The sequence below is a fragment of the Hemitrygon akajei genome, chromosome 2 (genome assembly GCF_048418815.1).
Source record: "Hemitrygon akajei chromosome 2, sHemAka1.3, whole genome shotgun sequence".
Classification (NCBI taxonomy): domain Eukaryota; kingdom Metazoa; phylum Chordata; class Chondrichthyes; order Myliobatiformes; family Dasyatidae; genus Hemitrygon; species Hemitrygon akajei.
The window spans coordinates 197,579,062-197,723,240 of record NC_133125.1 but is presented as its reverse complement, the minus strand read 5'-3'; the positions used below and the strand labels follow the sequence as shown (position 1 = coordinate 197,723,240).

At 51.3% G+C, this 144,179-nt stretch overlaps 1 protein-coding gene and 1 long non-coding RNA gene across 2 annotated transcripts; both read right to left on the bottom strand.

Moving 5' to 3' along the window:
- Positions 1–29,462: 29,462 nt before the first annotated feature.
- LOC140719972 (uncharacterized) lies at positions 29,463–57,722 on the bottom strand. Its single transcript, XR_012097066.1, has 5 exons — positions 57,652–57,722; positions 51,176–51,211; positions 42,321–42,365; positions 34,680–34,715; positions 29,463–29,584 (listed from the first exon to the last, which is right to left on the bottom strand). It is a non-coding gene; the product is annotated as an uncharacterized lncRNA (long non-coding RNA).
- A 5,564-nt stretch (positions 57,723–63,286) lies between these two features.
- On the bottom strand, positions 63,287–138,841 carry LOC140738197 (uncharacterized). Its single transcript, XM_073065307.1, has 26 exons — positions 138,788–138,841; positions 112,458–112,526; positions 108,379–108,424; positions 104,735–104,855; positions 102,185–102,306; positions 101,223–101,371; positions 88,502–88,567; positions 88,034–88,075; positions 87,084–87,116; positions 85,711–85,776; positions 85,237–85,278; positions 84,401–84,433; positions 83,037–83,102; positions 82,563–82,604; positions 81,547–81,579; positions 80,172–80,237; positions 79,698–79,739; positions 78,746–78,778; positions 77,373–77,438; positions 76,899–76,940; positions 76,063–76,095; positions 74,699–74,764; positions 74,225–74,266; positions 73,455–73,487; positions 68,835–68,900; positions 63,287–63,343 (listed from the first exon to the last, which is right to left on the bottom strand). Exons 2-26 carry the CDS (start codon positions 112,517–112,519, stop codon positions 63,304–63,306), a joined length of 1,452 nt encoding a protein of 483 aa, XP_072921408.1. The 5' UTR covers positions 112,520–112,526; positions 138,788–138,841; the 3' UTR covers positions 63,287–63,303.
- Between the last annotated feature and the right edge of the window lie 5,338 nt (positions 138,842–144,179).

Sequence of the window (144,179 nt, the reverse complement as noted above, 5' to 3'; positions counted from 1 at the left end):
GGGAAAATCAGATTGCCAGTCTCACAGTAGTCATGGGGAAAATCAGATTGCCATTCTCACAGTAGTCATGGGGAAAATCAGGTTCGCAGTCTCACAGTAGTCATGGGGAAAATCAGATTGCCAGTCTCACAGTAGTCATGGGGAAAATCAGATTGCCATTCTCACAGTAGTCATGGGGAAAATCAGGTTCGCAGTCTCACAGTAGTCATGGGGGAAATCAGATTGCCAGTCTCACAGTAGTCATGGGGCAAATCAGATTACCATTCTCACAGTAGTCATGGGGAAAATCAGATTGCCAGTCTCACAGTAGTCATGGGGCAAATCAGATTACCATTCTCACAGTAGTCATGGGGAAAATCAGATTGCCATTCCCACAGTAGTCATCGGGAAAAGCAGATTGCCAGTCTCACAGTAGTCATGGGGAAAATCAGATTGGCAGTCTCACAGTAGTCATGGGGAAAATCAGATTGCCATTCTCACAGTAGTCATGGGGAAAATCAGGTTCGCAGTCTCACAGTAGTCATGGGGAAAATCAGATTGCCAGTCTCACAGTAGTCATGGGGAAAATCAGATTGCCATTCTCACAGTAGTCATTGGGAAAATCACATTGCCATTCTCACAGTAGTCATGGGGAAAATCAGATTGCCAGTATCACAGTAGTCATGGGGAAAATCAGATTGCCATTCTCACAGTAGTCATGGGGAAAATCAGATTGCCAGTCTCACAGTAGTCATGGGGAAAATCAGATTGCCAGTCTCACAGTAGTCATGGGGAAAATCAGATTGCCAGTCTCACAGTAGTCATGGGGAAAATCAGATTGCCATTCTCACAGTAGTCATGGGGAAAATCAGATTGCCAGTCTCACAGTAGTCATGGGGAAAATCAGATTGCCATTCTCACAGTAGTCATGGGGAAAATCAGATTGCCAGTCTCACAGTAGTCATGGGGAAAATCAGATTGCCAGTCTCACAGTAGTCATGGGGAAAATCAGGTTCGCAGTCTCACAGTAGTCATCGGGAAAATCAGATTGCCAGTCTCACAGTAGTCATGGGGAAAATCAGATTGCCATTCTCACAGTAGTCATGGGGAAAATCAGGTTGCCAGTCTCACAGTAGTCATGGGGAAAATCAGATTGGCAGTCTCACAGTAGTCATGGTGAAAATCAGATTGCCATTCTCACAGTAGTCATGGGGAAAATCAGATTGCCAGTCTCACAGTAGTCATGGGGAAAATCAGATTGCCAGTCTCACAGTAGTCATGGGGAAAATCAGATTGCCATTCTCACAGTAGTCATGGGGAAAATCAGATTGGCAGTCTCACAGTAGTCATGGTGAAAATCAGATTGCCATTCTCACAGTAGTCATGGGGAAAATCAGATTGCCAGTCTCACAGTAGTCATGGGGAAAATCAGATTGCCAGTCTCACAGTAGTCATGGGGAAAATCAGATTGCCATTCTCACAGTAGTCATGGGGAAAATCAGATTGCCAGTCTCACAGTAGTCATGGGGAAAATCAGATTGCCATTCTCACAGTAGTCATGGGGAAAATCAGGTTGCCAGTCTCACAGTAGTCATGGGGAAAATCAGATTGCCAGTCTCACAGCAGTCATGGGGAAAATCAGATTGCCATTCTCACAGTAGTCATGGGGAAAATCAGATTGCCATTCTCACAGTAGTCATGGGGAAAATCAGATTGCCATTCTCACAGTAGTCATGGGGAAAATCAGGTTCGCAGTCTCACAGTAGTCATCGGGAAAATCAGATTGCCAGTCTCACTGTAGTCATGGGGAAAATCAGATTGCCATTCTCACAGTAGTCATGGGGAAAATCAGGTTGCCAGTCTCACAGTAGTCATGGGGAAAATCAGATTGGCAGTCTCACAGTAGTCATGGTGAAAATCAGATTGCCATTCTCACAGTAGTCATGTGGAAAATCAGATTGCCAGTCTCACAGTAGTCATGGGGAAAATCAGATTGCCAGTCTCACAGTAGTCATGGGGAAAATCAGATTGCCAGTCTCACAGTAGTCATGGGGAAAATCCGATTGCCATTCTCACAGTAGTCATGGGGAAAATCAGGTTGCCAGTCTCACAGTAGTCATGGGGAAAATCAGATTGCCAGTCTCACAGTAGTCATGGGGAAAATCAGATTGCCAGTCTCACAGTAGTCATGGGGAAAATCAGATTGCCAGTCTCACAGTAGTCATGGGGAAAATCAGATTGCCAGTCTCACAGTAGTCATGGGGAAAATCAGATTGCCACTCTCACAGTAGTCATGGGGAAAAGCAGATTGCCAGTCTCACAGTAGTCATGGGGAAAATCAGATTGCCAGTCTCACAGTAGTCATGGGGAAAATCAGATTGCCAGTCTCACAGTAGTCATGGGGAAAATCAGATTGCCATTCTCACAGTAGTCATGGGGAAAATCAGATTGCCAGTCTCACAGTAGTCACGGAGAAAATCAGATTGCCAGTCTCACAGTAGTCATGGAGAAAATCAGATTGCCAGTCTCACAGTAGTCATGGGGAAAATCAGATTGCCACCCTCACAGTAGTCATGGGGAAAATCAGATTGCCAGTCTCACAGTAGTCATGGGGAAAATCAGATTGCCAGTCTCACAGTAGTCATGGGGAAAATCAGATTGCCATTCTCACAGTAGTCATGGGGAAAATCAGGTTCGCAGTCTCACAGTAGTCATGGGGAAAATCAGATTGCCAGTCTCACAGTAGTCATGGGGAAAATCAGATTGCCATTCTCACAGTAGTCATGGGGAAAATCAGGTTCGCAGTCTCACAGTAGTCATGGGGGAAATCAGATTGCCAGTCTCACAGTAGTCATGGGGAAAATCAGATTGCCATTCTCACAGTAGTCATTGGGAAAATCAGATTGGCAGTCTCACAGTAGTCCTGGGGAAAATCAGATTGGCAGTCTCACAGTAGTCCTGGGGAAAATCAGATTGCCAGTCTCACAGTAGTCATGGGGAAAATCAGATTGCCACTCTCACAGTAGTCATGGGGAAATTCAGATTGCCATTTTCACAGTAGTGATGGAGAAAATCAGGTTCGCAGTCTCACAGTAGTCATGGGGAAAATGAGATTGCCATTCTCACAGTAGTCATGGGGAAAATCAGATTGGCAGTCTCACAGTAGTCATGGGGAAAATCAGATTGGCAGTCTCACAGTAGTCATGGGGAAAATCAGATTGCCAGTCTCACAGTAGTCATGGGGAAAATCAGATTGCCAGTCTCACAGTAGTCATGGGGAAAATCGGATTGCCAGTCTCACAGTAGTCATGGGGAAAATCAGATTGCCAGTCTCACAGTAGTCATGGGGAAAATCAGATTGCCATTCTCACAGTAGTCATGGGGAAAATCAGATTGCCATTCTCACAGTAGTCATGGGGAAAATCAGATTGGCAGTCTCACAGTAGTCAGGGGGAAAATCAGATTGCCAGTCTCACAGTAGTCATGGGGAAAATCAGATTGCCATTCTCACAGTAGTCATGGGGAAAATCAGATTGGCAGTCTCACAGTAGTCATGGGGAAAATCAGATTGCCATTCTCACAGTAGTCATGGGGAAAATCAGGTTGCCAGTCTCACAGTAGTCATGGGGAAAATCAGATTGGCAATCTCACAGTAGTCATGGGGAAAATCAGATTGGCATTCTCACAGTAGTCATGGGGAAAATCAGGTTGCCAGTCTCACAGTAGTCATGGGGAAAATCAGATTGCCAGTCTCACAGTAGTCATGGGGAAAATCAGATTGCCATTCTCACAGTAGTCATGGGGAAAATCTGATTGGCAGTCTCACAGTAGTCATGGGGAAAATCAGATTGGCAGTCTCACAGTAGTCCTGGGGAAAATCAAATTGCCAGTCTCACAGTAGTCATGGGGAAAATCAGATTGCCAGTCTCACAGTAGTCATGGGGAAAATCAGATTGCCATTCTCACAGTAGTCATGGGGAAAATCTGATTGGCAGTCTCACAGTAGTCATGGGGAAAATCAGATTGGCAGTCTCACAGTAGTCCTGGGGAAAATCAAATTGCCAGTCTCACAGTAGTCATGGGGAAAATCAGATTGGCAGTCTCACAGTAGTCATGGGGAAAATCAGGTTGGCAGTCTCACAGTAGTCATGGGGAAAATCAGATTGCCAGTCTCACAGTAGTCATGGGGAAAATCAGGTTGCCAGTCTCACAGTAGTCATGGGGAAAATCAGGTTGGCAGTCTCACAGTAGTCATGGGGAAAATCAGGTTGGCAGTCTCACAGTAGTCATGGGGCAAATCAGATTGCCAGTCTCACAGTAGTCATGGGGAAAAGCAGATTGCCAGTCTCACAGTAGTCATGGGGCAAATCAGATTGCCAGTCTCACAGTAGTCATGGGGAAAATCAGGTTGGCAGTCTCACAGTAGTCATGGGGAATATCAGATTGCCATTCTCACAGTAGTCATGGGGAAAATCAGATTGCCAGTCTCACAGTAGTCATGGGGAAAATCAGATTGCCATTCTCACAGTAGTCACGTGGAAAATCAGATTGCCAGTCTCACAGTAGTCCTGGGGAAAATCAGGTTGCCATTCTCACAGTAGTCATGGGGAAAATCAGATTGCCATTCTCACAGTAGTCCTGGGGAAAATCAGATTGCCAGTCTCACAGTAGTCATGGGGAAAATCAGGTTGGCAGTCTCACAGTAGTCATGGGGAAAATCAGATTGCCAGTCTCACAGTAGTCATGGGGAAAATCAGATTGCCTGTCTCACAGTAGTCATGGAGAAAATCAGGTTGCCAGTCTCACAGTAGTCATGGGGAAAATCAGATTGCCATTCTCACAGTAGTCATGGGGAAAATCAGGTTGCCAGTCTCACAGTAGTCATGGGGAAAATCAGATTGCCATTCTCACAGTAGTCATGGGGAAAATCAGGTTCGCAGTCTCACAGTAGTCATGGGGAAAATCAGATTGCCAGTCTCACAGTAGTCATTGGGAAAATCAGATTGCCATTCTCACAGTAGTCATGGGGAAAATCAGGTTCGCAGTCTCACAGTAGTCATGGGGGAAATCAGATTGCCAGTCTCACAGTAGTCATGGGGAAAATCAGATTGCCATTCTCACAGTAGTCATTGGGAAAATCAGATTGGCAGTCTCACAGTAGTCATGGGGAAAATCAGATTGCCAGTCTCACAGTAGTTATAAGGAAAATCAGATTGCCAGTCTCACAGTAGTCATGGGGAAAATCAGATTGCCATTCTCACAGTAGTCATGGGGAAAATCAGATTGCCAGTCTCACTGTAGTCATGGGGAAAATCAGATTGCCATTCTCACAGTAGTCATGGGGAAAATCAGGTTGCCAGTCTCACAGTAGTCATGGGGAAAATCAGATTGGCAGTCTCACAGTAGTCATGGTGAAAATCAGATTGCCATTCTCACAGTAGTCATGGGGAAAATCAGATTGCCAGTCTCACAGTAGTCATGGGGAAAATCAGATTGCCAGTCTCACAGTAGTCATGGGGAAAATCAGATTGCCAGTCTCACAGTAGTCATGGGGAAAATCCGATTGCCATTCTCACAGTAGTCATGGGGAAAATCAGGTTGCCAGTCTCACAGTAGTCATGGGGAAAATCAGATTGCCAGTCTCACAGTAGTCATGGGGAAAATCAGATTGCCATTCTCACAGTAGTCATGGGGAAAATCAGATTGCCAGTCTCACAGTAGTCACGGAGAAAATCAGATTGCCAGTCTCACAGTAGTCATGGAGAAAATCAGATTGCCAGTCTCACAGTAGTCATGGGGAAAATCAGATTGCCACCCTCACAGTAGTCATGGGGAAAATCAGATTGCCAGTCTCACAGTAGTCATGGGGAAAATCAGATTGCCAGTCTCACAGTAGTCATGGGGAAAATCAGATTGCCATTCTCACAGTAGTCATGGGGAAAATCAGGCTCGCAGTCTCACAGTAGTCATGGGGAAAATCAGATTGCCAGTCTCACAGTAGTCATGGGGAAAATCAGATTGCCATTCTCACAGTAGTCATGGGGAAAATCAGGTTCGCAGTCTCACAGTAGTCATGGGGGAAATCAGATTGCCAGTCTCACAGTAGTCATGGGGAAAATCAGATTGCCATTCTCACAGTAGTCATTGGGAAAATCAGATTGGCAGTCTCACAGTAGTCATGGGGAAAATCAGATTGCCAGTCTCACAGTAGTTATAGGGAAAATCAGATTGCCAGTCTCACAGTAGTCATGGGGAAAATCAGATTGCCATTCTCACAGTAGTCATGGGGAAAATCAGATTGCCAGTCTCACAGTAGTCATGGGGAAAATCAGATTGCCATTCTCACAGTAGTCATGGGGAAAATCAGGTTGCCAGTCTCAGAGTAGTCATGGGGAAAATCAGATTGGCAGTCTCACAGTAGTCATGGGGAAAATCAGATTGCCAGTCTCACAGTAGTCATGGGGAAAATCAGATTGCCATTCTCACAGTAGTCATGGGGAAAATCAGGTTCGCAGTCTCACAGTAGTCATCGGGAAAATCAGATTGCCAGTCTCACAGTAGTCATGGGGAAAATCAGATTGCCAGTCTCACAGTAGTCATGGGGAAGATCAGGTTGCCAGTCTCACAGTAGTCATGGGGAAAATCAGATTGCCAGTCTCACAGTAGTCATGGGGAAAATCAGATTGCCATTCTCACAGTAGTCATGGGGAAAATCAGGTTGCCAGTCTCACAGTAGTCATGGGGAAAATCAGATTGGCAGTCTCACAGTAGTCATGGTGAAAATCAGATTGCCATTCTCACAGTAGTCATGGGGAAAATCAGATTGCCAGTCTCACAGTAGTCATGGGGAAAATCAGATTGCCAGTCTCACAGTAGTCATGGGGAAAATCAGATTGCCAGTCTCACAGTAGTCATGGGGAAAATCCGATTGCCATTCTCACAGTAGTCATGGGGAAAATCAGGTTGCCAGTCTCACAGTAGTCATGGGGAAAATCAGATTGCCAGTCTCACAGTAGTCATGGGGAAAATCAGATTGCCAGTCTCACAGTAGTCATGGGGAAAATCAGATTGCCAGTCTCACAGTAGTCATGGGGAAAATCAGATTGCCAGTCTCACAGTAGTCATGGGGAAAATCAGATTGCCAGTCTCACAGTAGTCATGGGGAAAATCAGATTGCCAGTCTCACAGTAGTCATGGGGAAAATCAGATTGCCAGTCTCACAGTAGTCATGGGGAAAATCAGATTGCCAGTCTCACAGTAGTCATGGGGAAAATCAGATTGCCATTCTCACAGTAGTCATGGGGAAAATCAGATTGCCAGTCTCACAGTAGTCACGGAGAAAATCAGATTGCCAGTCTCACAGTAGTCATGGAGAAAATCAGATTGCCAGTCTCACAGTAGTCATGGGGAAAATCAGATTGCCACCCTCACAGTAGTCATGGGGAAAATCAGATTGCCAGTCTCACAGTAGTCATGGGGAAAATCAGATTGCCAGTCTCACAGTAGTCATGGGGAAAATCAGATTGCCATTCACACAGTAGTCATGGGGAAAATCAGGTTCGCAGTCTCACAGTAGTCATGGGAAAAATCAGATTGCCAGTCTCACAGTAGTCATTGGGAAAATCAGATTGCCATTCTCACAGTAGTCATGGGGAAAATCAGGTTCGCAGTCTCACAGTAGTCATGGGGGAAATCAGATTGCCAGTCTCACAGTAGTCATGGGGAAAATCAGATTGCCATTCTCACAGTAGTCATTGGGAAAATCAGATTGCCCGTCTCACAGTAGTCATGGGGAAAATCAGATTGGCAGTCTCACAGTAGTCCTGGGGAAAATCAGATTGCCAGTCTCACAGTAGTCATGGGGAAAATCAGATTGCCAGTCTCACAGTAGTCATGGGGAAAATCAGATTGCCACTCTCACAGTAGTCATGGGGAAATTCAGATTGCCATTTTCACAGTAGTGATGGAGAAAATCAGGTTCGCAGTCTCACAGTAGTCATGGGGAAAATGAGATTGCCATTCTCACAGTAGTCATGGGGAAAATCAGATTGGCAGTCTCACAGTAGTCATGGGGAAAATCAGATTGGCAGTCTCACAGTAGTCATGGGGAAAATCAGATTGCCAGTCTCACAGTAGTCATGGGGAAAATCAGATTGCCAGTCTCACAGTAGTCATGGGGAAAATCGGATTGCCAGTCTCACAGTAGTCATGGGGAAAATCAGATTGCCAGTCTCACAGTAGTCATGGGGAAAATCAGATTGCCATTCTCACAGTAGTCATGGGGAAAATCAGATTGCCATTCTCACAGTAGTCATGGGGAAAATCAGATTGGCAGTCTCACAGTAGTCAGGGGGAAAATCAGATTGCCAGTCTCACAGTAGTCATGGGGAAAATCAGATTGCCATTCTCACAGTAGTCATGGGGAAAATCAGATTGGCAGTCTCACAGTAGTCATGGGGAAAATCAGATTGCCATTCTCACAGTAGTCATGGGGAAAATCAGGTTGCCAGTCTCACAGTAGTCATGGGGAAAATCAGATTGGCAATCTCACAGTAGTCATGGGGAAAATCAGATTGGCATTCTCACAGTAGTCATGGGGAAAATCAGGTTGCCAGTCTCACAGTAGTCATGGGGAAAATCAGATTGCCAGTCTCACAGTAGTCATGGGGAAAATCAGATTGCCATTCTCACAGTAGTCATGGGGAAAATCTGATTGGCAGTCTCACAGTAGTCATGGGGAAAATCAGATTGGCAGTCTCACAGTAGTCCTGGGGAAAATCAAATTGCCAGTCTCACAGTAGTCATGGGGAAAATCAGATTGCCAGTCTCACAGTAGTCATGGGGAAAATCAGATTGCCATTCTCACAGTAGTCATGGGGAAAATCTGATTGGCAGTCTCACAGTAGTCATGGGGAAAATCAGATTGGCAGTCTCACAGTAGTCCTGGGGAAAATCAAATTGCCAGTCTCACAGTAGTCATGGGGAAAATCAGATTGGCAGTCTCACAGTAGTCATGGGGAAAATCAGGTTGGCAGTCTCACAGTAGTCATGGGGAAAATCAGATTGCCAGTCTCACAGTAGTCATGGGGAAAATCAGGTTGCCAGTCTCACAGTAGTCATGGGGAAAATCAGGTTGGCAGTCTCACAGTAGTCATGGGGAAAATCAGGTTGGCAGTCTCACAGTAGTCATGGGGCAAATCAGATTGCCAGTCTCACAGTAGTCATGGGGAAAAGCAGATTGCCAGTCTCACAGTAGTCATGGGGCAAATCAGATTGCCAGTCTCACAGTAGTCATGGGGAAAATCAGGTTGGCAGTCTCACAGTAGTCATGGGGAATATCAGATTGCCATTCTCACAGTAGTCATGGGGAAAATCAGATTGCCAGTCTCACAGTAGTCATGGGGAAAATCAGATTGCCATTCTCACAGTAGTCACGGGGAAAATCAGATTGCCAGTCTCACAGTAGTCCTGGGGAAAATCAGGTTGCCATTCTCACAGTAGTCATGGGGAAAATCAGATTGCCATTCTCACAGTAGTCCTGGGGAAAATCAGATTGCCAGTCTCACAGTAGTCATGGGGAAAATCAGGTTGGCAGTCTCACAGTAGTCATGGGGAAAATCAGATTGCCAGTCTCACAGTAGTCATGGGGAAAATCAGATTGCCTGTCTCACAGTAGTCATGGAGAAAATCAGGTTGCCAGTCTCACAGTAGTCATGGGGAAAATCAGATTGCCATTCTCACAGTAGTCATGGGGAAAATCAGGTTGCCAGTCTCACAGTAGTCATGGGGAAAATCAGATTGCCATTCTCACAGTAGTCATGGGGAAAATCAGGTTCGCAGTCTCACAGTAGTCATGGGGAAAATCAGATTGCCAGTCTCACAGTAGTCATTGGGAAAATCAGATTGCCATTCTCACAGTAGTCATGGGGAAAATCAGGTTCGCAGTCTCACAGTAGTCATGGGGGAAATCAGATTGCCAGTCTCACAGTAGTCATGGGGAAAATCAGATTGCCATTCTCACAGTAGTCATTGGGAAAATCAGATTGGCAGTCTCACAGTAGTCATGGGGAAAATCAGATTGCCAGTCTCACAGTAGTTATAGGGAAAATCAGATTGCCAGTCTCACAGTAGTCATGGGGAAAATCAGATTGCCATTCTCACAGTAGTCATGGGGAAAATCAGATTGCCAGTCTCACTGTAGTCATGGGGAAAATCAGATTGCCATTCTCACAGTAGTCATGGGGAAAATCAGGTTGCCAGTCTCACAGTAGTCATGGGGAAAATCAGATTGGCAGTCTCACAGTAGTCATGGTGAAAATCAGATTGCCATTCTCACAGTAGTCATGGGGAAAATCAGATTGCCAGTCTCACAGTAGTCATGGGGAAAATCAGATTGCCAGTCTCACAGTAGTCATGGGGAAAATCAGATTGCCAGTCTCACAGTAGTCATGGGGAAAATCCGATTGCCATTCTCACAGTAGTCATGGGAAAATCAGGTTGCCAGTCTCACAGTAGTCATGGGGAAAATCAGATTGCCAGTCTCACAGTAGTCATGGGGAAAATCAGATTGCCATTCTCACAGTAGTCATGGGGAAAATCAGATTGCCAGTCTCACAGTAGTCACGGAGAAAATCAGATTGCCAGTCTCACAGTAGTCATGGAGAAAATCAGATTGCCAGTCTCACAGTAGTCATGGGGAAAATCAGATTGCCACCCTCACAGTAGTCATGGGGAAAATCAGATTGCCAGTCTCACAGTAGTCATGGGGAAAATCAGATTGCCAGTCTCACAGTAGTCATGGGGAAAATCAGATTGCCATTCTCACAGTAGTCATGGGGAAAATCAGGTTCGCAGTCTCACAGTAGTCATGGGGAAAATCAGATTGCCAGTCTCACAGTAGTCATGGGGAAAATCAGATTGCCATTCTCACAGTAGTCATGGGGAAAATCAGGTTCGCAGTCTCACAGTAGTCATGGGGGAAATCAGATTGCCAGTCTCACAGTAGTCATGGGGAAAATCAGATTGCCATTCTCACAGTAGTCATTGGGAAAATCAGATTGGCAGTCTCACAGTAGTCATGGGGAAAATCAGATTGCCAGTCTCACAGTAGTTATAGGGAAAATCAGATTGCCAGTCTCACAGTAGTCATGGGGAAAATCAGATTGCCATTCTCACAGTAGTCATGGGGAAAATCAGATTGCCAGTCTCACAGTAGTCATGGGGAAAATCAGATTGCCATTCTCACAGTAGTCATGGGGAAAATCAGGTTGCCAGTCTCAGAGTAGTCATGGGGAAAATCAGATTGGCAGTCTCACAGTAGTCATGGGGAAAATCAGATTGCCAGTCTCACAGTAGTCATGGGGAAAATCAGATTGCCATTCTCACAGTAGTCATGGGGAAAATCAGGTTCGCAGTCTCACAGTAGTCATCGGGAAAATCAGATTGCCAGTCTCACAGTAGTCATGGGGAAAATCAGATTGCCAGTCTCACAGTAGTCATGGGGAAGATCAGGTTGCCAGTCTCACAGTAGTCATGGGGAAAATCAGATTGGCAGTCTCACAGTAGTCATGGGGAAAATCAGATTGCCATTCTCACAGTAGTCATGGGGAAAATCAGATTGCCAGTCTCACAGTAGTCATGGGGAAAATCAGATTGCCACTCTCACAGTAGTCATGGGGAAAAGCAGATTGCCAGTCTCACAGTAGTCATGGGGAAAATCAGATTGCCAGTCTCACAGTAGTCATGGGGCAAATCAGATTACCAGTCTCACAGTAGTCATGGGGAAAATCAGGTTGCCATTCTCACAGATGTCATGGAGAAAATCAGATTGCCAGTCTCACAGTAGTCATGGGGAAAATCAGATTGGCAGTCTCACAGTAGTCATGGGGAAAATCAGATTGCCATTCTCACAGTAGTCATGGGGCAAATCAGATTGCCATTCTCACAGTAGTCATGGGGAAAATCAGGTTGGCAGTCTCACAGTAGTCATGGGGAAAATCAGATTGCCAGTCTCACAGTAGTCATGGGGAAAATCAGATTGCCAGTCTCACAGTAGTCATGGGGCAAATCAGATTACCATTCTCACAGTAGTCATGGGGAAAATCAGATTGCCAGTCTCACAGTAGTCATGGGGCAAATCAGATTACCATTCTCACAGTAGTCATGGGGAAAATCAGATTGCCATTCCCACAGTAGTCATCGGGAAAAGCAGATTGCCAGTCTCACAGTAGTCATGGGGAAAATCAGATTGGCAGTCTCACAGTAGTCATGGGGAAAATCAGATTGCCATTCTCACAGTAGTCATGGGGAAAATCAGGTTCGCAGTCTCACAGTAGTCATGGGGAAAATCAGATTGCCAGTCTCACAGTAGTCATGGGGAAAATCAGATTGCCATTCTCACAGTAGTCATTGGGAAAATCACATTGCCATTCTCACAGTAGTCATGGGGAAAATCAGATTGGCAGTCTCACAGTAGTCATGGGGAAAATCAGATTGCCAGTCTCACAGTAGTCATGGGGAAAATCAGATTGCCATTCTCACAGTAGTCATGGGGAAAATCAGGTTCGCAGTCTCACAGTAGTCATCGGGAAAATCAGATTGCCAGTCTCACAGTAGTCATGGGGAAAATCAGATTGCCAGTCTCACAGTAGTCATGGGGAAGATCAGGTTGCCAGTCTCACAGTAGTCATGGGGAAAATCAGATTGGCAGTCTCACAGTAGTCATGGGGAAAATCAGATTGCCATTCTCACAGTAGTCATGGGGAAAATCAGATTGCCAGTCTCACAGTAGTCATGGGGAAAATCAGATTGCCACTCTCACAGTAGTCATGGGGAAAAGCAGATTGCCAGTCTCACAGTAGTCATGGGGAAAATCAGATTGCCAGTCTCACAGTAGTCATGGGGCAAATCAGATTACCAGTCTCACAGTAGTCATGGGGAAAATCAGGTTGCCATTCTCACAGATGTCATGGAGAAAATCAGATTGCCAGTCTCACAGTAGTCATGGGGAAAATCAGATTGGCAGTCTCACAGTAGTCATGGGGAAAATCAGATTGCCATTCTCACAGTAGTCATGGGGAAAATCAGATTGCCATTCTCACAGTAGTCATGGGGAAAATCAGATTGCCATTCTCACAGTAGTCATGGGGAAAATCAGATTGCCATTCTCACAGTAGTCTAGGGGAAAATCAGATTGCCAGTCTCACAGTAGTCATGGGGAAAATCAGATTGCCAGTCTCACAGTAGTCATGGGGAAAATCAGATTGCCATTCTCACAGTAGTCATGGGGAAAATCAGATTGCCATTCTCACAGTAGTCATGGGGAAAATCAGATTGCCAGTCTCACAGTAGTCATGGGGAAAATCAGATTGCCAGTCTCACAGTAGTCATGGGGCAAATCAGATTACCATTCTCACAGTAGTCATGGGGAAAATCAGATTGCCAGTCTCACAGTAGTCATGGGGCAAATCAGATTACCATTCTCACAGTAGTCATGGGGAAAATCAGATTGCCATTCCCACAGTAGTCATCGGGAAAAGCAGATTGCCAGTCTCACAGTAGTCATGGGGAAAATCAGATTGGCAGTCTCACAGTAGTCATGGGGAAAATCAGATTGCCATTCTCACAGTAGTCATGGGGAAAATCAGGTTCGCAGTCTCACAGTAGTCATGGGGAAAATCAGATTGCCAGTCTCACAGTAGTCATGGGGAAAATCAGATTGCCATTCTCACAGTAGTCATTGGGAAAATCACATTGCCATTCTCACAGTAGTCATGGGGAAAATCAGATTGCCAGTATCACAGTAGTCATGGGGAAAATCAGATTGCCATTCTCACAGTAGTCATGGGGAAAATCAGATTGCCAGTCTCACAGTAGTCATGGGGAAAATCAGATTGCCAGTCTCACAGTAGTCATGGGGAAAATCAGATTGCCAGTCTCACAGTAGTCATGGGGAAAATCAGATTGCCATTCTCACAGTAGTCATGGGGAAAATCAGATTGCCAGTCTCACAGTAGTCATGGGGAAGATCAGGTTGCCAGTCTCACAGTAGTCATGGGGAAAATCAGATTGGCAGTCTCACAGTAGTCATGGGGAAAATCAGATTGCCATTCTCACAGTAGTCATGGGGAAAATCAGATTGCCAGTCTCACAGTAGTCATGGGGAAAATCAGATTGCCACTCTCACAGTAGTCATGGGGAAAAGCAGATTGCCAGTCTCACAGTAGTCATGGGGAAAATCAGATTGCCAGTCTCACAGTAGTCATGGGGCAAATCAGATTACCAGTCTCACAGTAGTCATGGGGAAAATCAGGTTGCCATTCTCACAGATGTCATGGAGAAAATCAGATTGCCAGTCTCACAGTAGTCATGGGGAAAATCAGATTGGCAGTCTCACAGTAGTCATGGGGAAAATCAGATTGCCATTCTCACAGTAGTCATGGGGAAAATCAGATTGCCAGTCTCACAGTAGTCATGGGGAAAATCAGATTGCCAGTCTCACAGTAGTCATGGGGAAAATCAGATTGCCAGTCTCACAGTAGTCATGGGGAAAATCAGATTGCCAGTCTCACAGTAGTCATGGGGCAAATCAGATTACCATTCTCACAGTAGTCATGGGGAAAATCAGATTGCCAGTCTCACAGTAGTCATGGGGCAAATCAGATTACCATTCTCACAGTAGTCATGGGGAAAATCAGATTGCCATTCCCACAGTAGTCATCGGGAAAAGCAGATTGCCAGTCTCACAGTAGTCATGGGGAAAATCAGATTGGCAGTCTCACAGTAGTCATGGGGAAAATCAGATTGCCATTCTCACAGTAGTCATGGGGAAAATCAGGTTCGCAGTCTCACAGTAGTCATGGGGAAAATCAGATTGCCAGTCTCACAGTAGTCATGGGGAAAATCAGATTGCCATTCTCACAGTAGTCATTGGGAAAATCACATTGCCATTCTCACAGTAGTCATGGGGAAAATCAGATTGCCAGTATCACAGTAGTCATGGGGAAAATCAGATTGCCATTCTCACAGTAGTCATGGGGAAAATCAGATTGCCAGTCTCACAGTAGTCATGGGGAAAATCAGATTGCCAGTCTCACAGTAGTCATGGGGAAAATCAGATTGCCAGTCTCACAGTAGTCATGGGGAAAATCAGATTGCCATTCTCACAGTAGTCATGGGGAAAATCAGATTGCCAGTCTCACAGTAGTCATGGGGAAAATCAGATTGCCATTCTCACAGTAGTCATGGGGAAAATCAGATTGCCAGTCTCACAGTAGTCATGGGGAAAATCAGATTGCCAGTCTCACAGTAGTCATGGGGAAAATCAGGTTCGCAGTCTCACAGTAGTCATCGGGAAAATCAGATTGCCAGTCTCACAGTAGTCATGGGGAAAATCAGATTGCCATTCTCACAGTAGTCATGGGGAAAATCAGGTTGCCAGTCTCACAGTAGTCATGGGGAAAATCAGATTGGCAGTCTCACAGTAGTCATGGTGAAAATCAGATTGCCATTCTCACAGTAGTCATGGGGAAAATCAGATTGCCAGTCTCACAGTAGTCATGGGGAAAATCAGATTGCCAGTCTCACAGTAGTCATGGGGAAAATCAGATTGCCATTCTCACAGTAGTCATGGGGAAAATCAGATTGGCAGTCTCACAGTAGTCATGGTTAAAATCAGATTGCCATTCTCACAGTAGTCATGGGGAAAATCAGATTGCCAGTCTCACAGTAGTCATGGGGAAAATCAGATTGCCAGTCTCACAGTAGTCATGGGGAAAATCAGATTGCCATTCTCACAGTAGTCATGGGGAAAATCAGATTGCCAGTCTCACAGTAGTCATGGGGAAAATCAGATTGCCATTCTCACAGTAGTCATGGGGAAAATCAGGTTGCCAGTCTCACAGTAGTCATGGGGAAAATCAGGTTCGCAGTCTCACAGTAGTCATCGGGAAAATCAGATTGCCAGTCTCACTGTAGTCATGGGGAAAATCAGATTGCCATTCTCACAGTAGTCATGGGGAAAATCAGGTTGCCAGTCTCACAGTAGTCATGGGGAAAATCAGATTGGCAGTCTCACAGTAGTCATGGTGAAAATCAGATTGCCATTCTCACAGTAGTCATGGGGAAAATCAGATTGCCAGTCTCACAGTAGTCATGGGGAAAATCAGATTGCCAGTCTCACAGTAGTCATGGGGAAAATCAGATTGCCAGTCTCACAGTAGTCATGGGGAAAATCCGATTGCCATTCTCACAGTAGTCATGGGGAAAATCAGGTTGCCAGTCTCACAGTAGTCATGGGGAAAATCAGAATGCCAGTCTCACAGTAGTCATGGGGAAAATCAGATTGCCATTCTCACAGTAGTCATGGGGAAAATCAGATTGCCAGTCTCACAGTAGTCACGGAGAAAATCAGATTGCCAGTCTCACAGTAGTCATGGAGAAAATCAGATTGCCAGTCTCACAGTAGTCATGGGGAAAATCAGATTGCCACCCTCACAGTAGTCATGGGGAAAATCAGATTGCCAGTCTCACAGTAGTCATGGGGAAAATCAGATTGCCAGTCTCACAGTAGTCATGGGGAAAATCAGATTGCCATTCTCACAGTAGTCATGGGGAAAATCAGGTTCGCAGTCTCACAGTAGTCATGGGGAAAATCAGATTGCCAGTCTCACAGTAGTCATGGGGAAAATCAGATTGCCATTCTCACAGTAGTCATGGGGAAAATCAGGTTCGCAGTCTCACAGTAGTCATGGGGGAAATCAGATTGCCAGTCTCACAGTAGTCATGGGGCAAATCAGATTACCATTCTCACAGTAGTCATGGGGAAAATCAGATTGCCAGTCTCACAGTAGTCATGGGGCAAATCAGATTACCATTCTCACAGTAGTCATGGGGAAAATCAGATTGCCATTCCCACAGTAGTCATCGGGAAAAGCAGATTGCCAGTCTCACAGTAGTCATGGGGAAAATCAGATTGGCAGTCTCACAGTAGTCATGGGGAAAATCAGATTGCCATTCTCACAGTAGTCATGGGGAAAATCAGGTTCGCAGTCTCACAGTAGTCATGGGGAAAATCAGATTGCCAGTCTCACAGTAGTCATGGGGAAAATCAGATTGCCATTCTCACAGTAGTCATTGGGAAAATCACATTGCCATTCTCACAGTAGTCATGGGGAAAATCAGATTGCCAGTATCACAGTAGTCATGGGGAAAATCAGATTGCCATTCTCACAGTAGTCATGGGGAAAATCAGATTGCCAGTCTCACAGTAGTCATGGGGAAAATCAGATTGCCAGTCTCACAGTAGTCATGGGGAAAATCAGATTGCCAGTCTCACAGTAGTCATGGGGAAAATCAGATTGCCATTCTCACAGTAGTCATGGGGAAAATCAGATTGCCAGTCTCACAGTAGTCATGGGGAAAATCAGATTGCCATTCTCACAGTAGTCATGGGGAAAATCAGATTGCCAGTCTCACAGTAGTCATGGGGAAAATCAGATTGCCAGTCTCACAGTAGTCATGGGGAAAATCAGGTTCGCAGTCTCACAGTAGTCATCGGGAAAATCAGATTGCCAGTCTCACAGTAGTCATGGGGAAAATCAGATTGCCATTCTCACAGTAGTCATGGGGAAAATCAGGTTGCCAGTCTCACAGTAGTCATGGGGAAAATCAGATTGGCAGTCTCACAGTAGTCATGGTGAAAATCAGATTGCCATTCTCACAGTAGTCATGGGGAAAATCAGATTGCCAGTCTCACAGTAGTCATGGGGAAAATCAGATTGCCAGTCTCACAGTAGTCATGGGGAAAATCAGATTGCCATTCTCACAGTAGTCATGGGGAAAATCAGATTGGCAGTCTCACAGTAGTCATGGTGAAAATCAGATTGCCATTCTCACAGTAGTCATGGGGAAAATCAGATTGCCAGTCTCACAGTAGTCATGGGGAAAATCAGATTGCCAGTCTCACAGTAGTCATGGGGAAAATCAGATTGCCATTCTCACAGTAGTCATGGGGAAAATCAGATTGCCAGTCTCACAGTAGTCATGGGGAAAATCAGATTGCCATTCTCACAGTAGTCATGGGGAAAATCAGGTTGCCAGTCTCACAGTAGTCATGGGGAAAATCAGATTGCCAGTCTCACAGCAGTCATGGGGAAAATCAGATTGCCATTCTCACAGTAGTCATGGGGAAAATCAGATTGCCATTCTCACAGTAGTCATGGGGAAAATCAGATTGCCATTCTCACAGTAGTCATGGGGAAAATCAGGTTCGCAGTCTCACAGTAGTCATCGGGAAAATCAGATTGCCAGTCTCACTGTAGTCATGGGGAAAATCAGATTGCCATTCTCACAGTAGTCATGGGGAAAATCAGGTTGCCAGTCTCACAGTAGTCATGGGGAAAATCAGATTGGCAGTCTCACAGTAGTCATGGTGAAAATCAGATTGCCATTCTCACAGTAGTCATGGGGAAAATCAGATTGCCAGTCTCACAGTAGTCATGGGGAAAATCAGATTGCCAGTCTCACAGTAGTCATGGGGAAAATCAGATTGCCAGTCTCACAGTAGTCATGGGGAAAATCAGATTGCCATTCTCACAGTAGTCATGGGGAAAATCAGGTTGCCAGTCTCACAGTAGTCATGGGGAAAATCAGATTGCCAGTCTCACAGTAGTCATGGGGAAAATCAGATTGCCAGTCTCACAGTAGTCATGGGGAAAATCAGATTGCCAGTCTCACAGTAGTCATGGGGAAAATCAGATTGCCAGTCTCACAGTAGTCATGGGGAAAATCAGATTGCCAGTCTCACAGTAGTCATGGGGAAAATCAGATTGCCAGTCTCACAGTAGTCATGGGGAAAATCAGATTGCCAGTCTCACAGTAGTCATGGGGAAAATCAGATTGCCAGTCTCACAGTAGTCATGGGGAAAATCAGATTGCCATTCTCACAGTAGTCATGGGGAAAATCAGATTGCCAGTCTCACAGTAGTCACGGAGAAAATCAGATTGCCAGTCTCACAGTAGTCATGGAGAAAATCAGATTGCCAGTCTCACAGTAGTCATGGGGAAAATCAGATTGCCACCCTCACAGTAGTCATGGGGAAAATCAGATTGCCAGTCTCACAGTAGTCATGGGGAAAATCAGATTGCCAGTCTCACAGTAGTCATGGGGAAAATCAGATTGCCATTCTCACAGTAGTCATGGGGAAAATCAGGTTCGCAGTCTCACAGTAGTCATGGGAAAAATCAGATTGCCAGTCTCACAGTAGTCATGGGGAAAATCAGATTGCCATTCTCACAGTAGTCATGGGGAAAATCAGGTTCGCAGTCTCACAGTAGTCATGGGGGAAATCAGATTGCCAGTCTCACAGTAGTCATGGGGAAAATCAGATTGCCATTCTCACAGTAGTCATTGGGAAAATCAGATTGCCCGTCTCACAGTAGTCATGGGGAAAATCAGATTGGCAGTCTCACAGTAGTCCTGGGGAAAATCAGATTGCCAGTCTCACAGTAGTCATGGGGAAAATCAGATTGCCAGTCTCACAGTAGTCATGGGGAAAATCAGATTGCCACTCTCACAGTAGTCATGGGGAAATTCAGATTGCCATTTTCACAGTAGTGATGGAGAAAATCAGGTTCGCAGTCTCACAGTAGTCATGGGGAAAATGAGATTGCCATTCTCACAGTAGTCATGGGGAAAATCAGATTGGCAGTCTCACAGTAGTCATGGGGAAAATCAGATTGGCAGTCTCACAGTAGTCATGGGGAAAATCAGATTGCCAGTCTCACAGTAGTCATGGGGAAAATCAGATTGCCAGTCTCACAGTAGTCATGGGGAAAATCGGATTGCCAGTCTCACAGTAGTCATGGGGAAAATCAGATTGCCAGTCTCACAGTAGTCATGGGGAAAATCAGATTGCCATTCTCACAGTAGTCATGGGGAAAATCAGATTGCCATTCTCACAGTAGTCATGGGGAAAATCAGATTGGCAGTCTCACAGTAGTCAGGGGGAAAATCAGATTGCCAGTCTCACAGTAGTCATGGGGAAAATCAGATTGCCATTCTCACAGTAGTCATGGGGAAAATCAGATTGGCAGTCTCACAGTAGTCATGGGGAAAATCAGATTGCCATTCTCACAGTAGTCATGGGGAAAATCAGGTTGCCAGTCTCACAGTAGTCATGGGGAAAATCAGATTGGCAATCTCACAGTAGTCATGGGGAAAATCAGATTGGCATTCTCACAGTAGTCATGGGGAAAATCAGGTTGCCAGTCTCACAGTAGTCATGGGGAAAATCAGATTGCCAGTCTCACAGTAGTCATGGGGAAAATCAGATTGCCATTCTCACAGTAGTCATGGGGAAAATCTGATTGGCAGTCTCACAGTAGTCATGGGGAAAATCAGATTGGCAGTCTCACAGTAGTCCTGGGGAAAATCAAATTGCCAGTCTCACAGTAGTCATGGGGAAAATCAGATTGCCAGTCTCACAGTAGTCATGGGGAAAATCAGATTGCCATTCTCACAGTAGTCATGGGGAAAATCTGATTGGCAGTCTCACAGTAGTCATGGGGAAAATCAGATTGGCAGTCTCACAGTAGTCCTGGGGAAAATCAAATTGCCAGTCTCACAGTAGTCATGGGGAAAATCAGATTGGCAGTCTCACAGTAGTCATGGGGAAAATCAGGTTGGCAGTCTCACAGTAGTCATGGGGAAAATCAGATTGCCAGTCTCACAGTAGTCATGGGGAAAATCAGGTTGCCAGTCTCACAGTAGTCATGGGGAAAATCAGGTTGGCAGTCTCACAGTAGTCATGGGGAAAATCAGGTTGGCAGTCTCACCGTAGTCATGGGGCAAATCAGATTGCCAGTCTCACAGTAGTCATGGGGAAAAGCAGATTGCCAGTCTCACAGTAGTCATGGGGCAAATCAGATTGCCAGTCTCACAGTAGTCATGGGGAAAATCAGGTTGGCAGTCTCACAGTAGTCATGGGGAATATCAGATTGCCATTCTCACAGTAGTCATGGGGAAAATCAGATTGCCAGTCTCACAGTAGTCATGGGGAAAATCAGATTGCCATTCTCCCAGTAGTCACGGGGAAAATCAGATTGCCAGTCTCACAGTAGTCCTGGGGAAAATCAGGTTGCCATTCTCACAGTAGTCATGGGGAAAATCAGATTGCCATTCTCACAGTAGTCCTGGGGAAAATCAGATTGCCAGTCTCACAGTAGTCATGGGGAAAATCAGGTTGGCAGTCTCACAGTAGTCATGGGGAAAATCAGATTGCCAGTCTCACAGTAGTCATGGGGAAAATCAGATTGCCTGTCTCACAGTAGTCATGGAGAAAATCAGGTTGCCAGTCTCACAGTAGTCATGGGGAAAATCAGGTTGCCATCTCACAGTAGTCATGGAGAAAATCAGATTGCCAGTCTCACAGTAGTCATGGGGAAAATCAGGTTGCCATCTCACAGTAGTCATGGAGAAAATCAGATTGCCAGTCTCACAGTAGTCATGGGGAAAATCAGATTGCTATTCTCACAGTAGTCATGGGGAAAATCAGATTGCCAGTCTCACAGTAGTCATGGGGAAAATCAGAAATTCCAAGAGATTTCTAGAATGCCACTAAGGTAGCTGCTTGTAGCAGCTTGAAGATGAGCCCACTAGGGGATCCACTATTCTGGATTGGGTGTTGTGCAAATGAACCAGAATTGATCGGAGAACGTAAGGTAAAAGAACCCTTAGTGGAAAGAGATCATAATATGATCAAACTCACTCTGAATTTTGAGACAGAGATGCTAAAGTCAGATGTATCAGTATCACAATAGAGTAAAGGGAATTACCGAGGCAGGAGAGAGGAGTTGGCCAGAATTGACTGGAAAAGTACTCTGGCAGGGGTGGCAGCAGAGCTGGTATTTTGGAAGCAATTTGGAAGTCACAGAATATAAACATTGCAAAGGGGAGGAAGTATTCTAAAGGAAAGATGATACAACCGTGTCTAACAAGAGAAGTCAAAGGCAACATAAAGCCAAAGAGAGGGCATATAATAAAGCAAACATTAGTGGAAGTTAGAGGATCATGAAGCTTTTAAAAACCATCAGAATGCAACTAAAAAGTCATTAAGAATGTAAAGCTGGAATTCAAAAGTACGTTAGCCAATAATACTACAGAGGATACCAAAAGTTTCTTCAGATGCATAAAGTGTAAAAGAGAGACAAGAGTGGATATCGGACCGCTAGAAAACAATGCTGGAGAGGTTATAATAGGAGACAACAAAATGGTGGATGAACTGAATAAGAATTTTGCTTCAGTCTTCACGGTGGAAGAAACTAGCAGTGTGCTGGAACTTCCAGGTGTCAGGGGTCATGTAGTGTGTGACGTAACTGTTACTAGGGAGAAGGTTCTTGAGAAACTGAAAGGTCTGAAGGTAGATAGGTCACCTGGACAAGTTGGTGTACACCCCAGAGTTCACAAAGAGGTGGCTGAGAAATCGAGTAATGATCTTTCAAGAATCTGTAGATCCGGGAAGGTTTCAGAAAACTAGGAAATTGCAAGAAGGGAGAGAGGCAGAAGAAAGGAATTTGCAGACCAGTTAGTTGACCTCTGTGGTTGGGAAGATAAAATAGGCCGTTGCCAGCATGGTCTCCTCAAGGAAACATCTTGCCTGACAAATCTGTCGGAATTCTTTGAAGAAATAACAAGCAACATAAACTATGGAAACTCAGTTAATGCTGGGTATAGGAATGTCAGAAGCCCTTTGACAAGCTGCCACAGATGAGGCTGCTTAACAAGCAATAAGCCCATGGCAGTACAGGAAAATGGATGGCTTTGTTGCAAAGTTTGCAGATAATATGAAGATGGAGGGGCAGGTCATTTTGTAGAAGTAGAAAGTAATCTAATCACTTAGATTAGAAGAACAGGCAAAGGAGAAGCAGATGGAATACAGTGTTGGGAAGTGTATGGTCATGCACTTTGGTAGAAGAACTGAAAGGGTGGACTGTTTTCTAAATGGAGAGGTGCGAAAGGACTTGAGAGTGTTTGTGCAGGATTCCCTAAAGGTTAATTTGCAGGTCAAGACTGTGGTGAGGAAGGCAAATGCAATATTTGCATTCATTTCAAGAAGATTAGAATATAAAAACAAGGAAGTAGTGTTGATACTTTATAAAACACTGGTGAGGGCACACTTGGAGTATTGTGAGCAAGTTTGGGCCTCTCATCTCAGAAAGGATGTGTTGAAACTGGAGAGGATTCAAAGGAGATTCGCGAAAATGATTCCAGGAGTGAACGTTCCTCATATGAAGAGCATTTGATGGCTCTGGGCTTGTATGCACTGGAATTCAGAAGAATGAGGGATAATCTTATTGAAGCCCATTGAATGCTGAAAAGCCTTGAAAGAGTGAAATTGGAGAGGACGTTTCCTATGGAGGGAGAGTCTAAGACCAGAGGACACAGCCTCAGAATAGACGGGTGTCATTTTAGAACAGAGATTAGGAGGAATTTCTTCAGCCTGAGAGTGGTGAATCTGTGGAATTCTTTGCCACGGGCAGCTGTGGAGGCCGAGTCTTTATGTATGTTTAAGGCAGAGGTTGATGGATTCTTAATTAGTCAGGGAATGAAGGGATACAGGGAGAAGGCAGGAGATTGGGGCTGAGAGGAAAATCGGATCAGTCATGATGAAATGGTGGAGCAGACTTGATGGGCCAAATGGCCTAATTCCGCTCCTGTATCTTATGGTCTTATGGTCTAAAGTTGCTGGTGTAGTGGATAGCCGAGGAAGGCTGTCAAGGCTTGAAGTGAGATCTGGATCAACTGTAAAATATGGGCTGAAAAATGGTGAATAGAGTTTAATGCAGACAAGTTCAAAGTGTTGCACTTTGGTAGGACCAGCCAGGGCAGGTCTTACACAGTGAACGGTCGGGCTCTGAGGAGTGCGGTAGAACAAATGGATCTGGGAATGCATTTACAGTCACAGAAAGATGGAATCATAAAGAAAGTTTCTGGTGCATTGGCCTTCAGAAATCAAAGTATTGAGTGCAGAAGTGGGATATTAATTTGAAGTCAAATAAAACAATAATGATGTCTAATTTGAAGTATTCTGTGTACTTTTAGTCTCCTACCCACAGGAAAGATGTAAATAAGGTTGAAAGAATACAGAGAAAATTTGCAGGACCTTATCAGGTCCAGAGGATCTAAGCTAGAAGTAAAGATTGACTTTATTCCCCGGAATGTATCCACTTACTTTTTCTTTAATACGTCGTATTCATGCTGTGAAAATGATGATTTTACCTAGATTTTTATATATTTTCCAAAATATACCTATCTTTTTAACTAAAAAATGTTTCGATCAAATTGACTCTCTTATTTCTTCTTTTATTTGGAACAATAAGAGACTTAGAATTAATAAGTATCATTTACAAAAATTTAAAAAAGATGGTGGACTTGCACTTCCTAATTTAAGACTGTATTATTGGGCTGTGAATATTAGACAATTATGTTTTTGGTTGAATTGGCTTGATAAGAGTCAAAAACCATTATGGGTTGATTTGGAATTAAAAGCTGTTAAACAATTTCATTTAACTTCAATTTTAGGAGCTCCATTACCTTTCCAGCTCCCTAAAATTCCAAATTTAAATCTCTATCTGGTTATTAAACAATCCCTATGGATTTGGGTTCAGTTTCATAATTCTTTTAATCTTAAACATTTTAAGTTATCTAGATTTTTATATCGAAATTTTTTATTTAAACCTTCAACAACTGACCCCATTTTTCTTTTATGGAAAAATAAAGGAATTTATTCTTCTACAGATTTATTTTGTGATGGTCGATTGATGACTTTTGAGGAGTTAATTAATAAATTTTCTCTCGCTCATACACATTTTTTGCAATATGTTCAGGTTGGACATTTTTTACAACAATATTTACCTAAGTTTCCATATTTACAAGAATCTGATTTGTTGGATACCATTTTGAAATTGAATCCCTTAGTGAAAGGTTCCATTAGCAGAATTTATAATTTACTTTTGTTACAAAAAGAGAACCTATCACTAAAGATTAAACAAGATTGGGAGAGAGAACTTAATATAATTTGTTAATGAAGATCGGCTTCGAGTTTTGAAAAACGTAAATTCTTCTTCTATATGTGCCAGCCATTGTTTAATTCAATTTAAAATTGTACACCGTTATTACTTAACAAAGGGGAGACTATCTAAAATATTTCCTAGTGTAGATAACTATTGTGATAGATGTAAAACTGATGTAGCTACTTTGTCACATATGTTCTGGTCATGTTCTTCATTAAAATCGTTTTGGAAATCTTTATTTTCTACAATTTCTAAAGCTTTGAAAATTAATTTACAACCTAGTAGACTGACTGTTCTATTTAGAATAGGTCCACATCATATTCATCTCATCTTCAGATCAACATGTAATTGCATTTGTTACATTATTGGCAAGAAGGGCTATTTTATTAAAATGGAAAGATATTTCTTCCCCTACATTAATTGAATGGTTTTCTCAAGTGATGTTATGTCTTAGTTTGGAAAAAATCAGTAGAACTTTTGATCCTCGATTCGATTTTGAGAGAAGATGGGGTTCTTTTGCCAAATATTATCATTTAATTTGAATTAAGTCATATGGTTTCCTTCCAATTTTATTTTAATTTTTTTTAATGACGGTTGATGACTTTTTTTATATATATTTAGATGATGGTCAAACGTGTTGCTCTGGGGGGTTGATTCCTAATGGGGTTTTTTTGTAGTTAGTGGGTTTTTTCCTCAGTTAGATGGGGTTCTTTTTTTTTTCCTTTTTTCTATATATAAATTTTTTTTTCCATTTTTATATTTCAAGATCAGTTTTTTTCTTCTCTTCAGCTTTATTAATTGCATATATATTAACCTGTTAAAGTTTTGTATCATTTTATAGCTGTTGATGATTAGGTACCAATAAAAAGATTCTAAAAATGGAATGTAGAAGATTGACAGGAGATATAATAGAGGTATACAAGATTATGAAGGGTATAGATAGGGTAAGTGAAGCAAGCATTTTCCACTGAGGTTCAGTAGGACTACAACCAAAGGTCATGGGTTAAGAGTGAATGGTGAAAAGTTGAAGGGGAACATGAGGGGAAACCTCTTCATTCAGAGAGTTGTGAGAGAGTGTGGGATGAGCTGCCAGCACATGGTGCATGTGAGCTCGATTTCAACAGTGAAGAGAGTATGGATAGGTACATGGATAGCAGGGGTGTGGAGAGTTATGGTCCCAGTGCAGAGCAATGGGAGTTGGCAGTTTAAATGTTTTCAGTACTGACTAGATGGACTGAATTGCCTGTTTATGGGCTGTACTTTTCTATGTCTGTACCTCTGTTTCGAACCCTAGTGACTTCTCTACCTTCAAACCTTTCAGCTGCCCAAGCACCATTCCCTTGGAATAGCAACTGCACTCACCTCTGCCCCCTGGCACCCTCAGCCTGGTACTACACCCTCACCATACAACAATCCAGAGCTCATCCTTCCTCGCACTTCTTGCTACTCTGGTAATTTGGGGAATAGAGTCGGAGGTGAGGGCTGTCCAACACAGATCCAGGCCTAGGTCGGGAGTCTCCCAACCGGCTGTTTGTCCCTGTCACTGTGCACCTCAGAGTCTTCGAGTGGGGTCACTCTTCCCGCCTGCTTGGCCATCCAGGAATTCAATGGACTCGGGAAATTATCTAGAGACAATTTTGGTGGCCATCTCTCTCCCAGGACGTCCACAACTTCGTCTCTGCCTGTGCCACTTGCGCCCAGTACAAGACGTCACGCCAGCTCCCTGCGGGTCTGTTGTGTTCGTTGTCTGTGCCTCTGGTCACTCACTGGTCTGAGGAAAACGCTACCAAGCTGGCCGTTGCTCTCCCTAGGCTCCCGTCTGCTCCTGAGACTGTCACCCTTATTGTTCAACGTGCACGGCTTCCCTCAGTTCCTAGTCTCATCGAGGACCACAGTTCACACCCGTTTCTGAAAGGTCTGTTTTCTGTGGAAGCCACAACCGACCTTCCGTCTGGTTTTCACCCCGATCTAATGGCCAGACATCAGGACGTGGAGACAGCCCTGCGCTGCCTAGTCTATTCCAGGTCCTGGAGCTCGCAGTTGGTTTGGACAGAAATTATCGACAGCAACCCCACCGGGGATGTACCCCCTTTGAAAGCCAGATGAGACTCCAGCCACTGCTCTTCCCTGACCAGGATGGGAAAGGTTTAGACCATACATCGGGAAATGGGACCAGCTTGAACGGCACCTGGTGTTCAGCCACCTCCCCCCCCACCCCCCCCCCCCCCCCTCACCCGTGGGACTTTGTAGTTGTGAGAATGCCTCAGTTTTGCTGGTGGGAGGTTTCAATTTCCCGGCATCGAAATCAGGAGGGCAGAAAGAGTATGTGATGAATTTAGTGGCAGAGTTGAAGAGATGGGCAGTTACATTAACAGTAAAAGGGTGCTAAGGGAGAGACTAGCTCCTCTTTGAGACCATCAGGGCCGCCTATGTGTGGAGCCACAGGAGATGGTGATAATACAGAGGGAGTTCTTGAATCATATGAGTATCATAAGCAAGGGGATATTTGCATCATTGAAGGTGGGCAGATGAGCAAGCGCAGCCCTGGACCTTATGGGAAATGGCCGTGGCTCTTGTACAGATTGTTCCTTCGCAGTTATCTACTGGTTCCAGAAGACGAGAAGGCGGTTAATGTCGTTCTGTTGTTCAAAAAGTGTAACAAACTCAGGCCAGGGAACTCCTGCCGGTGAGCTGGATTTAGTTGCCGGAAAGGTCTGAGACACACGACCTGGATAGTCAATACCTGATCAGAAAGAGTCAGTGTGAGGTCCTGTCTGATGTATCTTTAGGTAACTAAAATTAAAGTGGACAGTGGATGTTTTGTATATGAACTTTAGCCCCAGGTGGCAGGCTGCTCGGGAAGGTTCTGCGGCATGGAATTCGGGCGGTGTAGCGAGGCGGATTCACAGTTGACTTGTTGATAGGAAGCAGAGAGGCTTTCTCTGACCGGAGCCTGGGGTGCCCCAGGAATCACCGCTAGGGCCTCTGTAATTCATTATATTAAAACGGTCTGGATATGAATGCACGTGACTTGATTAGCAAGTTTGCTAATTATGCTTGATAGTAAATCAGATTACAAGGAATTGCAAAGAGATTTTGATCAGATCGGGGGATGAGCTGAGGAATAGCGAATGGATTTCAATGGCGATACGTGTCACGTGATCAGTTTGCCCATTCAAACAGGGGGAGGGCCTATACCAGTGCAGGGCGCTGACCAGTGTTGTGGGACAGTGCGACCTGGGAGCACAAGTCCGAGGTTCACTGAAAGTGGTCACATGGGTAGACAAGACGAGTAACTTGCTCACCTTCATCCGTCAGGGATCGTTTATCTTTCAGTTGTACTCTGTCTGCACTTGGGGTACCGTGTAAAGCTGAAGACAGTGAGGGGCATCTGTGGAAAGAATGCACTGTCTTTTTCTGGGGGCTGGGAAATCGAGACCTAGAGGGCACAGGTTTCAGGTGAGGGGTGAAGATTTCAGACGGACTGGACGGGCACCTTTCTACAGTAAGGGCGAATGGCTGCCACAGGAAGTGTTTGAGGCAGACGCAACAAACATTTTAAAACGCAGTTAGACGGGTGCGGGGATTGGAAAGGTTTCGAACTCTATGGACCATTAATCGGTAAGTGGACATGGCGCAGCTGGTTTCCCTGCTGTGTGACTGAGCTACTATGAGACACCCCGGGTCGGGGGAGGAAACCTGAGCTGAGCTTGGAACCGGACAGGCCCGTTTACGTTTTTCCAAGTCTGTTTATTCCAGTTTTTAAAGAGATACGAGAACAGGAGCTGTCGGACGGAGGGGAACCACGGCTCTGACGTCACTAGATGGAGACCCGGATACTGTAAGGAGCGTTAGCTTTATTGGAAAAGTTGTACAATTAGATGAGCACACACATAAAGCGGCGGGACAGCAGTCGGAAAGGGGGTGCGGTCAGTACCGAGCCCAGATCAGGAACCGTGGGCAATGCAGTACAAGAACGCCTTCCCATCACCAGAGCCCAGGAGAGTTAGTCCACCGGCGGTGCGCCGGTTCCAGCATCCGCTGGTTCTGCCCGGTGTGTGCAGCGCGCCTGGTAAGAACCAGAGTCTTCGGGCACAAGTACACTCCGAGGATCCGCGTCACCGTGGCTGGCCGGTGCTTGTTGACGGGGTTCCCAATCGCACTACTACACCAGGACGTACAAGGGTCTCCCTGCACCGTGGGCCAGGAGCCCCAGGCCCACATGCAATGTGTCATCTCAAGATCACTTCTGTCGACAACGCCGTTGGACCACGGTCGGCGGAGATCCCAGGACCCTGTTGTGGCAGTGCGGTCACGATAAGATTCACTGGTTGGACACGGAGGGCCGATGCCAGGTTGGGTGAGCAGGCCGGTGCTGTGATTACTGAGAGCTGGTGACGGGAGGGCATTAATAGCGGAGAGAGTGCAGAAAGCGATGTTTAACCTGAAGCAAGGCGGGGAATCAGCGCGCCTTGGTCGGCCTCACGGGATGGGGCAGCTGAACCCGTCAGTGACAACGAACCAGATCTCCTTCCTGGAAGGTATAACAGAGAAAGGTGAGGGGAGTATTCCCGAGAGCGGAAGAGCAGTCCCTTTACTGGAGGGGCCGTTCTGAGGTTCTGCAGTGAAACCGGCTGCGTTTGACCGGGAGAGTGTGGAGATGCGCTGGGTTACGCGTTCCCAGAGTTAGAGAGGACAGGGACATGGACGAGAGGGGTACACAGTACTGCGGTGCAGCTGCAGGTCGAAGGCACTAGGCGGAGTAATATTTCGGTGTGGCCGACCTGGGCGAGGGGTCTGTTTCTGGGCTGTAGTATTCAATGTCTCTTAGGCACTCCCGTGTGGGTTACTGGGGAAGATCAAGCAACACGCACAAAATGCTGGAGGAACTCAGCAGGCCAGGCAGCGTCTATGGGAAAGAGCACAGTCGACGTGTCGGGCCGAGACCCTTCGGCAAGACTGGAGATAAAAAAAAAGATGAGCCAGAATTAAGAAGGGGGGGGGAGAGAAACACAAGGTGATAGGTGAAACTGGGAGGGGAAGTGAAGAGCTGGGAAGTTGATTCGTGAAATACATACAGGGTTGGAGAATGGGAATCAGGCCGCGAAGAAAGAAAAGGGGGAGGAGCAGCAGAGGGAGGTGATAGGCAGGTGAGGTGAGAGAGGGAAATGGGAATGGTGAGGGGGGGGGGGGGGCATTACCGGAAGTTTGAGACGTCAATGTTCAAGCACCAGGCTGGAGATCCCCAGACGGAATACAAAGTGTTGCTCCTCCGGCCTGACAGTGGAGGAGGCCGTGGATGGACATAGCGGAATGGGAGTGGGAAGAGGCTGTGGATGGACATAGCGGAATGGGAGTGGGAGGAGGCCGTGGATGGACATAGCGGAATGGGAGTGGGAAGAGGCCGTGGATGGACATAGTGGAATGGGAGTGGGAGGAGGCCGTGGATGGACATAGCGGAATGGGAGTGGGAAGAGGCTGTGGATGGACATAGTGGAATGGGAGTGGGAGGAGGCCGTGGATGGACATAGCGGAATGGGAGTGGGAAGAGGCCGTGGATGGACATAGCGGAATGGGAGTGGGAGGAGGCTGTGGATGGACATAGCGGAATGGGAGTGGGAGGAGGCCGTGGATGGACATAGCGGAATGGGAGTGGGAAGAGGCCGTGGATGGACATAGCGGAATGGGATTGGGAAGAGGCTGTGGATGGACATAGCGGAATGGGAGTGGGAGGAGGCCGTGGATGGACATAGCGGAATGGGAGCGGGAGGAGGCCTTGGATGGACATAGCGGAATGGGAGCGGGAGGAGGCCTTGGATGGACATAGCGGAATGGGAGCGGGAGGAGGCCGTGGATGGACATAGCGGAATGGGAGCGGGAGGAGGCCGTGGATGGACATAGCGGAATGGGAGCGGGAGGAGGCCTTGGATGGACATAGCGGAATGGGAGCGGGAGGAGGCCTTGGATGGACATAGCGGAATGGGAGCGGGAGGAGGCCGTGGATGGACATAGCGGAAAAGGAGCGGGAGGAGGCCGTGGATGGACATAGCGGAATGGGAGTGGGAGGAGGCCGTGGATGGACATAGCGGAATGGGAGCGGGAGGAGGCCGTGGATGGACATAGCGGAATGGGAGTGGGAAGAGACCGTGGATGGACATAGCGGAATGGGAGTGGGAAGAGGCCGTGGATGGACATAGCGGAATGGGAGTGGGAAGAGACCGTGGATGGACATAGCGGAATGGGAGTGGGAAGAGACCGTGGATGGACATAGCGGAATGGGAGTGGGAAGAGGCCGTGGATGGACATAGCGGAATGGGAGTGGGAAGAGGCCGTGGATGGACATAGCGGAATGGGATTGGGAAGAGGCTGTGGATGGACATAGCGGAATGGGAGTGGGAGGAGGCCGTGGATGGACATAGCGGAATGGGAGCGGGAGGAGGCCTTGGATGGACATAGCGGAATGGGAGCGGGAGGAGGCCTTGGATGGACATAGCGGAATGGGAGCGGGAGGAGGCCGTGGATGGACATAGCGGAATGGGAGCGGGAGGAGGCCGTGGATGGACATAGCGGAATGGGAGTGGGAAGAGACCGTGGATGGACATAGCGGAATGGGAGTGGGAAGAGGCCGTGGATGGACATAGCGGAATGGGAGTGGGAAGAGACCGTGGATGGACATAACGGAATGGGAGTGGGAAGAGGCCGTGGATGGACATAGCGGAATGGGAGCGGGAAGAGACCGTGGATGGACATAGCGGAATGGGAGTGGGAAGAGGCCGTGGATGGACATAGCGGAATGGGAGCGGGAAGAGACCGTGGATGGACATAGCGGAATGGGAGCGGGAAGAGGCCGTGGATGGACATAGCGGAATGGGAGCGGGAAGAGGCCGTGGATGGACATAGCGGAATGGGAGTGGGAAGAGACCGTGGATGGACATAGCGGAATGGGAGTGGGAAGAGACCGTGGATGGACATAGCGGAATGGGAGTGGGAAGAGACCGTGGATGGACATAGCGGAATGGGAGTGGGAAGAGACCGTGGATGGACATAGCGGAATGGGAGTGGGAGGAGGCCGTGGATGGACATAGCGGAATGGGAGTGGGAGGAGGCCGTGGATGGACATAGCGGAATGGGAGCGGGAGGAGGCCGTGGATGTACATAGCGGAATGGGAGCGGGAGGAGGCCGTGGATGGACATAGCGGAATGGGAGCGGGAGGAGGCCGTGGATGGACATAGCGGAATGGGAGCGGGAGGAGGCCGTGGATGGACATAGCGGAATGGGAGCGGGAGGAGGCCGTGGATGGACATAGCGGAATGGGAGTGGGAAGAGGCCGTGGATGGACATAGCGGATTGGGAGTGGGAAGTGGATTAAAATGGGTGACTACTGGGAGATCCTGTTTTTCCTGGTGGATGGAGTAAATGCTCGGCGAAGTGGTCTCCCAGTCTCCCAGTCTACATCGGGTCTCATAGATATACACGAGGCCACACAGAGAGCATTGGACACAGTGTATGACCCCAACAGACTCAGAGGTAAAGTGTTGCAAGGACTGTTTGTGACCCTGAATGGTAGTGAGGGAGGAGGTGTAGGGGCAGGTGTAGCACATGTTCCACTTGCAAGGACAAGTGCCAGGAGGGAAATCAGTGGTGAGGGACGAATGGACGAGGGAGTTGTGAAGAGAGCGATCCCTGTGGAAAGCAGAAAGTGTGTGTGTGTGTGGGGGGCGGGGGGGGGTGTGCTTGGTGGTGGGATCCTGATGGAGTTGTGGAAGTTATGGAGAATTATGTCCTGACGAAGGATCTCAGCCCAAAACGTCGACAGTACTTCTCCCTATAGATGCTGCCTAGCCTGCTGCGTTCCACCAGCATTTTGTGTGTGTTGCTTGAATTTCCAGCATCTGCAGATTTCCGTGTGTTTACGTGGAGACTTATGTACTGGAGGTGGAAGCTGCTGGGGTGCTAGGTGAGGACAAGAGGAACCCTATCCCTGGTAGGATGCTGGGAGGATGGGGGGAGGGCAGACTCGTGTGAAATGGAAGAGACGCGGTTGAGGGCAGTGTTGATGATGGAGGGAGGGAAGTCCCTTTCTTTGAAGGAGGACATATCTTTAGTCCTGGAATGGAAAGCCTCATCCTGAGAGCAGATGCGGCAGAGACAGAGGAATTGGACGGATGACAAGTAACAGGGTGGGACGAGGTATAGTCCAGGTAGCTGTGAGAGTCTGTGGGTTTGTGTAGACATCGGTGGATAAGCTGTCCCTGGAGTTAGATATAGTGAGATCAAGAAAGGGGAGAGAGGTATCGGAATGGCCCAGGTAAATTTGAGGGCAGGGTGGAAGTTAGAGGCAAAGTTGATTAAGTCGAGCTCTGCATGAATGCAGGAAGCAGCATCAATGCAGTTATCGATGAAGTGTAGGAAAAGTGGGGGAGTGACACCAGTGTAGGCTTGCAAAATAGACTGTTCAATGTAGTGGACAAAAAGGCAAGCATAGCTGGGACGCATGTGAGTGCCCCTGGCTACACCTTTTGTTTGAAGGAAGTGGGAGGACCCTAAGGAGAATTTATTGAGAGTGAGGGCTAGTTCGGCCAGATGGAGGAGAGTGGTGATGGAAAGGAACTGAATGGGTCTAGTATACAGAAAGAGCCAGCGAGCTTTGAGGCCTTCCTGGTGGAGGATAGAGTTGTATAGGTCCATGGTGAAAATTAGTTGATCGGGGCCAGGGAGCTTGAAATCATTGTAGAGATCAAGAGCATGTGGTGTCACGGATGTCGGTAGGAATGGATTGAGCCAGGGATAAATCAGTCGAGGTACGCAGATGTAAGTTCAGTGGGGCAGGAACAAGCAGAAACAATGGGTCTTTCTGGACAAGCAGGTTTGTGGGTCTTGGGTAGGAGGTAGAAACAGGAGGTGTGGGTGAGGGAATTATGAGATTGGTGGAGAGCGGATGGGAGATCCCCAGAGTTAATTCGGTCAGTGATGGTGTGGGAGACAATGTCCTGGTGTTCCTTAGTGGGATCCTGTTCAAAGGGTAAGTAAGAGGAGGTGTCTGACAGTTGTTCCCTCAGTGAGGTAGTTCACCAGACTACTACAGCAACCTCCTTCTGTGGGAGACCGATGACTCTGACCCCGGCAGTCGGTACCTCAGGACAGAACCGGTAATGCCTCTGATTTCGTTAATGAATGGTTCTGCTCTGCGTATTCCGATGGCCACTGAGGTAATCAACTCACATAGCAGGGTAATCCATCACCGGTTGTACCATTGTTCTGGACAACCACGTCTGCCTGCACACTGACCCAAGAAAACAATGCGGGTCGACGCTAACTCTGTCGCTCTGGCTTGGACACAAAAGCATCCCCAGCCTCCAATTCATTTCCCTGTGCTGGGGATGTACGTTACTTCAGCAAAAGCACAGAAGTCCGCTCCCGTCACACGCAGGGCTTAATAAAGTAAAGCTCTTCACTTGTACAACAGAACCTTGTTGCCCACAGAGAAGCAGTGTGATGAGAGGGGCTTTTGTCCCTCACCGAAGGAGATCTCTCAATCCTCCATCAACATGAGCACTGAAGCAATACTGCAGCTCCTCTGCTTCATCCACTGGCCCGCTCACAGATGCAGAGTTCTACGTCCACTTACCAGCCAATTCCGTCCCTTATTCCCTCAAACGGATTCCTGTTGAAAAACGCGGAGAAGGTAAAGAATTAGAGCATCTCCACTGCAGGGAGGGAGACAGGGTGCAGCGTTGGTGTCGCAATACATGTACCTAATGCCCCCTCCCACAGCGTGTTGCCTTTGGATGGGACGGTGGAGAGTTCACGTTACTCACCAGTGAAGTGAGTCTGGGTGGCTGCCGGATGGGAGAGAACAAGTGGGCTCTGAGGAGTGAGTGCAGAGGATACAAATAAGTATGTTGCGTTGGTCTCCACAGCGGAAGAGACCAGTGATATGAAGAGAGTCAGAGGGCAGAGGTGAGTGTCATGTGCTGGGGAAACTCAACTGTCGGGAGGTGAATAAATCTCCTGGATCTGAAAGAGGCAGATGAAGACACTGTGGAGGCATTAGAAGTGACCTTCCAAAAGTCACTTGGTTCAGGGAGCTGTGGAGGCGTTAGTAGTTCTTTTAATTTTTTTAGCGTGTCGCACCAGACAGTCAGCCATTCTTGTCTGGCGCGTGGTGTCAGGATTGGTCTCCTTCCGGATTAACTGGAACGTTCCTGACTCGACCCTTGTATTTTTACAAGGACGAGTGGATAGCTCGACAATGGAAAGCGTGCTCGGGGATGGCCCGACCTGGATTCGAACTTGGGAGCCTTCGCACCGGAGTCCGGCGCTGATGCCATTGCGCCGCCAGCCGGCATTCGTAGCAAGCTTCCAAAAGTCACTTGGTTCAGGGAATATCTCAGAAGACGGGAAAATCACACATTTGACAGTTTTGTTTAATGAGGTGGTGGGGCAGCAACCGACAGCATGCACAGGTCAGTTACCCTTCCTTGGTGGTGGTAAGCTGCTAGGGAACACTTCGGAAGAGTCCATATTATCATTGTACAATAGTATTAAGACAGGATAATATGAGCATTTGGAGACGCATAGCCCAATTAAGGATAGTCAGCGTTGCTTTGTCAGCAGCAAATCACAAGGTGGAGTGCATTCTTTCAGGATGTCACACAGGCCTTTGATGAAGGTAGAGGTGGTGTATATTGACCTCAGTGAGGGGCATCATAAGGTTCCACACAGCAAGCTCCTTCAGAGAGCTGGGAGGCATCAGTTCCAGGGAAACGTGACTGTGGATTCAAAACTGGCTTGCTCATGGAAGAGAGTGTGTGGTACAGGATCTACCTGGAGTCTGGTGACCAATGGTGTTCTGAGGAATTGGTTCTGGGATCCCTGCTCCTTGTGATTATTATAAATGATGGATGAGGAAGCAGAATGGTGGGTTAGTAAGGTTTCAGATGACAGATACGGATGGTGTAGAAGGTTGCAACTGAATGTGGATGGCAAGCAGTGTGGGGCAGAAATGGTGAAGGGATGGGTATTGAAAGTAAAATTCAGCAAGTCAGGCAGCATCTATGGAAATGAATAAACGACATTTTGGGGAAAGACCCTTCTTCAGGACTGGAAAGCAAGAGGGAAAATGTCTGAAAGAAAAAGGGAATGGATGATGAACAAGGAATAACAATAGAACTGGGGGGGGGTGATTACGGGAAGACAAAATTGCTGTTCACTCGTTAGATTGGAGGCGGCTCACATGGAATATGAAGTGATGCTCATCCACCCTGGGAGTAGCCTCATCATGGCAAAAGGTGAAGACATGGACCAATATTTGGAACAGGAATGGGTACGTGAATTAAAATGGATAGATAATTCATTGATTCCAAAAGAAATTACAGTGGCACAATAGCATTACAAGTTCACAGATTTACAAATTTTAGAAGAGAAGTGAGAAGAATAAATAAAAACAAGTTACTTTAAACAATCTAAGAGGAGCGGTCATCACTTCCCTGGCTATATGTTGACTCATTATAGAGCCTAATGGCCGAAGGTAAGAATGACCTCATACAGCGCTCTTGGAGCAGCGCAGTTGTCTTAGTCCGTTACTGAAAGTGCTCCTCTGTTCAGCCAAGATGGCACGCAGAGGGTGAGAAACGTTGTCCAGAATTTCAAGGATTTTCCGTAGGGTCCTTTGTTCTACCACAGCCTCCCGTGTGTCCAGTCTTGACTCCAATAACAGAGCCAGCCTTTCTAATCAGTTCATTGAGCCTGTTGGCATCGCCCATGTTGATGCCATTGCCCCAGCACACCACTGCATTGAAGATTGTACTGGCAACAACAGACTGGTAGAACTTGTAAAGGAGAGGCCTGCATACTCCAAAGGACCTCAGTCTCCTCAGGAAGTAGAGGCGACTCTGGCCCTTCTTGTACACAGTGCTCCACTCAAGTCTGTTGTCCAGATGCCCCCCCACCCCCAGATACATGTAGGCCCTCACCACATCCACGTCCTCACCATCGACAGTAACAGGTAACAGAGAGCAGTCTTAGTCCTCCTAAAGTCCACCACTGTCTCCTTTGCCTTACTGATGTTGAGCTGCACATGATTCAGCCTGCACCATTTGACAAAGTCCTCCACCAGGGCCCTGTATTCATCCTCCTGTCCACCCTTCATACATCCAGCTATTACTGAGTCATCAGAGAATTTCCGCAGACGACATGACTCAGTGATGTATCTAAAGTCAAAGGTGTGCAGAGTAAACAGGAAGGCAGCCGATACAGTCCAGTGCTGCTTATAGCCATGTCTGACACACAGCTCTGAAGCTGCACAAACTGTGGTCTGTCAGTCAGGTCGTCCATTATCCAGGATATAGTGGAAGTGTTAATCTGCATTGAATGGAACCTTTCCCCCAGCAGTGAGGGCTGTGTGGTATTGAAGGCACTTGAGAAATCAAAGTACGTGATCCTCACAGAGCTGCCCTGCTTATCCAATGGGAGCAGGCTCTGCTCAGCAGGTAGATGACAGCATTGTCGACTCCAACATGCTCCTGGTAGGCAAACTGCAGAGGAACGAGGGCTGATCTGACCCGGGGGTAGATGACAGCATCGTCAACTCCAACATGCTCCTGGTAGGCAAACTGCAGAGGAACGAGGGCTGATCTGACCCGGGGGTAGATGACAGCATCGTCGACTCCAACGTGCTCCTGGTAGGCAAACTGCAGAGGATCAAGGGCTGATCTGACCCGGGGGTAGATGACAGCATCGTCGACTCCAACGTGCTCCTGGTAGGCAAACTGCAGAGGATCGAGGGCTGATCTGACCCGGGGGTAGATGACAGCATCGTCGACTCCAACGTGCTCCTGATAGGCAAACTGCGGAGGACCGAGGGCTGATCTGACCAGGGTCAGAGGTGAGCCAGGACCAGCCACTCCAGGGTCAGGGACACTGGGCAGTGAGGCGGCTCATGGGTGGCAGGACAAGGAACCTCCAACCATGTGAAGGCTGCAGGAAGTTGGGGTGAACATGGATGTACAGAAATCGAGGAGAGCGAGTGAGGGCGACATCAGTAGTGGGGGATGGGAAACTCCGTTCTTTGAAGAAAGATGATTTCTCTGGAGTTCCAGAAAGGAATACCTGAATCTGGGGAAAAGATGTCACGGAGTCAAAGGAACTGAGAAAAGAGAACAGCATTTTTACAAGAACGAGCAGGGGAAGGTGGCTGTGGGAAGGGCGGGTTTCCAGAGAGATGGAGACTGAGAGATCGAGAGGAGAGAGAGGGGTCAGAAATGGACCAAGTGAATTCAGGGAAGGGTGGAGGTTGGAGACAAAGTTGATAAAATTGACGAGCTCTGCATCGGTGCATGAAACAGCACCAATGCATTTGGCATTGTGGCAGAGGATGAGTCAGGGAGCTTCCCCATTACCAGGGAAGGCTTGGAACAAAAAAACAGGCATAGTTGGAGACATTGCTACCCCTTGAGTCTGGAAAGAGTGTGAGGAACTGAAGGAAAAACTCTTGAGAGCAAGAGAGAGTTCTGCCAGACAGTGGAGGGTGGTGGAGGAGGGGGGTAGTGGAAGAGGGTGGTAGTGGAGGGTGGTGATGGAGGGGGGTAGTGGAGGAGGGTGGTGATGGTAGGGGGTAGTGGAGGAGGGTGGTAGTGGAAGGTAGTGGCGGAGGTTGGTGGAGGAGGGAAACGGTTGGGTCTTATGCTGAGAAAGAAGCAGAGAGCTTTAAGGCCTCCTTGACGGGGGATAGAAGTGTATCGGGACTGAGCATTCGTGGTGAAAATGAGGCTGTCAGGACTAAGTGATTGACACCACTTGAAGAGATTGAGAGTATGCGGTGTCAGATATAGGTGGGTAGGGACTGCAATGGGGGGGTAGAGTTGAGTAGATTGATGCAGACACAAGTTCAGTGTGCAGAGGGGCAGGGGCAGGAGCAGGCAGAAACTATGAAGTACACTTACAAACAAGCTGGATGAACTCAGCAGGTCAGGCAGCATCCATTGAACGTTTCGGGCCATTGACTGCTCGTTTCAACGGATGCTGCCCGACCTGCTGAGTTCCTCCGGCTTGTTTGTACGTGTTGATTTGACCACAGCATCTACATTGTACTTTGTGTAGAAACTATGAAGGTTGTTAAGGAGGCAGAATGTGTCTTAGCCTTCACTAGTGGGGGAATGAGTTCAAGAGTCGTCAGGTAATGTTGCAGCTCTTCAAGTCCTGGTTAGACCACATTTGGAATATTGCTTCAGGTCTGGTCATCTGATTATAGGAAGGATGTTGGTGGAGGCAGGTACATAGGGGCATTGAAGGGACTCTTGCATATAAAATACCTACCAGGATACTGAGTGGATCAGAAAGCCTGGTTTGTGAGATTTTTCTCCCTGGAGTGAAGGAGGGTGAGAGGTGAGTTGAAAGAGGAGTACAAGATGATACTGAGTGGATCAGAAAGCCTGGTTTGTGAGATTTTTCTCCCTGGAGTGAAGGAGGGTGAGAGGTGAGTTGAAAGAGGAGTACAAGATGATACTGAGTGGATCAGAAAGCCTGGTTTGTGAGATTTTTCTCCCTGGAGTGAAGGAGGGTGAGAGGTGAGTTGAAAGAGGAGTACAAGATGATACTGAGTGGATCAGAAAGCCTGGTTTGTGAGATTTTCTCCCTGGAGTGAAGGAGGGTGAGAGGTGAGTTGAAAGAGGAGTACAAGATGATACTGAGTGGATCAGAAAGCCTGGTTTGTGAGATTTTCTCCCTGGAGTGAAGGAGGGTGAGAAGTGAGTTGAAAGAGGAGTACAAGATGATACTGAGTGGATCAGAAAGCCTGGTTTGTGAGATTTTTCTCCCTGGAGTGAAGGAGGGTGAGAGGTGAGTTGAAAGAGGAGTACAAGATGATACTGAGTGGATCAGAAAGCCTGGTTTGTGAGATTTTTCTCCCTGGAGTGAAGGAGGGTGAGAGGTGAGTTGAAAGAGGAGTACAAGATGATACTGAGTGGATCAGAAAGCCTGGTTTGTGAGATTTTTCTCCCTGGAGTGAAGGAGGGTGAGAGGTGAGTTGAAAGAGGAGTACAAGATGATACTGAGTGGATCAGAAAGCCTGGTTTGTGAGATTTTCTCCCTGGAGTGAAGGAGGGTGAGAGGTGAGTTGAAAGAGGAGTACAAGATGATACTGACTGGATAGTAACAGACTTCTTCCTGGAGTGAAAATGACAGACTTGAGGAAGCAGAATTTTAATGTGAGTGGAGAAAGGTGGAGCAGGACGACAGATAGAGAGAGTGGTGATTGCCTGGTAGACACTGGGGTGGTGTGGGTAGAGGCAGATACATTAGGACCTTCAGGGGACTCTTACATTGGCACGTGGACGATGGAGAAATGGAGCGCTATGTAGATGGAAAGGGTTAGAATGTCCTCAGAGTAAGTTAAATAGATGGCAGAGCTTCGTGGGCTGATAGCCCTGTACTTACTGCAAATTTCTATTGCATGTACAGTATATCATAAAATAAGACGAAATCTGCGTGTTTTACCTCAGGGATTTCATATTGGCTGTTAGGAATGTTTGAGGAGCACAAGGACGGGGTACAGGGGTCCATAACCACACCCACGGTTGGCACTGGAGCTCAGGGCAGCCGTTTTCACTGTTCCTTCCCCTTGGAGGAGCAGAGTGAGGAGAGGGGCTTCTGTCTCTTACCACTGGACTGCTGCCACCTGTCTGTCAGCAGGAGCACTGCAGGGCCTCTGGTTAATTTACCAGCCTGCTCACAGACTCAGTGATCCAGTTCCACTCACCATGCCGACTTCCTACCGAAGTTATCCGGGACCCTGTTCCGGATGGTGGAGATATAAAGAATTAAATCAAGTAGCATCGACAGAGTGGGAATAAAGGAAGAACATTTCTGCTTGGCTACTGGTGGCCAGAGTGTGCCACAGGGGTTGATGTTGGGGCAGTTTCTTTTTACACTGTATATGAAAGAATTGATGACTTTGTGGCCACGTTTGTGGACAAGAGAGGGGCAGGTAGTGTTAACGACACAGGGTGTCTGCAGAGAAACAGACAGATTGGGAGACTGGGCAGATGGAGTACAGTGTAGGGAAGTGCCTGACGTGCACTTTTGTAGAAGGAATAAAGGCACGGACCACCTTCCAAAGGTGGAGAAAATTCAAACTTCAGAAAAGAGATGTGAGAGTTCCCCAGTGGTGAACTTGCAGGCTGGTAAGGGAGGCAAATGCAACGTTAGCCTTCATTTTGAGAAGCCCAGAATACAAAAGCAAGAACGTAATGCTGAAGCTTTATGAGACATTGGTCAGACTGTGCTTGGAATATGGTGAGTGGTTTTGGGGTCCCTTATTGGAGAGAGGTTGTGCTGGCGTTGCAGATGGTCCAGAAGGGCTTCACAGGAATGAAAGAGTTAAAATATGAGGAACTTTTGATGGCTCTGAACGTATACTGGCTTGGTTTAAAAGAATGAGGGGGTTATCATTAAAAACTATTGAATATTGAAAGTGGATGAGGCGGATGTGGAGAGGCTGAATCCTACAATAGGTAGTTTGGGACCAGAGGGCACAGCTTCAGTGTATCCCTTTCGGACAAAGATGAGGGAAAATATCTTCAGCCGAAGTGTGGTAACCCTGTGGAATTCATTGCTCTGCAGGCCAAGTCATTGGGTATGTTTAAGGGAGAGGGTGATAGGTTCTAGATTAATCAGAGCATCAAAGGTTCCAGGGAGAAGGCAGGAGAATGGGGTTGATAAAGCATAATAAAACAGCCATGATGGAACGCGGAGCAGACTCGATGAGCCGAATGGCCTTATCTGCTCCAACATATTATGGTCTAATTAGTAACTCCATATCCAGCACCTACCTGTCGCTCTCTTCCTTCCCCCTCTCTCTCCATCTCACTCCCACCAGAACTCTTCCAGAGCTGCTCAGTGGAAGCCTTGAACCCACCAGCCCACCTTCAGCCTGCAGCACCGAGCGTCAGGTTCAACAGTACTCTTTCTTCTGTTTCTGCCAGAACCCAGACAACCCAGCTGCACAGTTCCCTGGAACATTGACACAACCTCGCTCTCCGAACACACCAACAACCTGCTACTCTGGGCATTTGCCCCATTCTCACTTTGGTGCTAGGTCTCCTTGACGCTCTGACCTGCATTTCACAGACTTGCCGTGCCCTGCTGTTCCGTTAATCCCCTCTCTGTCTAACTGCACTCATTAACACATCAAACAGATCCTCTTTCAGCAGGTTACAGCCTTTGATTCTACTCCGGCCGGTCACAGGCACAGTGTGCCACTGTCACTTACTCTCTGGCAGAACCTTCAGTCTTGTCACTTGGTAAAACGAAGGGCCTGTGGAATGTGAAGAAGACAAGGAATTAGATATTCTGTGTACAGAGCAGGACATGGATGAGAGACGGAGACAGGACAGAGACCTGGGTTAGATCTCCCGTGCGTTATTGAACAGAGCACCGAGTGACCACATTTCCCATATTGAATCTGCAAGAGATACACTTTGCTGTATGTGAGATCTCAGCTCTGATTCCTGTGCGGTTCTGGTGGACAACAGAAGACCAGGAAACATTTAGAAGCTGACAGGATAATTGAGAGGCCAGAAAGCATGTTGTATTGTAACTTGCTGAGGGATGATCTTACAAGATCATGAGGGGCATAGATAAAGTGGACAGAGTGTATTTCTTTCCCAGGGTTGAAATGTCGAATACCAGAGGGCACGCATTGAAGGTGAGAGGGGGTAGGTTCAAGGAGGATTGAGGGGCAGGTTCTTCTGCACAGAGAGTCATGGATGCCCGGAATGCACGGCCTGCTATGGCGGTAGAGGCAAATACATTAGAGGCTTTTAAGAGATGTTTTGACAGGCTCATGGATGTGAGGAAGATGGATGGATATGGGCATGGTGTAGGTAGGAGGGATTAGTGTTTGGCTGTTTTTGATTTGCTTTTAAACTGGTTCATCACAACATTATGGGCTGAACTCTTCGATATACATTGGAAATGATGCTGGAGAGGTTGGAATGGGGAACAGGGAAGTGGCAGAGGGGAAGATGCCAGCAATATAACCAGAATTCAGGAGGATCGGGGCTGAAGTGAATGTAGTTGTCATTATTAACGGGAAGCTGAAGGCAGGTAAGTCACATAGACACCCCAGGGTTCTGAAAGAGGTGGCTCAAGAGATTGTGGAGGCATTAGTAATTCAGAATGGTGATCCATGCATGCGCCAAATAGATGGTGGAGATCTTAAATGTTTTTCTTTGCATCTGTATTTACTGGTGAGACAGTCTGTAGAGTGAAGCAAAGCAGCAGCGAGCCCATACCCATTACAGAGCTGGAGACGTAAATCCCTCAGGCCTGAGAATGTGTTCCTTCAGATCTGTGGGAGGCAAGGGCAGGTACTGCAGGACCCTAGCAGAGATCATCCTTATTGATAGGTGAGGGACCGGAGGATTGGAGGATGGCCAATATTTTTCCGCTGTTTAAGAAAGCCTCTGAATATAAACCAGGAAATGATAGGCCAATGAGCCTAACATCAGTAGAAGGAAAGTTATTGAAAAGTATTCTTAGAGACCAGATATATGAATATTTGGATAGTCAGGGACTGATTAGGGATACTCAGCTTGGCTTTGTGTGTGCTAGATAGTGTCTAACCAATCTTGCAGAATTTTTTTAAGTTACCAGGAAAGTTGTTGAAGGCAAGAAGTGGATGTTGTCTACATGGACTTTAGCAAGGCATTTGACAAGGTCCCACAAGGGAGATTGGTCAAGAAGGTTGAGTCACTTGGCATTCAGGGTAAGGTAGTAAATTGGATTAGACATTGGCTTTGTGGGAGAAGCCAGAGAGTGGCAGTAGATGGTTGCCTGTGACTAGTGGTGTGCCACAGGGATTGGTGTTGGGTTATATTGTTGTTTGTCATCTATATCAATGATTTTGATGATAATGTGGGTAACTTTGCGGATGACACCAAGATTGTGGGTATAGTGGACAGCGAGGAAGACTATCATGGCTTGCAGTGGGATCTGGACAAGCTGGAAAAATGGGCTGAGAAACGGCAGATGGAATTTAATGCAGACAAGTGTAAGGTAGGGCTTTGGTAGGACAACCAGGGCAGGTCTTTCACAGTGAACAGTAGGGCTCTGAGGAGTGCGGTAGAACAAAGAGATCTTAGAATACAGGTCCATAAGGCATTGCAAATGGAATCACAGGTAGACAGGGCCGTAAAGAAAGCTTTTGCCACATTAGCCTTCATAATTCGACGTACTGAATACAGGAAATGAGAGGTTCTGTTGAAGTTGCATAAGACATTGGTGAGGCCTAATTTGCAGTGTTGTGTGCAGCCCTGGTCACCTACCTACAGGGAAGATTGAAAGAGTACAGAGAAAATTTACAAGGATATTGCCGGATCTAGAGGACCTGAGGTGTAAGGAAAGTATGAATAGGTTCGGATTTTATTCCACGGAATGCATAAAACTAAGGGAACATTTGATAGAGGTATACAAAATTATGAGGTGTGTAGATAGGGTAAATGCAAGCTGGCTTTTTCCATTGAGGCTGTGTGGGATTACAACCTGAGGTCATGGGTTAAGGGTGAAAGGTGAAGAGTTTAAGGGGAACATGGTGGGGGGGGGGTGGTGTCACTTCTTCACTCAGAAGGTTGTGAGAGTGTGGAACGAGCCACCAGCACAAGTGCAATGTGCAAGCTCGATTTCAAAGTTTCAGAGAAGTTTGAATAGAGACATGGATAGTAGAGATATGGAGGACTGGGGTCCACAGGACTAGGCAGTTTAAATGATTCCACATAGACTAGATGGGTTTGAGGGCCTGTTTCTATGCTGTACTTTTCTATTACTCTATGACCCAAAGAACACTTAGATGCTAAAATAGTTCCAGAACTATAACTGTCACTCCACTTTTTAAGAGGGAGGGAAGCAAAAGACAAGAAATTATAGACCAGTTAGCCAGACTTCAGTGTTTGGGAAGATGTTGGTATTCAGTATTAAGGATGAGGTTTCGAGGTACTTGGAGGCACACAATAAGAGAGGCCTTTTCTACGTCGGCTGCCAGGGACTAGTGATGTTCATCAGCAGCCAGTGTTGGGGCCGCTTCTCAATGTTAGATCTCAAGGATTTAGATAACAAAATTAATGGCTCTATGCCTATTTTTGCAGACAGTACAAAGGTAGAGGGGCAGATAGTGTTGAGAAAGCAGGAAATCTGAAAAAGTACTGAGAGTTTAGGAGAATGGGCAAAGACGTGTCAGGTGAAATATCGTGTAGCAAAGTGTACGGTCATACATTTTGGTAGAAGGAAGAATGGCACAGATTATTTTCTAAACAGAGAGAAAATTCGAAAATCGGAGTTGCACAGGGACTTGGGAGGTCAATTTGCAGTTGAGTCGGTGATGAGGAAGATAAATGCAATGTTAGCATTCATTTCAAGAGGACTAGGATGTAATGCTGAGGCTTCATAAGAAAGCACTTGGAGTATTGTGAGCAGTTTTGAAACACTTTTCAAAGAAATGATGTGCTGACATTGGAGAAAGTCCAGGCGATGTTCACGAGAATTATTCTGGGAATGTAACGGTTAATGTATGAGGTGCATTTGAAGCCATAGAGCCATTAATTTTGTTATCTAAATCCTTGAGATCTAACACTAAGAGAAGCTGCCCCAACACTGGCTGCTGAGTTTAAAAGAATGAGGGGTGACCTTATTGAAACCTGTCAAACATTGAATGGCCTAGTTAGAGTGCATGTGGAGAGGATGTTTCCTATAGTGGGGGAGTCTAGGACCAGAGGACACAGATAGAGTGGATGTGGAGAGGATGTTTCCTATAGTGGGGGAGTCTAGGACCAGGGGACACAGATAGAGTGGATGTGGAGAGGATGTTTCCTATAGTGGGTGAGTCTAGGACCAGAGGACACAGATAGAGTGGATGTGGAGAGGATGTTTCCTATAGTGGGGGAGTCTAGGACCAGGGGACACAGATAGAGTGGATGTGGAGAGGATGTTTCCTATAGTGGGTGAGTCTAGGACCAGAGGACACAGATACAGTGGATGTGGAGAGGATGTTTCCTATAGTGGGGGAGTCTAGGACCAGAGGACACAGATAGAGTGGATGTGGAGAGGATGTTTCCTATAGTGGGGGAGTCTAGGACCAGGGGACACAGATAGAGTGGATGTGGAGAGGATGTTTCCTATAGTGGGTGAGTCTAGGACCAGAGGACACAGATACAGTGGATGTGGAGAGGATGTTTCCTATGGTGGGGGAGTCTAGGACCAGAGGACACAGATACAGTGGATGTGGAGAGGATGTTTCCTATAGTGGGGGAGTCTAGGACCAGAGGACACAGATAGAGTGGATGTGGAGAGGATGTTTCCTACAGTGGGGGAGTCTAGGACCAGAGGGTACAGATAGAGTGGATGTGGAGAGGATGTTTCCTATAGTGAGGGAGTCTAGGACCAGAGGACACAGATAGAGTGGATGTGGAGAGGATGTTTCCTATAGTGGGGGAGTCTAGGACCAGAGGACACAGATAGAGTGGAAGTGGAGAGGATGTTTCCTATAGTGGGGGAGTCTAGGACCAGAGGACACAGATAGAGTGGATGTGCAGAGGATGTTTCCTATAGTGGGGGAGTCTAGGACCAGAGGACACAGATAGAGTGGATGTGGAGAGGATGTTTCCTATAGTGAGGGAGTCTAGGACCAGAGGACACAGATAGAGTGGATGTGGAGAGGATGTTTCCTATGGTGGGGGAGTCTAGGACCAGAGGACACAGATAGAGTGGATGTGGAGAGGATGTTTCCTATAGTGGGTGAGTCTAGGACCAGAGGACACAGATAGAGTGGATGTGGAGAGGATGTTTCCTATAGTGGGTGAGTCTAGGACCAGAGGACACAGATAGAGTGGATGTGGAGAGGATGTTTCCTATAGTGGGGGAGTCTAGGACCAGAGGACACAGATAGAGTGGATGTGGAGAGGATGTTTCCTATAGTGGGGGAGTCTAGGACCAGAGGACACAGATAGAGTGGATGTGGAGAGGATGTTTCCTATAGTGGGGGAGTCTAGGACCAGGGGACACAGATAGAGTGGATGTGGAGAGGATGTTTCCTATAGTGGGGGAGTCTAGGACCAGAGGACACAGATAGAGTGGATGTGGAGAGGATGTTTCCTATGGTGGGGGAGTCTAGGACCAGAGGACACAGATAGAGTGGATGTGGAGAGGATGTTTCCTACAGTGGGGGAGTCTAGGACCAGAGGGTACAGATAGAGTGGATGTGGAGAGGATGTTTCCTATAGTGAGGGAGTCTAGGACCAGAGGACACAGATAGAGTGGATGTGGAGAGGATGTTTCCTATAGTGGGGGAGTCTAGGACCAGAGGACACAGATAGAGTGGATGTGGAGAGGATGTTTCCTATAGTGGGGGAGTCTAGGACCAGAGGACACAGATAGAGTGGATGTGGAGAGGATGTTTCCTATAGTGGGGGAGTCTAGGACCAGAGGACACAGATAGAGTGGATGTGGAGAGGATGTTTCCTATAGTGAGGGAGTCTAGGACCAGAGGACACAGATAGAGTGGATGTGGAGAGGATGTTTCCTATGGTGGGGGAGTCTAGGACCAGAGGACACAGATAGAGTGGATGTGGAGAGGATGTTTCCTACAGTGGGGGAGTCTAGGACCAGAGGGTACAGATAGAGTGGATGTGGAGAGGATGTTTCCTATAGTGAGGGAGTCTAGGACCAGAGGACACAGATAGAGTGGATGTGGAGAGGATGTTTCCTATAGTGGGGGAGTCTAGGACCAGAGGACACAGATAGAGTGGATGTGGAGAGGATGTTTCCTATAGTGGGGGAGTCTAGGACCAGAGGACACAGATAGAGTGGATGTGGAGAGGATGTTTCCTATAGTGAGGGAGTCTAGGACCAGAGGACACAGATAGAGTGGATGTGGAGAGGATGTTTCCTATGGTGGGGGAGTCTAGGACCAGAGGACACAGATAGAGTGGATGTGGAGAGGATGTTTCCTATAGTGGGTGAGTCTAGGACCAGAGGACACAGATAGAGTGGATGTGGAGAGGATGTTTCCTATAGTGGGGGAGTCTAGGACCAGAGGACACAGATAGAGTGGATGTGGAGAGGATGTTTCCTATAGTGGGGGAGTCTAGGACCAGAGGACACAGATAGAGTGGATGTGGAGAGGATGTTTCCTATAGTGGGGGAGTCTAGGACCAGGGGACACAGATAGAGTGGATGTGGAGAGGATGTTTCCTATAGTGGGTGAGTCTAGGACCAGAGGACACAGATAGAGTGGATGTGGAGAGGATGTTTCCTATGGTGGGGGAGTCTAGGACCAGAGGACACAGATAGAGTGGATGTGGAGAGGATGTTTCCTATGGTGGGGGAGTCTAGGACCAGAGGACACAGATAGAGTGGATGTGGAGAGGATGTTTCCTATGGTGGGGGAGTCTAGGACCAGAGGACACAGATAGAGTGGATGTGGAGAGGATGTTTCCTACAGTGGGGGAGTCTAGGACCAGAGGGTACCGATAGAGTGGATGTGGAGAGGATGTTTCCTATAGTGAGGGAGTCTAGGACCAGAGGACACAGATAGAGTGGATGTGGAGAGGATGTTTCCTATAGTGGGGGAGTCTAGGACCAGAGGACACAGATAGAGTGGATGTGGAGAGGATGTTTCCTATAGTGGGGGAGTCTAGGACCAGAGGACACAGATAGAGTGGATGTGGAGAGGATGTTTCCTATAGTGGGGGAGTCTAGGACCAGAGGACACAGATAGAGTGGATGTGGAGAGGATGTTTCCTATATTGAGGGAGTCTAGGACCAGAGGACACAGATAGAGTGGATGTGGAGAGGATGTTTCCTATGGTGGGGGAGTCTAGGACCAGAGGACACAGATAGAGTGGATGTGGAGAGGATGTTTCCTATAGTGGGTGAGTCTAGGACCAGAGGACACAGATAGAGTGGATGTGGAGAGGATGTTTCCTATAGTGGGGGAGTCTAGGACCAGAGGACACAGATAGAGTGGATGTGGAGAGGATGTTTCCTATGGTGGGGGAGTCTAGGACCAGAGGACACAGATAGAGTGGATGTGGAGAGGATGTTTCCTATGGTGGGGGAGTCTAGGACCAGAGGACACAGATAGAGTGGATGTGGAGAGGATGTTTCCTATGGTGGGGGAGTCTAGGACCAGAGGACACAGATAGAGTGGATGTGGAGAGGATGTTTCCTACAGTGGGGGAGTCTAGGACCAGAGGGTACAGATAGAGTGGATGTGGAGAGGATGTTTCCTATAGTGAGGGAGTCTAGGACCAGAGGACACAGATAGAGTGGATGTGGAGAGGATGTTTCCTATAGTGGGGGAGTCTAGGACCAGAGGACACAGATAGAGTGGATGTGGAGAGGATGTTTCCTATAGTGGGGGAGTCTAGGACCAGAGGACACAGATAGAGTGGATGTGGAGAGGATGTTTCCTATAGTGGGGGAGTCTAGGACCAGAGGACACAGATAGAGTGGATGTGGAGAGGATGTTTCCTATAGTGAGGGAGTCTAGGACCAGAGGACACAGATAGAGTGGATGTGGAGAGGATGTTTCCTATGGTGGGGGAGTCTAGGACCAGAGGACACAGATAGAGTGGATGTGGAGAGGATGTTTCCTACAGTGGGGGAGTCTAGGACCAGAGGGTACAGATAGAGTGGATGTGGAGAGGATGTTTCCTGTAGTGGGGGAGTCTAGGACCAGAGGACACAGATAGAGTGTATGCAGAGAGGATGTTTCCTGTAGTGGGGGAGTCTAGGACCAAAGGACACAGATAGAGTCGATGTGGAGAGGATGTTTCCCATTTTGGAGAGGGTCTCAGAATGCTGGGACTTCCCTCCAGATCTGGAACCGAGACAAGAGGAATTTAGCCAAGGGTGGTGAATCTGTGGAACTCATTGTCGCAGACAGCTGTGTAGTCCAGAACGTTGGGTATATTTAAAACAGATGTTGATAGCTCTGTAATTACTAAAGGTGTCAAAGGTCACAGGGAGAAGGCAGGAGAATGGAATTGAGAGGGATAATAAATCAGCCATGATAGAATGGCAAAGTCTTATGGACAGTTGGCTAGAGGGTATTTACCCTACCCATGGTAAGTTTTTACAGTCGTTAAGGATAAAAATTTCCCAGTACTTGGATGAAATAGGATGAAATTAGCAGAGATCAAGGGAGACTTTACTTGAGAACTCTGGGGAGCTCGGAGATCTGAGACAAACTGTTCACACCATTCATTCCCCTTACCACTGGAGCCCCTCCGTCAGCCCGAGCACCCATCCAGATCTGTGACCACCCGCTTCGGGCATTCACCACCAGAGCTGAGACAAACTGTTCACACCATTCATTCCCCTTACCACTGGAGCCCCTCCGTCAGCCCGAGCACCCATCCAGATCTGTGACCACCCGCTTCGGGCATTCACCACCAGAGCTGAGACAAACTGTTCACACCATTCATTCCCCTTACCACTGGAGCCCCTCCGTCAGCCCGAGCACCCATCCAGATCTGTGACCACCCGCTTCGGGCATTCACCACCAGAGCTGAGACAAACTGTTCACACCATTCATTCCCCTTACCACTGGAGCCCCTCCGTCAGCCCGAGCACCCATCCAGATCTGTGACCACCCGCTTCGGGCATTCACCACCAGAGCTGAGACAAACTGTTCACACCATTCATTCCCCTTACCACTGGAGCCCCTCCGTCAGCCCGAGCACCCATCCAGATCTGTGACCACCCGCTTCGGGCATTCACCACCAGAGCTGAGACAAACTGTTCACACCATTCATTCCCCTTACCACTGGAGCCCCTCCGTCAGCCCGAGCACCCATCCAGATCTGTGACCACCCGCTTCGGGCATTCACCACCAGAGCTGAGACAAACTGTTCACACCATTCATTCCCCTTACCACTGGAGCCCCTCCGTCAGCCCGAGCACCCATCCAGATCTGTGACCACCCGCTTCGGGCATTCACCACCAGAGCTGAGACAAACTGTTCACACCATTCATTCCCCTTACCACTGGAGCCCCTCCGTCAGCCCGAGCACCCATCCAGATCTGCAGCACCTTTCATTCAATTACCGTTGTGCTCACAGAAGCACTTACCCATCAGCTCCACCCGAATATCCCTCAGTTGGATTCCTGTTCAAGAAGGAAAAGAATGAAAATCTCTGTGCTGTAGGGAGGGACGCTCGGAGACACGGAGCAGTGGCCACTCAGCGATACACAGACAATGCCTCCTCCCATAACACCGACAGCCGCGGAGTGAGAGGGTGAGGCGCTGCCTTTCGATGAGAGAGTGCAGAGGATCCACATACATCAGACACTCAGCTGAGAAGTGGGATTGGGAGATGTGTGAGAACAAAGAGGCTGTTGGGAGTGGGTGCCTTGGGAATCGGTTCCACAAACCAGCCGAGGTGCATGAGATTTGGGCAGAGAGGAATATTTCACAGGTACAGTCGTGCGAATCGGTTCCACAAATCAGCCGAGGTGCATAGGATTTGGGCAGAGAGGAATATTTCACAGGTACAGTCGTGCGAATCGGTTCCACAAACCAGCCGAGGTGCATGGGATTTGGGCAGAGAGGAATATTTCACAGGTACAGTCGTGGGGAACAGTTCCACAAACCAGCTGAGTTGCATGGGATTTGGGCAGAGAGGAATATTTCACAGGTACAGTCGTGCGAATCGGTTCCACAAACCAGCCGAGGTGCATGGGATTTGGGCAGAGAGGAATATTTCACAGGTACAGTCCTGGGGAACAGTTCCACAAACCAGCCGAGGTGCATGGGATTTGGGCAGAGAGGAATATTTCACTGGTACAGTCGTGGGAATCGGTTCCACAAACCAGCCGAGGTGCATGGGATTTGGGCAGAGAGGAATATTTCACAGGTACAGTCGTGGGGAACAGTTCCACAAACCAGCCGAGGTGCATGCGATTTGGGCAGAGAGGAATATTTCACAGGTACAGTCGTGGGGAACAGTTCCACAAACCAGCCGAGGTGCATGGGATTTGGGCAGAGAGGAATATTTCACAGGTACAGTCGTGGGGAACAGTTCCACAAACCAGCCGAGGTGCATGCGATTTAGGCAGAGAGGAATATTTCACAGGTACAGTCGTGCGAATCGGTTCCACAAACCAGCCGAGGTGCATGGGATTTGGGCAGAGAGGAATATTTCACTGGTACAGTCGTGGGAATCGGTTCCACAAACCAGCCGAGGTGCATGGGATTTGGGCAGATAGGAATATTTCACAGGTACAGTCGTGGGGAACAGTTCCACAAACCAGCCGAGGTGCATGCGATTTGGGCAGAGAGGAATATTTCACAGGTACAGTCGTGGGGAACAGTTCCACAAACCAGCCGAGGTGCATGGGATTTGGGCAGAGAGGAATATTTCACAGGTACAGTCGTGGGGAACAGTTCCACAAACCAGCCGAGGTGCATGGGATTTGGGCAGAGAGGAATATTTCACTGGTACAGTCGTGGGAATCGGTTCCACAAACCAGCCGAGGTGCATGGGATTTGGGCAGAGAGGAATATTTCACTGGTACAGTCGTGGGGAACAGTTCCACAAACCAGCCAAGGTGCATGCGATTTGGGCAGAGAGGAATATTTCACAGGTACAGTCGTGCGAATCGGTTCCACAAACCAGCCGAGGTGCATGGGATTTGGGCAGAGAGGAATATTTCACAGGTACAGTCGTGGGGAACAGTTCCACAAACCAGCTGAGTTGCATGGGATTTGGGCAGAGAGGAATATTTCACAGGTATAGTCGTGCGAATCGGTTCCACAAACCAGCCGAGGTGCATGGGATTTGGGCAGAGAGGAATATTTCACAGGTACAGTCCTGGGGAACAGTTCCACAAACCAGCCGAGGTGCATGGGATTTGGGCAGAGAGGAATATTTCACTGGTACAGTCGTGGGAATCGGTTCCACAAACCAGCCGAGGTGCATGGGATTTGGGCAGAGAGGAATATTTCACAGGTACAGTCGTGGGGAACAGTTCCACAAACCAGCCGAGGTGCATGCGATTTAGGCAGAGAGGAATATTTCACAGGTACAGTCGTGCGAATCGGTTCCACAAACCAGCCGAGGTGCATGGGATTTGGGCAGATAGGAATATTTCACAGGTACAGTCGTGGGGAACAGTTCCACAAACCAGCCGAGGTGCATGCGATTTGGGCAGAGAGGAATATTTCACAGGTACAGTCGTGGGGAACAGTTCCACAAACCAGCCGAGGTGCATGGGATTTGGGCAGAGAGGAATATTTCACAGGTACAGTCGTGGGGAACAGTTCCACAAACCAGCCGAGGTGCATGGGATTTGGGCAGAGAGGAATATTTCACTGGTACAGTCGTGGGAATCGGTTCCACAAACCAGCCGAGGTGCATGGGATTTGGGCAGAGAGGAATATTTCACTGGTACAGTCGTGGGGAACAGTTCCACAAACCAGCCAAGGTGCATGCGATTTGGGCAGAGAGGAATATTTCACAGGTACAGTCGTGCGAATCGGTTCCACAAACCAGCCGAGGTGCATGGGATTTGGGCAGAGAGGAATATTTCACAGGTACAGTCGTGGGGAACAGTTCCACAAACCAGCTGAGTTGCATGGGATTTGGGCAGAGAGGAATATTTCACAGGTATAGTCGTGCGAATCGGTTCCACAAACCAGCCGAGGTGCATGGGATTTGGGCAGAGAGGAATATTTCACAGGTACAGTCCTGGGGAACAGTTCCACAAACCAGCCGAGGTGCATGGGATTTGGGCAGAGAGGAATATTTCACTGGTACAGTCGTGGGAATCGGTTCCACAAACCAGCCGAGGTGCATGGGATTTGGGCAGAGAGGAATATTTCACAGGTACAGTCGTGGGGAACAGTTCCACAAACCAGCCGAGGTGCATGCGATTTGGGCAGAGAGGAATATTTCACAGGTACAGTCGTGGGGAACAGTTCCACAAACCAGCCGAGGTGCATGGGATTTGGGCAGAGAGGAATATTTCACAGGTACAGTCGTGGGGAACAGTTCCACAAACCAGCCGAGGTGCATGCGATTTAGGCAGAGAGGAATATTTCACAGGTACAGTCGTGCGAATCGGTTCCACAAACCAGCCGAGGTGCATGGGATTTGGGCAGATAGGAATATTTCACAGGTACAGTCGTGGGGAACAGTTCCACAAACCAGCCGAGGTGCATGCGATTTGGGCAGAGAGGAATATTTCACAGGTACAGTCGTGGGGAACAGTTCCACAAACCAGCCGAGGTGCATGGGATTTGGGCAGAGAGGAATATTTCACAGGTACAGTCGTGGGGAACAGTTCCACAAACCAGCCGAGGTGCATGGGATTTGGGCAGAGAGGAATATTTCACTGGTACAGTCGTGGGAATCGGTTCCACAAACCAGCCGAGGTGCATGGGATTTGGGCAGAGAGGAATATTTCACTGGTACAGTCGTGGGGAACAGTTCCACAAACCAGCCAAGGTGCATGCGATTTGGGCAGAGAGGAATATTTCACAGGTACAGTCGTGGGGAACAGTTCCACAAACCAGCCGAGGTGCATGGGATTTGGGCAGAGAGGAATATTTCACAGGTACAGTCGTGGGGAACAGTTCCACAAACCAGCCGAGGTGCATGGGATTTGGGCAGAGAGGAATATTTCACTGGTACAGTCGTGGGAATCGGTTCCACAAACCAGCCGAGGTGCATGGGATTTGGGCAGAGAGGAATATTTCACAGGTACAGTCGTGGGGAACAGTTCCACAAACCAGCCGAGGTGCATGGGATTTGGGCAGAGAGGAATATTTCACAGGTACAGTCGTGGGGAACAGTTCCACAAACCAGCCGAGGTGCATGGGATTTGGGCAGAGAGGAATATTTCACTGGTACAGTCGTGGGGAACAGTTCCACAAACCAGCCGAGGTGCATGGGATTTGGGCAGAGAGGAATATTTCACAGGTACAGTCGTGGGGAACAGTTCCACAAACCAGCCGAGGTGCATGGGATTTGGGCAGAGAGGAATATTTCACAGGTACAGTCGTGGGGAACAGTTCCACAAACCAGCCGAGGTGCATGGGATTTGGGCAGAGAGGAATATTTCACTGGTACAGTCGTGGGAATCGGTTCCACAAACCAGCCGAGGTGCATGGGATTTGGGCAGAGAGGAATATTTCACAGGTACAGTCGTGGGGAACAGTTCCACAAACCAGCCGAGGTGCATGGGATTTGGGCAGAGAGGAATATTTCACAGGTACAGTCGTGGGAATCGGTTCCACAAACCAGCCGAGGTGCATGGGATTTGGGCAGAGAGGAATATTTCACTGGTACAGTCGTGGGGAACAGTTCCACAAACCAGCCGAGGTGCATGGGATTTGGGCAGAGAGGAATATTTCACAGGTACAGTCGTGGGGAACAGTTCCACAAACCAGCCGAGGTGCATGGGATTTGGGCAGAGAGGAATATTTCACAGGTACAGTCGTGGGGAACAGTTCCACAAACCAGCCGAGGTGCATGGGATTTGGGCAGAGAGGAATATTTCACTGGTACAGTCGTGGGGAACAGTTCCACAAACCAGCCGAGGTGCATGGGATTTGGGCAGAGAGGAATATTTCACAGGTACAGTCGTGGGGAACAGTTCCACAAACCAGCCGAGGTGCATGGGATTTGGGCAGAGAGGAATATTTCACTGGTACAGTCGTGGGAATCGGTTCCACAAACCAGCCGAGGTGCATGGGATTTGGGCAGAGAGGAATATTTCACAGGTACAGTCGTGGGGAACAGTTCCACAAACCAGCCGAGGTGCATGCGATTTGGGCAGAGAGGAATATTTCACAGGTACAGTCGTGGGGAACAGTTCCACAAACCAGCCGAGGTGCATGGGATTTGGGCAGAGAGGAATATTTCACAGGTACAGTCGTGGGAATCGGTTCCACAAACCAGCCGAGGTGCATGGGATTTGGGCAGAGAGGAATATTTCACTGGTACAGTCGTGGGGAACAGTTCCACAAACCAGCCGAGGTGCATGGGATTTGGGCAGAGAGGAATATTTCACAGGTACAGTCGTGGGGAACAGTTCCACAAACCAGCCGAGGTGCATGGGATTTGGGCAGAGAGGAATATTTCACAGGTACAGTCGTGGGGAACAGTTCCACAAACCAGCCGAGGTGCATGGGATTTGGGCAGAGAGGAATATTTCACTGGTACAGTCGTGGGAATCGGTTCCACAAACCAGCCGAGGTGCATGGGATTTGGGCAGAGAGGAATATTTCACAGGTACAGTCGTGGGGAACAGTTCCACAAACCAGCCGAGGTGCATGCGATTTGGGCAGAGAGGAATATTTCACAGGTACAGTCGTGGGGAACAGTTCCACAAACCAGCCGAGGTGCATGGGATTTGGGCAGAGAGGAATATTTCACAGGTACAGTCGTGGGGAACAGTTCCACAAACCAGCCGAGGTGCATGGGATTTGGGCAGAGAGGAATATTTCACAGGTACAGTCGTGGGGAACAGTTCCACAAACCAGCCGAGGTGCATGGGATTTGGGCAGATAGGAATATTTCACAGGTACAGTCGTGGGGAACAGTTCCACAAACCAGCCGAGGTGCATGGGATTTGGGCAGAGAGGAATATTTCTCTGGTACAGTCGTGGGGAACAGTTCCACAAACCAGCCGAGGTGCATGGGATTTGGGCAGAGAGGAATATTTCACAGGTACGGTCGTGGGGAACAGTTCCACAAACCAGCCGAGGTGCATGGTATTTGGGCAGAGAGGAATATTTCACAGGTACAGTCGTGGGGAACAGTTCCACAAACCAGCCGAGGTGCATGGGATTTGGGCAGAGAGGAATATTTCACAGGTACAGTCGTGGGAATCGGTTCCACAAACCAGCCGAGGTGCATGCGATTTGGGCAGAGAGGAATATTTCACAGGTACAGTCGTGGGAATCGGTTCCGCAAACCAGCCGAGGTGCATGGGATTTGGGCAGAGAGGAATATTTCACAGGTACAGTCGTGGGAATCGGTTCCGCAAACCAGCCGAGGTGCATGGGATTTGGGCAGAGAGGAATATTTCACGGGTACAGTCATGGGGAACAGTTCCACAAACCAGCCGAGGTGCATGGGTTTTGGGCAGAGAGGAATATTTCACAGGTACAGTCGTGGGAATCGGTTCCACAAACCAGCCGAGGTGCATGCGATTTGGGCAGAGAGGAATATTTCACAGGTACAGTCGTGGGAATCGGTTCCGCAAACCAGCCGAGGTGCATGGGATTTGGGCAGAGAGGAATATTTCACAGGTACAGTCGTGGGAATCGGTTCCGCAAACGAGCCGAGGTGCATGGGATTTGGGCAGAGAGAAATATTTCACGGGTACAGTCATGGGGAACAGTTCCACAAACTAGCCGAGGTGCATGGGATTTGGGCAGAGAGCAATATTTCACAGGTACAGTCGTACGAATCGGTTCCACAAACCACTCGAGGGCTGTAGGTTCACTGCAGAGAGGAATATTTCACAGGCATGGTCACGGGGAACTGGCCAGTGATCCTGGTCAGCAGGTCAGCGTGTGAAATCACATTCCCACTTACACGTCATCATCTGCCTGCCATTCAGCAGATCGACTGCTGCGGCCACCGTCTGCTGAGCTGGCGTTCCTGTGGAGGGCAAAGAGAGAATTAGATCTCCATCGCCTGAGAATGTGTTCCTTCAGATCTGTGGGAGGCAAGGGCAGGTACTGCAGGACCCTAGCAGAGATCATCCTTATTGATAGGTGAGGGACCGGAGGATTGGAGGATGGCCAATATTTTTCCGCTGTTTAAGAAAGCCTCTGAATATAAACCAGGAAATGATAGGCCAATGAGCCTAACATCAGTAGAAGGAAAGTTATTGAAAAGTATTCTTAGAGACCAGATATATGAATATTTGGATAGTCAGGGACTGATTAGGGATACTCAGCTTGGCTTTGTGTGTGCTAGATAGTGTCTAACCAATCTTGCAGAATTTTTTTAAGTTACCAGGAAAGTTGTTGAAGGCAAGAAGTGGATGTTGTCTACATGGACTTTAGCAAGGCATTTGACAAGGTCCCACAAGGGAGGTTGGTCAAGAAGGTTGAGTCACTTGGCATTCAGGGTGAGGTAGTAAATTGGATTAGACATTGGCTTTGTGGGAGAAGCCAGAGAGTGGCAGTAGATGGTTGCCTGTGACTAGTGGTGTGCCACAGGGATTGGTGTTGGGTTATATTGTTGTTTGTCATCTATATCAATGATTTTGATGATAATGTGGGTAACTTTGCGGATGACACCAAGATTGTGGGTATAGTGGACAGCGAGGAAGACTATCATGGCTTGCAGTGGGATCTGGACAAGCTGGAAAAATGGGCTGAGAAACGGCAGATGGAATTTAATGCAGACAAGTGTAAGGTAGGGCTTTGGTAGGACAACCAGGGCAGGTCTTTCACAGTGAACAGTAGGGCTCTGAGGAGTGCGGTAGAACAAAGAGATCTTAGAATACAGGTCCATAAGGCATTGCAAATGGAATCACAGGTAGACAGGGCCGTAAAGAAAGCTTTTGCCACATTAGCCTTCATAATTCGACGTACTGAATACAGGAAATGAGAGGTTCTGTTGAAGTTGCATAAGACATTGGTGAGGCCTAATTTGCAGTGTTGTGTGCAGCCCTGGTCACCTACCTACAGGGAAGATTGAAAGAGTACAGAGAAAATTTACAAGGATATTGCCGGATCTAGAGGACCTGAGGTGTAAGGAAAGTATGAATAGGTTCGGATTTTATTCCATGGAATGCATAAAACTAAGGGAACATTTGATAGAGGTATACAAAATTATGAGGTGTGTAGATAGGGTAAATGCAAGCTGGCTTTTTCCATTGAGGCTGTGTGGGATTACAACCTGAGGTCATGGGTTAAGGGTGAAAGGTGAAGAGTTTAAGGGGAACATGGTGGGGGGGGGGTGGTGTCACTTCTTCACTCAGAAGGTTGTGAGAGTGTGGAACGAGCCACCAGCACAAGTGCAATGTGCAAGCTCGATTTCAAAGTTTCAGAGAAGTTTGAATAGAGACATGGATAGTAGAGATATGGAGGACTGGGGTCCACAGGACTAGGCAGTTTAAATGATTCCACATAGACTAGATGGGTTTGAGGGCCTGTTTCTATGCTGTACTTTTCTATTACTCTATGACCCAAAGAACACTTAGATGCTAAAATAGTTCCAGAACTATAACTGTCACTCCACTTTTTAAGAGGGAGGGAAGCAAAAGACAAGAAATTATAGACCAGTTAGCCAGACTTCAGTGTTTGGGAAGATGTTGGTATTCAGTATTAAGGATGAGGTTTCGAGGTACTTGGAGGCACACAATAAGAGAGGCCTTTTCTACGTCGGCTGCCAGGGACTAGTGATGTTCATCAGCAGCCAGTGTTGGGGCCGCTTCTCAATGTTAGATCTCAAGGATTTAGATAACAAAATTAATGGCTCTATGCCTATTTTTGCAGACAGTACAAAGGTAGAGGGGCAGATAGTGTTGAGAAAGCAGGAAATCTGAAAAAGTACTGAGAGTTTAGGAGAATGGGCAAAGACGTGTCAGGTGAAATATCGTGTAGCAAAGTGTACGGTCATACATTTTGGTAGAAGGAAGAATGGCACAGATTATTTTCTAAACAGAGAGAAAATTCGAAAATCGGAGTTGCACAGGGACTTGGGAGGTCAATTTGCAGTTGAGTCGGTGATGAGGAAGATAAATGCAATGTTAGCATTCATTTCAAGAGGACTAGGATGTAATGCTGAGGCTTCATAAGAAAGCACTTGGAGTATTGTGAGCAGTTTTGAAACACTTTTCAAAGAAATGATGTGCTGACATTGGAGAAAGTCCAGGCGATGTTCACGAGAATTATTCTGGGAATGTAACGGTTAATGTATGAGGTGCATTTGAAGCCATAGAGCCATTAATTTTGTTATCTAAATCCTTGAGATCTAACACTAAGAGAAGCTGCCCCAACACTGGCTGCTGAGTTTAAAAGAATGAGGGGTGACCTTATTGAAACCTGTCAAACATTGAATGGCCTAGTTAGAGTGCATGTGGAGAGGATGTTTCCTATAGTGGGGGAGTCTAGGACCAGAGGACACAGATAGAGTGGATGTGGAGAGGATGTTTCCTATAGTGGGGGAGTCTAGGACCAGGGGACACAGATAGAGTGGATGTGGAGAGGATGTTTCCTATAGTGGGTGAGTCTAGGACCAGAGGACACAGATAGAGTGGATGTGGAGAGGATGTTTCCTATAGTGGGGGAGTCTAGGACCAGGGGACACAGATAGAGTGGATGTGGAGAGGATGTTTCCTATAGTGGGTGAGTCTAGGACCAGAGGACACAGATACAGTGGATGTGGAGAGGATGTTTCCTATAGTGGGGGAGTCTAGGACCAGAGGACACAGATAGAGTGGATGTGGAGAGGATGTTTCCTATAGTGGGGGAGTCTAGGACCAGGGGACACAGATAGAGTGGATGTGGAGAGGATGTTTCCTATAGTGGGTGAGTCTAGGACCAGAGGACACAGATACAGTGGATGTGGAGAGGATGTTTCCTATGGTGGGGGAGTCTAGGACCAGAGGACACAGATAGAGTGGATGTGGAGAGGATGTTTCCTATAGTGGGGGAGTCTAGGACCAGAGGACACAGATAGAGTGGATGTGGAGAGGATGTTTCCTACAGTGGGGGAGTCTAGGACCAGAGGGTACAGATAGAGTGGATGTGGAGAGGATGTTTCCTATAGTGAGGGAGTCTAGGACCAGAGGACACAGATAGAGTGGATGTGGAGAGGATGTTTCCTATAGTGGGGGAGTCTAGGACCAGAGGACACAGATAGAGTGGAAGTGGAGAGGATGTTTCCTATAGTGGGGGAGTCTAGGACCAGAGGACACAGATAGAGTGGATGTGCAGAGGATGTTTCCTATAGTGGGGGAGTCTAGGACCAGAGGACACAGATAGAGTGGATGTGGAGAGGATGTTTCCTATAGTGAGGGAGTCTAGGACCAGAGGACACAGATAGAGTGGATGTGGAGAGGATGTTTCCTATGGTGGGGGAGTCTAGGACCAGAGGACACAGATAGAGTGGATGTGGAGAGGATGTTTCCTATAGTGGGTGAGTCTAGGACCAGAGGACACAGATAGAGTGGATGTGGAGAGGATGTTTCCTATAGTGGGTGAGTCTAGGACCAGAGGACACAGATAGAGTGGATGTGGAGAGGATGTTTCCTATAGTGGGGGAGTCTAGGACCAGAGGACACAGATAGAGTGGATGTGGAGAGGATGTTTCCTATAGTGGGGGAGTCTAGGACCAGAGGACACAGATAGAGTGGATGTGGAGAGGATGTTTCCTATAGTGGGGGAGTCTAGGACCAGGGGACACAGATAGAGTGGATGTGGAGAGGATGTTTCCTATAGTGGGGGAGTCTAGGACCAGAGGACACAGATAGAGTGGATGTGGAGAGGATGTTTCCTATGGTGGGGGAGTCTAGGACCAGAGGACACAGATAGAGTGGATGTGGAGAGGATGTTTCCTACAGTGGGGGAGTCTAGGACCAGAGGGTACAGATAGAGTGGATGTGGAGAGGATGTTTCCTATAGTGAGGGAGTCTAGGACCAGAGGACACAGATAGAGTGGATGTGGAGAGGATGTTTCCTATAGTGGGGGAGTCTAGGACCAGAGGACACAGATAGAGTGGATGTGGAGAGGATGTTTCCTATAGTGGGGGAGTCTAGGACCAGAGGACACAGATAGAGTGGATGTGGAGAGGATGTTTCCTATAGTGGGGGAGTCTAGGACCAGAGGACACAGATAGAGTGGATGTGGAGAGGATGAATCCTATAGTGGGGAGTCTAGGACCAGAGGACACAGATAGAGTGGATGTGGAGAGGATGTTTCCTATAGTGGGGGAGTCTAGGACCAGAGGACACAGATAGAGTGGATGTGGAGAGGATGTTTCCTATAGTGGGGGAGTCTAGGACCAGAGGACACAGATAGAGTGGATGTGGAGAGGATGTTTCCTATAGTGGGGGAGTCTAGGACCAGAGGACACAGATAGAGTGGATGTGGAGAGGATGTTTCCTATAGTGGGGGAGTCTAGGACCAGAGGACACAGATAGAGTGGATGTGGAGAGGATGAATCCTATAGTGGGGAGTCTAGGACCAGAGAACACAGATAGAGTGGATGTGGAGAGGATGTATCCTATAGTGGGGGAGTCTAGGACCAGAGAACACAGATAGAGTGGATGTGGAGAGGATGTTTCCTATAGTGGGGGAGTCTAGGACCAGAGGACACAGATAGAGTGGATGTGGAGAGGATGTTTCCTATAGTGGGGGAGTCTAGGACCAGAGGACACAGATAGAGTGGATGTGGAGAGGATGTTTCCTATAGTGGGGGAGTCTGGGACCAGAGGACACAGATAGAGTGGGTGTGGAGAGGATGTTTCCTATAGTGGGGGAGTCTAGGACCAGAGGACACAGATAGAGTGGATGTGGAGAGGATGTTCCCTATAGTGGGGGAGTCTAGGACCAGAGGACACAGATAGAGTGGATGTGGAGAGGATGTTTCCCATTGTGGAGAGGGTCTCAGAATGCTGGGACTTCCCTCCAGATCTGGAACCGAGACAAGAGGAATTTAGCCAAGGGTGGTGAATCTGTGGAACTCATTGTCTCAGACAGCTGTGTCGTCCAGATCGTTGGGTATATTTAAAACAGATGTTGATAGCTCTGTAATTACTAAAGGTGTCAAAGGTCACAGGGAGAAGGCAGGAGAATGGAATTGAGGGGGATAATAAATCAGCCATGATAGAATGGCAAAGTCTTATGGACAGTTGGCTAGAGGGTATTTACCCTACCCATTGTAAGTTTTTACAGTCGTTAAGGATAAAAATTTCCCAGTACTTGGATGAAATAGGATGAAATCAGCAGAGTTTTGATCAAGGGAGACTTTACTTGAGAACTCTGGGGAGCTCGGAGATCTGAGACAAACTGTTCACACCATTCATTCCCCTTACCACTGGAGCCCCTCCGTCAGCCCGAGCACCCATCCAGATCTGTGACCACCCGCTTCGGGCATTCACCACCAGAGCTGAGACAAACTGTTCACACCATTCATTCCCCTTACCACTGGAGCCCCTCCGTCAGCCCGAGCACCCATCCAGATCTGCAGCACCTTTCATTCAATTACCGTTGTGCTCACAGAAGCACTTACCCATCAGCTCCACCCGAATATCCCTCAGTTGGATTCCTGTTCAAGAAGGAAAAGAATGAAAATATCTGTGCTGTAGGGAGGGACGCTCGGACACACGGAGCAGTGGCCACTCAGCGATACACAGACAATGCCTCCTCCCATAACACCGACAGCCACGGAGTGAGAGGGTGAGGCGCTGCCTTTCGATGAGAGAGTGCAGAGGATCCACATACATCAGACACTCAGCTGAGAAGTGGGATTGGGAGATGTGTGAGAACAAAGAGGCTGTTGGGAGTGGGTGCCTTGGGAATCAGTTCCACAAACCAGCCGAGGTGCATGGGATTTGGGCAGAGAGGAATATTTCACTGGTACAGTCGTTGGAATCGGTTCCACAAACCAGCCGAGGTGCATAGGATTTGGGCAGAGAGGAATATTTCACAGGTACAGTCGTGGGGAACAGTTCCACAAACCAGCCGAGGTGCATGGGATTTGGGCAGAGAGGAATATTTCACAGGTACAGTCGTGGGGAACAGTTCCACAAACCAGCCGAGGTGCATGGGATTTGGGCAGAGAGGAATATTTCACTGGTACAGTCGTGGGGAACAGTTCCACAAACCAGCCGAGGTGCATGGGATTTGGGCAGAGAGGAATATTTCACTGGTACAGTCGTGGGAATCGGTTCCACAAACCAGCCGAGGTGCATGAGATTTGGGCAGAGAGGAATATTTCACAGGTACAGTCGTGGGGAACAGTTCCACAAACCAGCCGAGGTGCATGAGATTTGGGCAGAGAGGAATATTTCACAGGTACAGTCGTGGGGAACAGTTCCACAAACCAGCCGAGGTGCATGGGATTTGGGCAGAGAGGAATATTTCACAGGTACAGTCGTTGGAATCGGTTCCACAAACCAGCCGAGGTGCATGAGATTTGGGCAGAGAGGAATATTTCACAGGTACAGTCGTGGGGAACAGTTCCACAAACCAGCCGAGGTGCATGGGATTTGGGCAGAGAGGAATATTTCACAGGTACAGTCATGGGGAACAGTTCCACAAACCAGCCGAGGTGCATGGGATTTGGGCAGAGAGGAATATTTCACTGGTACAGTCGTGGGAATCGGTTCCACAAACCAGCCGAGGTGCATGGGATTTGGGCAGAGAGGAATATTTCACAGGTACAGTCGTGGGGAACAGTTCCACAAACCAGCCGAGGTGCATGGGATTTGGGCAGAGAGGAATATTTCACAGGTACAGTCGTGGGGAACAGTTCCACAAACCAGCCGAGGTGCATGGGATTTGGGCAGAGAGGAATATTTCACAGGTACGGTCGTGGGGAACAGTTCCACAAACCAGCCGAGGTGCATGGGATTTGGGCAGAGAGGAATATTTCACAGGTACAGTCGTGCGAATCGGTTCCACAAACCAGCCGAGGTGCATGCGATTTGGGCAGAGAGGAATATTTCACAGGTACAGTCCTGGGGAACAGTTCCACAAACCAGCCGAGGTGCATGGGATTTGGGCAGAGAGGAATATTTCACTGGTACAGTCGTGGGAATCGGTTCCACAAACCAGCCGAGGTGCATGGGATTTGGGCAGAGAGGAATATTTCACAGGTACAGTCGTGGGGAACAGTTCCACAAACCAGCCGAGGTGCATGGGATTTGGGCAGAGAGGAATATTTCACAGGTACAGTCGTGGGGAACAGTTCCACAAACCAGCCGAGGTGCATGGGATTTGGGCAGAGAGGAATATTTCACAGGTACGGTCGTGGGGAACAGTTCCACAAACCAGCCGAGGTGCATGGGATTTGGGCAGAGAGGAATATTTCACAGGTACAGTCGTGCGAATCGGTTCCACAAACCAGCCGAGGTGCATGCGATTTGGGCAGAGAGGAATATTTCACAGGTACAGTCCTGGGGAACAGTTCCACAAACCAGCCGAGGTGCATGGGATTTGGGCAGAGAGGAATATTTCACTGGTACAGTCGTGGGAATCGGTTCCACAAACCAGCCGAGGTGCATGGGATTTGGGCAGAGAGGAATATTTCACAGGTACAGTCGTGGGGAACAGTTCCACAAACCAGCCGAGGTGCATGCGATTTGGGCAGAGAGGAATATTTCACAGGTACAGTCGTGGGGAACAGTTCCACAAACCAGCCGAGGTGCATGGGATTTGGGCAGAGAGGAATATTTCACAGGTACAGTCGTGCGAATCGGTTCCACAAACCAGCCGAGGTGCATGGGATTTGGGCAGAGAGGAATATTTCACAGGTACAGTCGTGGGGAACAGTTCCACAAACCAGCCGAGGTGCATGGGATTTGGGCAGAGAGGAATATTTCACAGGTACAGTCGTGGGGAACAGTTCCACAAACCAGCCGAGGTGCATGGGATTTGGGCAGAGAGGAATATTTCACAGGTACAGTCGTGGGAATCGGTTCCACAAACCAGCCGAGGTGCATGCGATTTGGGCAGAGAGGAATATTTCACAGGTACAGTCCTGGGGAACAGTTCCACAAACCAGCCGAGGTGCATGGGATTTGGGCAGAGAGGAATATTTCACTGGTACAGTCGTGGGAATCGGTTCCACAAACCAGCCGAGGTGCATGGGATTTGGGCAGAGAGGAATATTTCACAGGTACAGTCGTGGGGAACAGTTCCACAAACCAGCCGAGGTGCATGCGATTTGGGCAGAGAGGAATATTTCACAGGTACAGTCGTGGGGAACAGTTCCACAAACCAGCCGAGGTGCATGGGATTTGGGCAGAGAGGAATATTTCACAGGTACAGTCGTGCGAATCGGTTCCACAAACCAGCCGAGGTGCATGGGATTTGGGCAGAGAGGAATATTTCACAGGTACAGTCGTGGGGAACAGTTCCACAAACCAGCCGAGGTGCATGGGATTTGGGCAGAGAGGAATATTTCACAGGTACAGTCGTGGGGAACAGTTCCACAAACCAGCCGAGGTGCATGGGATTTGGGCAGAGAGGAATATTTCACAGGTACAGTCGTTGGAATCGGTTCCACAAACCAGCCGAGGTGCATGAGATTTGGGCAGAGAGGAATATTTCACAGGTACAGTCGTGGGGAACAGTTCCACAAACCAGCCGAGGTGCATGGGATTTGGGCAGAGAGGAATATTTCACAGGTACAGTCATGGGGAACAGTTCCACAAACCAGCGGAGGTGCATGGGATTTGGGCAGAGAGGAATATTTCACTGGTACAGTCGTGGGAATCGGTTCCACAAACCAGCCGAGGTGCATGGGATTTGGGCAGAGAGGAATATTTCACAGGTACAGTCGTGGGGAACAGTTCCACAAACCAGCCGAGGTGCATGCGATTTGGGCAGAGAGGAATATTTCACAGGTACAGTCGTGGGGAACAGTTCCACAAACCAGCCGAGGTGCATGGGATTTGGGCAGAGAGGAATATTTCACAGGTACAGTCGTGGGAATCGGTTCCACAAACCAGCCGAGGTGCATGGGATTTGGGCAGAGAGGAATATTTCACTGGTACAGTCGTGGGGAACAGTTCCACAAACCAGCCGAGGTGCATGGGATTTGGGCAGAGAGGAATATTTCACAGGTACAGTCGTGGGGAACAGTTCCACAAACCAGCCGAGGTGCATGGGATTTGGGCAGAGAGGAATATTTCACAGGTACAGTCGTGGGGAACAGTTCCACAAACCAGCCGAGGTGCATGGGATTTGGGCAGAGAGGAATATTTCACTGGTACAGTCGTGGGAATCGGTTCCACAAACCAGCCGAGGTGCATGGGATTTGGGCAGAGAGGAATATTTCACAGGTACAGTCGTGGGGAACAGTTCCACAAACCAGCCGAGGTGCATGCGATTTGGGCAGAGAGGAATATTTCACAGGTACAGTCGTGGGGAACAGTTCCACAAACCAGCCGAGGTGCATGGGATTTGGGCAGAGAGGAATATTTCACTGGTACAGTCGTGGGAATCGGTTCCACAAACCAGCCGAGGTGCATGGGATTTGGGCAGAGAGGAATATTTCACAGGTACAGTCGTGGGGAACAGTTCCACAAACCAGCCGAGGTGCATGGGATTTGGGCAGAGAGGAATATTTCACAGGTACAGTCGTGGGGAACAGTTCCACAAACCAGCCGAGGTGCATGGGATTTGGGCAGAGAGGAATATTTCACAGGTACAGTCGTGGGGAACAGTTCCACAAACCAGCCGAGGTGCATGGGATTTGGGCAGATAGGAATATTTCACAGGTACAGTCGTGGGGAACAGTTCCACAAACCAGCCGAGGTGCATGGGATTTGGGCAGAGAGGAATATTTCTCTGGTACAGTCGTGGGGAACAGTTCCACAAACCAGCCGAGGTGCATGGGATTTGGGCAGAGAGGAATATTTCACAGGTACGGTCGTGGGGAACAGTTCCACAAACCAGCCGAGGTGCATGGTATTTGGGCAGAGAGGAATATTTCACAGGTACAGTCGTGGGGAACAGTTCCACAAACCAGCCGAGGTGCATGGGATTTGGGCAGATAGGAATATTTCACAGGTACAGTCGTGGGGAACAGTTCCACAAACCAGCCGAGGTGCATGGGATTTGGGCAGAGAGGAATATTTCTCTGGTACAGTCGTGGGGAACAGTTCCACAAACCAGCCGAGGTGCATGGGATTTGGGCAGAGAGGAATATTTCACAGGTACGGTCGTGGGGAACAGTTCCACAAACCAGCCGAGGTGCATGGTATTTGGGCAGAGAGGAATATTTCACAGGTACAGTCGTGGGGAACAGTTCCACAAACCAGCCGAGGTGCATGGGATTTGGGCAGAGAGGAATATTTCACAGGTACAGTCGTGGGAATCGGTTCCACAAACCAGCCGAGGTGCATGCGATTTGGGCAGAGAGGAATATTTCACAGGTACAGTCGTGGGAATCGTTTCCGCAAACCAGCCGAGGTGCATGGGATTTGGGCAGAGAGGAATATTTCACAGGTACAGTCGTGGGAATCGGTTCCGCAAACCAGCCGAGGTGCATGGGATTTGGGCAGAGAGGAATATTTCACGGGTACAGTCATGGGGAACAGTTCCACAAACCAGCCGAGGTGCATGGGTTTTGGGCAGAGAGGAATATTTCACAGGTACAGTCGTGGGAATCGGTTCCACAAACCAGCCGAGGTGCATGCGATTTGGGCAGAGAGGAATATTTCACAGGTACAGTCGTGGGAATCGGTTCCGCAAACCAGCCGAGGTGCATGGGATTTGGGCAGAGAGGAATATTTCACAGGTACAGTCGTGGGAATCGGTTCCGCAAACGAGCCGAGGTGCATGGGATTTGGGCAGAGAGAAATATTTCACGGGTACAGTCATGGGGAACAGTTCCACAAACTAGCCGAGGTGCATGGGATTTGGGCAGAGAGCAATATTTCACAGGTACAGTCGTACGAATCGGTTCCACAAACCACTCGAGGGCTGTAGGTTCACTGCAGAGAGGAATATTTCACAGGCATGGTCACGGGGAACTGGCCAGTGATCCTGGTCAGCAGGTCAGCGTGTGAAATCACATTCCCACTTACACGTCATCATCTGCCTGCCATTCAGCAGATCGACTGCTGCGGCCACCGTCTGCTGAGCTGGCGTTCCTGTGGAGGGCAAAGAGAGAATTAGATCTCCATCGCCAGCAGCCATGCGCATCCACCCTGAGCTCAAATGCATGCCTGGTCCTGTAATCCCATCCCCGGCACCCCAGGCACAGAGGCCAGGGGTCCATCACCACACCTGGGACAAGAGAAAGAAGCTGTAAAGGTGAAACTTGAGGAGTAAATGAGCCAATAATATCAACACATATTCCAGCAGCTTCTCTGGAAACACACAGTCAGACAGACTGGCGTGGAGGTTGGACCGCTTCCGTCTGATGCTGCGGAAACTAGTGGGGATCCAGGAAATTGCAGAGCAGTCGGAATGAGCTGGGACTTTATTCTCGGCAGTTCAGTGAAACCAGGGAATATTTGATAGAGGCATACTACATCTCATGGGTAGCTGGATCTGCTGACAGGAGAAGGGAACAGGCAGGTTACTGACATCGTAAATCCAGTCACTTCAGGCAGATGGGTCTCGCCAGCCATGGTTGGCAGCTCATCCCGGAGAAAAAACTCTGATCTGAAACCTCGGCTCTGCCCACTCATGTGGACGGCTTTGGGAGTAAACCCTGAGGAAAACTCCTGCGCTGGAGCCCCAGAGGCAGTTCTACGTTGAGTTCAACGCTGACTGGCAACTCCTGCAAAGCTTCTGGTACCGAACCGTATCGGGCTCTGCTGTTCCTGTGGGTTCATCAGATGCGTGGAGAGGGGGAGCCTGCTCCACGGGCAACAGCTCGCCCTCCATATCGTACTGCCCAGGCCTGCGTATCCAGACAGCTCGGATACAATATCCGTGGTCAATTCTGAATGACGGAGGCCCTCGCCAGATAAGGTAAGTGTAAGGCGGCTTTTCCACTGAGGTTAGAGGTCACATTTTTCTTTCACACTTCCAGCTCTTCACACTTTCCCCAAACTCGAGGCGTAGCCATGGGCACTCCTGTGGCCTGCCTGTTTGTTGGCTATGTGAAGAGCCTGTGTTTGAAACCTACTTTGGTTTCACTCCCTAACTCTTCCTCCACTACACTGATGACTGAATTGCTGCAGCTTCATGCACTCATGCTAAGCTCATCAGTTTTAGCAACTTGGCCTCCAATTTCCACCCTGCCCTTAAATTCACTTGGCCCATCTCTTTCCCATTTCTAATTCTCTCTGTCTGCATCTCTGGAGACAAACTGTGCATCAATATAAACCTACCAATTCCCACAGTCATCTCGATAAGTCCTCCTCCCACCCTGTCCCCTGTCCCACCCAGTCCCACCTACCAATTCCCACAGTCATCTCGATAGGTCCTCCTCCCACCCTGTCCCCTGTCCCACCCTGTCCCACCTACCAATTCCCACAGTCATCTCGATGTCCTCCTCCCACCCTGTCCCCTGTCCCACCTACCAATTCCCACAGTCATCTCGATAGGTCCTCCTCCCACCCTGTCCCCTGTCCCACCCTGTCCCACCTACCAATTCCCACAGTCATCTCGATAAGTCCTCCTCCCACCCTGTCCCCTGTCCCACCCTGTCCCACCTACCAATTCCCACAGTCATCTCGATGTCCTCCTCCCACCCTGTCCCCTGTCCCACCCTGTCCCACCTACCAATTCCCACAGTCATCTCGATGTCCTCCTCCCACCCTGTCCCACCTACCAATTCCCACAGTCATCTCGATAAGTCCTCCTCCCACCCTGTCCCCTGTCCCACCCAGTCCCACCTACCAATTCCCACAGTCATCTCGATAGGTCCTCCTCCCACCCTGTCCCCTGTCCCACCCTGTCCCGCCTACCAATTCCCACAGTCATCTCGATAAGTCCTCCTCCCACCCTGTCCCCTGTCCCACCCTGTCCCACCTACCAATTCCCACAGTCATCTCGATGTCCTCCTCCCACCCTGTCCCCTGTCCCACCCTGTCCCGCCTACCAATTCCCACAGTCATCTCGATAGGTCCTCCTCCCACCCTGTCCCCTGTCCCACCCTGTCCCACCTACCAATTCCCACAGTCATCTCGATGTCCTCCTCCCACCCTGTCCCCTGTCCCACCCTGTCCCACCTACCAATTCCCACAGTCATCTCGATGTCCTCCTCCCACCCTGTCCCCTGTCCCACCCTGTCCCACCTACCAATTCCCACAGTCATCTCGATAAGTCCTCCTCCCACCCTGTCCCCTGTCCCACCCTGTCCCACCTACCAATTCCCACAGTCATCTCGATGTCCTCCTCCCACCCTGTCCCCTGTCCCACCCTGTCCCACCTACCAATTCCCACAGTCATCTCGATGTCCTCCTCCCACCCTGTCCCACCTACCAATTCCCACAGTCATCTCGATAAGTCCTCCTCCCACCCTGTCCCCTGTCCCACCCAGTCCCACCTACCAATTCCCACAGTCATCTCGATAGGTCCTCCTCCCACCCTGTCCCCTGTCCCACCCTGTCCCGCCTACCAATTCCCACAGTCATCTCGATAAGTCCTCCTCCCACCCTGTCCCCTGTCCCACCCTGTCCCACCTACCAATTCCCACAGTCATCTCGATGTCCTCCTCCCACCCTGTCCCCTGTCCCACCCTGTCCCGCCTACCAATTCCCACAGTCATCTCGATAGGTCCTCCTCCCACCCTGTCCCCTGTCCCACCCTGTCCCACCTACCAATTCCCACAGTCATCTCGATGTCCTCCTCCCACCCTGTCCCCTGTCCCACCCAGTCCCACCTACCAATTCCCACAGTCATCTCGATAAGTGCTCCTCCCACCCTGTCCCCTGTCCCACCCAGTCCCGCCTACCAATTCCCACAGTCATCTCGATAAGTGCACCTCCCACCCTGTCCCCTGTCCCACCCTGTCCCACCTACCAATTCCCACAGTCATCTCGATAAGTGCTCCTCCCACCCTGTCCCCTGTCCCACCCTGTCCCACCTACCAATTCCCACAGTCATCTCCATAAGTGCTCCTCCCACCCTGTCCCCTGTCCCACCCTGTCCCACCTACCAATTCCCACAGTCATCTCGATGTCCTCCTCCCACCCTGTCCCCTGTCCCCTGTCCCACCTACCAATTCCCACAGTCATCTCGATAAGTCCTCCTCCCACCCTGTCCCCTGTCCCACCCTGTCCCGCCTACCAATTCCCACAGTCATCTCGATAGGTCCTCCTCCCACCCTGTCCCCTGTCCCACCCTGTCCCACCTACCAATTCCCACAGTCATCTCGATAAGTCCTCCTCCCACCCTGTCCCCTGTCCCACCCTGTCCCACCTACCAATTCCCACAGTCATCTCGATGTCCTCCTCCCACCCTGTCCCCTGTCCCACCCAGTCCCACCTACCAATTCCCACAGTCATCTCGATAGGTCCTCCTCCCACCCTGTCCCCTGTCCCACCCTGTCCCACCTACCAATTCCCACAGTCATCTCGATAAGTCCTCCTCCCACCCTGTCCCCTGTCCCACCCTGTCCCGCCTACCAATTCCCACAGTCATCTCGATAAGTCCTCCTCCCACCCTGTCCCCTGTCCCACCCAGTCCCACCTACCAATTCCCACAGTCATCTCGATGTCCTCCTCCCACCCTGTCCCCTGTCCCACCCAGTCCCACCTACCAATTCCCACAGTCATCTCGATAGGTCCTCCTCCCACCCTGTCCCCTGTCCCACCCTGTCCCACCTACCAATTCCCACAGTCATCTCGATAAGTCCTCCTCCCACCCTGTCCCCTGTCCCACCCAGTCCCACCTACCAATTCCCACAGTCATCTCGATGTCCTCCACCCACCCTGTCCCCTGTCCCACCCAGTCCCACCTACCAATTCCCACAGTCATCTCGATAAGTCCTCCTCCCACCCTGTCCCCTGTCCCACCCAGTCCCACCTACCAATTCCCACAGTCATCTCGATAGGTCCTCCTCCCACCCTGTCCCCTGTCCCACCCTGTCCCACCTACCAATTCCCACAGTCATCTCGATAAGTGCTCCTCCCACCCTGTCCCCTGTCCCACCCTGTCCCACCTACCAATTCCCACAGTCATCTCGATGTCCTCCTCCCACCCTGTCCCCTGTCCCACCCTGTCCCACCTACCAATTCCCACAGTCATCTCGATGTCCTCCTCCCACCCTGTCCCCTGTCCCACCCAGTCCCACCTACCAATTCCCACAGTCATCTCGATAAGTGCTCCTCCCACCCTGTCCCCACAGGAAATACAGTCTCTCTCACCTTCATGGCTGTTGAGATTTTACAATTATTGTGCAGGGTGAAATTTCAGACTATTATTCTATTAGTAACAGGACAGGGTGAAATCAGAACAGTTTGTATACGGGGAGACCGTGACTGAAAACTCCGTTGGGATCTCTGAGCAACCCCATGTTAAATCCCAGAGCTCCGTGATCAGACCAGGCTCGGGAATTTACTACAAAAGAAGAGAGCAGACATTCACACCGTTCCTTCCCCTTGGTCGAGCAGTGTGGTGGGGGGCTTGTGTCTCTCACACCCAGAACGTTCCCCACCCATCTGTCACAAGAGCACCCAACCGATACCGCAGTGTCTCCGGTTCAGACACCGCCCGTCTCACTGACACACAGTTCCACATCTACTTACCCTGCCGACATCCCACTCATATCATCTGAGGACCTGTTTAGAATTGTGGAGAAAATAAAGAATTAGTGACCCCTCATCCTCCGATGACCCATCACTCTCAGCCCACACACCACAATCTCACTCCCAGCCAACTTCTGAACTCTTCCAGAGCTGCTCAGTGGAAACCCAAGGAACACCAGCCCACTTTCCGTCTGGGCAGCTTGCAGCCTTCCAGACTCAATGTCAAACTCCACACTTCCAGTTTCCATTGTCCCGGGCAGAACTTGACAGTCCATCTGTGGACTTCCCGGGGACACTGACCCCGTTTCTCTGTGCCCGAAGCACACTGCCTGACCTGCTGAATATTTCCACATCCCTCAATTTTTGTTGGGTCTCTGGAAAATTTACTCCTGCATTTCACAAACTTTTCATCCCCCATTCCTCTCCTAATACTCTCCCTCTACATTTCCCTCTCCATCTCGTTCACCCTCTCCCTTTCCTTCTCCCTCACCCTCTGCCTCCTCCTCTCCCACACCCTCCCTATCTCCAACTTCATCTCCCTCTCTCCCTCCATCTCCCTCTATCTTCCCTTGTCCCTCTCAATGTCCCCTTTATCCTCTCTCTCTCTCTCTCTCTCTCCCTCCCTCTCTCCCTCTCTCACTCCCTCTCTCTCTTTCTCTCTCTGTCTCTAAGTGCCCTCATTAACCATTAACCAGACTCTCCTTCCGCAGGCGATGCCTTTGGTTCATTTTCCGAGCCGGTCACAGACACGTCTTCCCAAAGTCACTTACTCGCTGTCAGAGCGTCTTTCCCTGCCGCCTCCGATTGCGCCCCTACGTCAGAATGTGAAGGGAAAGAATTAGAGTCTGTGTGCTGTGGGAGGGGCGGTCAGAGACACGGTCAGTGTAGGTACACACCGCCCCTCCCACAACTCTGAGATTCACCGTGTGTGGGAGTGAAATGCCGTCTTTAGATGGGAACGTCCAGAGACTCCGTATGTGACAGACACTCAGCTCCACACTGAACGATGTGTAAGAACAAATGTGTTGTTGGGAGTCAACGTGGCGACAATCAAACCCACGAGACACCCAATGTCCACGGGTTATAGGCAGAGAGGAATATTCACTGTCAGGTCTCGGGGGGACCGGCCGGTGCTGGGATTCACAGTGATCTGGGGAGCTCGATCTCACGGTGCTTGACGTAACCCTGCAGGGAGATGGGACGAGGAGGGGACAAGGGACAACACAGTCACATTTCACACTTACCAGTGATCGTTTATATTCCATTCGGCAGATCGACGGTCTCGGCTACTGTCAGCTGAGCTCCAGTTCCTGTGTGGGACAGAATAGAGAATTAGATCTCCGTCATCAGGGACCTGACACTGCCCTGCTCGTCCACCCTGAGACCAAATACATCACCGGCAATGTCAGCCCAACATCGGGGACACCAGCACAGAGACAAAGGGCCCATCAGCACACCCCAGACAAAAGAAAAACCAGTCAGAGAGGCGACATGAAATACAAGGGTGAAAAAGCCAATAATATCAATGAAAATTCCAAGAGATTTAACAGTAATTTCGTACTATTATTAAATTAGTTAACACTACGATGGCAAGACTGTTGGCTGTGTGTAGGATCACAGAGATATTGGGGTCCGTCTCCCCAGCTGCTGTGCAGGTGGAGAGTCCTGTTACGAAGCCGAACGCTCTGTTGGCCTTTATCAACTGTGGGGTTGAGTTCAAGAGCCGTGAGGTAATGTTACAGCTACGTAAGACCCTGGACAGACCCCACTTGGGATAACGTGTTCATTTCTGATCACCTCACCACAGGAAGAATATGGATACTTTCAAGAGAGTGCAGAGGAGATTTGCAAGCATGTTTCTTGGATTAGGGAGCATGCCTTATGAGAATTGGTTGAGTGAAATTGGTCTTATCTCCAGGGAGCAGCAGAGGATGAGAGGTGACCTGACAGAAGTGTACAAGATGATGAGAGGCATTGATCATGTGGATAGTCAGAGGCTTTGTCCCAGGGCTGAAATGGCTAACATGAGGCGGCATAGTTTTAAGCAGCTTGGTACCCGGTACAAGAAGGATGTCAGAGGTAAGTTTTCACCCAGAGACTGGTGTGTGTGTGGAATACACTGCCAGTGAAGGTGCCAGTGGTGCATATAATTGGCCTTTTAAGAGCCTCTTAAATAGGTATATGGAACTTAGCAAAATAGGGGGCCACGTGGTAGGGAAATTCTGGGCAGTTTCTAGAGGACGTTACATGGTTAGCACAACATTGTGTCTGAAGAACCTGTAGTGTGCTGTAGATTTCCATGTTCAATGTTCAGAACAGGTTGTATACGGGGAGACCGTGACTGAAAACTCCTTTGGGATCTCTGAGCAACCCCATGATAGATCCCAGAGCTCCGTGATCACACCAGGCTCGGGAATTTACTACAAAAGAAGAGAGCAGACATTCACACCGTTCCTTCCCCTTGGTCGAGCAGTGTGGTGGGGGGCTTGTGTCTCTCACACCCAGAACGTTCCCCACCCATCTGTCACAAGAGCACCCAACCGATACCGCAGTGTCTCCGGTTCAGACACCGCCCGTCTCACTGACACAGAGTTCCACATCTACTTACCCTGTCGACATCCCACTATTATCATTTGAGGACCTGTTTGGGATTGTGGAGAAAATAAAGAATTAGTGACCCCTCATCCTCCGATGACCCATCACTCTCAGCCCACACACCACAATCTCACTCCCACCCAACTTCTGAACTCTTCCAGAGCTGTTAAGTGGAAACCCAAGGAACACCAGCCCACCTTCCGTCTGGGCAGCTTGCAGCCTTCCAGACTCAATGTCAAACTCCACACTTCCAGTTTCAATTGTCCCGGGCAGAACTTGACAGTCCATCTGTAGACTTCCCGGGGACACTGATCCCGTTTCTCTGTGCCCGAAGCACACTGCCTGACCCACTCAATATTTCCACCCCCTTCGCATTGCTGGTGGGTGCCCGGTCACTTCCCACCTCCATTTCACAAACTTCTCATCCCCCATTCCCTTTCTAATACTCTCCCTCTACATTTCCCTCTCCATCTCGTTCACCCTCTCCCTCTCCTTCTCCCTCACCCTCTGCCTCCTCCTCTCCCACTCCCTCCCTATCTCCAACTTCATCTCCCTCTCTCCCTCCATCTCCCTCTATCTCGCCTTGTCCCTCTCCATGCCCCCTTTCTCTTCCTCTCTCACTCTCACTTCCTCTCTCACTCACTCCCTCTCTCCCTCTCTCACTCCCTCTCTCACTCTCTCCCTCTCTCCCTCTCTCTCTTTCTCTCTCCCTCTCTCACTCCCTCTCTCTCTTTCTCTCTCTGTCTCTAAGTGCCCTCATTAACCATTAACCAGACTCTCCTTCCGCAGGCGATGCCTTTGGTTCATTTTCCGAGCCGGTCACAGACACGTCTTCCCAAAGTCACTTACTCGCTGTCAGAGCGTCTTTCCCTGCCGCCTCCGATTGCGCCCCTACGTCAGAATGTGAAGGGAAAGAATTAGAGTCTGTGTGCTGTGGGAGGGGCGGTCAGAGACAAGGTCAGTGTAGGTACACACCGCCCCTCCCACAACTCTGAGATTCACCGTGTGTGGGAGTGAAATGCCGTCTTTAGATGGGAACGTCCAGAGACTCCGTATGTGACAGACACTCAGCTCCACACTGAACGATGTGTAAGAACAACTGTGTTGTTGGGAGTCAACGTGGCGACAATCAAACCCACGAGACACCCAATGTCCACGGGTTATAGGCAGAGAGGAATATTCACTGTCAGGTCTCGGGGGGACCGGCCGGTGCTGGGATTCACAGTGATCTGGGGAGCTCGATCTCACGGTGCTTGACGTAACCCTGCAGGGAGATGGGACGAGGAGGGGACAAGGGACAACACAGTCACATTTCACACTTACCAGTGATCGTTTATATTCCATTCGGCAGATCGACGGTCTCGGCTACTGTCAGCTGAGCTCGAGTTCCTGTGTGGGACAGAATAGAGAATTACATCTCCGTCATCAGGGACCTGACACTGCCCTGCTCGTCCACCCTGAGACCAAATACATCACCAGCAATGTCAGCCCAACATCGGGGACACCAGCACAGAGACAAAGGGCCCATCAGCACACCCCAGACAAAAGAAAAACCAGTCAGAGAGGCGACATGAAATACAAGGGTGAAAAAGCCAATAATATCAATGAAAATTCCAAGAGATTTAACAGTAATTTCGGACTATTATTAAATTAGTTAACACTACGATGGCAAGACTGTTGGCTGTGTGTAGGATCACAGAGATATTGGGGTCCGTCTCCCCAGGACACTCAAAGCTGCTGTGCAGGTGGAGAGTCCTGTTACGAAGCCGAACGCTCTGTTGGCCTTTATCAACCGTGGCTATGAGTTCAAAAAACGAGGTAATATTACAGCTACGTAAGACCCTGGACAGACCCCATTTGGTATAACGTGTTCATTTCTGATCACCTCACTACAGGAAGAATATGGATACTTTCAAGAGAGTGCAGAGGAGATTTGCAAGCATGTTTCTTGGATTGGGGAGCATGCCTTATGAGAATTGGTTGAGTGAAATTGGTCTTATCTCCAGGGAGCAGCAGAGGATGAGAGGTGACCTGACAGAAGTGTACAAGATGATGAGAGGCATTGATCTTTTGGATAGTCAGAGGCTTTGTCCCAGGGTTGAAATGGCTAACATGAGGCGGCATAGTTTTAAGCAGCTTGGTGCCCGGTACAAGAAGGATGTCAGAGGTAAGTTTTCACCCAGAGACTGGTGTGTGTGTGGAATACAATGCCAGTGAAGGTGCCAGTGGTGGATATAATAGGCCTTTTAAGAGCCTCTTAAATAGGTATATGGAACTTAGCAAAATAGGGGGCCACGTGGTAGGGAAATTCTGGGCAGTTTCTAGAGGACGTTACATGGTTAGCACAACATTGTGTCTGAAGAACCTGTAGTGTGCTGTAGATTTCCATGTTCAATGTTCAGAACAGGTTGTATTCGGGGAGACCGTGACTGAAAACTCCGTTGGGATCTCTGAGCAACCCCATGATAGATCCCAGAGCTCCATGATCACACCAGGCTCGGGAATTTACTACAAAAGAAGAGAGCAGACATTCACACCGTTCCTTCCCCTTGGTCGAGCAGTGTGGTGGGGGGCTTGTGTCTCTCACACCCAGAACGTTCCCCACCCATCTGTCACAAGAGCACCCAACCGATACCGCAGTGTCTCCGGTTCAGACACCGCCCATCTCACTGACACACAGTTCCACATCTACTTACCCTGTCGACATCCCACTATTATCATTTGAGGACCTGTTTGGGATTGTGGAGAAAATAAAGAATTAGTGACCCCTCATCCTCCGATGACCCATCACTCTCAGCCCACACACCACAATCTCACTCCCACCCAACTTCTGAACTCTTCCAGAGCTGCTCAGTGGAAACCCAAGGAACACCAGCCCACCTTCCGTCTGGGCAGCTTGCAACCTTCCAGACTCAATGTCAAACTCCACACTTCCAGTTTCCATTGTCCCGGGCAGAACTTGACAGTCCATCTGTAGACTTCCCGGGGACACTGACCCCGTTTCTCTGTGCCCGAAGCACACTGCCTGACCCACTCAATATTTCCACACCCTTCGCATTGCTGGTGGGTGCCCGGTCACTTCCCTCCTCCATTTCACAAACTTCTCATCCCCCATTCCCTTTCTAATACTCTCCCTCTACATTTCCCTCTCCATCTCGTTCACCCTCTCCCTCTCCTTCTCCCTCACCCTCTGCCTCCTCCTCTCCCACTCCCTCCCTATCTCCAACTTCATCTCCCTCTCTCCCTCCATCTCCCTCTATCTCGCCTTGTCCCTCTCCATGCCCCCTTTCTCTTCCTCTCTCCCTCTCACTTCCTCTCTCTCTCTCCCTCTCTCCCTCTCTCACTCTCACTTCCTCTCTCACTCTCTCCCTCTCTCACTCTCCCTCTCTCACTCTCCCTCTCTCGCTCTCACTCTCTCTTTCTCTCCCTCTCTCACTCCCTCTCTCCCTCTCTCACTCCCTCTCTCCCTCTCTCCCTCTCTCCCTCTCTCACTCCCTCTCTCCCTCTCTCCCTCTCACTCCCTCTCTCTCTTTCTCTCTCTGTCTCTAAGTGCCCTCATTAACCATTAACCAGACTCTCCTTCCGCAGGCGATGCCTTTGGTTCATTTTCCGAGCCGGTCACAGACACGTCTTCCCAAAGTCACTTACTCGCTGTCAGAGCGTCTTTCCCTGCCGCCTCCGATTGCGCCCCTACGTCAGAATGTGAAGGGAAAGAATTAGAGTCTGTGTGCTGTGGGAGGGGCGGTCAGAGACACGGTCAGTGTAGGTACACACCGCCCCTCCCACAACTCTGAGATTCACCGTGTGTGGGAGTGAAATGCCGTCTTTAGATGGGAACGTCCAGAGACTCCGTATGTGACAGACACTCAGCTCCACACTGAACGATGTGTAAGAACAACTGTGTTGTTGGGAGTCAACGTGGCGACAATCAAACCCACGAGACACCCAATGTCCACGGGTTATAGGCAGAGAGGAATATTCACTGTCAGGTCTCGGGGGGACCGGCCGGTGCTGGGATTCACAGTGATCTGGGGAGCTCGATCTCACGGTGCTTGACGTAACCCTGCAGGGAGATGGGACGAGGAGGGGACAAGGGACAACACAGTCACATTTCACACTTACCAGTGATCGTTTATATTCCATTCGGCAGATCGACGGTCTCGGCTACTGTCAGCTGAGCTCCAGTTCCTGTGTGGGACAGAATAGAGAATTACATCTCCGTCATCAGGGACCTGACACTGCCCTGCTCGTCCACCCTGAGACCAAATACATCACCAGCAATGTCAGCCCAACATCGGGGACACCAGCACAGAGACAAAGGGCCCATCAGCACACCCCAGACAAAAGAAAAACCAGTCAGAGAGGCGACATGAAATACAAGGGTGAAAAAGCCAATAATATCAATGAAAATTCCAAGAGATTTAACAGTAATTTCGGACTATTATTAAATTAGTTAACACTACGATGGCAAGACTGTTGGCTGTGTGTAGGATCACAGAGATATTGGGGTCCATCTCCCCAGGACACTCAAAGCTGCTGTGCAGGTGGAGAGTCCTGTTACGAAGCCGAACGCTCTGTTGGCCTTTATCAACTGTGGGGTTGAGTTCAAGAGCCATGAGGTAATATTACAGCTACGTAAGACCCTGGACAGACCCCATTGGGGATAACGTGTTCATTTCTGATCACCTCACTACAGGAAGAATATGGATACTTTCAAGAGAGTGCAGAGGAGATTTGCAAGCATGTTTCTTGGATTAGGGAGCATGCCTTATGAGAATTGGTTGAGTGAAATTGGTCTTATCTCCAGGGAGCAGCAGAGGATGAGAGGTGACCTGACAGAAGTGTACAAGATGATGAGAGGCATTGATCATGTGGATAGTCAGAGGCTTTGTCCCAGGGTTGAAATGGCTAACATGAGGCGGCATAGTTTTAAGCAGCTTGGTACCCGGTACAAGAAGGATGTCAGAGGTAAGTTTTCACCCAGAGACTGGTGTGTGTGTGGAATACAATGCCAGTGAAGGTGCCAGTGGTGCATATAATTGGCCTTTTAAGAGCCTCTTAAATAGGTATATGGAACTTAGCAAAATAGGGGGCCACGTGGTAGGGAAATTCTGGGCAGTTTCTAGAGGACGTTACATGGTTAGCACAACATTGTGTCTGAAGAACCTGTAGTGTGCTGTAGATTTCCATGTTCAATGTTCAGAACAGGTTGTATTCGGGGAGACCGTGACTGAAAACTCCGTTGGGATCTCTGAGCAACCCCATGATAGATCCCAGAGCTCCGTGATCACACCAGGCTCGGGAATTTACTACAAAAGAAGAGAGCAGACATTCACACCGTTCCTTCCCCTTGGTCGAGCAGTGTGGTGGGGGGCTTGTGTCTCTCACACCCAGAACGTTCCCCACCCATCTGTCACAAGAGCACCCAACCGATAACGCAGTGTCTCCGGTTCAGACACCGCCCGTCTCACTGACACACAGTTCCACATCTACTTACCCTGTCGACATCCCACTATTATCATTTGAGGACCTGTTTGGGATTGTGGAGAAAATAAAGAATTAGTGACCCCTCATCCTCCGATGACCCATCACTCTCAGCCCACACACCACAATCTCACTCCCAGCCAACTTCTGAACTCTTCCAGAGCTGCTCAGTGGATACCCAAGGAACACCAGCCCACTTTCCGTCTGGGCAGCTTGCAGCCTTCCAGACTCAATGTCAAACTCCACACTTCCAGTTTCCATTGTCCCGGGCAGAACTTGACAGTCCATCTGTAGACTTCCCGGGGACACTGACCCCGTTTCTCTGTGCCCGAAGCACACTGCCTGACCCACTCAATATTTCCACCCCCTTCGCATTGCTGGTGGGTGCCCGGACACTTCCCTCCTCCATTTCACAAACTTCTCATCCCCCATTCCCTTTCTAATACTCTCCCTCTACATTTCCCTCTCCATCTCGTTCACCCTCTCCCTCTCCTTCTCCCTCACCCTCTGCCTCCTCCTCTCCCACTCCCTCCCTATCTCCAACTTCATCTCCCTCTCTCCATCTCCCTCTATCTCGCCTTGTCCCTCTCCATGCCCCCTTTCTCTTCCTCTCTCCCTCTCACTTCCTCTCTCTCTCTCCCTCTCTCCCTCTCTCACTCTCACTTCCTATCTCACTCTCTCCCTCTCTCACTCTCCCTCTCTCACTCTCCCTCTCTCGCTCTCACTCTCCCTCTCTCACTCCCTCTCTCCCTCTCTCACTCCCTCTCTCCCTCTCTCCCTCTCTCTCTCTCACTCTCTCTTTCTCTCCCTCTCTCACTCCCTCTCTCCCTCTCTCACTCCCTCTCTCACTCTCTCACTCTCTCCCTCTCTCCCTCTCTCTCCCTCTCTCTCTCTCTCACTCCCTCTCTCTCTTTCTCTCTCTGTCTCTAAGTGCCCTCATTAACCATTAACCAGACTCTCCTGCCGAAGGCGATGCCTTTGGTTCATTTTCCGAGCCGGTCACAGACACGTCTTCCCAAAGTCACTTACTCGCTGTCAGAGCGTCTTTCCCTGCCGCCTCCGATTGCGCCCCTACGTCAGAATGTGAAGGGAAAGAATTAGAGTCTGTGTGCTGTGGGAGGGGCGGTCAGAGACACGGTCAGTGTAGGTACACACCGCCCCTCCCACAACTCTGAGATTCACCGTGTGTGGGAGTGAAATGCCGTCTTTAGATGGGAACGTCCAGAGACTCCGTATGTGACAGACACTCAGCTCCACACTGAACGATGTGTAAGAACAAATGTGTTGTTGGGAGTCAACGTGGCGACAATCAAACCCACGAGACACCCAATGTCCACGGGTTATAGGCAGAGAGGAATATTCACTGTCAGGTCTCGGGGGGACCGGCCGGTGCTGGGATTCACAGTGATCTGGGGAGCTCGATCTCACGGTGCTTGACGTAACCCTGCAGGGAGATGGGACGAGGAGGGGACAAGGGACAACACAGTCACATTTCACACTTACCAGTGATCGTTTATATTCCATTCGGCAGATCGACGGTCTCGGCTACTGTCAGCTGAGCTCCAGTTCCTGTGTGGGACAGAATAGAGAATTACATCTCCGTCATCAGGGACCTGACACTGCCCTGCTCGTCCACCCTGAGACCAAATACATCACCGGCAATGTCAGCCCAACATCGGGGACACCAGCACAGAGACAAAGGGCCCATCAGCACACCCCAGACAAAAGAAAAACCAGTCAGAGAGGCGACATGAAATACAAGGGTGAAAAAGCCAATAATATCAATGAAAATTCCAAGAGATTTAACAGTAATTTCGTACTATTATTAAATTAGTTAACACTACGATGGCAAGACTGTTGGCTGTGTGTAGGATCACAGAGATATTGGGGTCCGTCTCCCCAGCTGCTGTGCAGGTGGAGAGTCCTGTTACGAAGCCGAACGCTCTGTTGGCCTTTATCAACTGTGGGGTTGAGTTCAAGAGCCGTGAGGTAATGTTACAGCTACGTAAGACCCTGGACAGACCCCACTTGGGATAACGTGTTCATTTCTGATCACCTCACCACAGGAAGAATATGGATACTTTCAAGAGAGTGCAGAGGAGATTTGCAAGCATGTTTCTTGGATTAGGGAGCATGCCTTATGAGAATTGGTTGAGTGAAATTGGTCTTATCTCCAGGGAGCAGCAGAGGATGAGAGGTGACCTGACAGAAGTGTACAAGATGATGAGAGGCATTGATCATGTGGATAGTCAGAGGCTTTGTCCCAGGGCTGAAATGGCTAACATGAGGCGGCATAGTTTTAAGCAGCTTGGTGCCCGGTACAAGAAGGATGTCAGAGGTAAGTTTTCACCCAGAGACTGGTGTGTGTGTGGAATACAATGCCAGTGAAGGTGCCAGTGGTGCATATAATAGGCCTTTTAAGAGCCTCTTAAATAGGTATATGGAACTTAGCAAAATAGGGGGCCACGTGGTAGGGAAATTCTGGGCAGTTTCTAGAGGACGTTACATGGTTAGCACAACATTGTGTCTGAAGAACCTGTAGTGTGCTGTAGATTTCCATGTTCAATGTTCAGAACAGGTTGTATACGGGGAGACCGTGACTGAAAACTCCTTTGGGATCTCTGAGCAACCCCATGATAGATCCCAGAGCTCCGTGATCACACCAGGCTCGGGAATTTACTACAAAAGAAGAGAGCAGACATTCACACCGTTCCTTCCCCTTGGTCGAGCAGTGTGGTGGGGGGCTTGTGTCTCTCACACCCAGAACGTTCCCCACCCATCTGTCACAAGAGCACCCAACCGATACCGCAGTGTCTCCGGTTCAGACACCGCCCGTCTCACTGACACAGAGTTCCACATCTACTTACCCTGTCGACATCCCACTATTATCATTTGAGGACCTGTTTGGGATTGTGGAGAAAATAAAGAATTAGTGACCCCTCATCCTCCGATGACCCATCACTCTCAGCCCACACACCACAATCTCACTCCCACCCAACTTCTGAACTCTTCCAGAGCTGTTAAGTGGAAACCCAAGGAACACCAGCCCACCTTCCGTCTGGGCAGCTTGCAGCCTTCCAGACTCAATGTCAAACTCCACACTTCCAGTTTCAATTGTCCCGGGCAGAACTTGACAGTCCATCTGTAGACTTCCCGGGGACACTGATCCCGTTTCTCTGTGCCCGAAGCACACTGCCTGACCCACTCAATATTTCCACCCCCTTCGCATTGCTGGTGGGTGCCCGGACACTTCCCACCTCCATTTCACAAACTTCTCATCCCCCATTCCCTTTCTAATACTCTCCCTCTACATTTCCCTCTCCATCTCGTTCACCCTCTCCCTCTCCTTCTCCCTCACCCTCTGCCTCCTCCTCTCCCACTCCCTCCCTATCTCCAACTTCATCTCCCTCTCTCCCTCCATCTCCCTCTATCTCGCCTTGTCCCTCTCCATGCCCCCTTTCTCTTCCTCTCTCACTCTCACTTCCTCTCTCACTCACTCCCTCTCTCCCTCTCTCACTCCCTCTCTCACTCTCTCCCTCTCTCCCTCTCTCTCTTTCTCTCTCCCTCTCTCACTCCCTCTCTCTCTTTCTCTCTCTGTCTCTAAGTGCCCTCATTAACCATTAACCAGACTCTCCTTCCGCAGGCGATGCCTTTGGTTCATTTTCCGAGCCGGTCACAGACACGTCTTCCCAAAGTCACTTACTCGCTGTCAGAGCGTCTTTCCCTGCCGCCTCCGATTGCGCCCCTACGTCAGAATGTGAAGGGAAAGAATTAGAGTCTGTGTGCTGTGGGAGGGGCGGTCAGAGACACGGTCAGTGTAGGTACACACCGCCCCTCCCACAACTCTGAGATTCACCGTGTGTGGGAGTGAAATGCCGTCTTTAGATGGGAACGTCCAGAGACTCCGTATGTGACAGACACTCAGCTCCACACTGAACGATGTGTAAGAACAAATGTGTTGTTGGGAGTCAACGTGGCGACAATCAAACCCACGAGACACCCAATGTCCACGGGTTATAGGCAGAGAGGAATATTCACTGTCAGGTCTCGGGGGGACCGGCCGGTGCTGGGATTCACAGTGATCTGGGGAGCTCGATCTCACGGTGCTTGACGTAACCCTGCAGGGAGATGGGACGAGGAGGGGACAAGGGACAACACAGTCACATTTCACACTTACCAGTGATCGTTTATATTCCATTCGGCAGATCGACGGTCTCGGCTACTGTCAGCTGAGCTCGAGTTCCTGTGTGGGACAGAATAGAGAATTACATCTCCGTCATCAGGGACCTGACACTGCCCTGCTCGTCCACCCTGAGACCAAATACATCACCGGCAATGTCAGCCCAACATCGGGGACACCAGCACAGAGACAAAGGGCCCATCAGCACACCCCAGACAAAAGAAAAACCAGTCAGAGAGGCGACATGAAATACAAGGGTGAAAAAGCCAATAATATCAATGAAAATTCCAAAAGATTTAACAGTAATTTCGTACTATTATTAAATTAGTTAACACTACGATGGCAAGACTGTTGGCTGTGTGTAGGATCACAGAGATATTGGGGTCCGTCTCCCCAGGACACTCAAAGCTGCTGTGCAGGTGGATAGTCCTGTTACGAAGCCGAACACTCTGTTGGCCTTTATCAACCGTGGCTATGAGTTCAAAAAACGAGGTAATATTACAGCTACGTAAGACCCTGGACAGTCCCCATTTGGGATAACGTGTTCATTTCTGATCACCTCACTACAGGAAGAATATGGATACTTTCAAGGGAGTGCAGAGGAGATTTGCAAGCATGTTTCTTGGATTGGGGAGCATGCCTTATGAGAATTGGTTGAGTGAAATTGGTCTTATCTCCAGGGAGCAGCAGAGGATGAGAGGTGACCTGACAGAAGTGTACAAGATGATGAGAGGCATTGATCATGTGGATAGTCAGAGGCTTTGTCCCAGGGCTGAAATGGCTAACATGAGGCGGCATAGTTTTAAGCAGCTTGGTGCCCGGTACAAGAAGGATGTCAGAGGTAAGTTTTCACCCAGAGACTGGTGTGTGTGTGGAATACAATGCCAGTGAAGGTGCCAGTGGTGGATATAATAGGCCTTTTAAGAGCCTCTTAAATAGGTATATGGAACTTAGCAAAATAGGGGGCCACGTGGTAGGGAAATTCTGGGCAGTTTCTAGAGTACGTTACATGGTTAGCACAACATTGTGTCTGAAGAACCTGTAGTGTGCTGTAGATTTCCATGTTCAATGTTCAGAACAGGTTGTATTCGGGGAGATCGTGACTGAAAACTCCGTTGGGATCTCTGAGCAACCCCATGATAGATCCCAGAGCTCCATGATCACACCAGGCTCGGGAATTTACTACAAAAGAAGAGAGCAGACATTCACACCGTTCCTTCCCCTTGGTCGAGCAGTGTGGTGGGGGGCTTGTGTCTCTCACACCCAGAACGTTCCCCACCCATCTGTCACAAGAGCACCCAACCGATAACGCAGTGTCTCCGGTTCAGACACCGCCCGTCTCACTGACACACAGTTCCACATCTACTTACCCTGTCGACATCGCACTATTATCATTTGAGGACCTGTTTGGGATTGTGGAGAAAATAAAGAATTAGTGACCCCTCATCCTCCGATGACCCATCACTCTCAGCCCACACACCACAATCTCACTCCCACCCAACTTCTGAACTCTTCCAGAGCTGCTCAGTGGAAACCCAAGGAACACCAGCCCACCTTCCGTCTGGGCAGCTTGCAGCCTTCCAGACTCAATGTCAAACTCCACACTTCCAGTTTCCATTGTCCCGGGCAGAACTTGACAGTCCATCTGTAGACTTCCCGGGGACACTGACCCCGTTTCTCTGTGCCCGAAGCACACTGCCTGACCCACTCAATATTTCCACCCCCTTCGCATTGCTGGTGGGTGCCCGGTCACTTCCCTCCTCCATTTCACAAACTTCTCATCCCCCATTCCCTTTCTAATACTCTCCCTCTACATTTCCCTCTCCATCTCGTTCACCCTCTCCCTCTCCTTCTCCCTCACCCTCGGCCTCCTCCTCTCCCACTCCCTCCCTATCTCCAACTTCATCTCCCTCTCTCCCTCCATCTCCCTCTATCTCGACTTGTCCCTCTCCATGCCCCCTTTCTCTTCCTCTCTCCCTCTCACTTCCTCTCTCTCTCTCCCTCTCTCCCTCTCTCACTCTCACTTCCTCTCTCACTCTCTCCCTCTCTCACTCTCCCTCTCTCACTCTCCCTCTCTCGCTCTCACTCTCTCTTTCTCTCCCTCTCTCACCCTCTCTCCCTCTCTCACTCCCTCTCTCCCTCTCTCACTCTCTCCCTCTCTCCCTCTCTCTCCCTCTCTCCCTCTCTCACTCCCTCTCTCTCTTTCTCTCTCTGTCTCTAAGTGCCCTCATTAACCATTAACCAGACTCTCCTTCCGCAGGCGATGCCTTTGGTTCATTTTCCGAGCCGGTCACAGACACGTCTTCCCAAAGTCACTTACTCGCTGTCAGAGCGTCTTTCCCTGCCGCCTCCGATTGCGCCCCTACGTCAGAATGTGAAGGGAAAGAATTGCTGTGCTGTGGGAGGGGCGGTCAGAGACACGGTCAGTGTAGGTACACACCGCCCCTCCCACAACTCTGAGATTCACCGTGTGTGGGAGTGAAATGCCGTCTTTAGATGGGAACGTCCAGAGACTCCGTATGTGACAGACACTCAGCTCCACACTGAACGATGTGTAAGAACAACTGTGTTGTTGGGAGTCAACGTGGCGACAATCAAACCCACGAGACACCCAATGTCCACGGGTTATAGGCAGAGAGGAATATTCACTGTCAGGTCTCGGGGGGACCGGCCGGTGCTGGGATTCACAGTGATCTGGGGAGCTCGATCTCACGGTGCTTGACGTAACCCTGCAGGGAGATGGGACGAGGAGGGGACAAGGGACAACACAGTCACATTTCACACTTACCAGTGATCGTTTATATTCCATTCGGCAGATCGACGGTCTCGGCTACTGTCAGCTGAGCTCGAGTTCCTGTGTGGGACAGAATAGAGAATTACATCTCCGTCATCAGGGACCTGACACTGCCCTGCTCGTCCACCCTGAGACCAAATACATCACCAGCAATGTCAGCCCAACATCGGGGACACCAGCACAGAGACAAAGGGCCCATCAGCACACCCCAGACAAAAGAAAAACCAGTCAGAGAGGCGACATGAAATACAAGGGTGAAAAAGCCAATAATATCAATGAAAATTCCAACAGACTTCAAGGATGCAGATGGATAAAAGAGAGGCCAGAGAGGACATTGGAGCATGGTGCTGGAGATGTAGTAATGGAGAACGGGGAAATGGTTCAATACACTACATTCCCCGCAGTTTAGTGAAATGAGGAGATATTTGATCGAGGTATACTGCATTATGAAGCGTATAGCAAGATTAAATAGAGCTTTGGCCAGCAGCCAATCCATACACCAGAAGGCTGAGAGGAGTGCAGTTCACTCAGGCCCATTGTCCAAGCAGAAAAAAGACAGCAGCAGATGACAGCAGAGTAACTGATCTCGGATCCACATTCAGGATTGATTAGCAAGAGCAAGCTTAAGGAAGGCTGGGGCAAGTGTAGTGGCCATCGTCAGAGTGGGCAGGGTCTGATTGGCCAACGTCAGAGTGGGCAGGGTCTGAATGGACAGAGTGTGACTGGCCATCGTCAGAGTGGGCAGGGTCTGAATGGACAGAGTGTGATTGGCCATCGTCAGAGTGGGCAGAGTCTGATTGGCCATCGTCAGAGTGGGCAGGGTCTGAATGGACAGAGTCTGATTGGCCATCGTCAGAGTGGGCAGAGTCTGAATGGCCATCATCAGAGTGGGCAGGGTCTGAATGGACAGAGTGTGATTGGCCATCGTCAGAGTGGGCAGGGTCTGAATGGCCATCATCAGAGTGGGCAGGATCTGAATGGGCAGAGTGTGATTGGCCATCGTCAGAGTGGGCAGGATCGGAATGGACAGAGTGTGATTGGCCATCGTCAGAGTGGACAGAATCTGAGTGGCTATGTGTCAGAGTGGGCAGAGTCTGAGTGGCCACGTGTCAGAGTGGGCAGAGTCTGAGTGGCCATCGTCAGAGGGGGCAGAGTCTGATTGGCCATCGTCAGAGGGGGCAGAGTCTGAGTGGCCATGTGTCAAAGTGGGCAGAGTCTGATTGGTCATGTGTCAGAGTGGGCAGAGTCTGAGTGGCCATCGTCAGAGTGGGCAGAGTCTGAGTGGTTATGTGTCAGAGTGGGCAGAGTCTGAGTGGCTATGTGTCAGAGTGGGCAGAGTCTGAGTGGTTATGTGTCAGAGTGGGCAGAGTCTGATTGGTCATGTGTCAGAGTGGGCAGAGTCTGAGTGGTTATGTGTCAGAGTGGGCAGAGTCTGATTGGTCATGTGTCAGAGTGGGCAGAACCTGAGTGGCTATGTGTCAGAGTGGGCAGAGTCTGATTGGTCATGTGTCAGAGTGGGCAGAGTCTGATTGGTCATGTGTCAGAGTGGGCAGAACCTGAGTGGCTATGTGTCAGAGTGGGCAGAGTCTGATTGGTCATGTGGCAGAGTGGGCAGAGTCTGATTGGTCATGTGTCAGAGTGGGCAGAACCTGAGTGGCTATCGTCAGAGTGGGCAGAGTCTGAGTGGCCATCGTCAGAGTGGGCAGAGTCTGAGTGGCTATGTGTCAGAGTGGGCAGAGTCTGAGTGGTTATGTGTCAGAGTGGGCAGAGTCTGATTGGTCATGTGTCAGAGTGGGCAGAACCTGAGTGGCTATGTGTCAGAGTGGGCAGAGTCTGATTGGTCATGTGTCAGAGTGGGCAGAGTCTGAGTGGTTATGTGTCAGAGTGGGCAGAGTCTGATTGGTCATGTGTCAGAGTGGGCAGAACCTGAGTGGCTATGTGTCAGAGTGGGCAGAGTCTGAGTGGCTATGTGTCAGACTGGGCAGAGTCTGATTGGTCATGTGTCAGAGTGGGCAGAACCTGAGTGGCTATGTGTCAGAGTGGGCAGAGTCTGAGTGGCTATGTATCAGAGTGGGCAGAGTCTGATTGGTCATGTGTCAGAGTGGGCAGAGTCTAATTGGCCATGTGACAGAGTGGGCAGAGTCTGATTGGTCATGTGTCAGAGTGGGCAGAGTCTAATTGGCCATGTGTCAGAGTGGGCAGAGTCTGATTGGTCATGTGTCAGAGTGGGCAGAGTCTGATTGGTCATGTGTCAGAGTGGGCAGAGTCTAATTGGCCATGTGTCAGAGTGGGCAGAGTCTGATTGGTCATGTGTCAGAGTGGGCAGAGTCTGAGTGGCCATGTGTCAGAGTGGGCAGAGTCTAATTGGCCATGTGTCAGAGTGGGCAGAGTCTGAATGGCCATGTGTCATAGGGGGCAGAATCTGAGTGGCTATGTGTCAGAGTGGGCAGAGTCTGAGTGGCTATGTGTCAGAGTGGGCAGAGTCTAATTGGCCATGTGTCAGAGTGGGCAGAGTCTGATTGGTCATGTGTCAGAGTGGGCAGAGTCTGAGTGGCCATGTGTCAGAGTGGGCAGAGTCTGAGTGGCTATGTGTCAGAGTGGGCAGAGTCTGAGTGGCTATGTGTCAGAGTGGGCAGAGTCTGAGTGGTCATGTGTCAGAGTGGGCAGAGTCTGATTGGTCATGTGTCAGAGTGGGCAGAGTCTGAGTGGCCATGTGTCAGAGTGGGCAGAGTCTGAGTGGCTATGTGTCAGAGTGGGCAGAGTCTGAGTGGCTATGTGTCAGAGTGGGCAGAGTCTGAGTGGTCATGTGTCAGAGTGGGCAGAGTCTGATTGGTCATGTGTCAGAGTGGGCAGAGTCTGATTGGCCATGTGTCAGAGTGGGCAGAGTCTGAGTGGCTATGTGTCAGAGTGGGCAGAGTCTGATTGGCCATCGTCAGAGTGGGCAGAGTCTGATTGGTCATGTGTCAGAGTGGACAGAATCTGAGTGGCCATGTGTCAGAGTGGGCAGAGTCTGAGTGGCCATGTGTCAGAGTGGGCAGAGTCTGATTGGCCATCATCAGAGTGGGCAGAGTCTGATTGGTCATCATCAGAGTGGGCAGAGTCTGATTGGCCATCGTCAGAGTGGGCAGAGTCTGATTGGCCATGTGTCAGAGTGCTAATCTTGAGGCTTTAACTCTTTGAGGCTTCAGTCAAGGAATGCAAAGAAAAGAAAAGTTGCAGGTTAGTTTTTTCCTTCCCTTCTTTATATCTGCCCAGATATGCCAAACAGGAGAGCTGGATGCTCCTCTAGTGGGATGTGGGAAGGCAAGGAGACCTCCACTGTCTGAGAGAAGTACATCCAGCTGAAACTTCTAACAATCTGCGTTAAGGAGATGGAGCTGGAACTGGGTGAACTCCGGATCATTCGGGAGGCTGAGCGGGTGATAGAGAGGACATATAGAGAGGTGGTTACACCCAATGTGAAGGACACAGGAAACTGGGTGACAGTCGGGAAGGGGAATGGGGCAAAGAAGCCAGTGCGGAGTACCTCTGTGGCCCTCCCCCTCAACAACACGTATATCACTGAGGTACTCTTCGGGGGAGACGGGGTTGACCTAATGGAGGAAAGCCACAGTGGCCGCGTTTCTGGCACTGAGTCTGTCTCTGAGACTCTGAAAGGAAGAGAGGAAGAAGAAGCACACTGTGCTGATAGGGGATTCATTAGTTAGGGGACAGACTGGACATTTTGATAGGGGATAGGGGATTCATTAGTTAGGGGACAGACTGGACATTTTGATAGGGGATAGAGGATTCATTAGTTAGGGGACAGACTGGACATTTTGATAGGGGATAGGGGATTCATTAGTTAGGGGATAAACTGGACATTTTGATAGGGGATAGGGGATTCATTAGTTAGTGGACAGACTGGACATTTTGATAGGGGATAGGGGATTCGTTAGTTAGGGGACAGACTGGACATTTTGATAGGGGATAGAGGATTCATTAGTTAGGGGACAGACTGGACATTTTGATAGGGGATAGAGGATTCATTAGTTAGGGGACAGACTGGACATTTTGATAGGGGATAGAGGATTCATTAGTTAGGGGACAGACTGGACATTTTGATAGGGGATAGGGGATTCATTAGTTAGGGGACAGACTGGACATTTTGATAGGGGATAGGGGATTCATTAGTTAGGGGACAGACTGGACATTTTGATAGGGGATAGGGGATTCATTAGTTAGGGGACAGACTGGACATTTTGATAGGGGATAGGGGATTCATTAGTTAGGGGACAGACTGGACATTTTGATAGGGGATAGGGGATTCATTAGTTAGGGGACAGACTGGACATTTTGATAGGGGATAGAGGATTCATTAGTTAGGGGACAGACTGGACATTTTGATAGGGGATAGGGGATTCATTAGTTAGGGGACAGACTGGACATTTTGATAGGGGATAGGGGATTCATTAGTTAGGGGACAGACTGGACATTTTGATAGGGGATAGGGGATTCATTAGTTAGGGGACAGACTGGACATTTTGATAGGGGATAGGGGATTCATTAGTTAGGGGACAGACTGGACATTTTGATAGGGGATAGGGGATTCATTAGTTAGGGGACAGACTGGACATTTTGATAGGGGATAGAGGATTCATTAGTTAGTGGACAGACTGGACATTTTGATAGGGGATAGGGGATTCGTTAGTTAGGGGACAGACTGGACATTTTGATAGGGGATAGAGGATTCATTAGTTAGGGGACAGACTGGACATTTTGATAGGGGATAGGGGATTCATTAGTTAGGGGACAGACTGGACATTTTGATAGGGGATAGGGGATTCATTAGTTAGGGGATAAACTGGACATTTTGATAGGGGATGGGGGATTCATTAGTTAGGGGACAAACTGGACATTTTGATAGGGGATAGAGGATTCATTAGTTAGTGGACAGACTGGACATTTTGATAGAGGATAGGGGATTCGTTAGTTAGGGGACAGACTGGACATTTTGATAGGGGATAGGGGATTCATTAGTTAGTGGACAGACTGGACATTTTGATAGGGGATAGGGGATTCATTAGTTAGGGGACAGACTGGACATTTTGATAGGGGATAGAGGATTCATTAGTTAGTGGACAGACTGCACATTTTGATAGGGGATAGGGGATTTGTTAGTTAGGGGACAGACTGCACATTTTGATAGGGGATAGGGGATTCATTAGTTAGGGGACAGACTGGACATTTTGATAGGGGATAGGGGATTCATTAGTTAGGGGACAGACTGGACATTTTGATCGGGGATTCATTAGTTAGGGGACAGACTGGACATTTTGATAGGGGATAGAGGATTCATTAGCTAGGGGACAAACTGGACATTTTGATAGGGGATAGGGGATTCGTTAGTTAGGGGACAGACTGGACATTTTGATAGGGGATAGGGGATTCATTAGTTAGGGGACAGACTGGACATTTTGATAGGGGATAGGGGATTCATTAGTTAGGGGACAGACTGGACATTTTGATAGGGGATAGGGGATTCATTAGTTAGTGGACAGACTGGACATTTTGATAGGGGATAGGGGATTCATTAGTTAGGGGACAGACTGGATGTTTTGATAGGGGATAGAGGATTCATTAGTTAGGGGACAGACTGGACATTTTAATAGGGGATAGGGGATTCATTAGTTAGGGGACAGACAGGACATTTTGATAGGGGTTTCATTAGTTAGGGGACAGACTGGACATTTTGATAGGGGATAGGGGATTCATTAGTTAGGGGACAGACTGGACATTTTGATAGGGGATAGAGGATTCATTAGTTAGGGGACAGACTGGACATTTTGATAGGGGATAGGGGATTCATTAGTTAGGGGACAGACTGGACATTTTGATAGGGGATTCATTAGTTAGGGGACAGACTGGACATTTTGTGATCAGGCACGAGTTTCCTAGGTGGTATGTTGCCTCTGGGTCTGGGTATCTTGGGTTGACTCCTCAGCATTCTTAGGTGGGAGGGTAGCAAGTGGTTGTGGTCCATGTGGGTACCAATGACATGGGTAGCAAGAGTGACAAGGTTCTGCAAAGGGGGTTCAGGGAGTGAGATGCTAAGTTAAAGGCAGAATCTCCAGGGTTGTGATCTCAGGACAGTAATCCACACCAGATGCTAGTGCGGCGAGAAATATAGAAAACCTACAGCACAATATAGGCCCTTCAGCCCACAAAGTTGTGCCGAACATGTTCCTGCCTTAGAAATTTCTAGACTTCCCCATAGCACTCTATATTTCTAAGCTCCATGTACCTATCCAAAAGTCTCTTAAAAGACTCTAACGTATCCACCTCCACCACCATTGCTGGCAGCCCATTCCACATACTCACCACTCTCTGAGTAAAAAACTTATCCCTTATATCTCCTCTGTACCTACTCCCCAGCACCTTAAACCTGTGTCCTCTTGTGGCAACCATTTCAGCCCTGGGAAAAAGTCTCTGACTATCCACACGATCAATGCCTCTCATCATCTTATACACCCCTATCAGGTCACCTCTCATCCTCCTTCACTCCAAGGAGAAAAGGCCAAATTCACTCAACCTATCCTCATAAGACATGCTCCCCAATCCAGGCAACATCCTTGTGTATCTCCTCTGTACCCTTTCTATGGCTTCCACATCCTTCCTGTAGTGAGGTGACCAGAACTGAGCACAGTACTCCAAGTGGGGTCTGACCTGGCTTCTATACAGCTGCAACATTACCGCTTGGGTCCTAAATTCAATGCCATGGTTAATAAAGGACAATACACTGTATGCCTTGATAACCACAGCGTCAACCTTTGCAGCTGCTTTGAGCGTCCAATGGACTTGGACCCCAAGATCTCTCTGATCCTCCACATTGCCAAGAGTCTTACCATTAATACTATATTCTACCCATCATATTTGACCTACCAAAATGAACCACATCACAGTTATCTGGGTTGAACTCCATCTGCCACTTCTCAGCCCAGTTTTGCATCCTATCAATGTCCTGCTGTAACTTCTGACAGCCCTCCACACTATCCACAACACCTCCAACTTTTGTGTCATCAGCAAACTTACTAACACATCCCTCCACTTCTTCATTCAGGTGATTTATAAATATCACAAAGAGTAAGGGTCCCAGAAGAGATCCCTGAGGCACCCCACTGGTCACCGACCTCCATGCAGAATATGACCCGTTTACAACCACTCTTTGCTTTCTGTGGGCAAGCCAGTTCTGGATCCACAAAGCAATGTCCCCTTGGGTCCCATGCCTCCTTACTTTCTCAATAAGCCTTGCATGGGGTACCTTATCAAATGCCTTGCTGAAATCCATACACACTACATCTATGGCTCTACCCTCATCAATGTGTTTAGTCACATCCTCAAAAAAATTCAATCAGGCTCGCAAGGCACGACCTGCCCTTGACAAAGCCATGCTGACTATTCCTAACCATATTATACCTCTCCAAATGTTCATAAATCCTGCCTCTCAGGATCTTCTCCATCAACTTATCAATCACTGAAATAAGACTCACTGGTCTATAATTTCCTGGGCTATCTCTACTCCCTTTCTTGAATAAAGAAACAACATTGGCAACTCTCCAATCCTCCGGAACCTCCCCCATCCCCATTGATGATTGAATGATCATCACCAGAGGCTCAACAATCTCCTCCCTTGCTTCCCACTGTAGCCTGGGGTCCATCTCCACCAGTCCCAGTGACTTATTCAACTTGATGCTTTCCAAAAGCACATCCTCTTTCTTAATATCTACATGCTCAAGCTTTTCAATCCACTGCAAGTCATCACTACAATCACCAGGATCCTTTTCCATAGTGAATACTGAAGTAAAGTATTCATTAAGTACCTCCGCTATGTCCTCTGGTTCCATACACACTTTCCCACTGTCACACTTGACAGATCCTATTCTTTCATGTCTTATCTTCTTGCTGTTCATATACTTGTAGAATGCCTTAGGGTTTTCCTTAATCCTGCCCACCAAGGCCTTCTCATGGCCCCTTCTGGCTCTCCTAATTTCATTCTTAAACTCCTTCCTGCTAGCCTTATAATCTTCTAGATCCCTGACATTACCTAGCTCTCTGAACCTTTTGTAAACTTTTCTTCTTGACTAGAAATAGGAAGATTATACAGATTAGTAAAGGAATTGGTGTTAGGAGGGCAGAAGATTTTTGGATCATTGTGCTCTCTTCCAGGGAAGACAGGACCTGTGCAGAAGGGGTGGGCTGACATACCGGTGGGAAGATTTGTTCATGCTGCACGATGAGTTGGCAGGTGGATGGGGACCAGAGTTAGTGGAGAGGTTGAGGTGGCGGATGTTGCTGAGACCTCAGAGAAAATGAGGAATCAAAGACAGTAAAATGTAGCAGCAGAAACAGGCCATTTGGCCCATTGAGTCTGCTCCACCATTTCATCATGGCTGATCTAATTTTCCTCTCAGCCCCAATTTCCTGCCTTCTCCCCGTATCCCTTCATGCCCTCACCAATTAAGAATCTGTCAACATCTGCCTTAAATATACATAAAGACTTGGCCTCCACAGCTGCCTATAGCAAGGAATTCCACAGATTCACCCCTCCCTGACTAAAGAAATTCCTGCTCATCTCCGTTCTACAAGGACACCCCTCAGATCTGATGCTGTGTCCTCTGGTCTTGACTCTCCCACCAGACTAAACATCCTCTCCTCATCTACTCAGTCAAGGCCCTTTCACCATTCGATAGGTTTCAATTAGGTCACCCTTCACTCTTCTGAATTCTACTGAAATAGACCCAAAGCCTTCAAACACTCTTCATATTTCAGACCATTCAACCCTGAAATCATTCTTGTGAACTTCCTTTGAACCCCCTCCAGTTTCAGCACATCCTTTCTAAGATAAGAGGCCCAAACTTGCCTACAGTACTCCTGGTAAGGCCTCACCGGTGATTCTAAAGTTTCAACATTACATCCTTGCTTTTATATTCTAGTCCTCCTGTCTTCCTCACCATGGACTCAGGCTGTAAATTAACCTTTAGGGAACCCTGCACAAGGACTCGCAATACACACAACGCAAAATGCTGGAGGAGCTCAGCAAGCCAGGCAGCACCTAAAGAGTACAGTCGACATTTTGGGCCAAAACCCTTCAGCAGGACTGAAGGGTTGCCAAAGGGTTTTGGTCCGAAACATCGATTGTACTCTTTTCCATAGATGCTGTCTGGCCTGCTGAGCTCCTCCAGCATTTTGTGTGTGTTGCCTGGATTTCCAACATCTGCAGATTTTCTCTTGTTTGCAAGGACTCCCAGGTCCCTTTGTTCCTCAGATTTTTGTATTTTTTCCCCATTTACAAAATAGTCAACTCTTTACCAAAGTGCATGACCATACACTTCCCAACATTGCATTCCATCTGCCACTTCTTTGCCTATTCTCCTAATCTCTTCAAGTCCTTCTTTGGCTCCTGTCAATCAGCCACTGCTTCATCCATGCTAGAATGTTCCCTATAATACCATGGGCTCTTAGCTTGATTAGCAGCCTCATGTGTGGCACCTTGTCAAAAACCTTCTGTAAATCCAAGTACACAACATCAACTGATTCTCCTTTGTCTATCCTGCTTGTTAGTTCCTTAAAGAATTCCAACAGATTCATCAGGCAAGATTTTCACTTGAGAAAATCATGCTGATTACAGCACATATTATCATGTGCCTACAAGTATCCTGAGACCTCATCCTTAATATACGACTCTAACATCTTCCCAACCAATATCCATTCTTGAAGAGTGGAGTGACATTTGCAATTTTTCAGTCCTCTGGAACAATTCCAGAATCTAGTGATTCTTGGAAGATCACAATGTGTCCACAATCTCCTCAGCTACCTCTTTCAGAACTCTGGAGTGTACACCATCTGGTCCAGGTGACTTATCTACCTGCAGACCTTCCAGTTTCCAAAGAACCTTCTCTCTAGTAATGGTAACTTCACACACTTCATGCCCCCAACACCTGGAACTTCCACCATACTGCTAATGTCTTCCACAGTGAAGACTGATACAGAATATTTATCGAGTTCATCTGCTATTTCATTATCACCCATTACTACCTCTCCAGCATCATTTTTCAGTGATCTGATAGCCACCCTCATCTCTCTTTTGCACTTTATGTATCTAAAGACACTTCTGGAATCTTCTTTAATATTATTGGTTAGCTTACAATTGTATTCCATATTTACCTTCCTAATTTTTTTTAGTTGCCTTCTGTTGGTATTTAAAAGCTTCCCAGTCCACTAACTTTCCACTGATTTTTGCTCCATTCTATGCCCTCTCTTTGGCTTTTATGTTGGCTTTGACTTCTCTTGTTAGATAGTTAGATACTTTATTGATTCCAAATGAAATTACAATGACAGAGTAGCATTATAATTCACAAATATTAGAAGAGAAGAAGAAAGAATAAAAAATAAATCAATAATATAGCCACAATCAGTCTAACAGGAGAGGATCATTACTTCCCCGGCTATAGGTTGACTCATCATAGACCCTAATGGCCGAGGGTTAGAATGACCTCCTGTAGCGCTCTGTCTTAGTCTAATACTAAAAGTACTCCTCTGTTCAGCCAAGGTGGCATGCACAGGGTAAGAATCATTGTCCAGAATTTCCAGGATTTTCCGTAGGGTCCTTTGTCCTATCGCAGTCTCCAGTGTGTCCGGTTTGACTCCTATAACAGAGCCAGCCCTTCTAATCAGTTTATTAGCCATGATTGTGTCATCTTTCCTTTAGAATGCTAAAGGAATTCTTTGGGGTGTATATATCCTGTGCCTTCTGAATTGCTTCCAGAAATTCCAGCCATTGCTGCTCTGCCATCATCCCTGCCAGTGTCCCCTTCCAATCAGTTCTGGCCAACTCCTCCCTCATGCCTCTGTAACTCCCTCTACTCCACTGTAATACTGATACATCTGATTTTAGCTTCTCCTTCTCAAATTTTAGGGTGAATTCATATTAAGATCACTTTCCCCTAAAGGTTCTTTTACCTGAAGCTCTCTAATCAATTCCAGTTCCTGGAACAACACCCAGTCGAGAATAACTGATCCCTGAGTGGGCTCAACCATGAGCTGCTCTAAAAGCCATCTTGAGGGCCCTCTAGCAATCCCCCTCCTGGAATCCAGCACCAATCTACCTGCACATTGAAATCCTCCATCACTATTGTAACATTGCCCTTGTGCCATGCATTTTCTATCTCCCTTTTAAAGGTGTTCATCCTTTCTACTGTTTCGGTGTCTGTGTAGAATTCCCATCAGGGTCTCTTTATCCTTGCAGTTCCTTAGCTCTATCCACAATGATTCAACACCTTCTAACCCTATGTCACCTCTTTCTAATGACTTCATTTCATTTTTATCAACAGAACTATGCCGCCCCCCTGCCTTCCTGCCTGTCCTTAATGTTCATATGCAATGTGTATCCTTGGACATTATGCTCCCAGCTATAATCTTCTTTCAGTCATGATTCAGTGATGCCAATACCTGCCAGTCTGTAACTGTGCTACAAGTTCATCTACTGTATTCCACATACCGTATTCCACATACCGTATTCCACATACCGTATTCCACATACTGCACACATGCATTTGTAACACCTTCAGTCCTGTCGATTTTCTCTGCCTCTTACATTGTAACTTGTCCCGTTGACTGCAATTTTTCAATATCAGCAGCCCCTCCTCACTACACATTGCCTCTGTTTGTAAACCAGCCACCTCATCTTCAGCACTGCCATACGCCTTTCCTACGATACTTCCTCACATTGAAATATATGCATCTTAGGACTCTAGTTGCACCGCACTCAACTTATTGATTCCTAACTTTGTCTGAAGTCTTAGCAACATCTGCCTTCACTATCTGTTCTGGCACTCTGGTTCCTGCCCCGCTGCAACTCTAGTTTAAACCCCACCGTGCAGCATTAACAATCCCTGGTCTCCAGCCAAGCCCGGATCGGGAAGTGGTGTCTGGCTTAGCTCTCTGGTGTTATGCCAACCATGGACTCTGGGTTTGGTACCCTGGCATCTCAGTCTCTGACTGACCCCGGACCAGGAAAATGCCCCAGATCGGTTACCCCGGTCTCTGGCTGACCCCGGATCAGGAAAATGCCCCAGATCGGTTACCCCGGTCTCTGGCTGACCCCAGATCAGGAAAATGCCCCAGATCGGTTACCCCGGTCTCTGGCTGACCCCGGATCAGGAAAATGCCCCAGATCGGTTACCCCGGTCTCTGGCTGACCCCGGATCAGGAAAATGCCCCAGATCGGTTACCCCGGTCTCTGGCTGACCCCGGATCAGGAAAATGCTCCAGATCGGTTACCCCGGTCTCTGACTGACCCCGGATCAGGAAAATGCCCCAGATCGGTTACCCCGGTGTCTGACTGACCCCGGATCAGGAAAATGCCCCAGATCAGTTACCCCGGTCTCTGGCTGACCCCGGATCAGGAAAATGCCCCAGATCGGTTACCCCGGTCTATGACTGACCCCGGATCAGGAAAATGCCCCAGATCGGTTACCCCGGTCTCTGGCTGACCCCGGATCAGGAAAATGCCCCAGATCAGTTACCCCGGTCTCTGGCTGACCCCGGATCAGGAAAATGCCCCAGATCAGTTACCCCGGTCTCTGGCTGACCCCAGATCAGGAAAATGCCCCAGATCGGTTACCCCTGTCTCTGACTGACTCCAGATCAGGAGAATGCATCTCAGTATGTGACCTACCCTGTGCAGGCAACTATGAAGAACATGGATTTGTTGAAGTGGGCATTCTGCTCAGTCAGCGTGCGGTTGAAGTCATTTGCCCAGATCGTGACATTCCTACGAATCTTTCTGGCAAACACATCCATCCTCGGGAAACGAGTTATGAACACCTAGAAGTTTGAAAAACCATAGAATTGGGAACAGGGACAGTCCAATCCCCACTTCTACCCACCCCTCAGCAGCAGTACTCTCATCTCTGACTACCCCAGGATTCTCAAGTTACGGAGATTTGACCTTCAGACCCGAACACCAGGATTCCCCTCTGGACAGGACGACTGTTTGGAGACCCTACTCCACTGAACAGCCGTCCTGAGATTCCAGTTGCATTTTAGCCCCTTCCTAATTCCCACACTGACTTGGCCGTCCTCAGCCTTCGCTGCTGTAGTGAGACCAAGAGGAGGTCTGAAGTCTATTGCCTCACATTCCAGTAGTGTGAACATCGAATGTCCAGTACATTTCATCAGGAGTTTCGGAAGATTTGCAGTATCACCAAAGACTGCAGCAAATTTCTCCAGGTGGACCATGGAGAACATTCTGACTGGTTTGATCACCGTCTGATTGGGAGGCACCAACACAGAGGGCTGGGAGACTCAGACACTGTCTCAAGCTTTTTCCATCCATCACCTATCAACGATTGTCTGGCTGCCCTTTATACCAGCCAGCTCTGCTCTCCACTCTCATCCCTGACCGGGGAGGGGTTGTGAACACCATCCATCTCCCTCCCCCACAGCGGCTACCCGACCCACCGAGCCTCCCTGGAGAAATGACTTTGTCTGCAGGTTCAGACTGAACCTCCGTTCCATACCCGACACCCCCTTGTTCGCTCAGTGGGTTAAAATTCTACACCTCTGCCTGAATTCTGAATTCAGCAGCCACTGAGGACAGAGGCAACACAGTGCCCGTCCGGTCCAGCTGGTACTTACTTCTGGGTGTGTTGGTGTTGGAGGGTTTTCCCAAAGCTGTTTGGGAAGCATCAGGTACATTGTCACCTCTCCATCTGCGGTGACTGAGGTTAGAAATTGTCCAGTGCTTTGGATCCCCACACCTGAGGGTGTTAAATATAATAGCTGTAATTATTCACTGGGAACACTAATCTACCCAACATGGAAGTTCTGTTATATCATCAGCTTAAGCTGTACAATCAAGTAAATGCTACAAACAGGTCTGAATCATGAAATGTCTACAGTGTACTCAGGGGATGGCAGAAGTAGGTTTGATACAGATAGTGAGGGGTCTGAGGAATGTGCTTCAAGGCTGCCGGTCGAGACAGATGCATTAGGGACATAACATGGATAGGCAGGCACAAAGATGAAAGAAAGAAAATTTCAGGACTTTGTAGGAGGGAAGGGTTCGATGATCTTTTAATTTTCTATTTCCAGCTGTTTTCTATTGTCTGACCCACCACATGATGCTACACCATATAAACCTTCCCCTCACATCTGTGCTACGTCAGACTGAGTTCATCCAGACAGCAGATCTGTACCCGTTCTGTTCAATCTGGAAGGTACTCTTAGATATCTGCCTCTGTATCTCAACTGATTGATCCCTCCACAGAGCCACGAGTGGGAGGGAATAAAGGACGATGGATGGCATCGCCTTCCACAGAGCCACGGGCAAGATGGATTAAAGGACGATGGGTGGCATCGCCTTCCACAGAGCCACGGGCAAGATGGATTAAAGGACGATGGGTGGCATCGCCCTCCACAGAGCCACGGGCAAGATGGATTAAAGGACGATGGGTGGCATCACCCTCCACAGAGCCACGGGCAAGATGGATTAAAGGACGATGGGTGGCATCGCCCTCCACAGAGCCACGGGCAAGATGGATTAAAGGACGATGGATGGCATCGCCTTCCACAGAGCCACGGGCAAGATGGATTAAAGGACAATGGGTGGCATCGCCCTCCACAGAGCCACGGGCAAGATGGATTAAAGGACGATGGGTGGCATCGCCCTCCACAGAGCCATGGGCAAGATGGATTAAAGGATGATGGGTGGCATCGCCTTCCACAAAGCCACGGGCAAGATGGATTAAAGGACGATGGGTGGCATCGCCTTCCACAAAGCCATGGGTGGGAGGGATGGTATCACCATCTGTCAGGATAGACTGGAGAACTCGTCTACTCAGGCATTACAGGTGGAACTAACAAAGGTACGACCACGATAATCGGGTTATATTACAGACAGCCCAACAGTCCGTGGGATTTAGAGGAACAAATTTGTAGAGAGATCGCAGACTGTTGCAAGGTTGTTAGAGTAGGTGATTTTAACTTTCCACATATAGTCTGGGAATCCCATACTGTAAAAGGACTAGATGGGATAGAGTTTGTCAAATGTGTTCAGGAAAGTTTTCTTAATGAGTACATAATGTCAGTGCGAGATACTAAATCTGCTATTAGGGAATGAGACAGGGTAGGTGACAGAAATTTGTGTAGAACACTTTGCATCTAGTGACCACAATGCCATTAGTTTCAAAGTAAATATGCAAAGAGATAGCTCTGGTCCACGGGTTGAGGTGCTAAATTGGAGAAAGGCCAATTCTGATGGTATCAGAAAGGACCTGGCAACTGTGGATTGGGACAGGCTGCTTCCCAGCAAAGGTGTTTTCGGTAAGTGAGAGGCCAACATTATTACAATTTTGAGAGTACAAGGTTTGTATGTGACAAGCTCCCACACGGGAAGTTGGTCAAGATGGTGCAGTCACTTCACGTACAAGATGAGGTAGGAAATTGGATTAAACACTGGCTTTGTGGGAGAAGCCAGCGAGTGATGGTAGATGATTCCTCTCTGAGTGGGGGCCTGTGCCGCAGGGATCAGTGCTGGGTCCGTTGCTGTTTGTCACCTACATCAATGATCTGGATGATAATGTGATTAACTGAATCGGCAGATTTCCATATAACATTAAGATTGGGAGTGTAGTCGGCAGCGAGGAAAACTATCATGGTTTGCAGGGGGATCTGGTCAAGCTGCGAAAATGGGCAGATGGAATTTAATGCAGACAAGCATGAGGTAGGGCCACCCAGGGAAGCTCTTACACAGTGAGTGGTCGGACACTGAGCTGTGCGGCCATGGCAGGTCCATAATTCACAGGAAGTGGTGCCACAGGTAGGCAGGGGTGTATAGAAAGCTTTCAGCACTTTGCCCTTCATAGATTGAAGTTCTGAGTACTGGAGATGAGATGTTACGTTGAAGTTGGTGAGGCCTAATTTGGAGTATTGTGTGCAGTTTTGGTCACCTACTTACAGGAAAGATGTAAGTAGGGTTGAAAGAGAACAGGATGCTGCTGGATCAGACGGATCAGAGTGACAAGGAAGGATCGAATAGGTTTGTTTATCTTCTGGTAGACTGGGCTGGCCTGCAATAGTGAAGTTACAGTTCATGTTCGAGCATCCAGCAGTTCTTCACTGTCCATTCAGACTATCAGGTCTGCTCTGCCACCTGCCAGCCGTTTCTGCTTCTCTCACGTCCCCTACCTGCAGAGTTTGCCCCTCTGGTGTAGCGGTACAGGAGCTTCCTGTATACTTTACGTCGGTAAACGGTGCTCCACGCGTTCAGACGCGTTCCAACCCAGACCGATTCTCTTACACTGCGAATCTGTTGACAAAGGATTTCATTATTATACACGTGGAACAGGTCTTCCGAGTTGCATCGCCCAGCGGTCTGCAGTTTAATCCTATCCTAATCACAGGTCAATATACAATGACCAATTAACTCACTAGCTAACCGGTACAACTTTGGACTGAAGGTGGAAACCTACATGCAGACGAACTTGCTTTCAGAGGATGGTGGAATCGAATTCCAACACCCTGAACTGTAGTCGTGTCGTGCTAACTGTGGCACCCATTTCTTCTGGGGAAGGTGGGACCTGTACCGATTGGATGGGTTGCACCTGAACTCGAGGGGGAGCAATAACCTTGCAGGTAGGTTTGCTAGCATGGTTCGGAAGGGTTTAAACTAATTTGCAAGGGGGATGGGACCCAGGGCAATAGAGCAGTGAAGGAAGTGCATGGAGTAAAGCCAGATCGAACATATAGAGAGGCTTTGAGGAAAGAGAAGCAGAATAAAGGGTGTAAAGGTAGTAAGGTAGCAGGGCTAAAGTGTGTGTACTTCAATGCAAGAAGCATCAGGAACAAAGGTGATGAACTGAGAGCTTGGATACATACATGGAATTATGATGTAGTGGCCATTACGGAGACTTGGCTGGCACCAGGGCAGGAATGGATTCTCAATATTCCTGGATTTCAGTGCTTTAAAAAGGATGGGGGGCGGAGAAGAGGGGTGGCATTACTGGTCAGGGATACTATTACAGCTACAGAAAGGGTGGGTAGTGTAGCAGGATCCTCTTTTGAGTCAGTATTGGTGGAAGTCAGGAACAGGAAGGGAGCAGTTATTCTACTGGGGGTATTCTATAGGCCCCCTGGTAGCAGCAGAGATACCGAGGAGCAGACTGGGAGGCCGATTTTGGAAAGGTGCAAAAATAACAGGGTTGTTATCATGGGTGACTTTAACTTCCCTAATACTGATTGGCACTTGATTAGTTCCAAGGGTTTAGATTGAGCAGAGTTTGTTTAAGTGTGTCCAGGACGGATTCCTGTCACAGTATGTTGACAGGCCGACTAGGGGGAATGCCATACTAGATCTAGTATTAGGTAACAAACCGGGTCAGGTCACAGATCTGTCAGTGGGTGAGCATCTGGGGGACAGTGACCACCGCTCCCTGGCCTTTAGCATTATCATGGAAAAGGATAGAATCAGAGAGGACAGGAAAATTTTTAATTGGGGAAAGGCAAATTATGAAGCTATAAGACTAGAACTTGCGGGTGTGAATCGGGATGATGATTTTGCAGGGAAATGTACTGTGGACATGTAGTCAATGTTTAGGGATCTCTTGCAGGACATTAGGGATAAATTTGTCCCGATGAGGAAGATAAAGAATGGTAGGGTGTAGGAATCGTGGGTGACAAGTGAGGTGGAAAATCTAGTCAGATGGAAGGCGGCAGCATACATGAGGTTTAGGAAGTAAGGATCAGATGGGTCTATTGAGGAATATAGGATAGCAAGAAAGGAGCTTAAGAAGGGGCTGAGAAGAGCAAGAAGGGGGCATGAGAAGGCCTTGGCGAGTAGGGTAAAGGAAAACCCCAAGGCATTCTTCAATTATGTGAAGAACAAAAGGATGACAGGAGTGAAGGTAGGACCAATTAGAGATAGAAGTGGGAAGATGTGCCTGGAGGCTGTGGAAGTGAGCGAGGTCCTCAATGAATACTTCTCTTCGGTATTCACCAATGAGAGGGAACTTGATGACAGTGAGGACAATATGAGTGAGGTTGATGCTCTGGAGCATGTTGATATTAAGGGAGAGGAGGTGTTGGAGTTGTTAAGTCCCCGGGGCCTGATGGAATATTCCTCAGGCTGCTCCACGAGGTGAGGGAAGAGATTGCTGAACCTCTGGCTGGGGTTCTTATGTCCTTGTTGTCCACGAGAATGGTACCGGAGGATTGGAGGGAGGTGAATGTTGTCCCCTTGTTCAAAAAAGTTAGTAGGGATAGTCCGGGTAATTATAGACCAGTGAGCCTTATGTCTGTGGTGGGAAAGCTGTTGGAAAAGATTCTTAGAGATAGAATCTATGGGCATTTAGAAAATCATGGTGTGATCAGGGACAGTCAGCATGGCTTTGTGAAGGGCAGATCATGTCTAACAAACCTGATAGAGTTCTTTGAGGAGGTGACCAGGTATACAGATGAGGGTAGTGCAGTGGATGTGATCTACATGGATTTTAGTAAGGCATTTGACAAGGTTCCACATGGTAGGTTTATTCAGAAAGTCAGAAGGCATGGGATCCAGGGAAGTTTGGCCAGGTGGATTCAGAATTGGCTTGCCTGCAGAAGGCAGAGGGTCGTGGTGGAGGGAGTACATTCAGATTGGAGGGTTGTGACTAGTGGTGTCCCACAGGGATCTGTTCTGGGACCTCTATTTTTTGTGACTTTTATTAACGACCTGGATGTGGGAGTAGAAGGGTGGGTTGGCAAGTTTGCAGACGACACAAAGGTTGGTGCTGTTGTAGATAGTGTAGAGAATTGTCGAAGATTGCAGAGAGACATTGATAGGATGCAGGAGTGGGTTGAGAAGTAGCAGATGGAGTTCAACACGGAGAAGTGTGAGGTGGTACACTTTGGAAGGGCAAACTCCAAGGCAGAGTACAAAGTAAATGGCAGGATACTTGGGAGTGTGGAGGAGCAGAGGGATCTGGGGGTACATGTCCACAGATCCCTGAAAGTTGCCTCACAGGTAGATAGGGTAGTTAAGAAAGCTTATGGAGTGTTAGCTTTGATAAGTTGAGGGATAGAGTTTAAAAGTCGAAAGGTAATGATGCAGCTCTATAAAACTCTGGTTAGGCCACACTTGGAGTACCGTGTCCAGTTCTGGTCGCCTCACTATAGGAAGGATGTGGAAGCATTGGAAAGGGTACAGAGGAGATTTACCAGGATGCTGCCTGGTTTAGAGAGTATGGATTATGATCAGAGATTAAGGGAGCTAGGGCTTTACTCTTTGAAGAGGAGGAGGATGAGAGGAGACATGATAGAGGTGTACAAGATATTAAGAGGAATAGACAGAGTGGACAGCCAGCGCCTCTTCCCCAGGGCACCACTGCTCAGTACAAGAGGACATGGCTTTAAGGTAAGGGGAGGGAAGTTCAAGGGGTATATTAGAGGAAGGTTTTTCACTCAGAGAGTGATTGGTACGTGGAATGCACTGCCTGAGTCAGTGGTGGAGGCAGATACACTAGTGAAGTTTAAGACACTACTAGACAGGTATATGGAGGAATTTAAGGTGGGGGGGGGGTTATATGGGAGGCAGGGTTTAAGGGTCGGCACAACATTGTGGGCTGAAGGGCCTGTACTGTGCTGCACTATTCGATGTTCTATGAGGGGGGGGGGGGCTGAGCTGTGACTCCTGGGGCAAGGACTGGAGGTGAAGGAGTAGGGTATTTCTTTTACTGTGGGTGGTGTGTGCACAGTCTCCCTCTCAGCAAGCGGTGGAAAGGCTCAGGGTATCACTTTGACTGACAGTGGTACCCAGGACCGACAGTGCCAAAGGACGGAAGGAGGGAGGCACCAACCTGATAATCCGCAGTGGTACACAAGACATCGGATCTCAGAGAGCAGCTAAAGGCAGAAACAGAGAGAGAAAAATTAACAGCTCAGTCCCAACACTGTAACCAGGCATCCCACACATTCCATAGAGCTGTTTGAATTGAACCATCACAGAACATACTCTGGGAGAGCGAGGTGAGGCTGGGGAAGGGAGGCAGAGGGGGGGAGGGAGGCAGAGTTCTGTCAGATAGGCAGTGCTGCCTGGGAGAAAGGCAGAGTTCCTGGTTGGCGGGGCTGGGGAAGGGAGGTAGGATTGGGAAGGAGACATGGCGGGGCTGGGGAAGGGAGGTAGGATTGGGAAGGAGACGTGGCGGGGCTGGGGAAGGGAGGTAGGATTGGGAAGCAGGCGTGGCGGGGCTGGGGAAGGGAGGTAGGATTGGGAAGCAGGCGTGACGGGGCTGGGGAAGGGAGGTAGGATTGGGAAGCAGGCGTGGCGGGGCTGGGGAAGGGAGGTAGAATTGGGAAGGAGGCGTGGCGGGGCTGGGGAAGGGAGGTAGGATTGGGAAGCAGGCGTGGCGGGGCTGGGGAAGGGAGGTAGGATTGGGAAGCAGGCGTGGCGGGGCTGGGGAAGGGAGGTAGGATTGGGAAGCAGGCGTGTTGGGGCTGGGGAAGGGAGGTAGGATTGGGAAGCAGGCGTAGCGGGGCTGGGGAAGGGAGGTAGGATTGAAAAGGAGATGTGGCGGGACTGGGGAAGGGAGGTAGGATTGGGAAGGAGACGTGGCGGGACTGGGGAAGGGAGGTAGGATTGGGAAGGAGACGTGGCGGGGCTGGGGAAGGGAGGTAGGATTGGGAAGCAGGCATGGCGGGGCTGGGGAAGGGAGGTAGGATTGGGAAGGAGACGTGGCGGGGCTGGGGAAGGGAGGTAGGATTGGGAAGGAGACGTGTCGGGGCTGGGGAAGGGAGGGAGGATTGGGAAGGAGACGTGGAGGGGCTGGGGAAGGGAGGTAGGATTGGGAAGCAGGCGTGGCGGGGCTGGGGAAGGGAGGTAGGATTGGGAAGGAGACGTGGCGGGGCTGGGGAAGCGAGTTAGGATTGGGAAGCAGGCGTGATGGGGCTGGGGAAGGGAGGTAGGATTGGGAAGCAGGCGTGGCGGGGCTGGGGAAGGGAGGGAGGATTGGGAAGCAGGCGTGGCGGGGCTGGGGAAGGGAGGGAGGATTGGGAAGCAGGCGTGGTGGGGCTGGGGAAGGGAGGGAGGATTGGGAAGCAGGCGTGGCGGGGCTGGGGAAGGGAGGTAGGATTGGGAAGCAGGTGTGGCGGGGCTGGGGAAGGGAGGGAGGATTGGGAAGGAGACGTGGCGGGACTGGGGAAGGGAGGTAGGATTGGGAAGGAGACGTGGCGGGGCTGGGGAAGGGAGGTAGGATTGGGAAGCAGGCGTGGCGGGGCTGGGGAAGGGAGGTAGGATTGGGAAGGAGACGTGGCGGGGCTGGGGAAGCGAGTTAGGATTGGGAAGCAGGCGTGACGGGGCTGGGGAAGGGAGGTAGGATTGGGAAGCAGGCGTGGCGGGGCTGGGGAAGGGAGGGAGGATTGGGAAGGAGACGTGGCGGGACTGGGGAAGGGAGGTAGGATTGGGAAGGAGACGTGGCGGGGCTGGGGAAGGGAGGTAGGATTGGGAAGCAGGCATGGCGGGGCTGGGGAAGGGAGGTAGGATTGGGAAGCAGGCGTGGCGGGGCTGGGGAAGGGAGGGAGGATTGGGAAGCAGGCGTGGTGGGGCTGGGGAAGGGAGGGAGGATTGGGAAGCAGGCGTGGCGGGGCTGGGGAAGGGAGGTAGGATTGGGAAGCAGGTGTGGCGGGGCTGGGGAAGGGAGGGAGGATTGGGAAGGAGACGTGGCGGGACTGGGGAAGGGAGGTAGGATTGGGAAGGAGACGTGGCGGGGCTGGGGAAGGGAGGTAGGATTGGGAAGCAGGCATGGCGGGGCTGGGGAAGGGAGGTAGGATTGGGAAGGAGACGTGTCGGGGCTGGGGAAGGGAGGGAGGATTGGGAAGGAGACGTGGAGGGGCTGGGGAAGGGAGGTAGGATTGGGAAGCAGGCGTGGCGGGGCTGGGGAAGGGAGGTAGGATTGGGAAGGAGACGTGGCGGGGCTGGGGAAGCGAGTTAGGATTGGGAAGCAGGCGTGGCGGGGCTGGGGAAGGGAGGTAGGATTGGGAAGCAGGTGTGGCGGGGCTGGGGAAGGGAGGGAGGATTGGGAAGCAGGCGTGGTGGGGCTGGGGAAGGGAGGGAGGATTGGGAAGCAGGTGTGGCGGGGCTGGGGAAGGGAGGGAGGATTGGGAAGCAGACGTGGTGGGGCTGGGGAAGGGAGGGAGGATTGGGAAGCAGGCGTGGCGGGGCTGGGGAAGGGAGGGAGGATTGGGAAGCAGGCGTGGCGGGGCTGGGGAAGGGAGGGAGGATTGGGAAGCAGGCGTGGCGGGGCTGGGGAAGGGAGGGAGGATTGGGAAGCAGGCGTGGCGGGGCTGGGGAAGGGAGGGAGGATTGGGAAGCAGGCGTGGCGGGGCTGGGGAAGGGAGGGAGGATTGGGAAGCAGGCATGGCGGGGCTGGGGAAGGGAGGGAGGATTGGGAAGCAGGCGTGGCGGGGCTGGGGAAGGGAGGTAGGATTGGGAAGGAGACGTGGCGGGACTGGGGAAGGGAGGGAGGATTGGGAAGCAGACGTGGCGGGGCTGGGGAAGGGCTGCGGGGTGGGAAGCAGGCGTGGCGGGGCTGGGGAAGGGAGGAGGGATTGGGAAGGAGACGTGGTGGGGCTGGGGAAGGGAGGGACGATTGGGAAGGAGACGTGGTGGGGCTGGGGAAGGGAGGTAGGATTGGGAAGGAGACGTGGCGGGGCTGGGGAAGGGAGGGAGGATTGGGAAGGAGACGTGGCGGGACTGGGGAAGGGAGGTAGGATTGGGAAGCAGGCATGGCGGGGCTGGGGAAGGGAGGGACGATTGGGAAGGAGACGTGGTGGGGCTGGGGAAGGGAGGGAGGTTTGGGAAGCAGACGTGGTGGGGCTGGGGAAGGGAGGGAGGATTGGGAAGCAGGCGTGGCGGGGCTGGGGAAGGGAGGGAGGATTGGGAAGCAGGCGTGGCGGGGCTGGGGAAGGGAGGGAGGATTGGGAAGCAGGCGTGGCGGGGCTGGGGAAGGGACGTAGGATTGGGAAGGAGACGTGGCGGGGCTGGGGAAGGGAGGTAGGATTGGGAAGCAGGCATGGCGGGGCTGGGGAAGGGAGGGACGATTGGGAAGGAGACGTGGTGGGGCTGGGGAAGGGAGGGAGGTTTGGGAAGCAGACGTGGTGGGGCTGGGGAAGGGAGGGAGGATTGGGAAGCAGGCGTGGCGGGGCTGGGGAAGGGAGGGAGGATTGGGAAGCAGGCGTGGCGGGGCTGGGGAAGGGAGGGAGGATTGGGAAGCAGGCGTGGCGGGGCTGGGGAAGGGAGGGAGGATTGGGAAGAAGGCGTGGCGGGGCTGGGGAAGGGAGGGAGGATTGGGAAGTAGGCGTGGCGGGGCTGGGGAAGGGAGGTAGGATTGGGAAGGAGACGTGGCGGGACTGGGGAAGGGAGGGAGGATTGGGAAGCAGACGTGGCGGGGCTGGGGAAGGGAGGTAGGATTGGGAAGCAGGCATGGCGGGGCTGGGGAAGGGAGGGACGATTGGGAAGGAGACGTGGTGGGGCTGGGGAAGGGATGTAGGATTGGGAAGGAGACGTGTCGGGGCTGGGGAAGGGAGGGAGGATTGGGAAGGAGACGTGGCGGGGCTGGGGAAGGGAGGGAGGATTGGGAAGCAGACGTGGTGGGACTGGGGAAGGGCTGCGGGGTGGGAAGCAGGCGTGGCGGGGCTGGGGAAGGGAGGGAGGATTGGGAAGGAGACGTGGCGGGGCTGGGGAAGGGAGGGAGGATTGGGAAGCAGACGTGGTGGGGCTGGGGAAGGGCTGCGGGGTGGGAAGCAGGCGTGGCTTGAGTCAGGAAGCAGGGGTGGGGAGCAAGACGGGATGGGGAAGGAGATGAAGCCAGATGAGGAGCAGAAAGAACACGGAAGAATCATCCCGCAGACCACACAGGCCTGACTCGTACATGTATCTTACCTTTGGCTCCGGCTGCCCTCGATGACCAGTGAAGAAAGCAACAGAAACAACACAGGCACCATGGTCACCCTGTGGGAGACGGCATCAGTCATTACTCAGTATCCGTCATGGGCACAGGGACAATCACACAGTGTGGCAGCAAAGCAGCCATTTGGCCCACCGAGCTCATGCTAGCCACCTATACCCATCGCAGTGACCAACTCCTAATCCGTAGGCTTTCTTGCTGCCGTTTCAGTGTGGAAAGACTTGAAGAGTCTCTTCACCCCCTCCCACCAAATTCCAGCACCCCCCAGATGAACCTCTTACCCCACCCCTTAAACGGATCCAGTCACCCAACAGAGAAAACACGAGGAAATCTGCAGATGCTGGAAATTCAAACAACAACACACACAAAATGCTGATGGAACACAGCAGGCCAGGCCCCATCTATAGGGAGAAGCGATGTTGACGTTTCGGGCCGAGACCCTTCGTCAGGACAAACCGAAAGGAAAGATAGTAAGAGATTTGAAAGTGGTGGGGAGAGGGGGAAATGCAAAATGATAGGAGAAGACCAGAGGGGGTGGGATGAAGCTAAGAGCTGGAAAGGTGATTGGTGAAAGTGATACAGAGCTGGAGAAGGGAAAGGATCATTGGACGGGAGGCCTCGGGAGAAAGAAAGGGTGGGGGAGCACTAGAGGGAGATGGAGAACAGGCAAACAACTAAATATGTCAGGGATGGGGTAAGAAATTGCACCATCTCGGATCGCAAGACCCTGCAGCGGATAGTGAGGTCAGCTGAGAAGATCATCGGGGTCTCTCTTCCCACCATCACGGACATTTACACTACACGCTGCATCCGCAAAGGAAACAGTATTACGAAGGACCCCATGCACCCCTCATACAATCTCTTCTCCCTTCTGCCATCTGGGAAAAGGCTCCAAAGCATTCAGGCTCTTACGACCAGACTATGTAACAGTTTCTTCCCCCCAAGCTATCAGACTCCTCGATACCCAGAGCCTGGACTGACACCTTGCCCTACTGTCCTGTTTATTATTTATTGTAATGCCTGCACTGTTTTTGTGCATTTTATGCAGTCCTGTGTAGGTCTGTAGTCTAGTGTAGCTTTCTCTGTGTTTTTTTTATTGCGTAGTTCAGTCTAGTTTTTTTGTACTGTGTCATGTGAACCATGATCCTGAAAAACGTTGTCTCATTTTTACTATGCACTGTACCAGCAGTTATGGTCAAAATGACAATAAAAGTTGACTTGACTTGACTTGAAGAAGGGGAGGAGGGGCATTAATGGAAGTTAGAGAAGTCAATGTTCATGCCATCAGGTTGGAGGCTACCCAGCCGGTATATAAGGTGTTGTTCCTCCAACCTGAGTTTGGATTCATCTTGACAGTAGAGGAGGCCATGGATAGACATATCAGAATGGGAATGGGACGTGGAATTAAACTGTGTGGCCACTGGGAGATCCTGCTTTCTCTGGCAGACCGAGCGTAGGTGTTCAGCGAAACGGTCTCCCAGTCTGCGTCGGGTCTCACCAATATATAAAAGGCCACACCGGGAGCACCGGACGCAGTATACCACACCAGCCGACTCACAGGTGAAGTGTCGCCTCACCTGGAAGGACTGTCTGGGGCCCTGAATGGTGGTGAGGGAGGAAGTGTAAGGGCAGGTGTAGCACTTGTTCCGCGTACAAGGATAAGTGCCAAGAGGGAGATCGGTGGGAAGGGATGGGGGGGACGAGTGGACAAGGGAGTCGCGTAGGGAGTGATCCCTACGGAAAGCAGAAAGAGGCGGGGAGGGAAAGATGTGCTTGGTAGTGGGATCCCGTTGGAGGTGGCGGAAGTTACGGAGAATTATACGTTGGACCTGGAGGCTGGTGGGGTGGTAGGTGAGGACAAGGGGAACCCTATCCCGAGTGGGGTGGCGGGCGGATGGGGTGAAGGCAGACGTGCGGGAAATGGGAGAGATGCATTTGAGAGCAGAGTTGATGGTGGAAGAAGGGAAGCCCCTTTGTTTAAAAAAGGAAGACATCTCCTTCGTCCTGGAATGAAAAGCCTCATCCTGAGAGCAGATGCGGCAGAGGCGGAGGAATTGTAAGAAGGGGATTGCATTTTTGCAAGAGACAGGGTGGGAAGAGGAATAGTCCAGGTAGCTGTGAGAGTCTGTGGGTTTATAGTAGATATCAGCAGATAAGCCGTCTCCAGAGATGGAGACAGAAAGATCAAGAAAGAGGAGGGAGGTGTCGGAAATGGACAAGGTAAATTTGAGGGCAGGGTGAAAGTTAATGAAGTCAACAAGCTCAGCATGCGTGCAGGAGGCAGTGCCAATGCAGTCGTTGATGTAGCGAAGGAAAAGAGGGGGATGGATACCCGTATGGACTTGGAACATGGACTGTTCCACAAAGCCAACAAAAAGACAGGCTCCTTTTGTTCCTCCACCTATGTACATTATGCAAAACAATCCTTTCACTGTATCTCCCTGTGAGTTACCATCCAATTTACCTGCACCATCAGGTGATCCAGTTTCATCACAATGGAGAAATTCCTTTCCTTCCGCATTCTCTGCTGCCCAGACCAACTCTCTCTCCTCAGTTCCAGTGAAGATTACTGGACATAAAATGTCACCCCTTCCTCTCCCCACGGATGCTGCCTGGCCTGCTGAGTATTTCCAGGATCTTTATTTATTTCAGATTCCCAACAATGTCATCTCAATGATCCTGAGCCTAGACACCTGAGATAGGGCGATCATCCTCCCTGTCGAGAGCAGTTCGATGAAATCTCCTCCCATCATTCCACAGCCCTTCAACCCATCGACGGTATCTGACTATGAACACGAGAGATTCTGCAGATCTGGAAAGCCAGAGGAACACAACGCAAGATGCTGGAGCAACTCAGCATGTCAGTCAGCATCTACAGAAATGATAAACCTTTTGGGCTGAGACACTTCATCAAGACTGGAAAGGAAAGGGAAGGAAAAAATCAAGGGAGGGAAGTTTAGGGGAGACATCGGGGGTAAGTTTTTTACACAGAGGGTTGTGAGTGCCTGGAATGACTTGCTAGGGATGGTGGTGGGGGCTAAAACATTAGGGGTATTTAAGAGCCTCTTGGACAAAATGGAGGGTTATGGGGTAGTGGGGGTTTAGTACTTTTTTTAAGGATTATATGGGTCGGCACAACATGGAGGGCTGAAGGGCCTGTACTGTGCTGTAGTGTTCTATGGTTCTATGAAAGAGGGAGATGCCAGAATAAAAAAGTTGAGGGTGGAGTGGGGGGGGGTAGGGAAGGGTACGGAGGACTAGCTAGAAGGTGACAGGTGAGTAGGAAAGGTAAAGGGCTGGAGAGGAAGGAATGTAATAGGGGAGGAGTGGACTATGGAAGAAAGGGAAGGAGGAGAGGACCCACGAGGAGGTGATAGGCAGGAGAGGAGAAGTAAGAGGCCATAGTGGAAAATTGAAGAGGAAAGGGGAGAGAAAATAGAATCAGCAAAAGAAGAAGTTGGTATCCGTGCCATGAGCTTGGAAGGTAGCCATACCGATATGTCGCTCCCCCACCCTGACAGTGGGCTCATCGTGGCAGGCGAGGAGGCCGTGGTCCGACATGTCGAAACGGGAATGGTGCACCGGGAAACTTTGCTTTCGGTAGGTGGAGCAGAGGTGCTTAATAAAGTTCTTTATTGTTTTGCTTTGCACTAATTGTTTATTTAAGAAATTTGTTCATTTTCCTCTCTTGCACCCTCCTGCTGCCACAAAATCACAAATTTCACCTGTCCGAGATAATAAACCTGATTCTCATTCTGACTGTCAACGGCTCCTCCAGAGGACAGACTCGTGTTCGTCCACAGGGAAACTTCCCCACACTCTCGGAAACCGAAGTTGTCCGTAATACCCCAGGTCCATCAGCACAAATGCCACTCACAACTGGAATGACCTTTCCCACTTCTGTAGTGGCAGGGAATAAAGACCCAGCTCTGTCTGTGTGGTGAGTCAGCGACAGCTCCCTCAGGGTAGTATTGACATGTCTATTGTCTATAGTCTATTGTAGTCTTCAGTCTCCAGTGTTCTGGTACAGCCTAGCTCTCTGGACAACAGCACCAGCCGGTCTCTCTTCATTTAATCATGACTCTGCCTTCGGTACCAATGCGGATACACTTGCGTTTATCCAGACGATATTCCAGCTTCCACCATGTTACCCACTCATTCAACAGCTCCACAGCTTCCCAAACCCCGCTCCACAGCTTCCCAAACCCCAAACCCCGCTCCACAGCTTCCCAAACCCCGCTCCACAGCTTCCCGAACACCAAACCCCGCTCCACAGCTTCCTGAACCCCAAACCCCGCTCCACAGCTTCCCAAACCCCAAACCCCGCTCCACGGCTTCCCAAACCCCACTCCACAGCTTCCCGAACACCAAACCCCGCTCCACAGCTTCCCGAACCCCAAACCCCGCTCCACAGCTTCCCGAAACCCAAACCCCGCTCCACAGCTTCCCAAACCCCAAACCCCGCTCCACAGCGTCCCGAACCCCAAACCCCGCACCACAGCTTCCTGAACCCCAAACCCCGCTCCACAGCTTCCCAAACCCCAAACCCCGCTCCACAGCTTCCTGAACCCCAAACCCCGCTCCACAGATTCCCAAACCCCAAACCCCGCTCCACAGCTTCCCAAACCCCACTCCACAGCTTCCCGAACACCAAACCCCGCTCCACAGCTTCCCGAACCCCAAACCCCGCTCCACAGCTTCCCGAAACCCAAACCCCGCTCCACAGCTTCCCAAACCCCAAACCCCGCTCCACAGCGTCCCGAACCCCAAACCCCGCACCACAGCTTCCCAAACCCCAAACCCCGCTCCACAGCTTCCCGAACCCCAAACCCTGCTCCATAGCGTCCCAAACCCCAAACCCGATCCACAGCTTCCCAAACCCCAAAACCGGCTCCACAGCTTCCCGAACCCAGCTCCACAGCTTCACCAACCCCAAACCCCGCTCAACAGCTTCCCTAACCCCAAACCCCGCTCCACAGCTTCCCAAACCCCAAACCCCGCTCAACAGCTTCCCTAACCCCAAACCCCGCTCCACAGCTTCCCAAACCCCGCTCCACAGCTTCCCCAACCCCAAACCCTGCTCCACAGCTTCCCGAACCCCAAACCCCGCTCCACAGCTTCCCAAACCCCAAACCCCGCTCCACAGCTTCCCTAACCCCAAACCCCGCTCCACAGCTTCCCGAACCCAGCTCCACAGCTTCCCCAACCCCAAACCCTGCTCCACAGCTTCCCAAACCCCAAACCCTGCTCCACAGCTTCCCAACCCCAAACTCCGCTCCACAGCTTCCCAAACCCCGCTCCACAGCTTCCCCAACCCCGCTCCACAGCTTCCCGAACCCCAACCCCGCTCCACAGCTTCCCGAACCCCAATCCCGCTCCACAGCTTCCCGAACCCTGCTCCACAGCTTCCCGAACCCCGCTCCACAGCTTCCCGAACCCCAATCCCGCTCCACAGCTTCCCGAACCCTGCTCCACAGCTTCTCCAACCCCGCTCCACAGCTTCCTGAACCCCAACCCCGCTCCACAGCTTCCCGAACCCCAACCCGCTCCACAGCTTCCCAAACCCTGCTCCACAGCTTCCCAAACCCCGCTCCACAGCTTCCCGAACCCCAAACCCGCTCCACAGCTTCCCCAACGCCGCTACACAGCTTCCCAAACCCCGCTCCACAGCTTCCCGAACCCCAAACCCGCTCCACAGCTTCCCCAACCCCGGTACACACCTTCCCGAATCCCACTCCACAGCTTCCCCAACCCCAAACCCCGCTCCACAGCTTCCGAAACCCCAAACCCCGCACCACAGCGTCCCGAACCCCAAACCCCGCTCCACAGCTTCCCAGACCCCAAACCCCGCTCCACAGCGTCCCGAACCCCAAACCCCGCTCCACAGCTTCCCGAACTCCAAACCCCGCTCCACAGCTTCCCCAACCCAAAACCACGCTCCACAGCTTCCCCAACCCCGCTCCACAGCTTCCCGAACCCCAAACCCCGCTCCACAGCTTCCCGAACTCCAAACCACGCTCCACAGCTTCCCAAACCCCGCTCCACAGCTTCCCAAACCCCAAACCCCGCACCACAGCTTCCCCAACCCCAAACCCCGCTCCACAGCTTCCCTAACCCCAAACCCCGCTCCACAGCTTCCCAAACCCCGCTCCACAGCTTCCCGAACCCCAAACGCTGCTCCACAGCTTCCCGAACCCCAAACCCCGCTCCACAGCTTCCCGAACCCCAAACCCCGCTCCACAGCTTCCCGAACCCCAAACCCCGCTCCACAGCTTCCCGAACTCCAAACCCCGCTCCACACCTTCCCGAATCCCGCTCCACAGCTTCCCCAACACAAAACCCCGCTCCACAGCTTCCCCAACCCCGCTGCACAGCTTCCCGAACCCCGCTCCACAGCTTCCCGAACCCCAACCCCGCTCCACAGCTTCCCGAACCCCAATCCCGCTCCACAGCTTCCCGAACCCTGCTCCACAGCTTCCCCAACCCCGCTCCACAGCTTCCCGAACCACAAACCCCGATCCACAGCTTCCCAAACCCTGCTCCGTGGCTTCCGGAACCCCAACCCCGATCCACAGCTTCCCAAACCCTGCTCCGTGGCTTCCCAAACCCCAAACCCTGCTCCACGGCTTCCCGAACCCCAAACCCCGCTCCACAGCTTTCCAAACCCCAAACCCCGCTCCACGGCTTCCCGAACCCCAAACCCCGCTCCACAGCTTCCCGAACCCCGCTCCATGCCTTCCCAAACCCCAAACCCTGCTCCACAGCTTTCCAAACCCCAAACCCCGCTCCACAGCTTTCCAAACCCCAAACCCCGCTCCACGGCTTCACGAACCCCAAACCCCGCTCCACAGCTTCCCGAACCCCGCTCCATGCCTTCCCAAACCCCAAACCCTGCTCCACAGCTTTCCAAACCCCAAACCCCGCTCCACAGCTTTCCAAACCCCAAACCCCGCTCCACAGCTTCCCAAACCCCAAACCCCGCTCCACAGCTTCCCCAACCCCAAGCCCCGCTCCACAGCTTTCCGAACCCCAACCCCGCTCCACAGCTTCCCCAACCCCAAACCCCGCTCCACAGCTTCCCCAACCCCGCTCCACACCTTCCCGAATCCCGCTCCACAGCTTCCCCAACCCCAAACACCGCTCCACAGCTTCCCCAACCCCAAACCCCGCTCCACAGCTTCCCCAACCCCAAACCCCGCTCCACAGCTTCCCGAACCCCAAACCCCGCTCCACAGCTTCCCCAACCCCGCTCCACAGCTTCCCGAACCCCAATCCCGCTGCACAGCTTCCCAAACCCCGCTCCACAGCTTCCCCAACCCCGCTCCACAGCTTCCCGAACCCCTACCCGGCTCCACAGCATCCCCAACCCCAATCCCGCTCCACAGCTTCCCGAACCCTGCTCCACAGCTTCCCGAACCCCAATCCCGCTCCACAGCTTCCCGAACCCTGCTCCACAGCTTCCCCAACCCCGCTCCACAGCTTCCCAAACCCCGCTCCACAGCTTCCCAAACCCCGCTCCACAGCTTCCCAATCCCCGCTCCACAGCTTCCCGAACCCCGCTCCACAGCTTCCCGAACCCAAAACCCCGCTCCACAGCTTCCCCAACCCCGCTCCACAGCTTCCCAAACCACGCTCCACAGCTTCCCCAACCCCAATCCCCGCTCCACAGCTTCCCGAACCCCGCTCCACAGCTTCCCGAACCCAAAACCCCGCTCCACAGCTTCCCCAACCCCGCTCCACAGCTTCCCAATCCCTGCTCCACAGCTTCCCCAACCCCAAACCCCACTCCACAGCTTCCCCAACCCTGCTCCACAGCTTCCCAAACCCCGCTCCACAGCTTCCCAAACCCCGCTCCACAGCTTCCCGAACCCCGCTCCACAGCTTCCCGAACCCAAAACCCCGCTCCACAGCTTCCCCAACCCCAACCCCGCTCCACAGCTTCCCCAACCCCGCTCCACAGCTTCCCAAACCCCGCTCCACAGCTTCCCGAACCCCAACCCCGCTCCACAGCTTCCCGAACACCAATCCCGCTCCACAGCTTCCCGAACACCAATCCCGCTCCACAGCTTCCCGAACACCAATCCCGCTCCACAGCTTCCCAAACCCCGCTCCACAGCTTCCCAAACCCCAAACCCGCTCCACAGCTTCCCCAACCCCAACCCCGCTCCACAGCTTCCCAAACCCCGCTCCACAGCTTTCCGAAACCCGCTCCACAGCTTCCCCAACCCCAAACCCCGCTCCACAGCTTCCCCAACCCCGCTCCACAGCTTCCCGAACCCCAATCCCGCTCCACAGCTTCCCGAACCCCGCTCCACAGCTTCCCCAACCCCGCTCCACAGCTTCCCGAACCCCAATCCCGCTCCACAGCTTCCTGAACCCTGCTCCACAGCTTCCCGAACCCCGCTCCACAGCTTCCCCAACCCCGCTCCACAGCTTCCCGAACCCCAATCCCGCTCCACAGCTTCCTGAATCCTGCTCCACAGCTTCCCGAACCCCGCTCCACAGCTTCCCCAACCCCGCTCCACAGCTTCCCGAACCCCAATCCCGCTCCACAGCTTCCCGAACCCCGCTCCACAGCTTCCCCAACCCCGCTCCACAGCTTCCCGAACCCCAATCCCGCTCCACAGCTTCCTGAATCCTGCTCCACAGCTTCCCGAACCCCGCTCCACAGCTTCCCGAACCCCAATCCCGCTCCACAGCTTCCTGAATCCTGCTCCACAGCTTCCCGAACCCCGCTCCACAGCTTCCCAAACCACACTCCACAGCTTCCCCAACCCCAAACCCCGCTCCACAGCTTCCCCAACCCCGCTCCACAGCTTCCCCAACCCCAAACCCCGCTCCACAGCTTCCCCAACCCCGCTCCACAGCTTCCCGAACCCCAATCCCGCTCCACAGCTTCCTGAACCCTGCTCCACAGCTTCCCGAACCCCGCTCCACAGCTTCCCCAACCCCGCTCCACAGCTTCCCGAACCCCAATCCCGCTCCACAGCTTCCTGAATCCTGCTCCACAGCTTCCCGAACCCCGCTCCACAGCTTCCCGAACCCCAATCCCACTCCACAGCTTCCCGAACCCCGCTCCACAGCTTCCCAAACTCTGCTCCACAGCTTCCCCAACCCCGCTACACACCTTCCCGAATCCCGCTCCACAGCTTCCCCGACCCCAAACCCCGCTCCACAGCTTCCCGAACCCCAAACCCCACTCCACTGCTTCCCGAACCCCAATCCCGCTCCACAGCTTTCCCAACCCCGCTACACACCTTCCCGAATCCCGCTCCACAGCTTCCCCGACCCCAAACCCCGCTCCACAGCTTCCCCAACCGCGCTGCACAGCTTCCCGAACCCCGCTCCACAGGTTCCCGAACCCCAACCCCGCTCCACAGCTTCCCGAACCCCAATCCCGCTCCACAGCTTCCCGAACACCAATCCCGCTCCACAGCTTCCCCAACCACGCTCCACAGCTTTCCAAACCCCAAACCCCGCTCCACGGCTTCCTGAACCCCAAACCCCGCTCCACAGCTTCCCGAACCCCGCTCCATCCCTTCCCAAACCCCACTCCATGGCTTCCCGAACCCCAAAACCCGCTCCACAGCTTCCCAAACCACAAACCCCGCTCCACAGCTTCCCGAACCCCAAACCCCGCTCCACAGCTTCCCGAACTCCAAACCCCGCTCCACAGCTTCCCGAACTCCAAACCCCGCTCCACACCTTTCCGAACCCCGCTCCACGGCTTCCCCAACCCAAAACCCCGCTCCACAGCTTCCCCAACCCCGCTCCACGGCTTCCCCAACCCCGCTCCACAGCTTCCCAAACCCCGCACCACAGCTTCCCGAACCCCAAACCCCACTCCACAGCTTCCCCAACCCCGCTCCACGGCTTCCCCAACCCCGCTCCACAGCTTCCCCAACCCCGCTCCACAGCTTCCCCAACCCCAAACCCGCTCCACAGCTTCCCCAACCCCGCTCCACAGCTTCCCCAACCCCGCTCCACAGCTTCCCCAACCCCGCTCCACAGCTTCCCCAACCCCAAACCCGCTCCACAGCTTCCCCAACCCCGCTCCACAGCTTCCCCAACCCCGCTCCACAGCTTCCCAAACCCCAAACCCCACTCCACAGCTTCCCCAACCCCAAGCCCCGCTCCACAGCTTCCCGAACCCCAAACCCCGCTCCACAGCTTCCCAAACCCCAACCCCGCTCCACAACTTCCCCAACCCCGCTCCACACCTTCCCGAATCCCGCTCCACAGCTTCCCGAACCCCAAACACCGCTCCACAGCTTCCCCAACCCCAAACCCCGCTCCACAGCTTCCCCAACCCCGCTGCACAGCTTCCCAAACCCCGCTCCACAGCTTCCCCAACCCCAAACCCCGCTACACAGCTTCCCGAACCCCAAACCCTGCTCCACAGCTTCCCCAACCCCGCTCCACAGCTTCCCGAACCCCAATCCCGCTGCACAGCTTCCCAAACCCCGCTCCACAGCTTCCCCAACCCCGCTCCACAGCTTCCCGAACCCCAATCCCGCTGCACAGCTTCCCAAACCCTGCTCCACAGCTTCCCCAACCCCGCTCCACAGCTTCCCCAACCCCAAACCCCGCTCCACAGCTTCCCGAACCCCAATCCCGCTGCACAGCTTCCCAAACCCCGCTCCACAGCTTCCCCAACCCCGCTCCACAGCTTCCCGAACCCCTACCCGGCTCCACAGCATCCCCAACCCCAAGCCCGCTCCACAGCTTCCCGAACCCCAATCCCGCTCCACAGCTTCCCGAACCCTGCTCCACAGCTTCCCCAACCCCGCTCCACAGCTTCCCAAACCCCGCTCCACAGCTTCCCAAACCCCGCTCCACAGCTTCCCAATCCCCGCTCCACAGCTTCCCGAACCCCGCTCCACAGCTTCCCGAACCCAAAACCCCGCTCCACAGCTTCCCCAACCCCGCTCCACAGCTTCCCCAACCCCGCTCCACAGCTTCCCCAACCCCGCTCCACAGCTTCCCCAAACCCCGCTCCACAGCTTCCCCAACCCCGCTCCACAGCTTCCCAAACCCCAAACCCCGCTCCACGGCTTCACGAACCCCAAACCCCGCTCCACAGCTTCCCGAACCCCGCTCCATGCCTTCCCAAACCCCAAACCCTGCTCCACAGCTTTCCAAACCCCAAACCCCGCTCCACAGCTTTCCAAACCCCAAACCCCGCTCCACAGCTTCCCAAACCCCAAACCCCGCTCCACAGCTTCCCCAACCCCAAGCCCCGCTCCACAGCTTTCCGAACCCCAACCCCGCTCCACAGCTTCCCCAACCCCAAACCCCGCTCCACAGCTTCCCCAACCCCGCTCCACACCTTCCCGAATCCCGCTCCACAGCTTCCCCAACCCCAAACACCGCTCCACAGCTTCCCCAACCCCAAACCCCGCTCCACAGCTTCCCCAACCCCAAACCCCGCTCCACAGCTTCCCGAACCCCAAACCCCGCTCCACAGCTTCCCCAACCCCGCTCCACAGCTTCCCGAACCCCAATCCCGCTGCACAGCTTCCCAAACCCCGCTCCACAGCTTCCCCAACCCCGCTCCACAGCTTCCCGAACCCCTACCCGGCTCCACAGCATCCCCAACCCCAATCCCGCTCCACAGCTTCCCGAACCCTGCTCCACAGCTTCCCGAACCCCAATCCCGCTCCACAGCTTCCCGAACCCTGCTCCACAGCTTCCCCAACCCCGCTCCACAGCTTCCCAAACCCCGCTCCACAGCTTCCCAAACCCCGCTCCACAGCTTCCCAATCCCCGCTCCACAGCTTCCCGAACCCCGCTCCACAGCTTCCCGAACCCAAAACCCCGCTCCACAGCTTCCCCAACCCCGCTCCACAGCTTCCCAAACCACGCTCCACAGCTTCCCCAACCCCAATCCCCGCTCCACAGCTTCCCGAACCCCGCTCCACAGCTTCCCGAACCCAAAACCCCGCTCCACAGCTTCCCCAACCCCGCTCCACAGCTTCCCAATCCCTGCTCCACAGCTTCCCCAACCCCAAACCCCGCTCCACAGCTTCCCCAACCCTGCTCCACAGCTTCCCAAACCCCGCTCCACAGCTTCCCAAACCCCGCTCCACAGCTTCCCGAACCCCGCTCCACAGCTTCCCGAACCCAAAACCCCGCTCCACAGCTTCCCCAACCCCAACCCCGCTCCACAGGTTCCCCAACCCCGCTCCACAGCTTCCCAAACCCCGCTCCACAGCTTCCCGAACCCCAACCCCGCTCCACAGCTTCCCGAACACCAATCCCGCTCCACAGCTTCCCGAACACCAATCCCGCTCCACAGCTTCCCGAACACCAATCCCGCTCCACAGCTTCCCAAACCCCGCTCCACAGCTTCCCAAACCCCAAACCCGCTCCACAGCTTCCCCAACCCCGCTCCACAGCTTCCCCAACCCCAACCCCGCTCCACAGCTTCCCAAACCCCGCTCCACAGCTTTCCGAAACCCGCTCCACAGCTTCCCCAACCCCAAACCCCGCTCCACAGCTTCCCCAACCCCGCTCCACAGCTTCCCGAACCCCAATCCCGCTCCACAGCTTCCCGAACCCCGCTCCACAGCTTCCCCAACCCCGCTCCACAGCTTCCCGAACCCCAATCCCGCTCCACAGCTTCCTGAACCCTGCTCCACAGCTTCCCGAACCCCGCTCCACAGCTTCCCCAACCCCGCTCCACAGCTTCCCGAACCCCAATCCCGCTCCACAGCTTCCTGAATCCTGCTCCACAGCTTCCCGAACCCCGCTCCACAGCTTCCCCAACCCCGCTCCACAGCTTCCCGAACCCCAATCCCGCTCCACAGCTTCCCGAACCCCGCTCCACAGCTTCCCCAACCCCGCTCCACAGCTTCCCGAACCCCAATCCCGCTCCACAGCTTCCTGAATCCTGCTCCACAGCTTCCCGAACCCCGCTCCACAGCTTCCCGAACCCCAATCCCGCTCCACAGCTTCCTGAATCCTGCTCCACAGCTTCCCGAACCCCGCTCCACAGCTTCCCAAACCACACTCCACAGCTTCCCCAACCCCAAACCCCGCTCCACAGCTTCCCCAACCCCGCTCCACAGCTTCCCCAACCCCAAACCCCGCTCCACAGCTTCCCCAACCCCGCTCCACAGCTTCCCGAACCCCAATCCCGCTCCACAGCTTCCTGAACCCTGCTCCACAGCTTCCCGAACCCCGCTCCACAGCTTCCCCAACCCCGCTCCACAGCTTCCCGAACCCCAATCCCGCTCCACAGCTTCCTGAATCCTGCTCCACAGCTTCCCGAACCCCGCTCCACAGCTTCCCGAACCCCAATCCCACTCCACAGCTTCCCGAACCCCGCTCCACAGCTTCCCAAACTCTGCTCCACAGCTTCCCCAACCCCGCTACACACCTTCCCGAATCCCGCTCCACAGCTTCCCCGACCCCAAACCCCGCTCCACAGCTTCCCGAACCCCAAACCCCACTCCACTGCTTCCCGAACCCCAATCCCGCTCCACAGCTTTCCCAACCCCGCTACACACCTTCCCGAATCCCGCTCCACAGCTTCCCCGACCCCAAACCCCGCTCCACAGCTTCCCCAACCGCGCTGCACAGCTTCCCGAACCCCGCTCCACAGGTTCCCGAACCCCAACCCCGCTCCACAGCTTCCCGAACCCCAATCCCGCTCCACAGCTTCCCGAACACCAATCCCGCTCCACAGCTTCCCCAACCACGCTCCACAGCTTTCCAAACCCCAAACCCCGCTCCACGGCTTCCTGAACCCCAAACCCCGCTCCACAGCTTCCCGAACCCCGCTCCATCCCTTCCCAAACCCCACTCCATGGCTTCCCGAACCCCAAAACCCGCTCCACAGCTTCCCAAACCACAAACCCCGCTCCACAGCTTCCCGAACCCCAAACCCCGCTCCACAGCTTCCCGAACTCCAAACCCCGCTCCACAGCTTCCCGAACTCCAAACCCCGCTCCACACCTTCCCGAATCCCGCTCCACAGCTTCCCCAACCCAAAACCCCGCTCCACAGCTTCCCCAACCCCGCTCCACGGCTTCCCCAACCCCGCTCCACAGCTTCCCAAACCCCGCACCACAGCTTCCCGAACCCCAAACCCCACTCCACAGCTTTCCGAACCCCGCTCCACGGCTTCCCCAACCCCGCTCCACAGCTTCCCCAACCCCGCTCCACAGCTTCCCCAACCCCAAACCCGCTCCACAGCTTCCCCAACCCCGCTCCACAGCTTCCCCAACCCCGCTCCACAGCTTCCCAAACCCCGCTCCACAGCTTCCCGAACCCCAATCCCGCTCCACAGCTTCCCGAACAACAAACCCCGCTCCACAGCTTCCCAAACCCCAAACCCCGCTCCACAGCTTCCCCAACCCCAAACCCCGCTCCACAGCTTCCCAAACCCCGCTCCACAGCTTCCCAAACCCCAAACCCCACTCCACAGCTTCCCCAACCCCAAGCCCCGCTCCACAGCTTCCCGAACCCCAAACCCCGCTCCACAGCTTCCCAAACCCCAACCCCGCTCCACAGCTTCCCCAACCCCGCTCCACACCTTCCCGAATCCCGCTCCACAGCTTCCCGAACCCCAAACACCGCTCCACAGCTTCCCCAACCCCAAACCCCGCTCCACAGCTTCCCCAACCCCGCTGCACAGCTTCCCAAACCCCGCTCCACAGCTTCCCCAACCCCAAACCCCGCTACACAGCTTCCCGAACCCCAAACCCTGCTCCACAGCTTCCCCAACCCCGCTCCACAGCTTCCCGAACCCCAATCCCGCTGCACAGCTTCCCAAACCCCGCTCCACAGCTTCCCCAACCCCGCTCCACAGCTTCCCGAACCCCAATCCCGCTGCACAGCTTCCCAAACCCTGCTCCACAGCTTCCCCAACCCCGCTCCACAGCTTCCCCAACCCCAAACCCCGCTCCACAGCTTCCCGAACCCCAATCCCGCTGCACAGCTTCCCAAACCCCGCTCCACAGCTTCCCCAACCCCGCTCCACAGCTTCCCGAACCCCTACCCGGCTCCACAGCATCCCCAACCCCAACCCCGCTCCACAGCTTCCCGAACCCCAATCCCGCTCCACAGCTTCCCGAACCCTGCTCCACAGCTTCCCCAACCCCGCTCCACAGCTTCCCAAACCCCGCTCCACAGCTTCCCAAACCCCGCTCCACAGCTTCCCAATCCCCGCTCCACAGCTTCCCGAACCCCGCTCCACAGCTTCCCGAACCCAAAACCCCGCTCCACAGCTTCCCCAACCCCGCTCCACAGCTTCCCCAACCCCGCTCCACAGCTTCCCCAACCCCGCTCCACAGCTTCCCCAAACCCCGCTCCACAGCTTCCCCAACCCCGCTCCACAGCTTCCCAAACCCCAAACCCCGCTCCACAGCTTCCCAAACCCCAAACCCCGCTCCACAGCTTCCCCAACCCCGCTCCACAGCTTCCCCAACCCCGCTCCACAGCTTCCCCAACCCCGCTCCACAGCTTCCCCAAACCCCGCTCCACAGCTTCCCCAACCCCGCTCCACAGCTTCCCCAACCCCAACCCCGCTCCACAGCTTCCCAAACCCCGCTCCACAGCTTCCCCAACCCCGCTCCACAGCTTCCCAAACCCCGCTCCACAGCTTCCCAAACCCCGCTCCACAGCTTCCCCAACCCCGCTCCACAGCTTCCCGAACCCCAATCCCGCTCCACAGCTTCCCCAAACCCCAAACCCCGCTCCACAGCTTCCCAAACCCCGCTCCACAGCTTCCCAAACCCCGCTGCACACCTTCCCGAATCCCGCTCCACAGCTTCCCCAACCCCAAACACCGCTCCACAGCTTCCCCAACCCCAAACCCCGCTCCACAGCTTCCCCAACCCCAAACACCGCTCCACAGCTTCCCCAACCCCAAACCCCGCTCCACAGCTTCCCCAACCCCAAACACCGCTCCACAGCTTCCCCAACCCCAAACCCCGCTCCACAGCTTCCCCAACCCCGCTGCACAGCTTCCCAAACCCCGCTCCACAGCTTCCCAAACCCCGCTCCACAGCTTCCCCAACCCCGCTCCACAGCTTCCCGAACCCCAATCCCGCTCCACAGCTTCCCGAACCCCGCTCCACAGCTTCCCCAACCCCGCTCCACAGCTTCCCGAACCCCAATCCCGCTCCACAGCTTCCTGAATCCTGCTCCACAGCTTCCCGAACCCCGCTCCACAGCTTCCCGAACCCCAATCCCGCTCCACAGCTTCCTGAATCCTGCTCCACAGCTTCCCGAACCCCGCTCCACAGCTTCCCAAACCACACTCCACAGCTTCCCCAACCCCAAACCCCGCTCCACAGCTTCCCCAACCCCGCTCCACAGCTTCCCCAACCCCAAACCCCGCTCCACAGCTTCCCCAACCCCGCTCCACAGCTTCCCGAACCCCAATCCCGCTCCACAGCTTCCTGAACCCTGCTCCACAGCTTCCCGAACCCCGCTCCACAGCTTCCCCAACCCCGCTCCACAGCTTCCCGAACCCCAATCCCGCTCCACAGCTTCCTGAATCCTGCTCCACAGCTTCCCGAACCCCGCTCCACAGCTTCCCGAACCCCAATCCCACTCCACAGCTTCCCGAACCCCGCTCCACAGCTTCCCAAACTCTGCTCCACAGCTTCCCCAACCCCGCTACACACCTTCCCGAATCCCGCTCCACAGCTTCCCCGACCCCAAACCCCGCTCCACAGCTTCCCGAACCCCAAACCCCACTCCACTGCTTCCCGAACCCCAATCCCGCTCCACAGCTTTCCCAACCCCGCTACACACCTTCCCGAATCCCGCTCCACAGCTTCCCCGACCCCAAACCCCGCTCCACAGCTTCCCCAACCGCGCTGCACAGCTTCCCGAACCCCGCTCCACAGGTTCCCGAACCCCAACCCCGCTCCACAGCTTCCCGAACCCCAATCCCGCTCCACAGCTTCCCGAACACCAATCCCGCTCCACAGCTTCCCCAACCACGCTCCACAGCTTTCCAAACCCCAAACCCCGCTCCACGGCTTCCTGAACCCCAAACCCCGCTCCACAGCTTCCCGAACCCCGCTCCATCCCTTCCCAAACCCCACTCCATGGCTTCCCGAACCCCAAAACCCGCTCCACAGCTTCCCAAACCACAAACCCCGCTCCACAGCTTCCCGAACCCCAAACCCCGCTCCACAGCTTCCCGAACTCCAAACCCCGCTCCACAGCTTCCCGAACTCCAAACCCCGCTCCACACCTTCCCGAATCCCGCTCCACAGCTTCCCCAACCCAAAACCCCGCTCCACAGCTTCCCCAACCCCGCTCCACGGCTTCCCCAACCCCGCTCCACAGCTTCCCAAACCCCGCACCACAGCTTCCCGAACCCCAAACCCCACTCCACAGCTTTCCGAACCCCGCTCCACGGCTTCCCCAACCCCGCTCCACAGCTTCCCCAACCCCGCTCCACAGCTTCCCCAACCCCAAACCCGCTCCACAGCTTCCCCAACCCCGCTCCACAGCTTCCCCAACCCCGCTCCACAGCTTCCCAAACCCCGCTCCACAGCTTCCCGAACCCCAATCCCGCTCCACAGCTTCCCGAACAACAAACCCCGCTCCACAGCTTCCCAAACCCCAAACCCCGCTCCACAGCTTCCCCAACCCCAAACCCCGCTCCACAGCTTCCCAAACCCCGCTCCACAGCTTCCCAAACCCCAAACCCCACTCCACAGCTTCCCCAACCCCAAGCCCCGCTCCACAGCTTCCCGAACCCCAAACCCCGCTCCACAGCTTCCCAAACCCCAACCCCGCTCCACAGCTTCCCCAACCCCGCTCCACACCTTCCCGAATCCCGCTCCACAGCTTCCCGAACCCCAAACACCGCTCCACAGCTTCCCCAACCCCAAACCCCGCTCCACAGCTTCCCCAACCCCGCTGCACAGCTTCCCAAACCCCGCTCCACAGCTTCCCCAACCCCAAACCCCGCTACACAGCTTCCCGAACCCCAAACCCTGCTCCACAGCTTCCCCAACCCCGCTCCACAGCTTCCCGAACCCCAATCCCGCTGCACAGCTTCCCAAACCCCGCTCCACAGCTTCCCCAACCCCGCTCCACAGCTTCCCGAACCCCAATCCCGCTGCACAGCTTCCCAAACCCTGCTCCACAGCTTCCCCAACCCCGCTCCACAGCTTCCCCAACCCCAAACCCCGCTCCACAGCTTCCCGAACCCCAATCCCGCTGCACAGCTTCCCAAACCCCGCTCCACAGCTTCCCCAACCCCGCTCCACAGCTTCCCGAACCCCTACCCGGCTCCACAGCATCCCCAACCCCAACCCCGCTCCACAGCTTCCCGAACCCCAATCCCGCTCCACAGCTTCCCGAACCCTGCTCCACAGCTTCCCCAACCCCGCTCCACAGCTTCCCAAACCCCGCTCCACAGCTTCCCAAACCCCGCTCCACAGCTTCCCAATCCCCGCTCCACAGCTTCCCGAACCCCGCTCCACAGCTTCCCGAACCCAAAACCCCGCTCCACAGCTTCCCCAACCCCGCTCCACAGCTTCCCCAACCCCGCTCCACAGCTTCCCCAACCCCGCTCCACAGCTTCCCCAAACCCCGCTCCACAGCTTCCCCAACCCCGCTCCACAGCTTCCCAAACCCCAAACCCCGCTCCACAGCTTCCCAAACCCCAAACCCCGCTCCACAGCTTCCCCAACCCCGCTCCACAGCTTCCCCAACCCCGCTCCACAGCTTCCCCAACCCCGCTCCACAGCTTCCCCAAACCCCGCTCCACAGCTTCCCCAACCCCGCTCCACAGCTTCCCCAACCCCAACCCCGCTCCACAGCTTCCCAAACCCCGCTCCACAGCTTCCCCAACCCCGCTCCACAGCTTCCCAAACCCCGCTCCACAGCTTCCCAAACCCCGCTCCACAGCTTCCCCAACCCCGCTCCACAGCTTCCCGAACCCCAATCCCGCTCCACAGCTTCCCCAAACCCCAAACCCCGCTCCACAGCTTCCCAAACCCCGCTCCACAGCTTCCCAAACCCCGCTGCACACCTTCCCGAATCCCGCTCCACAGCTTCCCCAACCCCAAACACCGCTCCACAGCTTCCCCAACCCCAAACCCCGCTCCACAGCTTCCCCAACCCCAAACACCGCTCCACAGCTTCCCCAACCCCAAACCCCGCTCCACAGCTTCCCCAACCCCAAACACCGCTCCACAGCTTCCCCAACCCCAAACCCCGCTCCACAGCTTCCCCAACCCCGCTGCACAGCTTCCCAAACCCCGCTCCACAGCTTCCCAAACCCCGCTCCACAGCTTCCCCAACCCCGCTCCACAGCTTCCCGAACCCCAATCCCGCTCCACAGCTTCCCCAAACCCCAAACCCCGCTCCACAGCTTCCCAAACCCCGCTCCACAGCTTCCCAAACCCCGCTGCACACCTTCCCGAATCCCGCTCCACAGCTTCCCCAACCCCAAACACCGCTCCACAGCTTCCCCAACCCCAAACCCCGCTCCACAGCTTCCCCAACCCCAAACACCGCTCCACAGCTTCCCCAACCCCAAACCCCGCTCCACAGCTTCCCCAACCCCAAACACCGCTCCACAGCTTCCCCAACCCCAAACCCCGCTCCACAGCTTCCCCAACCCCAAACACCGCTCCACAGCTTCCCCAACCCCAAACCCCGCTCCACAGCTTCCCCAACCCCAAACACCGCTCCACAGCTTCCCCAACCCCAAACCCCGCTCCACAGCTTCCCCAACCCCGCTGCACAGCTTCCCAAACCCCGCTCCACAGCTTCCCCAACCCCAAACCCCGCTCCACAGCTTCCCCAACCCCGCTCCACAGCTTCCCGAACCCCAATCCCGCTCCACTGCTTCCCCAAACCCCAAACGCCGCTCCACAGCTTCCCAAACCCCAAACCCCGCTCCACAGCATCCCGAACCCCAATCCCGCTGCACAGCTTCCCAAAACCCAAACCCCGCTCCACAGCTTCCCCAACCCCGCTCCACAGCTTCCCGAACCCCAATCCCGCTGCACAGCTTCCCAAACCCCGCTCCACAGCTTCCCCAACCCCGCTCCACAGCTTCCCCAACCCCAAACCCTGCTCCACAGCTTCTCAAACCCTGCTCCACGGCTTCCCAAACCCAGTTCCACGGCTTCCCAAACCCTGCTCCACAGCTTCTCAAACCCTGCTCCACGGCTTCCCAAACCCAGTTCCACGGCTTCCCAAACCCTGTTCCACGGCTTCCCAAACCCTGCTCCACGGCTTCCCAAACCCAACTCCACGGCTTCCCAAACCCAACTCCACGGCTTCCCAAACCCTGCTCCACGGCTTCCCAAACCCAGTTCCACGGCTTCCCAAACCCAACTCCACGGCTTCCCAAACCCAACTCCACGGCTTCCCAAACCCAACTCCACGGCTTCCCAAACCCTGTTCCACGGCTTCCCAAACCCAACTCCACGGCTTCCCAAACCCTGTTCCACGGCTTCCCAAACCCAACTCCACAGCTTCTCAAACCCTGTTCCACGGCTTCCCAAACCCAACTCCACGGCTTCTCAAACCCTGCTCCACGGCTTCCCAAACCCAACTCCACGGCTTCCCAAACCCAGTTCCACGGCTTCCCAAACCCTGCTCCACGGCTTCCCAAACCCTGCTCCACGGCTTCCCAAACCCTGTTCCACGGCTTCCCAAACCCTGTTCCACGGCTTCTCAAACCCTGTTCCACGGCTTCCCAAACCCAACTCCACGGCTTCCCAAACCCTGCTTCACGGCTTCTCAAACCCTGTTCCACGGCTTCCCAAACCCAACTCCACGGCTTCCCAAACCCTGCTCCACGGCTTCCCAAACCCTGCTCCACGGCTTCTCAAACCCTGTTCCACGGCTTCCCAAACCCAACTCCACGGCTTCCCAAACCCTGCTTCACGGCTTCTCAAACCCTGCTCCACGGCTTCTCAAACCCTGTTCCACGGCTTCCCAAACCCAACTCCACGGCTTCCCAAACCCTGCTTCACGGCTTCTCAAACCCTGCTCCACGGCTTCTCAAACCCTGCTCCACGGCTTCTCAAACCCAACTCCACGGCTTCCCAAACCCTGCTCCACGGCTTCTCAAACCCAACTCCACGGCTTCCCAAACCCTGCTCCACGGCTTCTCAAACCCTGTTCCACGGCTTCCCAAACCCTGCTGCACGGCTTCCCAAACCCAACTCCACGGCTTCCCAAACCCTGCTCCACGGCTTCTCAAACCCTGTTCCACGGCTTCCCAAACCCTGCTCCACGGCTTCCCAAACCCTGCTCCACGGCTTCCCAAACCCAACTCCACGGCTTCCCAAACCCTGCTCCACGGCTTCTCAAACCCTGCTCCACGGCTTCCCAAACCCTGTTCCACGGCTTCTCAAACCCTGTTCCACGGCTTCCCAAACCCAACTCCACGGCTTCCCAAACCCTGTTCCACGGCTTCTCAAACCCTGCTCCACGGCTTCCCAAACCCTGCTCCACGGCTTCTCAAACCCTGTTCCACGGCTTCCCAAACCCTGTTCCACGGCTTCCCAAACCCTGTTCCACAGCTTCTCAAACCCTGTTCCACAGCTTCTCAAACCCAACTCCACGGCTTCCCAAACCCAACTCCACGGCTTCTCAAACCCTGTTCCACGGCTTCCCAAACCCTGCTCCACGGCTTCCCAAACCCTGTTCCACAGCTTCCCAAACCCTGTTCCACAGCTTCTCAAACCCTGTTCCACAGCTTCTCAAACCCAACTCCACGGCTTCTCAAACCCAACTCCACGGCTTCCCAAACCCTGTTCAACGGCTTCCCAAACCCTGCTCCACAGCTTCCCCAACCCCGCTCCACAGCTTCCCAAACCCCGCTCCACAGCTTCCCAAACCCCGCTCCACAGCTTCCCAATCCCCGCTCCACAGCTTCCCGAACCCCGCTCCACAGCTTCCCGAACCCAAAACCCCGCTCCACAGCTTCCCCAACCCCGCTCCACAGCTTCCCCAACCCCGCTCCACAGCTTCCCCAACCCCGCTCCACAGCTTCCCCAAACCCCGCTCCACAGCTTCCCCAACCCCGCTCCACAGCTTCCCAAACCCCAAACCCCGCTCCACAGCTTCCCAAACCCCAAACCCCGCTCCACAGCTTCCCCAACCCCGCTCCACAGCTTCCCCAACCCCGCTCCACAGCTTCCCCAACCCCGCTCCACAGCTTCCCCAAACCCCGCTCCACAGCTTCCCCAACCCCGCTCCACAGCTTCCCCAACCCCAACCCCGCTCCACAGCTTCCCAAACCCCGCTCCACAGCTTCCCCAACCCCGCTCCACAGCTTCCCAAACCCCGCTCCACAGCTTCCCAAACCCCGCTCCACAGCTTCCCCAACCCCGCTCCACAGCTTCCCGAACCCCAATCCCGCTCCACAGCTTCCCCAAACCCCAAACCCCGCTCCACAGCTTCCCAAACCCCGCTCCACAGCTTCCCAAACCCCGCTGCACACCTTCCCGAATCCCGCTCCACAGCTTCCCCAACCCCAAACACCGCTCCACAGCTTCCCCAACCCCAAACCCCGCTCCACAGCTTCCCCAACCCCAAACACCGCTCCACAGCTTCCCCAACCCCAAACCCCGCTCCACAGCTTCCCCAACCCCAAACACCGCTCCACAGCTTCCCCAACCCCAAACCCCGCTCCACAGCTTCCCCAACCCCGCTGCACAGCTTCCCAAACCCCGCTCCACAGCTTCCCAAACCCCGCTCCACAGCTTCCCCAACCCCGCTCCACAGCTTCCCGAACCCCAATCCCGCTCCACAGCTTCCCCAAACCCCAAACCCCGCTCCACAGCTTCCCAAACCCCGCTCCACAGCTTCCCAAACCCCGCTGCACACCTTCCCGAATCCCGCTCCACAGCTTCCCCAACCCCAAACACCGCTCCACAGCTTCCCCAACCCCAAACCCCGCTCCACAGCTTCCCCAACCCCAAACACCGCTCCACAGCTTCCCCAACCCCAAACCCCGCTCCACAGCTTCCCCAACCCCAAACACCGCTCCACAGCTTCCCCAACCCCAAACCCCGCTCCACAGCTTCCCCAACCCCAAACACCGCTCCACAGCTTCCCCAACCCCAAACCCCGCTCCACAGCTTCCCCAACCCCAAACACCGCTCCACAGCTTCCCCAACCCCAAACCCCGCTCCACAGCTTCCCCAACCCCGCTGCACAGCTTCCCAAACCCCGCTCCACAGCTTCCCCAACCCCAAACCCCGCTCCACAGCTTCCCCAACCCCGCTCCACAGCTTCCCGAACCCCAATCCCGCTCCACTGCTTCCCCAAACCCCAAACGCCGCTCCACAGCTTCCCAAACCCCAAACCCCGCTCCACAGCATCCCGAACCCCAATCCCGCTGCACAGCTTCCCAAAACCCAAACCCCGCTCCACAGCTTCCCCAACCCCGCTCCACAGCTTCCCGAACCCCAATCCCGCTGCACAGCTTCCCAAACCCCGCTCCACAGCTTCCCCAACCCCGCTCCACAGCTTCCCCAACCCCAAACCCTGCTCCACAGCTTCTCAAACCCTGCTCCACGGCTTCCCAAACCCAGTTCCACGGCTTCCCAAACCCTGCTCCACAGCTTCTCAAACCCTGCTCCACGGCTTCCCAAACCCAGTTCCACGGCTTCCCAAACCCTGTTCCACGGCTTCCCAAACCCTGCTCCACGGCTTCCCAAACCCAACTCCACGGCTTCCCAAACCCAACTCCACGGCTTCCCAAACCCTGCTCCACGGCTTCCCAAACCCAGTTCCACGGCTTCCCAAACCCAACTCCACGGCTTCCCAAACCCAACTCCACGGCTTCCCAAACCCAACTCCACGGCTTCCCAAACCCTGTTCCACGGCTTCCCAAACCCAACTCCACGGCTTCCCAAACCCTGTTCCACGGCTTCCCAAACCCAACTCCACAGCTTCTCAAACCCTGTTCCACGGCTTCCCAAACCCAACTCCACGGCTTCTCAAACCCTGCTCCACGGCTTCCCAAACCCAACTCCACGGCTTCCCAAACCCAGTTCCACGGCTTCCCAAACCCTGCTCCACGGCTTCCCAAACCCTGCTCCACGGCTTCCCAAACCCTGTTCCACGGCTTCCCAAACCCTGTTCCACGGCTTCTCAAACCCTGTTCCACGGCTTCCCAAACCCAACTCCACGGCTTCCCAAACCCTGCTTCACGGCTTCTCAAACCCTGTTCCACGGCTTCCCAAACCCAACTCCACGGCTTCCCAAACCCTGCTCCACGGCTTCCCAAACCCTGCTCCACGGCTTCTCAAACCCTGTTCCACGGCTTCCCAAACCCAACTCCACGGCTTCCCAAACCCTGCTTCACGGCTTCTCAAACCCTGCTCCACGGCTTCTCAAACCCTGTTCCACGGCTTCCCAAACCCAACTCCACGGCTTCCCAAACCCTGCTTCACGGCTTCTCAAACCCTGCTCCACGGCTTCTCAAACCCTGCTCCACGGCTTCTCAAACCCAACTCCACGGCTTCCCAAACCCTGCTCCACGGCTTCTCAAACCCAACTCCACGGCTTCCCAAACCCTGCTCCACGGCTTCTCAAACCCTGTTCCACGGCTTCCCAAACCCTGCTGCACGGCTTCCCAAACCCAACTCCACGGCTTCCCAAACCCTGCTCCACGGCTTCTCAAACCCTGTTCCACGGCTTCCCAAACCCTGCTCCACGGCTTCCCAAACCCTGCTCCACGGCTTCCCAAACCCAACTCCACGGCTTCCCAAACCCTGCTCCACGGCTTCTCAAACCCTGCTCCACGGCTTCCCAAACCCTGTTCCACGGCTTCTCAAACCCTGTTCCACGGCTTCCCAAACCCAACTCCACGGCTTCCCAAACCCTGTTCCACGGCTTCTCAAACCCTGCTCCACGGCTTCCCAAACCCTGCTCCACGGCTTCTCAAACCCTGTTCCACGGCTTCCCAAACCCTGTTCCACGGCTTCCCAAACCCTGTTCCACAGCTTCTCAAACCCTGTTCCACAGCTTCTCAAACCCAACTCCACGGCTTCCCAAACCCAACTCCACGGCTTCTCAAACCCTGTTCCACGGCTTCCCAAACCCTGCTCCACGGCTTCCCAAACCCTGTTCCACAGCTTCCCAAACCCTGTTCCACAGCTTCTCAAACCCTGTTCCACAGCTTCTCAAACCCAACTCCACGGCTTCTCAAACCCAACTCCACGGCTTCCCAAACCCTGTTCAACGGCTTCCCAAACCCTGTTCCACAGCTTCCCAAACCCTGTTCCACAGCTTCTCAAACCCTGTTCCACGGCTTCCCAAACCCAACTCCACGGCTTCTCAAACCCTGTTCCACGGCTTCCCAAACCCAACTCCACGGCTTCCCAAACCCTGCTCCACGGCTTCTCAAACCCTGCTCCACGGCTTCTCAAACCCTGCTCCACGGCTTCCCAAACCCTGCTCCACGGCTTCCCAAACCCTGCTCCACGGCTTCCCAAACCCTGCTCCACGGCTTCTCAAACCCTGCTCCACGGCTTCCCAAACCCTGTTCCACGGCTTCCCAAACCCAACTCCACGGCTTCCCAAACCCTGCTTCACGGCTTCTCAAACCCTGCTCCACGGCTTCTCAAACCCTGTTCCACGATTTTCCAAACCTGTTCGGCACTCACAACACCCCAGTGAGTGTTGTCGGAAACCATGGAAATAGGACTTTTGACCACAGATGTCACTTGGACATGAGCACGACTGACCGTGATGTCCAGCTACTCAGCCTGCCGACCCGCGAGAGGTCAGTTTAATCCACTGCCTTAGCCCTTCAACTCACCGACATCTCCAGTGCCAGGCTTTACTGATACTGAGTCCCTTCGGGTGGGGTAAGTCTAGGTGGGAGGGGCGATACAGGGGGGGATATGGAGAGAGAGAAAAGGGTGGGATGGATAGAGTGATGGGGAGAGTGGGGGAGGGAAAGAGAGAAGGACAGGGAGAGGGGAAGAGAGGAGGACAGGGAGAGGGGAAGAGTGCGGGACAGAGGCAGGGAGAGGGGAAGAGTGCGGGACAGAGGCAGGGAGAGATAGTAGGAGAGAAAGGAATGGGCTGAGGAGGAGAGAAGGAAGGGAGGGATCTGAAATAGTGAGATAGGAACTGGGGAAGAGTGGGAGAGAGAAAAGCAAGAGGAAGATGGTAACACAGATGGAGAGGTAGGGCGAGGTGAGAGGGTGTGAGTTAGAGAAAAAGCACAAGTGTGTGTGAGAGAGAGAGAGAGACAAAGAAAGAGAATGAATGATACATGCTGCATTACCCCTTGCCTCTAACATCCTGCAGTTCTACTGCTGAGATGATGAGCGATACGCCTTACCTTAGTGTTGACTTGCTGGTCTGTGTGCGTGCTTGTCCGGAGACCTTTTATACGGACAGATGTCACCAGCTGGTGCTTTCCAAAGCCAGTGCATGAGAAGAAAAACAACACAAGGTTGTTAATGACTCCAACCGCAATTGTTGCACCATCTATGTTGTGCAAACAAAAGCACTTTAATCCATTGCAAAACTCCCCATCAATAACTAGACCACGTGTGGCTCCAGAAAGCAACTGAAACCACCACTTGCTTTGCCTACAACGGCAGGTTCTAAGGCACCTCAGCATTCTCCACAGAACATCCAGCAGAAACTCCAGCACATAGCAAAGGTGAGAGGGCACCTGCTCCATCACCTTTCTGAGATCTCTGATCTGTTGTTCATGGAATGACCCTGAGTGTCCAATACAATAATTTATAACTGCACCCCTGTTTGGGACAGCAGGTCAAGTGCAGAGCAACATAAGAAGTTCTACCCAATGCATCACACTCACATCCTTCCCCGCCGTTCTCACTCCAGGTCCACAGACATTTACTTCCCTTCAACCATTTGGCTCAACAATCCCTGATCACTACAGTTCAGCAATGCTGCGACCACTTTGATCACTTCGTACGAAAATAGGTTTTGTTTTGTTCCAAATATGTTCTTTCTTGTAAACACTGACAGTGATTTATCTTTAATTTGTGTTTGTTAACATTGCTTGCCTGATGCTGCGCGCCTGTGATGTTGCTGTAAGTTAGTTTTTCACAAGTACATAAAGGTACTTGAGCAGATGACAATAGACTTGACTTTGACATTGACGGTCAGCTCTGAAATCCTCAGAACTGTTAAATCTCCTGTTACGTACCCCGTAACTGGGTGTCTTACCAGCAAAGATAGAAGTATCCATTGGAGTCTGGTGGTACTATTTTCAAAACAGTGTTTATTAGTAAAATATACAAATCAATATCAACAATGCAAATATACAGATAATATACATTAGCAATACTAAACCTAAAAGTGTGGGTATAATAATAATCAATAATAAACAAGCTCTATCGATGTCTAGGGGATAATGAATTGTCATGGGAAAGTATAAAGTTCAGTTCAGTTAATGTAGGCTGAGGTAGTTGTTGGTTCTTTTGTTGTAACCGTTGGAGAGAGAGAGAGAGAGAGAGAGGGCGAGCAAACAGTGACAGCTACAGTTAGTCAAACCTTCCTTTACGTTCTTGATCCGTCGATGTGTTGTGGCCATTCAGGTATGACCCCTCTGTCCTTCAGCTAGACCGTTCTTCCGTGGTGTACAAGGGCGGACACACACACAAGCCCCCACTGGCCTCACTATAAACACTGTGAGTTAAACTGGCCGATCCTTCGTTCAGTCTCCGATGCCCCACACCTTCTCGTGGGTTCCAACACTTAAGCAGTGCTCACCTGTGTGTCTCCTGGTGTGTCTGAGGGGTGTCTCCCCAGACCTCACTTTTATCCCCACTCACGGGGTCTCAGGTGTCAATCAGTTTTGAATGGCTTAGTCCATCAAACCAGCCCACTCCAGCTGTCCACTGAGGAATTTTAATGAACAAGTAAACAGCCCTCTCCGGAGCCGTGAGTCTTTCAGGAGTCATAATATGGTGGAAGAACAAGTCTCTCTCTCCCGGTGTTATCTCTCCCTTATCTGAAGCAGATGTTCCAGTCCCAGTATGTTTTCCCTTTGACTCTCTTTCTCTCTCATTAGCAGCATGGTAACAGTACCAGTTTGTGATTCTCCCGGGGGGGGGGGGGGGGGGGAACGTGGGCAACTCTGTACCCTTCTGCCCATCAGAGCTGTTCATCCTTCGTAACACTGCCAACAGTAAAAGGCTGCTAACTCAGTCAGCTCCAACATGGGCACTCGACTCCCCAGCACCTTCGAGAAGGTGGAATCCCTCACGAAAGATCCTCTCCACCCTCTTCTCATTGTTGCCATCTGGGAGGAGGCAGAGCATCCTGAAGACACACACTCAGCTTCTTCTCCACCAGCATCAGATTTCCAACTGGTTAGAAACATAGAAAACCTACAGCATAATAAAGGTCCTTTGACCCACAAAGCTGTGCCGAACATTTTCCTACCTTAGAAATTACCTAGGGTTACCCATAGCCCTCTATTTCTCTAACATGGATGTTACCAGCAGCCCATTCCATTCATTCACCATTCTCTGCATAAAAATCTTACCCCTGACATCTCCTCTGTACCTACTTCCAAGCACCTTAAAACTATGCTTCTTGCGCTAGCCATTTCAGCCCTGGGAAAAAGCCTCTGACTATCCACACGATCAACGCCTCTCATCATCTTATACACCTCTATCAGGTCACCTCTCATCCTCCGTCACTCCAAGGAGAAAAGGCCAAGTTCACTCAACCTATTCTCAAAAGGCATGCTCCCAAATCCAGGCAACATCCTTGTAAATCTCCTCTGCACCCTTTCTATGGTTTCCACATCCTTCCTGTAGTGAGGCGACCGGAACTGAGCACAGTACTCCAAGTGGGGTCTGACCAGGATCCTATATAGCTGCAATGTTACCTCTCGGCTCCAAATTTCTATGATTGATGAAGGCCAATAAACCGTATGCCTTCTTAACCACAGAGTCAACCTGTGCAGCTGCTTTGAGTGTCCTATGGACTTGGAACCCAAGATCCCTCTGATCCTCCACACTGCCAAGAGTCTTACCATTAATACTATATTCTGCCATCATATTTGACCTACCAAAATGAACCACCTGCCTTCTCTCCTTAAACCTTGATGCTGTGACTAATCAATAAAATATCCACCTTAGCCTTAACTGTACCCAATGGCTTGGCGGCCTCAGCTGCCTGTGGCAGTGAATCTCACAGATTCACCACCCTCTGGGTGATGAAATTCCTCCTCATCTCTGTTCTAAGAGGATGTCCCTCTGCTCTGAGGCTGAGCCCTCTGGTCCTAGACTCTCCCACTACTGGAAACATCCTCTGCACGTCCATACGATCTCAGCCTTTCAGTATCCGTTAGGTCTCAATGAGACCACCACCCTCCCCCCATCTGTCTTCTAAACTCCAGAGAACCATCAAACAATCATCATATGTTAACCCTTTCATTCTGGAATCATCCTCTTTAAATTCCTCCGGACCTTCCCCAATGCCAAAACATCTTTTCTTAGATAAGGGGCCCAAAACTGCTCACAATACTCCAAGTGGAAGCTGGAGGCAAAGTGGATGAAGTCGACAAGCTCCACATGGGTGCAGGAAGCAACACCAATGCAGTCATTGATTCGTAGGAAAACTGTGGGACGGTCACCAGTGTAGACTTGGACCATAGACTGTTTCATGTAGCCAACAAACAGGCAGATATAGCTGGGACCCATGCAAGTGCCCCTGGCTACACATTTTGTTTGGGAGGAGCCAAAGGAGAAATTATTGAGAGTGAGGACGTTCCACTAGACGGAGGAGAGTGGTGGTAGAGGGGAACTGGTTGGATCTGGTGTCCAGAAGGCAATGGAGAGCTTTAAGGCCTTCCTGGTGGTGGATGGAGGTGCCCAGGGACTGGTCAACCATAGTGCAAATAAGACAATGGGGGCCAGGGAACCTGAAATCATTGAAAAGATCCAGGGGGTGTGAAGTGTCACGGATGTAGCTAGAGGGGATAAAACTGAGTTGAGGTGTAAGATATGAGTTCAGTGGGGCAGGAACAAGCTGAAACAATGGGTCTACCTGGACAAGTGGTTTGTGCATCTTGGGTAGGAGGTAGAAATGTAAGGAACGAGGTGTGGAAACTATGAGGTTGGTGGCGGTGGATGGGAGATCCCCGGAGTTAATGGTGATGATGTGGGAAACAATGACCTTCGTGGGGTCCTGCTTGAGGGGTAACTAAGAGGAAGTGTCTGAGAGTAGTTGCCCGGCCTCAGCAAGGTACAGGTCGGGCCACCAGACTACTACAGCACCTCCCTTACCTGCGGGTTTGATGGTGAGGTTAGGACGAGTGTGGAGAGATTGGAGAGGGGTTTTCGTTGGATTTTGTTCAGGGCCGTGGGTTTCTGCCATACAGCCCTACATCATGTTCATTATCAAAGTACTGTGCGTGTGTGTGCCACAATATACAGCCCTGAGATTCGTTTTGTTACAGGCACTTACAGGAAAATAAAGAAATATAATAGAAGTTATGGAAAATTCTACATAAAGACTGACAATGCACTAAAAGGGCAAAACAAAGGAGTAAATAAACAATACTGAAAAGGTGAATACGAAGAAAAATCCTCGAAAGTGAGCGGTTGTGGAAAGCGTTGAGGTGGTTCGGGAGCCTGCTGTCTGTGGGCTAAATAACTGTTGCTGAACTTGTTGGTGTGGACCCTAAGGATCCTGTATCTCCTGCCCAGTGACAGCTGTGAGAAGAGAGCATGGCTTCATGATGGAGATCTTGATGAAGGATGGTCTTCTCTTGTTCTGAATGGCGGGGAGACTTTTGCCTGTGACGGACTGGGCTGTATCCACCACTTGTGGACTTTTCCATTCCTGGGCATTGGTGTTTCCATTCCAGGCCGCGATGCAGCCAGTCAGGATAGTCTCCTCTCTGAATCTAAAGCAGTTCATCAAAGTTTTAGATGGCACCTCATTGACCTTGTGGTCTTGCTCCTGTAGTCAATAATCAGCTGCTCGGTTTTGCTGACAGTGTTATGGTCTGGTCTGTGGTCCGCATTCCGGGTCTTGATCCGGTCCGCCCACTCCGGACTCCAGGTCATGCAGCTGTCCCTCCGTCCCCATGTGACAGACGGTGGCTGTTGTGCCACCACTCAGCCAGGTTTTCAAATTCCCTCCATTTACCGATTCGTCACCACCTTTAATCCGGTGTACAACTGTGGTCATCAGCAAACACACAAAAGCAAACTTAAACAGGTGCTTATAATTATTGCGAGGAAAAGACAGATTCTTTCCCCCGGGACAGGTGTCTCCAATGTCAGAAGACAATGTTTTTAAGGTTGGGGGAAGTTTGAAGACAGCGTGAGGATTGCAGAGAGTGATCGGTGCCTGGAATGGGAGCTGAAGAAACGTGTGAATATGAGGGTAATGAGGGATGTGGATGATAGACAGGAAGGGTGCATAAAGTGTAAATTGAAATCCAGATCGGCACAACCTTGTGAGCCAAATGGCCTGTTCAGCCACTCTGTGTAGGTGCTCTATGTAGGTCATGGCTGGCTGCTCCTTCCGAAGCTTGATCTGCAGAATGACCCATCCTGCGTCTGCCCTGCTGAGCCTGTGGGAACATTTCCTGTTTCTGTAATGCTATGAGGCTGCTTAACGCGTCAAGAACCCACGGTATAGGAAGGATACAAGCTTAGATAGAGTAATTGCCGGAAGGCAAAGAGTGGGAATAGAGGGAGCCTTTTCTGGCTGGCTGCCATGACTAGTGG

What these genes read in the sequence shown, in the direction of transcription:
- LOC140738197 (XM_073065307.1), bottom strand. Translation starts at nt 112,519, where the DNA reads ATGGTGCCTGTGTTGTTTCTGTTGCTTTCTTCACTGGTCATCGAGGGC. An exon ending in GAGGGCAGCCGGAGCCAAAG is followed by an intron (nt 108,425 to 112,457) that starts GTAAGATACATG and finishes TTCTGCCTTTAG; the next exon opens with CTGCTCTCTGAGATCCGATG. An exon ending in GAAAGACGCTCTGACAGCGA is followed by an intron (nt 87,117 to 88,033) that starts GTAAGTGACTTT and finishes AATCCCAAACAG; the next exon opens with GTCCTCAAATGATAATAGTG.